At 44.0% G+C, this 144,179-nt stretch overlaps 1 protein-coding gene across 1 annotated transcript; it reads right to left on the bottom strand.

Moving 5' to 3' along the window:
• Positions 1 to 38,005: 38,005 nt before the first annotated feature.
• CDYL (chromodomain Y like) lies at positions 38,006 to 119,929 on the bottom strand. Its single transcript, XM_073678716.1, has 7 exons — positions 119,539 to 119,929; positions 70,216 to 70,879; positions 56,382 to 56,635; positions 54,401 to 54,573; positions 50,980 to 51,190; positions 39,615 to 39,758; positions 38,006 to 39,524 (listed from the first exon to the last, which is right to left on the bottom strand). The coding sequence occupies exons 1-7, from the start codon at positions 119,560 to 119,562 to the stop codon at positions 39,366 to 39,368; spliced, it is 1,629 nt and encodes a 542-aa protein (XP_073534817.1). The 5' UTR covers positions 119,563 to 119,929; the 3' UTR covers positions 38,006 to 39,365.
• Between the last annotated feature and the right edge of the window lie 24,250 nt (positions 119,930 to 144,179).

The raw sequence follows: 144,179 nt of genomic DNA, 5'->3' as shown, positions 1-144,179 counted from the left end.
GTGGGCTCTCCTCCACCTCAACTTCAACATCACAAATACTCCAGTCCTCAGAGGTGTCACCCCAATCGCACTTGCTTCCTCACAGCTCCCAAGTCTCCAGCTGCCCGTCTGAGTATGGGGTAACACAGATGGTTGAGTCTGCACAGCTGTTTACTCATACTATAGCATGGGAAATGGAGGTCTGCTCCAGAGCTTCTGTTAATCCAGACGAGGAAATGATCTGCACTGATGCCCAGAATCTTTATGAGTCGGATCCAGGACCAGATGAAGAAGGTTCTGAGCATAATGTAGACCCTCGTTCCCAAACTGTAACTCCTGTTGGTGGAGACAATGATGAAGATGATGATGAGACTCAAATACCTGATTGGAGCGACAACTTGACTTTTCGGTCAGGGCAGGAAGAGGTTGGCTCTGAGGACGACGGGTGTAAGAACACACAGGGTGATGATGACAAGGTTGGAGATCCCACTTACTGTCAACCCACAGTCAGCCAGTCGATGAGGTCAGCAGAGGAGGTGGAGGAGGATGTGACTAGCCCAGGGGATGGGGATGACTCAGTACCCGGGCCATTGCCTGGCCTTGGGGATGTCGCGGTGGTCGGCTCCCGGGCCCGTACCCTGGGGTCACTCTTTAAAAGGGTGGATAATTGTGAATTTTATAAGAGTTCGCGACGCCACCTGTGGTATCTGGTGAGAAGCACCAGTGCTGCAGTAGTCCACTTAAGCCGGTGATAAGGCAGCTCGATGGTATAGCTCCCCACAGGTGGAGCTAGGCCTCAGAAAAGCGTATGCAGGGGGAATGCAGGACAGACGAGACCCAGCTGGGTCAAAGCAAGAACGGGAACGGACACGGTAGTCACTTCAGTACCTTTTACTGGTGGAAATTCAGGCACATCCCGGAGCACTGTAGGGTGAAGGGTGTATATCAGGATCCTCCCCAATGAGCGTGTGTAGGGCCTCCTGTTTCTTGCCTCTGCGTAGTAAGTTTCTGACCTGCCTGGAGCTAGGCCTAACTTTGTCTCTGTCCTGCGCTGGCTGACCTTGTGGTAGGATCTTGTCTTGGAGTTCACGCTCCCAGTATGCGGGGCCTAAGCATCTCCTGGCTCTGTTACGTATCAGCACCTTAGCGATCCTGGGACTTGTAGTTCTCCAGAGATTCCGGTTATGCCTTACTGGGTCATAGAGATCCCGGTAAGCTCGGATCCGGTGTCCGGTAAATGTTTCAGGGTGAGCTGGTTAAGCTTCTCTGACCCCTATGTACTAACTCTCCACTCGCCTTCGGCCTACTCGGGCCCTCACTAGGCTATACACACTAACGGCAGCTTGCCGCGCTTCACCGATCTTATGGCGCCGGCACACCTTAAGCTCTAACTGGGCTCCCTGAATCTAGCTAGCAGGAGCTCGTGCTCCACTGCTGAACTATTAACTGAGTTCTCTAGACTAGACTGAGCTCCACTGCAGACTGACCTCTCTTAGGCTTCTCTACTGCAGGAACTCTTCAGAGGAAATGAACTGCCTAGCTCCACCTTCCCTATTTATATCTCTAACGGGCTCCCTCTGCTGGTCTGAGGTGGAAGGTGGAGATGTGTGAATGTTTATGGGGGCCTCTTGTGAAGGATTCCATCAATGCACTCTTCTAGGATCTGTGATACCAAGCGCAGCTGGGCGTCATAGATGCTATTGATGACGAGGTTAGGTTGCGCCTTCCTGGACAGAGCCGGAGTACTGGAAGCATGTCAACAACAGCATCCTCAGCCACAACTCTGCCTCTGACCACAAGTCGTAGTGGCTCTTCAGGTCGCATGGGCTCTAAGCCTTGCATAGCCTGGGCATTTTTTCAGATCAATAAGGATGACCCAACTCGTGTTATCTGTAATATTTGTCACCCAAAGCTAAGTAGAGGCCAAAAAATTCATAGTTTGAGTACTTCATGCATGAACCGTCACATGGATATGAAGCATAAGTTGCAGTGGGAAGCTCACTGTGCTACAATGCGGCCTAGCGGCCGGGCCAACCACCGTCTGCCCCATCTTGTGCATCCAAGGCCTCTTCATCCTCTGTGACTGGGGGGACAGCAGTCACACATGTTTTTGGACGCAGACCTGCCACCTCTTTACCCACAACAGCCAGTGTGATTGGCAGGTCATCATTTCATTTGGAAATGGAAACACCAGCTGGTGTTGAGCGCTCTCCGACATCGAGAGCACCACCTTTGGATCAAGGCAACCTAACTTTTCCACCTGCATCTTCCTCACAGACCGTCAGTTTGCCGGGTACACCCTACTCAACCCCATCTAAGCACAACAGCCAGCCCTCGTTACCTCAGATGTGGACAAGTAAAAGACCATTTCCTTCTAGCCATGAGAAAGCTAAGAGGTTGAATTTCACCATTACAGAAATGCTGCCTTTCCGCCTGGTGAACACAGAGGATTTTCGAGACCTTATGTTCATCGCAGTGCCCCAGTACCAGATGCCCAGTCGGCACTACTTCTCAAAGAAAGGTGTGACTGCGCTCCACCAGCATGTCGCACACAACATCACCGTTTCTTTGAGAAACTCTGTGTGTGACAGGGTGCATTTCACCACAGATACTTGGACGAGTAGGCATGGACAGGGGCGTTACATGTCGCAGACTGGGCACTGGGTAACTATGGTGACAGCAGGACAAGGAGCTGCTGTCCAAGTCTTGCCGTTCCCACGAGTTGTACGTCAATCCTCTTTATCTAGAAGTTCCTCCACTGCTTCTGCCTCCTCAAACTCCTCTCGGTCCTCCACCTGCACCCAAAGCCTGTCTGGTCATGCCACCCGCTTTCTAACTGCGCAGAAGGAATCCTGCACACCTCCTTACTATGCTGGCAGCAGGGCTCAACGGCATCAGGCGGTGATACTTTGAAATGTCTGGGAAATATGAGTCACACAGCTGAGGAGTTGTGGTCAGCTCTGGAGACCCAGTTTCATGAATGGTTGTCTCCACTGGACCTGCAACCAGGGAAGGCCGTGTGCGACAATGCTGCAAACCTGGGTGCGGCCCTTCGCCGGGGCAATGTCACACACGTGCCTTGCATGGCTCAGGTGTTGAACCTGGTTGTCCAGCAATTTTTAGCCCACTATCCCGGACTAGATGGCCTTCTGCAGAGGGCACGGTCGCTGTGTGCTCACTTCCGCCGTTCGAATCCCGCAGCTCAACGACTTACATCTCTACAGAAGTCGTTGGCCCTACCAGTTCACCGGCTGAAATGCGATGTGCCGACACGGTGGAATTCAACTCTGCACATGTTGCAGCGACTGTGGCAGCACCGACAAGCCCTGGTGCAATACGTTCTGACGTATAGCCTGGGCCAACGAGATCCAGAGGTGTGGCAAATCACGCTGCAGGAGTGGTCTCAGATCAGGGACCTATGAAGTTGACGCGCCCCCTGGGCCGTGGGGTACCCGGAGCCGGGCCGGTAGACGCTGGGGGTTGTAGTCACTGTGGCGGTGACCCGGTCCGTGACCCAGGGCGGTCAATCCAAGGGTAATTTGTATATATGGGTTTTATAATGTCCGACTACGCCACCTGTGGAGTGCAGCCAAAGAGGCCGCCGCTGCGGAACAGTCCTCTGAAGCTGGTAGTTTTGCAGCAATGGTATTATTACTCCCCACAGGAAGAGTGTAGCTTCAGGGCAGTGTGGGCGGATGATGGTGGTTGTAGTGCAGGGAGTCAGTAATGAACACAGAGTCTGTGTGATGCAGTCCCAAGATCTTTACTCACAGTTGTTGCAGTCCAGATTACAGGTACCAGAGCAATCTCCCCCGTCGTGCTGTGCGTACTAAGTGAGGGGCTCAGTGCACCTCACACCCAGTGACACTTCTATCCAGTATCCTCGGGCCTTTGCTGGCGACGTGTGTTCCGTTCCCTGGGTCCTATGTGGCTACCTTCTTAGTGAGACTGGTGTGGACTTTGGCCTGCAGTACATGAAATGCTGCAGCCTCCAGTTTCTAGTTGAGCCTTGCTGTTTCTCTGCTAGTTGAGGGACCGGTTCCCCTTATCTGGCCTGACCCCTCTACCTCCTGGTAGCAGAGGGCGTATGGGTGGCCTTCTGCATGGCCCGTACCCCTAGGGTCCCTTCAGTTCCTGGAGACTTCCTGCTCCCACTCCTCTCTTCTCTCCTTCAGTCCTGGGCCTCCCAGGCTAGGCCTGCCTCCGGAGCAGAGCTCATGCAGAGCCTCTGCTCCTGTCACTTCTCCTCCTCTGACTGGCTTGCTCTTTCTAAGATGGCTTCTTATTTATACTCTCCCTGTCATGTGCTCCCCTAAGCTGCTTTCTCCACCCACACCCACTACATAGGACCCTCCCGCCAGCTAGGGACCTGGGACTGTGCTCTCCCTTAGGAGCAATCTCGCCCTACCCTCACTGCGGGTATGTGTTGGATGCAGGTGTTAGGGTCCTGAGCCATACTCCTTCCTTACCTGAGGGTGAGATACCACACCTCTGGGTGAGATGCAGTACCTCTGTGGCGACTGAACCCTCAGTGGTGCCACACACCCTTCTGCACAGTTTTGAAATGGTGACAAAGATGTTTAGTGCTGACGATGTCATTATCAGCATGACTATTCCGGTGATTTACATGCTGGAGCACACGTTAAACAGAATTCAGAGTCAGGTGGTGGGACAAGAGGAGGTGGAGGAAGTAGAGGAGGAGTCGTATGCGGAAGGGACAACATCTCCAAGGTCCAGATGGTCGGCAGCACCAAGGCGGCAGGCATGGGAGGATGGGGGAGAGGGATTAACCAGGGTGCATGGTTGCAGCCAAACTGTTGAGGAAGGTGCAGGAGCCGAGGAAGAAGTGTAGGACGAACTGGCGATGGGCATGTAAGACTCATCAGATGAGGGAGACCTTGATCACACTTCTGTTGTGTGAGGTTGGCGGGAGAGGGCAAGGGGAAGGAAGCATGATTCTTACCTCGCTACCAACACAACAAGGACTTGGTCCTCCTGGATGCGCAAGACACATGAGTGCCTTCTTGCTGCACTACCTGCAACATGACCCTTGGATTGTCAGAATTCGAAGTAATCCCGACTACTGGGTTGCCGGTGCCACACTCTTAGATCCCAGGTGCAAAAGTAAATTTGCCGAAATAATTCCTGCCATAGAAAGGGATTCACGCATGCAGGAGTATCAGCAGAGGCTGTTGCAGAATCTTACATGTGCTTTTCCACAAAACACCAGTGGTGCACGTAGTGAATCTCAGTTCTACCTTGCAAACCGTGGGACTGTCGAGTCTTCATCACTCAAACCGTAACAGTAACACAGTATCTGCTGGTAACAGCAATTTTGTGGAATCGTTTCACCACTTTTTTAGACCATCCTTTGCAAGGCCACAGGAGACAAGAAGTCTGACACATAGTCAACGCCTAGAGAGGATGGTACAGGAGTATCTCCAAGTGAACATCGAAGCCATGACTGTGTCACTGGACCCTTGCTCATTTTGGGATTCCAATCTGGAAAAATGTCCGGAGCTCGCCACTCACGCCTTGGAGATTTTGTCATGCCCTGCAGCCAGCGTTCTGTCTGAATGTGTGCTGAGCGCTGCTGGTGGTGTGCTGACAGATAAGCGCACGCGGCTGTCCACTGAGAATGTAGACAGACTCACGTTCATAAAGATGAAGAAATCATGGATCCGCAAGGACTTTTCTACCCCTGTGTCATCCTGGGGAGACTAAAAGCTTGAGGATTTGGTAAAATCACTTCACCAACCGTTTTAAGCAACTCTGGTGCAATTGATGCCACTTAAGTGGTGTCTGTGCCACAATTTTTGGAAAAAATGGAGACTCTTTTTGGAGTTCCCTTGCTGTGTTTTACGTGACGTTGGCATCGTCAATTCCAGGTGGGTTGAGTCGCTCCCCCCCCCCATCTTTTAACTGTAAGAAACTACATACACTATGACTTGGGGTAACACAGATGGTTGAGTCTGAAGAGCTGTTTACTCAGAGGTCTGCTCCAAAGCTTCAGCGTAGAATTTTTAAATGCATCTAGCCTAGGCAGACTGTGGGGACCCCCAACCAAACCCAGACGCTCAGCCCCCCTACCGCCCCCCTTTCATTGACAATACAATAATGTAACTCTTACAACTGGATGGGTGAGGATCGGTCACAGCTTTATTAACTCTTTATACTGATTCCATTAGAAAGGCATTTTATTTCTAAAATAATTCAGCTTGTTGCAGCATGCCCTGGGCCTCCACACCGGCAAGTTGGCCAACAAGTGTAACTCTCCAACATGTCCTTTCTATTTCCAGGCCACGGAGGATCCTGCGTACTCGTATGCAGGACTCTGACCCCCATCCATCACTCTTAACGCTTGTTCCACTACGTCCTGGAGTCCTGCCAGGAATATGTCCAGTCCAATATCCATTAAGTGAACACAGTCGGGCCGTATGAGGCCTGCTTTATCTCCTTCCAGTTGTCGGTGTTGTATCACTACACTGCCTCTGTCTCTTCTAAATTTTGCCATTCGAATATTTATTACCCGCCTTGTCCGTTCGATGGCCGTGATGTCTCGCGCACCTTGCCATACCGCTATCGGCACAATCTCTGACCATACTATAGTTAGTTTTGTGAAAAATTCTCTGAAGCGCTCAGTGTCTAGTTTCATTATTGCCATTAGTTATGCGCTCTTGTGATGACCTAGGTCATTTCCCCCGGCCTGTATAACTAAGATGACCGGACCTCTTGCCTCTCTTCCTACCTTGATTACCTCCATTAGTACATGTGGCCATAGCAGGCCTCTAATACCTCTCCAGTTGAAATATGTGTTATGGAACTCTAATTTCCTCCCGCCTGGGCGGACTTTCGCCCTTTTTTCTGCCCAATATATATACGAGTGGCCTATCACCCACACTGTTGGCTTAGCGTCACCTGTAAAAGAAACCACGCTAGGATAACAAGTCCGGTCTTATGTATCTCGCCAAACACGTGGATCGCCATCTGCCTATCCTCTGAACTTCCATTTCTGACAGTCCTGCCCTTGCTGCTTCCGTGGCGGCGCCTATGCGGAATGAGTGTGTCCCATAATCTTTGGGGTGGTTCCCTGCCGATGTTATGCATTTATTAAATATAGCTTGGAACTGGTATGTTGATAATGGCATTCCATCAATGTGTGATAGGAAGAAATTACTTTGTGATCTGATGGTTATATGTTTTTACTATTGTTACCAGACTCAGTGTACCGTTTGTGGGTTGTAGAAGTACTCAAGTGCCCCTGCCCGCTGGAAACGTTTTCGATTGGGGTATGTGTAGAAGTATTGCATTATTGGCTATGACTACGTCCTGGTGTAATAAGCCTCCACTGGTGGTAATTTTGGATTGAGGGACTAATTCGCTTATGTACAGCGCCCCGAAGAAGGCGATCGCAAATGCAGTAGACAGCAGTGTTGCTTCAAATTGTGAGTGTTATGTTAATGGTGTTAGGGATATGATGTGAGAAATCAGTTTTAGTGACACAGGACGGGACGTCTACACTCCTGACTTGGCTGACCCCTTTTCCACCCTTTTATGGATTGTCTGATGATGAATCTCTTTGTCACATCTCCCCAATTCAGTAGTTGGAAGTGAAATGCTACTCTGGTCAGACACCGCTGCGCTGATGCCCCTGATATGCCCCTCATCATTAGCTGGTGGAGAAATTCTATGGTGACTTGTAATCTGGCTTGTTCACATTGGTCAACCCGTCTGCCTGCTACTAGTCGTGTCCACTCTTCCCATGCCTTACCGTATGCTTGCCACGTCGACGGGGCAACTGACGCTCTGATTAATGGCATCAACTATTCGCCACTAGATCCCATAGGGAGGGTGGGCAACTGTTGCCCGATGGGTGGGCGTTGGGGAGGAGCTCTGTGAAAATCTGCCAATTGAATTGTGATAAAGCGTTAGCAGCAGCTTTAGACCCCTCAGCATCGTGGCTAGCGCGGACCCATACATTGTGTTTTAGGCACAGGAATGCTAGCCGGCGTAGTAGGCCTAGCACTGGGAGAGACGATGATGCCATCTTATTAATGCAGTGCGCTAGGCTGGTGTTTTTTGTTATGAAGCGTATATTTTTGTTAGCCAGGCACGCGCCCCATATTTCTATTGCTACCACTATTGGGAAGAAAAATTATTTTCCGGGCTAGATGCAGCTAAAAATTATTATTAATTTCAAAGCTGGTGGAGCTTGGTATAGATGGCCTAATACAATGAGTACCACACACTGCTAATATGCCCAAAATTATTTTCCAGGCAAGATGCAGCTAAAAATTATTAGTAATTTCAAAGCTGGTGGAGCTTGGTATAGATGGCCTAATACAATGAGTACCACACACTGCTAATATGCCCCAAATTATTTTACAGACAAGATGCAGCTAAAAATTATTTGTAATTTGCAAGCTGGTGGAGCTTAGTATAGATGGACTAAGAATAAGTCCCACACACTGCTACAAGCCCAAAATAATTTTCCAAGCTAGATGCAGATAAAAATTATTAGTAATTTGCAAGCTGGTAGAGCTTAGTATAGATGGCCTAATAGAATGATGCTATGCCCAAAAGGTTTTACTTGGCTAGGTGCAGTAAAAAAAAAAATTGTATTCTATACACAGGTGGTGTAGCTTGCACAGATACGCTACTCCACTGACTAGCACACACTGCAAGAGGCCAAAAAGGTTTGGCTTAGCTAGATTTAGCCAAATGTTATGAAAAACACTTGCACAGCACTGGCACAGAGTCCCAGGAAATGCTGTAACCTAGTCCTCAAAAGGACTGCAATTACAATTAGTCCCTACTCCCAAGCTATCTGTTTATTTCTGAGAAAATTGGTTTGAAATTAACACTGAAAGTACAGCGCACACAGCAACAGCGGTGCCGTCTAACACGCAGCTGCAGCAGTGAGAAAATGGTGGCGACGGGGAAAATGGCTGGGTCTTATATGGCAAGGACATGTGACATACACAGCCAATGACACATGCCCTTGCTTGTATGAAAAAAAGATTACACCTCCCCACTGTAAATGCGGGAAAGAGAAAAAAAAATGGAGATCTTCATTATTTATGCAGAGATCCATCCCCTGCCCCTCCCCCCGCCCTGCTGTACACTCAAACTGCGTATTAACATTGATTATCAGCATTACTGTGAAAAAATCCAGTTATGATTTTGGTGCACGAACAGTTATCGAACATAACCTCGAACAGCCGGATTTTTTTCAAATCGTTCGTGTTCGCCGAACGGCTCGAACACCGCTCAAAACAGCTCGAATTTGAGATTGGCGAACAGTTCGAGTCGAACACCGCTCATCTCTAGTTGCCAGACCCCCTTGTAACAACTTAAATACAGCTGTCACGATTGACAACGGTATTTAAGGGATTAATCGGCCTCGATCGGCATCGAGACCGGCAGAGGCCAAAACTGTAGGGTGTCAGCTGTCACACACAGCTGACACACACAGGAATCGCGACTGCCGGGCGGCGCTATTCACTTATTTCGCAGCGCCGCTTTATAACGGCGCTGTGGAATAAGTACCCTTAATGACCGCCGTAAAAATACGGCGGTCGTTAAGGGGTAAAAGAAAAAGGCGCAAGAAATAATTTGCAATAAAGTTGCAGTATGAATGTTCAATAAGTTTTTATAAATAATATTGTGTGCATTTTTGGCTACAATAAAGATTGTTCTTGTTCATCTAGCTTGTACATAATTTCACGCACGTTGTGTGCAAATTCCATATGTAATAGTTAAAAATATTAGTGCTTTTTGAAATCAGGGAATAAGAAAACAATCAGTCATTGGATTTGAACATTTATTCATAAACCCAAATTTTGCATCTCTGTTATGTGGTCTGTTATTCAAGTCACAATTCTAGACAAATGTGCTCATGTCTTATTGAATAAACAGTGAATGTGGTGAGAGAAGCGCACAATAGGGTAAAACCAAAATATAGGAGACCGTAAAAACAATAGGTTTGCTCACCTTGGGTGGTTGTGTGAAGACACAACCACTTCAAAGGTTTAGATAGCCAGCAGCCATTACCCTGGGGCTAGGGGAAAGATCCACAAGAGGGAAATTAGCAAAACAGAATAAAAACATGTTTAAAAAGTGGCTGCACTGCTGGAAAGAAGTCTCTTGCTGCGATATTCATTAGAAGGTTCTTTATTGTCCACTACACGTTTCAATGCCGTGTCTTATTGAGGAGAATGAGTAAACATACAAAGAGATTGGAGAAAATGTAGCTGAATTTAATAACATGTAGATCCCACTTTCGCAGCAATCCCCACCACCTAATAATTCATGTTCAGCAGCTTGATACAAGACTTGTATAACGTTTAGGAGGAATTTTGCACTTTTCTTCCCTGCAAATAGGTTTCAATTTGTCAAAACTACTGTAATTCCTTCTTTGTATGGATGGCCCTTTTCAGGCTATGCCACAGCATCTCCTTAGGGTGAAGGTAAGGACTCCCGACTCCTCTTCATCAAACACTGTTTTGTAAATTTAGCTGTCTGCTTCTGATCATTGTCTTGTATGCACCATGCCTTGAAATTTATTGCACCCTCAACAAATGCAAAGCATCCAGGCCATGAGGCAAGAACCACCAAACCATAATGTTCCCTCCACCAAGCTTCACAGCTGGGATGAGGTTTTTGTGCAGCTGTCCAGTACTTTCTTTTCATCCAAACAGCAATGTGCATTTGTCTTTTCATCATCACCTATTTTAGAATCCCAACAGGATGCACAGTCCTAGAGAAAAAAAAAAATCGTATTTTTCTATATTTGCATACAATTTGTCTAAACAAGGATTGATGTACACATAGATTTTAGTAATTCTTAGACTTTTCCAGCTTTGTGTCTCTTTTCTTAAGTCATCTACAATTTATTTGCCCTGAGACATTGGTCACACCAGCCAGTCTTTCTTGAGAACACATTTGTCAGTACCCATTCTTTGTGTGGCTTTAATAATTCATACATCCAATCTCATCTTAACAAATACATTTTGACAATCAGACTGACACAGAGGTTCACTTTTTTTTTTCTCTGCACTTTAGATGTTTACTCAATGTGCTCAATATAAAAGATGAGCAGTAAAATTGCTTATTGTTGAGAGTTTCGTTAAATTGTAGAGTTGAGAAAAACGATTTGGAAGAACTTAGTCCAGCGGTCATGTCTGTAGTTAGTGGTAACTGAACCAGAGCACAATGGATCTCCTACTACATGCGATATCCCAGACGCCTTTTCTGATTAGTAGACTGCCCTGACTTTAAGTTTCAGTGCAATGCACGCATAACACTGCAGTGGCCTACTAATCAGAAGCTTTGCAAATCTTTTTGATCAATTCTGTAAAATTTTTATCTAAGTCACAAATAAGAGACACATACAATCAGACAAATATTATTAATAAGAAATTCAGAAATCCATGTAATTCTAAGTGTTCACTTACTTTCCTTGCAAGAACCGTAACGTTTTCATTTTTAGGGATATAGTGCTGCGTGATTGCTTATTTTTTGCACCTTAAGCAGACGTTTTTACTGATACCATTTTGGGGTAGATTAGATGTTTTGATCGCCTCTTAATGCAGTGCTGTGGCGGCCAGTGTTTCAATTTGAATTCTCATTATGCTGTTTACAGATCAGATTAATTTATTTTTTATTTTGATAAATCAGACTTTTACAAATGCAGCGATACCAAATATGTTTGTTTATTTTTTATTGTTTTATTTTTAACCCCTTTACAACCCAAGGTGGTTCACACGTTAATGACCAGGCCAATTTTACAATTCTGACCACTGTCACTTTATGAGGTAATTACTCTGGAATGCTTCAACGGATCCCCCTGATTCTGAGATTGGCTTTTCGTGACACATTGTACTCCATGATTGTAGTAAAATTTATGCGATATCACTTGCATTTATTTGTGGAAAAAAAACGGAAATTTGGCGAAAATTTAGCAATTTTCAAAATTTGATTTTTTTATGCCCTTAAATCAGAGAGATATGTCACACAAAATAGTTAATAAATAACATTTCCCACATGTCTACTTTACATCAGCACAATTTTGGAACCCAATTTTTTTTTTTATTAGGGAGCTATAAGGGTTTAAAGTTGACCAGCGATTTCTCATTTTTCCAACAAAAATGGGGTGGGAAGAGGGGGATTGAGGTGGATGAGGGGAGATCAGAGATGGACTTACCAAAGGGTCAGGTGGACCGGAACAGACGACCCGGAGCAGGAGACCGGGAGCCCGGAGCAGGAGACCGGTACTGGAGCTGGATACCAGAACCGAGAGAATTAACAGGGACACTGGGGTGAGGGGGATTGGGGTGGGAAGGGGGGTAAAAAAACGGGGGAGTGGGGAGAGGGGGATTGGGGTGGATGAGGGGAGATCAGTGATGGACTTACCAAACGATCAGCAGGATCAGCAGCAGGATCGGAAGAGAAGACCCAGACAGGAGACTGAGCCCGGAGCGAGAGCCCGGCGCTGGTGCCCGGAGCAAGAGCCCGGCGCTGGTGACCGGGAGCCCGGAGCAAGAGCCCGGCGCTGGTGACCGGGAGCGGTGCTGGAGACAGCTGCAGGACGCAAAAAAAAAAATGGTGGTAAGGGGGGTAAAAAGAGGGGGGGGGGGGGTTGGGATGGATGAGGGGAGAACAGACTTATCAAAGTCTTCTCTGCAGGATCAGCAGCAGGATCAACAGCAGGCTCTGGAGCAGGAACCACAGCAGGTCAGGAGCAGGCGACCCAGCACGCTGGAGCAGAAGATACAGGATAAGCAGCAGCAGCGACTGGAACAGGTGAGAAGATGGTCTTGTGGTGTCACAGAATATTCTGTGGCACAACAAGGCCCAGCGAGAGACAGATTAAATGTGACCGCTCTGCGGAAATCCTCACCAAGTGTGAGGGTCTGCAGAGCGCTCACAGGGGGGTGATAGGGTGGTGACAGGTGGAGGTCACCACCCAGTCACCTCCCGGTCAGGTAATCTGATTGGAGCGATCGATGATGACATTGATTGCTCCAATCAGAGTACCTGAATACAGTGGTGCATGCTCTGCCCCAGCCATCTGATTGGTGACATTGATCGCACCAATCAGACATGGCTGGGGCAGAGCACGCACCACAGGGGGTCACAGGGAGGTGACAGCGCCCTGTGACTGCCCTGTGACCGCCTGTATTCAGGTACTCTGATTGGAGCGATCGAGGTCATCATCGATCGCTTCAATCACAGCAGTCTGGGGGCTTTGATCACATTACAGGGCTTCATGGGGCGGTGACCGGCAGGTCATGAGCCGGTCACCGCCCTGTCACCGCGCGGTCGCGCTACGATTGATGTGTCCAGGGCTGGGGTGTCCTAGCAACAGCCTAGGATCGGTTCTCTTAGGAGCACCGATCCTAGGCTGCAGATCCCTCTTTCGGGCAATCACATTGCTGGAAACAGTGAGAAATGCTGTGATTGGCTGTTCAGATTTGAACAGTCAATCACGGCGTTTGCTGGTGCGGGGGGGCGGCGACACCCCCCGGAATGACGGCGCCATCTACCCAGAGGTAAGATGGCGCCGGAAATTTAATGCGATCACCGCGACTCCGGTCGCGGTGCCGCATTAAAGATATGACGCATTAATATGGGTCAGGCTCTTAAAGCCCAGGGCGCAGACGCGTATTAATAAGTCTTGGGCTTTAAAGGGGTTAATGGGGCAAAAGGGAGGTGATTTGAACTTTGTTTACATATTTTTTTTAAAACTTTTTTTTTCTTTTTACTGCATTCAATAGTCCCCTTAGGCTATGTGCCCACGATGCAGAAATGCTTCGGATTTTTCCTGAGCGGTTCTGCATCTCCCTGGCAGAAAAAACACATGCGGCTTGTACATGCGTTTTTCCTGTCAGGGACAGCGTTTGTGAAGCGTTTTTAGAATGCGATTTCGCATGCGGGTTATCAAGCGCTTTCCAAGCGATTTTAGCATCACTTGGAAAAGTGCTTGACAACTTGGTCACACTACATAAATCCATGCAACCGGCATGGATTTTATATAGTGTGACCAAGTTAGTTAAAAAAAAGACACATGACTAAATGATGTCATGGAAGGTCCTTTTAGACCATCGTGAGCTGCCGGGGAGCCAGGACGCATCACTAAGGAGACCGGGGGCCTCAGAAGGGGAGTATAATGTATTTTTTTTTTATTTAAAATTCTTTTTTTTTTTTTTTTTTTTTTTTACAGGTTCTATTGTACCCGGGTCTGGATGAGAGTCTCCTCTTCTCCAGACCCGGGTACCATCTGTATATTGAATTGCTTAATATCCGCATGTGCACATCTAGTCATGTGGATATTAAGCGATTCAATTAAAGTCAATGGCGGCGAAAACACCGCGATTAAGCTAAATAATTGGTAGTGCTGCGGATTTTTCCGCAATGATAATATAGCAGACCTTCTACCAAGCGTTTTTTAAGCGTTTCTGCGGCGGAATTGCCACTGCGGAAACGCTTAAAAAACGCATAGTGGGCACACAGCCTTAAACTTCATAGTTAAGTTAATTTATCTGTCTTTATAGCTGCCAAGAAACGCTTAAAAAAACGCATGGGCACTCAGCCTTAGGGGACTTGGGGCAGAGGTCAGCTAATCGCTTGTGCTATATACAGCAGTGCATCAGCACTGCTATGTATAGCTAAAATCATGATCACCTATAAACGCCAGCTAAACACTGGCTCCACAGGAGGTTCGTAATGATAGGATCAGGGGGTCTTCAGCAGACCCCGGGCTGTTATGACAACCGATCGGCACCCTGCCATCACATCACGGTGCACCAATGAGCGGGTGAAATTACCACCTTGTCGGCATGTGTTAAATGCTGCCGTCAGAGATTGACAGCGGAATTTAACAGGTTAACAGGTACATGATGACTGATTAAATCAGCAGTCATGTGGGGGGAAAGATGCAGGCTCGACATTGCGAGCCCACATCTAAGTCAGGGAGCCGGCATATGACGAACCGGTACTTCATATGTCGGTAAGAGGTTAAAATAATATATATTTTAATTATAATTTTTGCCACCTTTATAGTCCCCCAAAACGTTTTTAGTTATATGAGTTTTAACCCCTTCCTGACCTTGGATGTACTCAGAACATCCTGGTTGGGAAGTGCTTCCTGACTTTGGATGTACTGAGTACGTCCAGGCGATTTTGCGCACGATCTCTGGCGGGTATCAGCTGATTCTGACAAATGACGCCCAGCATTCAGTGCCAGTCCGGCTGCTGCGTTTGCCAAAAGGTCTGCAGAGGGAAGAAGTCCCCTCTGATTTTGGATCAGCGCCCCCGCTTGAAGTCGTGAGGCATGATCGTTGCCATGGTGACCCAATGTTGTCATGACAACATCCGGGTCACCAGGCACTAGCAAGTTAGTTAGATCATGCACAGTGAATGATCTAACTTGTGTCAGTGCAGAACCGACCGTTCTAAAGAATAGCAATGCTCCTGCATTGCTATGCTTTATAAGTGCAATAAGACTGCTAAAAGTGAAAATACCATAGTGGGACTAAGGAAAGAAGTAAAAAAAATAAATAAAAAATTGAAAAAATATATTTTTGTTTAAAAAATAAAAGTCAGAAAATAATAATAAAATACATATACAGGTGCTTCTCTCTAAATTAGAATATCAAAAGGTTAATTTATTCCAGTTCTTCAATACAAAAAGTGAAACTCATATAGAGTCATTACAAACAGAGTGATCTATTTCAGGTGTTTATTTCTGTTAATGTTGTGTTTATTTCTGTTAATGTTGATGATTATGGCTTACAGCCAATGAAAACACAAAAGTCATTATCTCAGTAAATTAGAATTAACAAAAAAACACCTGCAAAGGCTACGTGTTTAAAAAGGTCCCTTAGTCTGTTTCAGAAGGCTCCACAATCATGGGGAAGACTGCTGACTTGACAGATGTCCAGAAGGCAGTCATTGACACACTCCACAAGGAGGGTAAGCCACAAAAGGTCATTTCTAAAGAAGCTGGCTGTTCACAGAGTGCTGCAACCAAGCAGATTAATGGAAAGTTGAGTGTAAGGAAAAAGTGAGGTAGAAAAAGGTGCACAAGCAACCGGGATAACCACAGCCTTAAAAGGATTGTAAAGAAAAGGCCATTCAAAAATTTGGGGGAGATTCACAAGGTGTGAACTGCTGTTGGAGTCATTGCTTCAAGAGCCACCACACACAGACATATCCAGGACATGGGCTACTTGTGTCAAGCCACTCATGACCTATAGACAACGCCAGAAGCATCTTACCTGGGCCAAGGAGAAAAAGACCTGGACTGTTGCTCAATGGTCCAAGGTGTTGTTTTCAGATTAAAGTAAATTTTGCATTTCATTTGGAAATCAAGGTCCCAGAGTCTGGAGGAAGAGTTGAGAGGCACATAATCCAAGCTGCTTGAGGTCTAGTCTGAAGTATCCACAATCAGTGATGGTTTGGGGAGCCATGTCATCTGCTGGTGTAGGTCCACTGTGTTTTATCCAGACCAAAGTCAGCGCAGCCGTCTGCCAGGAAATTTTAGAGCACTTCATGCTTCCCTCTGCCGACAAGCTTTTTGGAGCTGTAAATTTCCTTCTCCAGCAGGACTTGGCCCCTTGTCCACACTGCCAAAAGTACTAATACCTGGTTTAAAAACAACAGTATCACTGTGCTTGATTGGCCAGTAAACTCGCCTGACCTTAACCCCATAGATAATCTATGGGATATTGTCAAGAGGAAGATGAGAGACACCAGACCCAACAATGCAGACGAGCTGAAGGCTGCTATCAAAGCAACCTGGGCTTCCATAACACCTCAGCAGTGCCACATTCTGATCGCCTCCATGCCAAGCCGCATTGATACAGTAATTGATGCAAAAGGAGCCCCGACCAAGTATTGAGTGCATTTACTGAACATAAATTTCAGTAGGCCAACATTTTGGATTTTAAAAACATTTTTCAAGCTTGTGTTATAAAGTATTCTAATTTACTGAGATAATGACTTTTGTGTTTTCATTGGCTGTACGCAACAATCAAACACTTGAAATAGATCATTCTGTTTGTAATGACTATATAATATATGAATTTCACTTTTTTTATTGAAGAACTGAAATAAATTAACTTTTAGATGAGATTCTTATTTAGTGAAAAGCACCTGTATATATCTTGTACTGATAAATTTGTAATTTTATGTATAAAAAAAAAAAACGTTTGGTATCGCTGCATCCAGAAAGACTTGCCTCATAAAATGGTCACACTAGTTAACCCCTTCAGTGAACACCGTAAAAAAAATTATTAATTAAAAACAGGGCAAAAAACGATGCTTTTTCATAATACCGCCAAATAAAAGTTGGAATAAAAACACAATCAAAAAGTCAAAAGTAATTAAAAATAGAATTAGCTTAACTAACTTACCGGTAATTCGGTTTCTAATAACTCAACATGACAGCACCACAGGAGAATGTCACCCTACCCTAACAGGGACAGGAAACACAAAGAGGTCAAATAGCCCCTCCCTCATCCTCCCTCCAGTGTTTTGTAAAGGACCACACAAGTATGGATGCTTCAAAATTATATTTATTAATGTTCAAATTAAAGTCATTTTAGGCCAGTCAGACCAGGGAGGGAATTAACAGTGCTGTCGTGGTGGGTTATTAGAAACCGAATTACTGGTAAGTCTAATTCTATTTTCTCTAATAACCCCCCTACCACAGCACCACAGGAGGAATACCAAAGAATAATTGCTAGGGAGAGACAATAGCCTGGAGAATTTTTCTCCCAAATGCTAAGTCTTTAACGGACATTAGATTCAGCTTATAATGTTTAGTGAAGGTATGAACCGAGGACCAGGTGGCTGCTCTGCAGATCTGCTTGATGGAAGTGCTGGCTTTCTCTGCCCAAGAGATGGATATGGCTCTAGTAGAGTGTGCCGTAAGTTTTGCCGGAGGGGAAAGACCTTAGATTTGATATGTTTTTACAATTGCTTTCTTGATCCAATTGGAAATGGTACACTTAGAGATTTCCCTGCCTTTATTTTTACCATGCAGTTGAATAAATAAGTTCTGATCCTTTCTCCATGCTTTTGTTTCCTTTAGGTAGTAAAGGACGATTCATCTTACGTCCAGGGAATGGAACTCTTCCTCTTTTTTATTTTTAGGATTCTGACAGAAAGAAGGTAGAATTATTTCTTGGGACCTGTGGAATTCTGATACAACCTTTGGTAAAAAAGATGGGTCCAGCTGAAGAACAATTCTGCTGTCTAGAATTTTCAAGTATGGTTCGTTTATTGAAATGGCTTGTAGTTCTCCCACTCTTCTGGCCGTAGTGATTGCTATCAGGAAGGACGTTTTCCAAGACAATAGGTCCAGACTTATAGAAGACAATAGTTCAAAAGGTGGTAATGTTAGACCTTTAAGGATGATATTAAGGTCCCATGTGGGAACATGATTGATTAGTCTGGGCCGAAGACGGGTAGCTGCCATCATAAATCTCTTTATCCACCGATGTTCAGCCAGGTTCTGGTCAAACCTGTACCTTGAGTGTACTAAGTCTGAGACCCTTCTCTAGACCTTCCTGCAGAAAGTCTAAGAGCTGGGCAACATCAGGATGATGGAGGTCGGGGGTATTTGGCTTGCACCATGTCAAAAAGGTCTTCCATATCTTGCAGTATATGGAATTGGTCACCTGTTTCCTACTTTTTTGTAGGGTTTGGATGACTCGGACCGAGAAGCCTTTTGCTCTTAGGCTCGTGAACTCAGAAGCCAGGCCGCTAGACAGACTCCAATCATCGGGATGGAGTATTGAACCTTGGTAGAGAAGGTTTCTGATTGTTGGTAGGATCAGGGGACCTTCTATACTTAGGCTGTTTAGTGTGCCAAACCAGCTCCTCTTCGGCCACAATGGCACGATCAGGATAATTTTTACTCTCTTGGTTCTTATCTTTTGCAGTGTCTTGGGTAGAACCGGAATGGGAGGAAAGGCATATGCTAGTTCGAACCTCCAGGGATGGGCGAGTGCATCTACCCCTAGGCCAGCATCGTCTGGATTCAGGGAGAAGTATTGATCCACTTTGGTATTTTGGTGACTTACAAAGAGATCTACTTCTGGACGACCCCACAGTCTGACCAGCATCTGATAGATGTCAGAGTTCAGTTCCCATTCTCCTGGCTGAATGTCTCTCCTGTTCAGGAAATCGGCCTGGATGTTGACTGAGACTTTTATATGCAGAGCTGATAATGCAATCCAAGAGAATATTCTCGCCGAGATACCTTTTTAAGTTCTCGTACCTTGTGCTTCCCTGATGACAAAGGTGGGCAACCGTCATCACATTGTCTAAGTAGACTTTTAGGTGCGTGTCTCTGATCATTGAGGATGATGTTTTGGGCGCTTCCTCCACTTTTAGTTCTCTGAAGTTGGAGGATTGCTGGCTGATTTCCTTTTGTCCAGAGCCCCTGAAAGGAAGCTTGGGCGACCATAGCTCCCCAAACTCTTTTGCTGGCGTCCAAGGTTACCGTCACTAGAGGGTCCTGAATAGTGTTGAGCCACCCCCGTAGTGTTCGAGTTCGGTTCGGTTCGTCGAACACCCGTGTGTTCGCCGAACTGTTCATCGAACACCGTAAAAACCAATGGCAGGCAAACAAAAACACATAGAAACACATAGAAAACACCTTCAAAAGGTGTCCAAAAGCTGACAAACTGCTCAGAAGACATAACTAACACATGGAAAAGTGACAAGTACATATAGTCATGCGAAAATAAAAGAGGTGGAGGAGTAAAAGGAGGGGGAGACACAGATATAGGCATGTCATGCCCTTCTAAAATCAAAAAAGTGAGAAGCCGACACGGCCAGTCCGCTCCTGCCCGTGCCACCTCCGTGTCGCCGGGTTTGTGCCAGAGCCGCGGTGAACCCTGATGGCCAGCCCCCCTCTCCCAATACTGGTGCCTGTCCGCTGGTGGGTCGAGCGAGCCCCCCTGTGGTGGAGGCAGCTCTAAGCTTTTTAATTTAAATTGTCTCTCTAATTTGAATGAATACACTTTAAATCCATTTACAAGGATCTATTGGAGGGCAAGTCTCATGCCAGCAGCCGCGTAATTCCAGCTCCAGTAGCGTCCACTAAAGCTGCTGCAGTTAAAAAGCTTTTATAAGGATCGAGCTCGGCTGTCCACCGCAAGGCATCCTACTGCCAGTCCCAGCCCCTATGCCTTGGGGTGCCTCCTGATGCTCTTCACTGAGTATCCCATGGTCCCGAAGCATTTCCTTTGAAAAAATTAAGTGTCTAAACTACAGGTGGTGTAGCTTGCTTAACAGCCGGGATAATCCGCTGACTAGCAGACACTGCTACTAGGCACAAAGTATTTCCTGGGCTAGATGCAGTTAAAAATTTGTAATTAGATACTCTCGTTGGATGCTGAGAAAGCATTCCATAAAGTCTCCTGGAACGCCATATATGATTCTCTTAAAAAGCTTGGGGTAGGGGTCTAGGGGACCCTTTTATAGCCAAAATCACGGCCCTGTATCACAATACGTCACCTAGGCTGAAGATAAATGGAACTGTAGCACCCTGAGGGCTCGGTTGCTACAGAGGTATTGCACCTCACCCAGAGGTGTGATATCTCACTCTCAGGTAAGGATGGAGTGTGGATCAGGACCCGACACCTGCATGCATTACACCACATTGCCGTGGGGCAGGGCGACCAATATGCCTCTGAGATGGGCACGACAGTCCCTGTCCCTGGCTGGAGTGGGGGGAGGGAACACTGAGGAAGGGGAACCCTGTAGTGCAGGAGCAGGGAGGAAGCAGTTCCTGGGTGCATTGAGAAGGGAGTATAAAAGGTGGGCACCATCTTAGTTCAGTGCAGAGAAGTCTGAGCAGAAGAGGCAGGGAGCAGGGGCTCTGCATGAGCTCTGCTCCGGAGGCTGGCCTAGTAACAGAGGCCCAGGCCTGGAAGAGGGAGAAGGAAGGAAGAGGAGCGGAGAAGGCTCCAGGAACGAGGAATGAAGGGATCCCAGGGGTGCGGACGGGCGAGTCGCCACCGCACGCCCGAATCCACCTGCGTGGATGGGTCAGGCCAAAGGGGGAGACCGGGCCCCGAAACTAGTGGAGGCAGGAAACGACCCTCAGCTAGAAACCGGAGGCTGTGACATTTTATGTGGCGCAGCCCCTCGCTACACCCGCTAGGAAGGCACCACATAGGGTCAGGGAAACTGGCGCCAAGTTTACCAAGAGGAGGCCCGAGGCAGCCGGACAGAAGGGTTGGTAAGAAAGGCCAGACAAAGGACACACAAAGGGGGTCCTGTGAAGCGCTCCAAAGTTATCTGGGAGTTGTCTGAGCCCCTCACCTGGTGAGCACAGTACGACGTGGGCAGCCGTTACCTGCAGACGTGGTCTGGATAATAAGAACTGTGAGTAAAGGCCCTGGACTGCATCACTGACTCCGTGTCGTTACTGCTGCTGCCCTGCACCATCACCCCCATCCTCCGCATACACTGCCCTGAGGCTATACTCCTCCCGTGGGGAGTTATGCTACGCTCTGCTGCGCCCACAACACCAGCCTCAGCGGTCTGCCCTGCAGCGGCGGTTCACTCTGACCGCAATCCACGGGTGGCGTAGTCGGACATTTAAACATCAAAACCACATAAATAGTTCCGCCACTGGTTTGACCACCCTGAGCCACGGAACCGGGTCGCCGCCACGAAGACTATAACCACCAGCATCCACCAAAAAGGGTCCGGCTCCGGGTGTCCCAAGGCCCAGGGGGTGCATCAGAACATTTTCATCACCTTTCACAATCACCAATGGGACAAGGCAGGGATGTCCTCTGTCCCCTCTCTTATACATCCTAGTGACGGAGCACCTGCTCTCATCAATTCGCCATAACCCCAATATTAGGTGGATTGAGGTGGGAGGCACCGAGTACAAGTGCTCTCTATTTGCTGATGATGTCCTAGTATATATCACTCAATCACATATATCCATCCATGCTGTTATGGCTGAAATAGATCACTTTGTTACATGGTCAAATTTTAAAATCAATGCAGCGAAGTCTGAGGCCCTCGATGTCTCCCTCCCCAAATCCATATAGGATTCCATCCAGTCCAACTTTCCCTTTGCCTGGCCCTCACAGGGTATCAAATACTTAGGAATTCCTATTCATAGAGACCTCTCCCATCTATGTTATCTTAATTTTGGGCCCTTTATTGAACAACTCCATACAGACCACGGTTGGCAAGTTAGAACTGTAAGATTCACTACGTGAACCACTGGTGTTTTGTGGAAAAGCACATGTACACTGCGTTCCAAATTATTATGCAAAAAGTGTTTAGGAGTGATAAGAGAAGAATTTGTTTGTTTGTCAGTTAAAATCATTGATGGTGATGTGTGTCAGGGCTCTTTATATCACTGTAAGCAATTGCAGACACCTGTGCTAATTAGTTTGGCAGGTGTGTCCAATGAAAGGCAAGACTACTTAAGAAGGCTGTCTCACATTATTAAGCAGCCTACATTTTCTGCCAAAATGGGAAAGAAAAAGGATGTGTCGGCTGCTGAGAAGCAACAAATTGTGGAATGTTTAGGTCAAGGCATGACTACAATCAACATTGTGCGATGATCAGGATGAAATGTCTTGGCAATCAAGAAGTATGTAGCTGATTCACAGTACACACGTGTGCGTGCTGATAAGGGCAAATTGAGGACTCTTTCCTACAGGCAATTACGTCAGGTTGAAAGAGCAGCGGCAAAAAAGCCTTGTCATAGCAGCAGACAAGATTTTGAAGCTGCTTGTGCCTCCAACGTCCCCCGAACAACAAGATGCAGGGTCCTTCAGAGGTTTGCAGCTGTGCATACGCCATCCTGTCGACCTCCTCTATCCACTTCACACAAGCAGAAACGGCTCCAGTGGGCCAAACATTACATGAAGACTGATTTCAAAACTGTTTTGTTCACGGATGAGTGCCGTGCAGCGCTCGATGGTCCAGATGGATGGAGTGGAGGATGGCTGGTTGATGGACACCCCACGCAAACACGGCTACAGCGCCAACAAGGAGGAGGTGGAGTAATGTTTTGGGCTGGAATCATGGGGAGAGAGATTGTCGGCCCCTTTAGGATCCCTGAAGGCGCTAAAGATGAACTCCATAATGTATGTGGATTTTCTCAAACAGCACTTCCTGCCATGGTTCAAGAAGAAGAACCGTGTATTTCACAGCAAGATCATTTTTCTGCATGATAATGCACCATCTCATGCTGCACATAAAACATCTGCATCTCTGGCTGATATGGGCATAAAAGGGGACAAACTTATGGTGTGACCCCCATGCTCCCCTGACCTGTACCCCATTCAGAACCTTTGGAGCATCATCAAAAGGAGTGTCTATGATGGCGGGAGGCAGTTCACATCTAAGCAACAGCTCTGGGAGGGTATTCTGTCCTCATGCAAAACAATTGAAGCAGAAACCATCCAAAACCTGACAAATTCAATGGACGAGAGAGTTCAGAAGCTCCTTTCGAACAAGGGGTCCTATGTGAAAATGTAACATCACCTAGAATAAAGTTTTGAGTTGAAAACTGTTTGATTTCAGTTTCTAACAACCTGCTAATGCTTATAATTTCAAAAATGACCATTTTTTTGGTCTTTATTGAAATGAAAAGGTTGATCGAAAAGTTTGGGGGATCTAAGAGTGTGGCAACCCAGTAGTCATGATTACTTCGAATTCTGACAATATGAGGGTCATGCTGCAGGTAGTGCAGTAAGAAGGCACTTATGTGTCTTGCGCATCTCGGAGCCCCAAAATTATTTTCCGGGCTAGATGCAGCTAAAAATTATTATTAATTTTAAATCTGGTGAAGCTTTAGTATAGATGGCCTAATAGGATCAGTGCTGCACACTGCTACAAAGCCCAAATTATTTTCCAGCCAAGATACAGATAAACATGATTAGTAATTTGAAAGCTTAAAACGGTTGGTAGGGTGATTTTAACCAATCATCAAGCTTTTACTCTCCCCAGGATGACACAGGGGTAGAAAAGTCGTTTCGGATCCATGATTTGTTCATCTTTATGAACGTGAGTCTGTCTACATTATCAGTGGAGAGCCGCGTGCGCTTATCTGTCAGCACACCACCAGCAGCGCTGAACACACGTTCAGACAGAACGCTGGCTGCGGGGCATGACAAGATCTCCAAGGCGTAAGTGGCTAGCTCCGGCCATTTATCCAGATTGGAAGCCCAAAAAGAGCAAGGGTCCAGTGACACAGTCGTGGCTTCAATGTTTACTTAGAGATACTCCTGTACCATCGTCTCTAGGCGTTGACTATGTGTCAGACTTCTTGTCTCCTGTGGCCTTGCAAAGGATGGGCTAAAAAAGTGGTGAAATGATTCCGCAAAATTGATGTTACCAGCAGATACTGTGGTTCTGTTACGATTTGAGTGCTGAACACTTGACGGTCCCACGGTTGGCAAGTTGGAACTGTGAGATTCACTACGTGCACCACTGGTATTTTGTGGAAAAGCACATGTAAGATTCTGCAACAGTCTCTGCTGATACTCCTGCATGCATGCATCCCTTTCTATGGCAGTAATAATTTCTGCAAATTTACTTTTGTACCGGGGATCTAACAGTGTGGCAACCCAGTAGTCAGGATTATTTCTAATTCTCACAATTCGAGGGTCATGTTGCAGGTAGTGCAGCAAGAAGGCACTCATGTGTGTTGCGCATCCAGGAGCACCAAGTCCCTGTTGTGTTGGTGGCGAGGTAACAATCATGCTTCCTTCCTCTGTCCTCTCCCCCCAACCTCGCACAACAGAAATGTGATCAAGGTCTCCCTCATCTGATGAGTCTTCCATCAGTTCGTCCTCCACTTCTTCCTGGGCTCCTGCACCTTCCTCACTAGTTTGGCTGCTACCATGCGCCCTGGTAAAACCATCTCCCCCACCCTCACATGCCTGCCGCCTTGGTGCTGCCGACCGTCTGGACCTTGCAGATGTTAGCCCTTCCGCATACAACTCCTCCTCCTCTACTTCCTCCACCTCCTCTTGTGCCACCACTTGACTCCGAATTCTGTTTAACATGTGCTCCAGCATGTAAATCACCGGAATAGTCATGCTGATAATGGCATCGTCAGCACTAAACATCTTCGTCGCCATTTCAAAACTGTGCAGAAGGGTGCATAGGTCCCTGATCTGAGACCACTCCTCCAGCGTGATTTGCCCCACCTCTGAATCTCGTTGGCCCAGGCGATACGTCAGAACGTATTGCACCAGGGCTTGTCGGTGCTGCCACAGTCGCTGCAACATGTGCAGAGTTGAATTCCACTGGGTAGGCACATCGCATTTTAGCCGGTGAAGTGGCAGGCCCAACGACTTCTGTAGAGATGTAAGTCGCTGAGCTGCGGGATGTGAACGGCGGAAGTGAGCACACAGCGACCGTGCCCTCTGCAGAAGGCCATCTAGTCTGGGATAGTGGGCTAAAAATTGCTGGACAACCAGGTTCAACACGTGAGCCATACAAGGCACGTGTGTGACATTGCCCCGGCGAAGGGCCGCACCCAGGTTTGCAGCATTGTCGCACACGGCCTTCCCTGGTTTCAGGTCCAGTGGAGACAACCATTCATGAAATTGGTTCTCCAGAGCTGACCACAACTCCTCAGCTGTGTGACTCACATTTCCCAGACATTTCAATGTAAAAACCGCCTGATGACGTTGAGCCCTACTGCCAGCATAGTAAGGAGGTGTGCAGGATCCCTTCTGCGCAGTTAGAAAGCTTGTGGCATGACCAGACAGGCTTTGGGTGCAGGTGGAAGACCGAGAGGAGGTTGAGGAGGCAGAAGCAGTGGAGGAACTTTGACATAAAGAGGACTGACGCACAACTCGTGGGGACGGCAAGACTTGGACAGCAGCCCCTTGTCCTGCTGTCACCATAGTTACCCAGTGCCCAGTCAGCGACATGTAACGCCCCTGTCCATGCCTACTCGTCCAAGTGTCTGTGGTGAAATGCACCCTGTCACACACAGAGTTTCTCAAAGAAGCGGTGATGTTGTGTGCGACATGCTGGTGGAGCGCAGGCACACCTTTCTTTGAGAAGTAGTGCCGACTGGGCATCTGGTACTGGGGCACTGCGACGGACATAAGGTCTCGAAAATCCTCTGTGTCCACCAACCGGAAAGGCAGCATTTCTGTAGCCAAGAGCTTGCAGATGGTGAAATTCAACCTCTTAGCTTTCTCATGGCTAGGAGGAAATGGTCTTTTACTTGTCCACATCTGCGGGACCGAGGGCTGGCTATTGTGCTTAGACGGGGTTGATAAGGGTGTCCCCGGCAAACTGCCGGTCTGTGAGGAAGATGCAGGCGGACATGTTAGGTTGCCTTGATCCAAAGGTGGTGCTATCGATGTTGGACAGCGCTCAACACCAGCTGGTGTTACCACCTCCAAAGAAAATGATGACCTGCCAATCACGCTGGCTGTTGCGGGTAAAGAGGTGGCAGGTCTGCGCCCCAAAACAGGTGTGACTGCTGTCCCCCCAGTCATAGAGGATGAAGAGGCCGCGGATGCACAAGATATGGCAGACGGTGGTTGGTCCGGCCGGCTAGGCCGCATTGTAGCACACTGAGCTTCCCACTGAAACTTATGCTTCATGTCCATGTGCCGGTTCATGCATGAAGTACTCAAACTATGTATTTTTTGGCCTCTACTTAGCTTTTGCTGACAAATGTTACAGATAACACGAGTTGGGTCATCTTTATTGATCTGAAAAAATGCCCAGGCTATGCAAGGCTTAGCACCCATGCGACCTGAAGAGCCACCACGACTTGTGGTGAGAGGCAGAGTTGTGTTTGAGGATGCAGTTGTTGACGTGCTTCCAGTACTACGTCTCTGTCCAGGAAGGCGCAACCTGACCTCGTCGTCACTAGCATCTTCCTCCACCTCCTCTGCTGACCTCATCTCTTGGCTGACTGTGGGTTGACAGTAAGTGGGATCTCCAACCTCATCATCATCACCCTGTGCGTTATCACACCCGTCGTCCTCAGAGCCAACCTGTTCCTGCCCTGACAAAAAACTAAAGTTGTCGCTCCAATCAGGTATTTGAGTCTTATCATCGTCTTCCTCATTGTCTCCACCAACAGGAGTTACAGTTTGGGAATGAGGGTCTACATTATGGTCAGAACCTTCTGCGTCTGGTCCTGGATCCGACTCATAAAGATTCTGGGCATCAGTGCAGATCATTTCCTCGTCTGGATTCACAGAAGCGCTGGAGTCGACCTCTGATTCCCAGGCTATAGTATGAGTAAACAGCTCTGCAGACTCAACCATCTGTTCTACCTCATACTCAGACGGGCAGCTGGAGATTTGGGAGCTGTGAGGAAGCAAGTGCGATTAGGGTGACACCTTTGAGGACTAGAGTATTTGTGATGTTGAAGTTGATGTGGAGGAGAGCCCACTTAAAGGAGCACTTGATATCCGTTGAAGCACCTGCTGTTTTTGTGCCTCATCTGGAATTTGTAGCGATTGGCGTGGCCGTAAGAAAGGGATCTTATCACATTGTCCGCTAAAAGAAGTAGACATTTTAGTTTGGCTGGAAGATGGTCTTTCTTCTGCAGATGTTACTGTTGCTTTAACACCTACCCCACGGACACAACCTTTTTTCCCCTTCCCAACACGCCTATTCCCCTTTCCACCAGCAGCAGGCCTTTTTCCACTCATTTTGGTGGTTAACTAATTCACAACTCTGGAGTTGTTTGCACAAAAAAACAATGGATGGGAACCGAGCAGAGCTGAGTGGCCAAACTGTGTTATTAGGCCAAAACTATTGGCTGGGTTAGATGCAGAAAAACATTATATTCAATTTGCAACCTGATGGAGGTCTGTATAGATGGATTAATAGAACAAGTCCCACACACAGCTAGAAGCCCAATATTTTTTCAGAGGTAGATGCAGAAAAAAATATATTCAGTTTGCAACCTGATGGAGGTCTGTATAGATGGATTAATAGAACAAGTCCCACACACAGCTAGAAGCCCAATATTTTTTCAGAGGTAGATGCAGAAAAAAATATATTCAGTTTGCAACCTGATGGAGGTCTGTATAGATGGATTAATAGAACAAGTCCCACACACAGCTAGAAGCCCAATATTTTTTCAGAGGTAGATGCAGAAAAAAATATATTCAGTTTGCAACCTGATGGAGGTCTGTATAGATGGATTAATAGAACAAGTCCCACACACAGCTAGAAGCCCAATATTTTTTCAGAGCTAGATGCAGAAAAAAAATTATATTCAATTTGCAACCTGATGGAGGTCAGTATAGATGGACTAATAGAATGATGCTATGCCCAAAAGATTTTACTTCACTAGGTGCAGTAAAAAAAATTGGTATTCTATACACAGGTGGTATATCTTGCAACACAGATAGGCTACTCCACTGACTAACACACTCTGCAATAGGCCAAAAAGGATTAGCTTTGCTAGATTCAGCCAAATGCTGTGAAAAAAACTTGCACAGCACTGGCACAGACCTGCCTGGCAAAAACTGATAGGAAATGATGTAACCTAGTCCTGAAAAGGACTGCAATTACAATTAGTCTTTACTCCCACAATCTATCTATTTAAGAGCACAGACCTGCCTGATAAAAGTCGTAGGAAATGCTGTAACCTAGTCCTTAAAAGGACTGCAATCACAACTATTCCCTACTCCCAAGCTATCTGTAGATTTGTGCAAAAATTGGCTTGAAATTAACAAGGTATAGCGCACACAGCAACAGCGGTGCCATCTAACACGCAGCTGCAGCAGTGAGAAAATGGTGGCGACGGGGAAAATAGCTTGGTCTTATAGGGCATGGACATGTGACATACACTGCCAATGACACATGCCCTTGCTTGTGTGAAAAAAAGCACTTCGCTCCGTGTGTGCGCTGCTGATAGGCTGACAGATTGTACCTCCCCACTGCAAATGCGGGAAAGAGAAAAAAAAATGGAGATCTTCATTGTTCCTGCAGAGATCCATCCCCTGCCCCTCCCCCCACCCCGCTGTACACTCAAACTGCGTATTAACATTAATTTTCATCATTACTGAGAAAAAATCCAGTTATGATTTTGGTGCATGAACAGTTATCGAACAAAACCTCGAACAGCCGAATTTTTCTCAAATTGTTCGTGTTCGCCGAACGGCTCGAACACCGCCCAAAACAGCTCGAATTTGAGATTGGCGAACAGTTCGAGTAGAACAACGCTCATCTCTAGTCCTGAATCCAAGGAACTCCAGTCTTTAGGTTTTCTGGTCAGAGTCACCAGGCTAAGGATGTCTTTACATGAGATGGTATCAGAATCTTCTTGTTTAAGGTATCTGGGGATCCATCCCAGTGTGCGAGGATATATGTCTGCAGAACTCTGGTGTGTGCCTGGGCCCAAGCTACTGATTGTATGCAGGCTGTCATGGAGCCCAGAACAGACATTGCGAATCCTAGAGATATCTTTCCCCATGATCGTAGAACAGCTATTCTGAATTTTAACAGAATCTGTTTTTCTTCTGGTAAGAAAGAGGTTTGTTTCTAGGAGTCTAGCAGGACGCCTAGGAATTTCTTTTCTGTAAAAGGGATCAGGTCTGATTTACCAACCATCCCAGAGATGTTAGGATCTGGATTGTTTTTTGTAGGTCTTCCAGCAGAGATGATGTTGAGGGACTCACCAATAGGAAATAGAAAAAGATATACAGCTGACAAATACTATTGAGATCTCTGCTACTGGAACTGGAAAGGAAGAACAAAGGCAAAAAAATGTAAATAATAAAAATATGGGAGGAAGAGAAACCAATCACAAACTAAAATGTTTTTATACAAATGCACAAAGCATGGGCAACAAACAAGGAGAATTGGAACTACTAACGCAGGAAAAGGAATATGATGTCATTGGAATCACTGAAACTTGGTGGGACGATACACATGATTGGAATACAAGGCTAAAAGGATACAACTTATTTGCAAGAAACAGACTTGATAAACGAGGAGGTGTCGCATTGTATGTTAGAAAAGCGTACAGTACAGACCAAAAGTTTGGACACACCTCATTTAAAGATTTTTCTGTATTTTCATGACTATGAAAATTGTACATTCACACTGAAGGCATCAAAACTATGAATTAACACATGTGGAATTATATACTTAACAAAAAAAGTGTGAAACAACTGAAAATATGTCTTATATTCTAGGTTCTTCAAAGTAGCCACCTTTTGCTCTGATGACTGCTTTGCACACTCTTGGCATTCTCTTGATGACCTTCAAGACGTAGTCACCGGAAATGGTCTTGCAAGAGATGTCAAAAGCAATAAAAAAGGATTTTGGGGGTATGTCAAAAGTAAAAGAAAAGTCAAAGATGCTATAGGATTTTTACAGGATGAAAATGGTGAAATGGTAAGAAAGGATGTTGAGAAGACCAAACTTTTTGATTGCTATTTTCCATCTGTTTTCTCTCAGAAAGAAAATGTAACATCAACTGATCTTCACTGTTCTATTAAAGGAATAGAAGAATCCAGGTTATCTGTAAACAGAGAAATTGTGAGGGAATATTTAGCTAACAAAAATGAGTTCAAGTCTCCAGGTGCAGATGAATTACACTCCAGAGTACTGAAGGAGATCGTAGAAGAAATTTTAGAACCACTCTCCATAATCTTTGAAAATTCTTGGATAACAGGAGAAGTCCCAGAAGATTGGAGTAGAGCAAATGTTGTTCCTATCTTCAAAAAGGGGAAGAAGGTGGACCCAGGGAACTATAGGCCGGTGAGTCTGACTTCTATACCAGGAAAGATCTTTGAACAAATTATTAAACAACATGTATGTAAGTACCTGGATAAGAATGAAGTGATTAACCAGAGTCAGTATGGGTTTGTAACTAACAAGTCATGTCAGACTAACTTAATTTCCTTCTATGACAGAATCACTGACTGGGTGGCTCGGGGAAATGCTGTAGATATAGTATATCTTGACTTTAGCAAAGCATTTGAGAAAGTATCTCACACCATCCTTATTGAAAAAATGACCAAGTATGGAATGGACAAGGCAACTGTTAGGTGGATTCAAAACTGGCTTAGTGATCGGACTCAAAGAGTGGTCATAAATGGCTTCACATCCAGTTGGATGAATGTCTCAAGTGGGGTACCACAGGGCTCTGTCCTGGGACCTGTATTATTCAACATCTCTATCAATGATTTAGATGAAGGAATTGAGGGTAAACTGATTAAATTTGCTGATGACATAAAGCTAGGAGGGATAGCTAACACTAGAGAAGAGAGAGAGGGGATTCAAAAAGACCTAAATAAACTGGAGCAGTGGGCAGTAACTAACAGAATGGTTTTTAACAGGGAAAAATGCAAAGTACTACATCTGGGCAATAAAAATGAAAAACGCATATACAAAATGGGAGGAATAGAGCTAAGCAACAGTACATGTGAAAAAGACTTAGGTATACTAATAGATCAGAGACTGAACATGAGTCAACAGTGTGATGCAGCAGCAAAAAGGCAAATACAATTCTGGGATGTATTAACAGAAGCATACAGTCTAGGTCACGTGAAGTCATTATCGGACTTTACTCCTCTTTGGTCAGACCTCATCTGGAATACTGCGTCCAGTTTTGGACACCACATTTTCAAAAAGACAAAAACAAACTGGAGCAAGTTCAGAGAAGAGCGACCAGAATGGTGACCGGTCTGCAAACCATGTCCTATGAGGAACGGTTACAGGATTTGGGAATGTTTAGCTTGCAAAAAAGAAGACTGAGAAGAGACTTAATAGCTGTCTACAAATATCTAAAGGGCTGTCACTTTGAAGAAGGATCATCTTTATTCTCATTTGCACAAGGAAAGACTAGAAGCAATGGGATGAAACTGAATGGGAGGAGACACAGATTAGATATTAGAAAAAAACTTTTTGACAGTGAGGGTGATCAATGAGTGGAACAGGCTGCCACGAGAGGTGGTGAGTTCCCCTTCAATGGACGTCTTCAAACAGAGGCTGGACAGACATCTGTCTGAGATGATTTAGTGAATCCTGCTTTGAGCAGGGGGTTGGACCAGATGACCCAGGAGGTCCCCTCCAACTCTACCATTCTATGATTCTATGAAATCGTCAAGGTACGGGATAATGCATATATTTTCTCTCCTGATGGAGGCTACAACTTCCGCAATAATCTTTGCGAAGATTCACGGTACTGATGTTGTTCCGAATGGTAAGACATTGAACTGATAGTGTAGTATCTGTTTTCCCTGGACTACTGCGAATCTCAAGAATTTCCTGTATGTTGGATGAATAGGGATGTGATGGTACACGTGTTGTAGGTCGATGGAAGCCATCATGAATTCTCGTCCAATTAAGGGGACTGTTGACTTGATAGAGGTCCATTTTGAATTTTCTGTAGACAAAAGTATTGGTTTAGAGGCTTTAGATTTATTATGACTCTGTAGACGCCATTTGTTTTTGTTTTTTTAAAGTAAAAGACAGGAATAATGGCCTCTGTTCTTTTCTGATTCTGGAACCGGGGAGATCACTCCCGAGGATTGCAGATCCCTCAGACCGGACATCAAAGCGGTTCTTGGTTTTGGAGAGGATAGGTGCGTCATTCTCATTCGTCGTGGAGGATAAGAGGCAAATTCGATCTTTACTCCGTTCTGGACTGATTTTAAGATCCATGGGTTGGAGCAAATTTTCCGCCACTGGGGAAGGAACTTTGAAATACGGCCTCCTACCATTCTGGCGTCATGGCTTGTGTTGTCGTTGCCACTGTAAGAAAAAAATATTCCTGCCTTTTCCTCCTTTGGGGTAGCTCCACCGACCAGATTGCCCTTTCTCCTTGTACTGAGGGTCTTGTTCCTGAGGGGGACAAAAGGGTCTCTTCCTATAATTTTTGGGTTCTGATAGAGATTTTTTCTTGTCTGCTGCCTTTTCCAGCAGATCTTCAAGAGCGGGCCCAAACATATATTCCCCCTGAAAGGGAATAGAGCAGAGTTTTATTTTTGATGTAACATCTGCACTCCAGGACTTCAGCCAAAGTGCACGTCTTGTGGAATTGGACAAGACTGATAACCTAGCTGCGACCCTCATGGATTCTGCTGACGCATCTAAGATGTTCCTCAAGCTGGTTAAGCCATCTGGACATAGAACGTGCCACACATGTGGAGACTACGTTTGTGTTCAGTAGGACTGCTGACATCTCCCAGGATTTCTTTAGAAGACTGTCCATTTTACGGTTCAGAGGATCTTTCAGCTATGAAGAGTCCTCGAATGGTAGCGTTGTTTTCTTAGCGACCCTGGCTACCTGAATGTCAACCTTCGGTAGTTCAGTCCAACACTTGGAGGTTTCTTCATCCACCGCGAATCTGTCTTTTAATTCCGCCGGTATATTCAGTCGTTTCTCCGGGGAGTCCCACTCTTCTAAGATCAGATCTTGAATATTCTTATGGATGGGAAAACAGTTTCTTTTTGGACCAGTGACCACCAAACATTTCCTCAAACTGTTCAGGTGTTTTTTCTTCTTCCACCTCCATAGTCCTTCTTCCCGCTGTGAGGAGTTCCTCCATATATTCAGAGCAATATATTCATATATTCAGATTAATATTTCTTACTTTCTTGGCCCTCTTCTGCTGGGCTTACTTCACCTTCCTCTAGGACGTTTTCTAGTAAGGACATCTCATCCTGAGAATCTGAATCCCTGACCTCTTCTTGGGAAATCTTTCTTTTCTTAGCCCTCAGAGGTGTACTGGGGTTGGGAAGGGAGAATGAGGCCATGGAGGATTGAACTTCCTGAACTATTCCCTTAATTTCCTCTATTAGGGACGGCTGCTCATCTCTAATGATCTTCTCTGTACACTTCTGGCTCAGTGGTTTCCCATTTGATGATTACAGCTTTTTCTCACATATAGCGCATTTGTGGCTAATTTTAGTCCTTGGTGCAGGATCCTTGTCCCCCTCAAAAAGAGGGAGAAGGAATATGACAGTATACCATTTACCTGCACCCAGGAAAGGTCCCCAATGCGAGATTTACTGAGACTGGAACGGCGCCGGCTCTGCTGGAGCATGAAAAATTTACCCCTTCCATGTGTATATCACAAAAGGTTTGGCCCTACCTTAGGGTGCCTTCTGTCCAGGGCCTTACGTAGGCGACCGAACCCCGCGCAGTTTTCTTCCTAGAGGAGGCTCTTCCCCATGTCCAGGTGTAAGAGGTAATCCTGAGATACTGGCGGTTATCCCGCCAATTTTGCTCATCACGGGCCTTTTCTTTTACTTAAGCATTCCAGAGTGGAATGCACGCCGGATATACAGCATTTACAGGGCTCTGGCTCCCCCAGGACCTCATCTATAGTTATGCGTTCCAGCTTGGAACGCAGACCGGAAGTGACGTTGCCGGAAGGAACTCTGGCATCTGACGTCAATGCCGGTGCCCAGGGAGTGTTCCACATGCTGCGAAGACCGGAAGTGGAGATCTCCGCAGCTTCTAGCGTTCCGCGCTGCCCCGGAGTCCACATGAGGAGGGGGGAGGAGGCAGGTTGGAGCTCCAGGAGGCCTCCAACCTAGTACCCACCAGACCTTACCTGCGGGCGCGGACTGGATGGCAAGTGCTGAGTCCTGGAGGAGACAGGAGCAGCCATAGGGAGAACATGGTATCGATTTCGGCAACCCGGCTATCATGTGAGGTTTGGTGTCTTCCGCCGGCACAGAGCACTGCAGGATGACCTTTTCATCCCAATAGGGACAGGAAAAAACATTGGAGGGAGGATGAGTGAGGGGCTATTTGACCTCTTTGTGTTTCCTGTCCTTATTAGGGCGGGGTGATATCCTCCTGTGGTGCTGTCGTGGGGGGTTATTAGAGAAAATGGTATTGCTGAAAACATCATCTTGTCCGGCAAAAAACAAACCACGATACAGCTTAATCAGTGGAAAAATAAAAAGGTTATAGCTCTCCGAATAATAATTTTTTCTATAAACTAGTTTTATTGTGTCATCCGTGTGCGGGACATTTAGCGGCCCGTGCTACGGATAAAAAATGGACATGTTAGAATGGGTCTACGTGTGTCAGTGACTCCAGTATGTTTGGAAACGGACACCACACGTACTCGAAACACAGACATGTGAAAGACCCCTAATTCTGATTTAAGGGCATAAAAATTAAAAGTTTGATAATTGCTAAATTTTGGCCAAATTTCATTTTTTTTCACAAATAAATGCAAGACATATCGAATAAATTTTACCACTGTTATGAAGTACAATATGTCACAAAAAAAACAAATCTCAGAATCAGTGGGATCCGTTGAAGCGTTCCAGAGTTAGTATCTCAAAGTGACAGTGGTCAGAATTGTAAAATTTGGACTGGTCATGAAGGTGCAAACAGCATCGGGGATGAAGGGGTTAATCTTAAAAGGTCTATGCTAAGTTTGTATTATATTACTATCAAGACTGCTTTAGAGCAGGGGTGGGCAATTAATTTTCTCAAGGTGCCACGAGATATAGTGACACTTAATTTTGCTTATTATTATTGTTTTATATTAATTTTTATCACATAAAATTAAGTAGAGTTAAGTCTGTTGACTAGTTATTAGTATTAATACATATTACGATAGGTCTGATTTTTAAATATATTCTTACCTGTACCAGATAAATCAAAACCATGTAATTTACTTTTTATAAAGTTTATATAAAGCAGTAAATCACACTGCTCCTGTAATCCAGCCTTTATGTTTTGATTAACAGCTCCCAGCACAGTATGATGCCGCACAATCCTTGCACACAGTATGATTTCCCACATAGTATGTCACCACACAGACCCTCAAATTGCATGATGTCCTCACACAGCACACCTCCACAGTATGATGTCCCCACAAAGCCTCACTACATTGTATTATGTTCCTCCACACATATTTATATCACCACTCCGCCCCCTTACACAGTATTATGTCCCCACACAGTCCCCTTACACAACATTGTCTCCTCACAGCCCCCAATAAAAATGGGGTACTATGCTGTCGCAAAACCCTCCACTCAGAATGATGTCCCCACACAACCCCCTTACACAATATTGTATCCTCACACAGCAACCTTGCACAATATCATGTCCCGTCCCCCCACGGCAAAATGTTTAAAAAAATAAATAAATTACTCGCCTGACCCTGTTCCCCCACTGCTCCTGTCAGCACTGTGTACTGAAGCACAGTAGTGAAATCATCATGCCTGCTGCGCTCTCAGACATTCAGGCTCAATGATGGAACAGCGAGCTGATGGCTCCCCGTTCCATCATTGTATTCATTGGTATCGTGAGGATGCAGATATTAGAGAAAGTGAGGCGCCGGGTAGAGGGTGGCTGCATGGTACTGGACGCCACAATACAAAGCCCTTTGGCTGTCCCAGTCTACAGGCTGCACTGGAACAGCCAAAGGGCCGCATGTGACCAGCGGACTGTACTTTGCCCAGGTCTGCTTTACAGCATTCAGTTCATTAATACACTATTGTGACTGATATTAATTCAACCACTGGGACTTCCATAAATCATGAGAACAGGGGACTTTCCATCTCTTCATATGCAGCAATTGCACAAAAGGTGATGAAACAAGAATAGGAACCACTTAGGGAACATAAAAATAATACTGCAGACTCTATAAAGTAGATAGTTGAGGAAGCCAATTGTACTGTTACTATGAAATGCCTGATTTAGCCATTTAAGCAATTCCAATAATAATCATTTCTGCATGGTATTCACATTTTCCTCAGACTGTTAGGACTACAGAATGTGGTACACAGTAACCTAGAATTTGCTAATGGATTCACAAGGCAACCATGGAGAATTTCTAAGATTTGCCTTGCTCTGTTCTCAGTGACTCTTCTGATAAACGGATAGCTCTGACTAGCTTTAATATTCAATGTTGAAGAGCCCAAAGAATGAAAAATTTCCAAAATCCAGGAGACTTTTGTGCTCCAAAGTACAAAATATTATGCAATAGGTAAGAATTCCTTGTATGATGTGAAAAACATGCTATCCTAAGTACAGCCAATTAGAAGACGACTATTTGTTGCTCCTTTAAAATATGCACTGATGAGCATTGTAACATCATTAAAGGTAATCTGTCAGTAGAATCTATAGTCTATATTATTATTATTTTACTCACTTCAGTTATATGTCGCCGTTAATTCCACAGTGCTTTACCGACATCTGCATCACTGTCCCAATTGGGGCTCAGAATCTAAGTTCCCTATCAGTATGTATGTCTTTGGAGTGTAGGAGGAAACCGGAGTATCCAGAGGAAACTCACGCAAACACAGGGAGAACATACAAACCTCCTTGCAGATGTTGTCCTTGGTGGGATTTCAACCGAGGACCCCAGCGCTGCAAAGAAACAATGCTAACCACTGAGCCATCATGCTGCTCTTTTATAGACATGGAGGTCATAGAAACTTGAATCAAATAATACCTTAATATCTACAATTTAAGGTCTTATTCCAGAGAAATCCACATTTTTCTTAATATGTAAATGAGCTGTTAAGATCTATGGGTCAGACACAGATCTCCCCGAGATACTGCCCCAGAACTCATTTTAAATGAAAGGGGGAGTTACTAGTGTGAGACATCTAGACCATGAGAGCAGACTGTCAGTCATTACATGTCTCACAGTGCTAATGCCTCCATTCATTTAAAATAAGCTCTAACAGGCAGATTCTCATGGAGATGTATGTCGGCCCATAGATCTTAATAACTAATCTACATATTAAGAAAACTGTAGATTTCTCTGCAATAAGACATCAGATCTCAGATATGAAGCTTCATTTTATTGAACATTCTAGGACCTACATGCCCATATAGACAGCTTAGGAGGGTTGATCCTACCAACAGGTTTCCTCTAAAAGAGCCACAACAGCAAACAATATAAGCTTTCATTATAATATCTGATATTTACTCTATGATACTGCTTGTAAAACAGGAAGAAATGCTGTAACCTCCTATCAAACATTATTATTTTAAAGCCACAGATCAATAAATCACGGGAGCCTGCCAGGACAATATCAATTAAGTTAAGAAAAATTAGTTTTATTTTAGCCAATATCACAGCTGTATATTTTAGAAAACTTTACAGACTGTACACTTTATATATATTTATATATATATTTAATCTTTAGAACAGAAGCATAGGTCCAATGAATGCAAATACTTTACCAACCCAAGCTACAGGCAGATTTACACAGAGCAATTCTCTGACAAGAATGGAAAATGGTAAAGTCTGGAGTAAAAACTGTACAAAAATAATGTGGATTATTTTTCTCCATACATTCAGCTAAATTGCAAGCACAGATATTTTAGTATCCAGAGTATTATATATCTGTAGTCACAAATCAATGACCCTCTCCGGGAATTGATGGCACATTTCAGATATTTACAAGACACTCCTAAACTATACAGAAAAGTAAAATATATATTTGGGATTTATATAGTGTATCGATTAAAAAAGGCAATAGAATTGAATAGAACACGCCTAATAAAAAAAAGGTAGTTTGAGGTGGGTATTTTGCAATTTAATAGTGTACCAAAATTAACTTATTAAATAAAATATATTCTAGTGAGACCTAACATTTATACATGTATGAACATAAAATTATTTTTGGTGTAATACAGCTAGGAAATTTTACTCTAACTAAACAGCTATATAAAATTGCCTCTGAAGAATAAATGAACCTCACCCTTAAACAACAGATAAATCAGTGACCTGCTAATACTGCATCACACAAAGGAAAATACCTTGACAGTGGTTTCATCATGCTAACGTAAAATGAACTAGACATGTTCCCGAAAGTATATGAAGATCCTTTCCATTTTATTAGCATATGTCCTGAGTACACACATACTTTTTTGGGGGCTTGTTAAAAGTCATCCGTACACAGATATAGTCCTATGGGAATTGATGATGTTCTTTTAAAAAAAAAAAAAAAATAATAATAAAAAGTCCATGTCTGAGGTATTTTACATTCTTATGCACAAAAGCATTTCCACAGTCCAACCTCAGTGGGCAATGAAAGTTAGGGCTTGCTGCTACCCGTTTTTCATTTTAAATATATATTTTTTAGAATCTCATATATATATATATATCTTATGAACAAAAAAAAAATATGCTTTTTTCCATACTTCCTTGTTACGCACAGGTTTTTCAACTTCTTTCAGTACAAGGTTTCCAGAATTCAAGATGCAAGTATACTCCATATCCTGCTTATGCCTGGAAAGAATTGATAGCAGGCTTTAGATTTTTGTTCAAAACGTAAAAAATAAAAAGGAAGAGGAAAAAAACAAAAAAAAGTTAAATAAGCTAAGGTATCGCAATGGGTGCAAATGTCCCTTTAAGTGTTTCAAGGCTACTTCATAAAAAAGCAATGGATTTTTAGAATTCATCAATCTTTCTTTGCAAGTATTTCAACATGGAGTCCATTCCTTGAGCAGATCCCCAAATCTTTTTAAGCAGTTCACACTCCTTTTCATTTGTTTGTTCCAAATCTCCTCTCATGACATTCCGAACTAAAGCTTTGGACTCTTCAAGTACCTGATCAACAAGGAAAAATAAAATGAATATTTTCCACTTCATCTACAACCAACCAGAAAGTACAATAGTCATAACATCAGATTCACTTACGACGGGATTGCAGGTTACAAGTTCCTTAATGCGGACCATTACTTCTTGAGTGAATGTCCCAGGCCAAAACACCTGAGATACAAGGCCTTTTGCACATGCTTCTTGAGCAGTCAGTTTTCTTCCACTAAGTAACATCTCATTAGCCTAAATAGAAAGAAAATGAAATGTTTGCTCAAATGACCACAATTTTTGCAATTGTTCACCTAATTAGAAAAATCAAAACACAATCCAATCCAAAATATATTATGTTGCTAGACATATACACCAAAATTGAATCTTCATATCATATTATAACATGATGTTAAAATTATCCAACAGTTAACAAAATATATAAAATCTTGTTTAGAGTAACATTAAAAATGTTTTTCTAAACAAGCAAGTTCATATTTTAAAGTACAGACTCCTGCTAGAGCAGTTTTTGCGAGAACAGAAAGCAAAAAAGTAATGGAGAACATTACAAAGATTCACAACTTTGCAAAGGCCGATCAAGAATAAAAAGATAAAACAAGTTTAGCTACTCTTTAACCCCTTTACCACCTTGAGTTTTTGGATTTTCGTTTTTTGCTCTTCTTCCCAGAGCCATAATTTTTTATTTTTCTGTCAATATGGCCATGTGAGGGCTTTTTTATTTTGGGGTGGAGTGGGGTGAGGGGGTAAAAGAGTTGTACTTTTGAACGACACCACTGGTTTTACCATATCGTGTCCTGGAAAATGGGAACAAAATTCAAAGTGCGGTGAAATAGCAAAAAAGTGCAATTTCACAATTGATTTTTTTTTTTTTTTTACCATGTTCACTGAATGCTAAAACTGACCTGCCATTATGATTTTCCAGGTCATTACGAGTTTGTATATACCAAACATGTATAGGTTCTTTTTCATTTAAGTGGTGAAAAAATAAATCCATAGCTTAAAATAATAATAATAATAATAATAATAAAAAAAAAAAAAAAAGCTGCCATTTTCCGAGACCCGCAGCGTCACCATTTTTCGGGATCTGGGGCTGGGTGAGTGCTTATTTTTAGTGCGCCGAGCTGACACTTTTATTGATACCATTTTGGGGTAGGTACGATATTTTGATCACCTATTATTGCAATGTTGCAACATAAAAAAGTAATTCTGGAGTTTTGATTTTTTTTTTCTTGTCACGCAGTTTACCGATCGGATTAATTCTCTTTTTATACCGATAGATGGGGCGATTCTGAACACAGCAATAACAAATACGTGTATATTTGATTTTTTTTTTTATTGCTTTATTTTGAATGGGGCGAAAAAGGGGTGATTCCACCTTTTACTTTTTTTAATAATTTTAAAAACATTTTTTTTTTTAATTTTCACTAGCTTCAATAGTCTACATGGGAGACTAGAAGCTGCGATCACTTGCTATGAGCACCGACCGCTGGGCAATGACAAACGCAGGGGTCTCCTGAAGTCTCTGGTGGATCGTGCATTTAAACTGTTCTGCATTAATCCCCTGTAATCATCACCCCTTGGTAAATGCCATAAAAAAAAAAATAAACTCTATAAAAAGAGCCCATAACTCTGGGACCGTATGGCTATGTGCCCACGATGCAGAAACGCTCAGGATTTTTTCCTGAGCGTTTCTGCATCTATCTGGCAGAAAAAAACGCATGCGGATTGTACATGCGTTTTCCTGCCAGGGACATGCGGATGTGAAGCGTTCTTCACTTGCATTTCCGCATGCGGGTTGACAAGCGCTTTCCAAGCGATTTTAGCATCACTTGGAAAGTGCTTGTCAACTTGGTCACACTATATAAATCCATGCAAATGGCATGGATTTATATAGTGTGACCCGAGAGAATGTCAAAGAATCAAAAAATAAAAATATACTTACCCTCCGATGGCCCGCGCTGGCTTGCTTCACCGTCCCAGCTGCCGACAGCGGTACACTGAAGGACCTGCCGACGTCAGCGTCGCGTGACCCGTCACATGACTGACGTCAGCGCAGGTCCTTCATTCCATCGCGAACTGCTGCCAAGCAAGGAGGAGCGCACCGCCAGAAGGTAAGTATATATTTATTTTTTATTTTATTCTTTTTTTTTTTTTTTTAGTTTTCAATGGTACCCAGGTCCAGAGGAGAGTCTCCTCTTCTCTAGACCTGGGTACCATCCGCACATTAGAACGCATGGAATGCGCATATACTTAAGCAGTGATGCATAATCCATGCGGTCTAATGCAAGTCACTGGAGGCAAAAACGCAGTACTTCCGTAAAATAATTGGCGTCTTTTTTCGCAATGATAATCCGCAGCGGAAATTTCCGCAGCATGTGCACAGCACATGCGGATTATCATTGGGGAACATAGCAGGCCTTCTACCATGCATTTTTTAAGCGTTTCTGCAGCTTTTTTGCCACTGCGGAAACGCTTAAAAAACGCATCGTGGGCACACAACCTATGTCAGATTAAAAAAAAAAAAAAAAAGAACAAAAAAGAAAAAAAAAATACAAAAACAAAAAAAAATTGAATACTCAGGGGACCAGCGGGAAAAAAAAGAACAAAAAAATGGACACTGTTGACCTGGAGACGGGTCTTCATTAACTATTAAATACATTTTAAAAGCATGTTACAAATGTTGGTTTTACACACCTCAGTAAAGTATATTATTACTGTAAGTAATTCTACTATATGTAGAAGTGTACGATGGATATCAATATCAAATAACTATCATGTGTTCACATCATAGTAAAAGTCAAAATAACATGCCCTATTAGAAGTCTTTGCATGAAAATTAAGTTTTTAATTGTAAAACCACTGGGTGATAACATTTAAACAATTTAGTTATCTTACAAGTAACATTTTCAAGACCTCAAGATTTGTAATTGCAATTTCCACAAATCATCTGAAAATCATTACACAAACAAAATGAATTAAAGATGGCCACAACTAGTGTTGAGCGATACCTTCCGATATCAGGAAATATCGTATCGGATTGGATCGGACCGATACCCAAGAAGTATCGGATATCGCCGATTCCGATACCGGAAACCAATGAAAGTCAATGGGACACAAATATCGGAATGAAAATAAACCCTTTCTTTCCTTGTAGGTTAATTCTACATGAAGTAAAACAACTAAGAATAATGTAGAATGTATTACATGAAAAGCCGGCAATTCATCAGCGGCATTCACCGGTACCCGACAATTTAGAACAGAAAGAATAGAGCTTCACACATAGATTAGATAGCTAGAAACATGTCAGTCACATATATATGAAGTACAGTGACAGTGTTGCTTACTGTACTTGTCATTTAGTGTAAAGGATTTATTTTAAAAAATAATTGTGTTTTCATGCACTGTCTCTTTAAAAAAGCCGGCCGGCAATTCAGCAGCGGTACCCGACAATTTATAACAGACAGAATAGAGCTTCACACATAGATTAGATAGATAGAAACATGTCAGTCACATATATATGAAGTACAGTGACAGTGTTGCTTACTGTACTTGTCATTTAGTGTTAAAATAAAGGATTAATTTAAAAAAAAATTGGCGTGGGGTTCCCCTTAATTTTAGTCTCTAGCGGAGGTTAAGCAGACGGCTGGGGCAGATGTTTGAAGCCTGGGAAGGGGGTAATACCCAAGAAGCTTCCCAGGCTACTAATATGAGCCCCCAGATGAATACCTAGCCTTTACTAGCTATTAAAATGGGGGACCCCCTCAAAAAAATGACGTGGGGACCCCCCTAATTTAATAGCTAGCAAAGGCTAGGCAGACAGCTGGGGGCTGACATTAATAGCCCAGGAAGGGTGCCATGAACATTGGCCCCCTCCCAGGCTAGAAACACCAGCCGTCAGAGGCCCCAGAAATGGCGCATCCACAGGATGCACCAATTCTGGCACTTAGCCTCGCTCTTCCCACTGCCCTGTAGTGGTGGCAGTGGGGTAATAGGGCTGGGGTTGATGTCAGCTTATAATGCCAGCTGACATCAAGCCCAGGTTAGTAATGGAGAGGCGTCTATAAGACACCCCCATTACTAACCCCATAGTCAAAGTTAAAAAAAAAACACAAACACCCAGAATAAAGTCCTTTAATTGAAATAAACACACAATTCTTTATTGTTCTAAATTAAACTCTACTTACCATCACGCCCATTCCAGCTGAAGCCAACGATCTCCTGCAATAAAAGAAAAATAATAAAGCAACCTCATCCTTACCTTTCCATGGTTCCCAGGACAGCTTCAGCTCTGCTACATCGAGATGACAGGCTGGACCGCAGCAGAACGCTGCCATCCAGCCTGTCATCCCGCAGACACTGAGAAGCGCAGGCATGCTTGCGCTCCTCAGTGTCTCTCTGTGACGGCATCCAGATGAGCAGAGTTCATGTCCAATGAACTCAGCTCACCTCATGCACATCACTAACAGCGTGGGAGAATTCTCCTGCACTCAGCGCTTCAGCGTGTTCCCACGCTGTCAGTGACGTGCATGAGGTGAGCTGAGTTCATTGGACATGACCTCACCTCATTCACGTCACTGACAGCGTGGGAAAATTCTCACGCTGAAGCGCTGAGTGCAGGAGAATTCTCCCACGCTGTCAGTGACGTGCATGAGGTGAGCTGAGTTCATTGGACATGACCTCACCTCATTCACGTCACTGACAGCGTGGGAAAATTCTCACGCTGAAGCGCTGAGTGCAGGAGAATTCTCCCACGCTGTTAGTGACGTGCATGAGGTGAGCTGAGTTCATTGGACATGAACTCGGCTCATCTGGATGCAGTCACAGAGAGACACTGAGGAGCGCAAGCATGCCTGCGCTTCTCAGTGTCTGCGGGATGACAGGCTGGATGGCAGCGTTCTGCTGCGGTCCAGCCTGTCATCTCGATGTAGCAGAGCTGAAGCTGTCGTGGGAACCATGGAAAGGTAAGGATGAGGTTGGTTTATTATTTTACTTTTATTGCAGGAGATCGTTGGCTTCAGCTGGAATGGGCGTGATGGTAAGTAGAGTTTAATTTAGAACAATAAAGAATTGTGTGTTTATTTCAATTAAAGGACTTTTTTCTGGATGTTGTGTTTTTTTTAAATACTTTACTAGAAATTCATGGTGGTCATGTCTAATATTGGCGTGACCCCATGAATTTCGGGCTTAGGGCCAGCTGATAATGCCAAGCTGGCCTTAACCTCTTTATTACCCAGTGAGCCACCGCACCAGGGCCCTGGATGAGTTGGGTACAGCGCCAGAAGATGGCGCTTCTATGAACGCGCCATTTTCCGGGGTGGCTGCGGACTGCAATTTGCAGCGGGTGGGGCCCAGAAAGCTTGGGCCTCCCTGCGCTGCGGATTCCAGCCCCCATCTGCCTAGTTGTACCTGGCTGGACACAAAAATAGGGCGAAGCCCCACGTATTTTTCTTTTAATTATTTCATGAAATTCATGAAATAATTAAGAAAAAAAGGGCTTCCCTATATTGTTGTGTCCAACCAGGTACAAATAGGCAGCTGGTGGTTGGGGGCAGCCCGTTCCTGCCTGCTGTACCTGGCTGGACACAAATATAGTGCGAAGCCCCACGTCAATTTTTTTTAAATTATTTCATGAAATAATTTTTTTAAAAAAAGGGCTTCCCTATATTGTTGTGTCCGGCCAGGTACAAATAGGCAAATGGTGGTTGGGCGCAGCCCGTTCCTGCCTGCTGTACCTGGCTGGACACAAATATAGGGCGAAGCCCCACGTCAATTTTTTTTTAATTATTTCATGAATTTCCTGTAAAGGAGCTAACCGGAGCAGCGCTGCCTGAACTCCGGCGAACCCGCTTATGCAATGACGGGGCTGCTTTACTGCCCCGTCATTCTAGCGGCGGCAGCGGTTCAGAGAGGTCACATTCTATGTGGCTGCTCTAAACTGGAGATCATCGTGGGACACTCGTGGACTACTACGGAGGGGTAAGGATAAGGTTGTGGTTTATTATTTTATATTTTATTACAGGAGATCGATGGCTTCGGGGAATTAGGTGTCTAGGTGAGTATAGGTGTAGTTTTTTATTTTTTACTTTATTTTAGGTGGCGATCGGCGGGGACAGGTAATGTATAAACTAATTTATTTTAGGTAACCACTGGCCACCAATGACATGTATTTAAAATTTATTGGGGACACAGTAGAGCAATTTAAATAGCAGGATCAGGCTGATGGGAACTACTGCTCCCATAGAGCTGATCCTGCTGGCACGAGTGGACGGGGGACAGACATAGGCCGATGGGAGTAGTAGTGTCACATCGGCCTATGTCTGCCTGCACGCACACACCCGCAGACATCGCACAGACACCGCACACACTCGCAGACACACGCACAGACACCCCGCACACACTCGCAGACACCGCGCACAGACACCCACACACACCAATCATGACGGGTCTGATGGTCTGGGAGGTGAGGCTGACCTGTGCGGCCGTGGGAAAGTTCATATGAGTTCATGCAATGCAGTCAAGCATGAACTCACGTGAACCCTCTGAGGGCACCGCTGCGACTTCAAATGAACAGCTGATCAGCATCACCTGATACCTCAGCAGTTCATTTGAAATAACCGGCGGGAAAGCGCAGCACAGAACGGGAAAGCCGGCGGTGAAGTCTTTTCACTGCCGGCTTCCCCGCCCGGGTCCTTCGCTCCCCGCTCCTTGGTGCTGCGCTCCCCGCCCGGTCCTAACTTACGATCGGGATGGGGGGTGGCGAGGGGAGCGGAGGATCGGGGTGGTAGGCTGCGGGGAAGCAGTATGGGGCTGTGTGATTGTTTAAAAGCCGGCGGCTTTTTACCGCCCGCCGGCTTTTAAAAGATCAGGAGAATTCTCCCACGCTGGGATGGCATTCTGATGACAGGCTGGATCTCAGCTGAGCGCTGCCATCCAGCTTGTCATCCTTCAGAGACACTGCAGAGCGCAGGCATTATGGGAACTTCCGATTCCGGTATTCGATATTGTAAAAGTATCGGAATTCCGATACCGCGAATATCGGCCGATACCCGATATTTCAGTATCGGAATGCTCAACACTAGTCACAACATGTGCATTATTGAAGTGAATAAAACCAGTTGTCTATCTATATACACATACAGGTGGTTAGGGTCAACATTTCCGTTCTCTATAAATATAATATGCATCTAAAGCAGCTAAAGCTAAAAAGCAATTACATTTTTTTGTAATATTAGGCATTCCTTAAACTATATATTTTTATAGACCTGAGTGAAAAATTACTGTTGTGGAAAATATAAAACAGAATTTGATACCAACTATAAACTACCTGGAAGTCCAAAATGTGCACAATATTCTGGTAGACTTCTAATGCCACTCTCCCTCCCTCTCTTTTATGTCTTATGTCTTCTTTTTCACGTGGAAAGCTATTAGTTTAGAAATATGTGTTGCTTTTATTACCAGCACACGAGGTTTGCAAATTTCAATATCTACCTTTGAGGACTGTAAAGACCATAAATTTTTTTTGAATTTTTCTTATTATCTGAATAATTTGTTTGGATCAAATTAAATGCTCCAGAATTCTGACAAAACTTGTGTCCCACAAAAATTATATTATAGATGTATTTAAGAAACATTCCGGCCTTGCCTGACAATTGGCTTTCTAGTGCAAGAAAGCCAAACAGAAGGTAGTGTAAACTAGGACTAGACAGTCTTCTGATATCACAGACTTATCAAACAGCAATAAGACACTTCAATAAACTAGGCAGTTTAACCCCTTAAGGACTGAGCCACTTTGTAGGTTAATGACTGGGCCAATTTTTTCAATTCTGACCACTGTCACTTTATGGGGTAATTACTCTGGAACGCATCAACGGATCCCACTGATTCTGAGATGTTTTTTCGTGACATATTGTACTTCATGATGGTGGTAAAATTTATTTGATATGACTTGCGTTTGTTTGTAAAATAAACAAAAATTTGGCGAAAATGTTTACAATTTTCAAACTTTGTATTGTTATGCCCTGAAATCAGAGAGATATATCACACAAAATAGTTAATAAATAACATTTCCCACATGTCTACATCAGCACAATTTTGGAACCAAAATTTTTTTTTGTTAAGGAGCTATAAGGGTTAAAAGTTGACCAGCGATTTCTCATTTTTCCAACAAAATTTACAAAACCATTTTTATAAAAGGGACCACATCACATCTGAAGTCACTTTGAGGGGTCTATACGACAGAAAATACCCAAAAGTGACACCATTCTAAAAACTGCACCCCTCAAGGAACTCAAAACCACATTCAAGAAGTTTATGGTGCTTAACAGGAACTGAAGCAATGAGGAAGAAAAAAATTAACATTTAACTTTTTTTTCACAAAATATTAAATTTAGACCAATTTTTTTTTTATTTTCACAAGGGTAACAGATAAAAATAGACCCCAAAATGTATTGTGCAATTTCTCCTGAGCATGCTGATACTAAATATGTGACGGAAAACTACTGTTTGGGTGCATGGCAGGGTTCGGAAGGGAAGGAGCGCCATTTGACTTTTTGAATTCAAAATTTGCTGAGATATTTAGCGGACGCCATGTTGGGTTTGGGGAGCCCCTGATGAACCTAAACAGCAGAAACCCCCCACAAGTGACCCCATTTTGGAAACTAGACCCCTCAATGAACTTATCTAGATGTGTGGTGAGCACTTTGAACCCTCAGGTGCTTCACAGAAGTTTATAATGTAGAGCCGTGAAAAAAAAAACACAAAAATTCTTTTAGCCCCAAATTTTTTTATTTTCACAAGAGTAACTGTTTTATGGTTTGAGGGTGCCATGACCCACTAGGAGATCACCTGAGGTGCCGTAACAGCAGATTCACCCATAAATGACCCCATTTTACAAACTACACCTCTCAATGAACTCATCTAGGGGTGCAGTGATCATACTGACACAAAGGGTGTGTCAGAGAATTTTATTTCACTGGGCAGTGAGGAAAAAATAATTCCATTTTTACCGCAAAAAAATTTGTTTTAGCCCCAGATTTTAAATTTTCATACAGCGATAATGGATAAAAATGGCACTAAAATGTGTCCTATAATTTCTGCTCAATGTGGCAATACCTCATGTGGCGACACTCGGGAGGGACGGAGCGCTATTTGCCTCCTGGAGCGCAGATTTTCCTAGAACAGTTTGTGGACTCCATATACAGAGCCCCTAAGTGCTGGAAGAGCAAAATCCCCCGTCAAGTGACCTCATTTTGGATATATTACCCCTGCCAAACTTGTGGACACTAAATGTGGTTTAGACACACTGCGGTACTCAGAAGGGCGGGGGGATTTGGATTTGGGAGCACAGAACTTGCTGAATTTCTTTTGGGGGGAGGGCGAGGAGCCATTTAGCTTTTCCAGAGCCTTTGTACTACCCATAACGTGGAAGCCCCCTATATTTCCATTAACACATGACAGACCTGAGTGGGGGCTTTTATGTGAAGCTTTTATTGGGAACATTTTACATAACATTTTAGATCACATTTACCCTGCGCTCTATGCTGAGCACTTACTTTGGGGTTTCCATCTAAATCTCCGAGTGACAAGATTCAGATGAAACCCCTGAGGGATCCATTCACTATAATGAGATGAGGCAGCAGAGTTACCTCTGTACAGCGCTATCCATTTTTTCAGAGGTGCACAAACTGTGGCTGACCGCGCTTTTATTTACGCCTAAAAAGATGGACACCGCCAAATCATAGGTCAGACTGCGTCTACAGTGCCTCCATCTGCCTCATTACAGGGAATCTTCCGTCAGTTGTTCCGTCTGAATCACGTGTTTCAGAGATTTACACGGAAACACCGATGTAAGCACTCAGCGCAAAGCGCAGGATAAATGTGAGCAAAGTCTTTATTCTTCGGGTCGGTGTGATTATAGCGATACCGGATTCATATCGGGTTTTTATGATTGACGGCTGTCACTCACTAAAAAAGACGCTTTTTTTGCAAAAACTAATGTTTGCATCGCCATATTTAGAGAGCTATAATTTTCCCAGATTTCGGCCGACAGTCATGTGACGGCTTGTTTTTTTGTGGGACGAGTTGACATTTTTATTTGTACCATTTTCGGGCCAATTACATTTTTTTGATCGCTTTATATTCTGATTTTTGGGAGGCAGAATGAACAAAAACCAGCAATTCAGGATTTTTTTGTTATTGTTGTTATTGTTACTTGTGTGGTAAAATTGATAAGGCAGCTTTATTCTTCATGTCAGTGTTTTTACAGCGGTACCACATTTATGTAATTTTTTGCGCTTTTACATAATAAACCTTTTATAGAAAAAATAATTATCTTTGCATCGCTTTATTCTGAGAACTGTAACTTATTTTTCGGCTGATGGAGCTGTATGGCAGCTTGATTTTTGCGAGACAAGATGACGTTTTCAGCGGTACCATTTTTATATACATCCGTCTTTTTGATTGCGTTTTATTCCTTTTTTCCAGCGGTATGATGAAAAGTCAGTTTCTCATGTGTTTTTTTTTACGCTGTTCACTGTAAGGTTTAGCTATTGTGAAACGTTTATAGATCGGGTCATTCCGAACGTGACGATACCAAATATGTGTACTTTTGTCTTTATTTTATTTTTTTTTTACCTAAAAATCTGTATTTATTAGTGTAAGAAATATATATTTTTACAATTTTTTTTTTAGTTTTTTTTTTTAACTTTTTACTTAGTCCCACTATGGGACTTTCACTTTTTTCATAGGTATAATGTATTGCAATGCACTAGCATTGCAACACATTATACATATATTGAAAGCTCCTGAGACTATGCTGTGCATTGGTCTCAGGAGCTTTCCGTAGCTTGGTGACCTGGGGGTCGTCATGACGACACATGGTCACCATGGCAACGGTCGGGCCCCCGCGATGACGTCTGGGGGGCGCCGACCTGAAGGCAGAGGGAGCTCCCAGCCCTCTGCCTTGTCTCCTGAATGCTTCAGGGGGTTAACAGCCAGGGGCGGCGCTGACATCGCTCCTGGCTGTTTAGTGCCGGAGCTCAGCTACTGAAATTGAAAATGAAATTTCAGCGTCTCCAGCTCTATCATTCTGACTGACCGATCGCAGCGATCTGGGTGCAGGGACCGACGGCATCGGTCCCTTCACCCCTTCTCGTGCTGCTCAGCTGTCACAGACAGCTGTCGGCACTGAACTGGCACACGCTGTGACAGTTCAAAGCTATGACAGACACTGCACCGCAAGGAGCGGTAGTTTACACCCGCTCATGGCATGCAGTGTTCGTCATTGAGCGCTATGGGGTTAAGACTTTCTTTACAAACATCGTGCTAAGAATTAGACAGTATTGAAAAATCTCTCCCATTGTCATCTAATAGGCTACTACTCAACAGCTTCAATTTCTTCACTGAAGCTGAGAATATAAAATATGTAATATCTAATATCAATAGAAACAATACTTACTGAAGCAATTCCCATTATTTTGGGAAACAGTAATGACGAACAACCATCTGGGCTTTGTCCAAAAGTAGTGTATGGCGTCTGAAACCATGCTTTCTCATTAGCCCAAATAACATCACAAAGAGGCAATATGGATGCACCAAGGCCAATTGCAGGTCCATTTACAGCAACAATAATTGGCTTCTTAAATTGTATAAAAGTATTCACAAACACTCTGCAACAGAATAATCAACAATCAATATAAAAGAAAACATTACAAAAGTATGATAGCCATTCTGAATTTGTCATACAGTTGGTAATGCAATGCTTCCAGTGCATGTGAGGTCTCTTAAGATATTTAATTACAAAATGACTAATATGTAAGCTTTCGGAGGAGAAGGGGTTTCAACACCGACTGTTGCATAAATTGGAAAACTTTTAAGAATCAAATGGAATTAATAAAACTGTTTAAAAGAAATCTAAAGTGTAAAAAGGGCACAGGCAAAAACAAACAAACCTAAACTTGTTTAATACTGCCCTTTCATTGGAAAGTATGCTTTCATATAGAGCAATCAAAACTCTGAGAAATATAAGGAGCATAAAGGACTGTGGAAATGGCATGTCCTCATCTTTAGAACACACCTACTCGTAGCTGTCAGGTCACTGGCTACACATAGAACCCTGCAAGTGTGTTCTCTGCAAAATTTCTGCAAGACTAATTGTCAGTCTGCAAAAAAAGTATACATATATACAATTAAAACCAGAAATTTACATACACTATATAAAAAGACACATATGCATGTTTTTCTCAATATCTGACATGAAATCAGAATAGACCTTTCCCGTTTTAGGTCAATTAGGATTACCATAATTTTTAATATTTGCCAAATGCCAGAATAATGAGAGAGAGAATGTTTTAAGGCATTTTTATTACTTTCTGCAAAGTCAAACGTTTACATACACTAAGATTACTATGCCTTTAAACAATTCTGGACTGCCCATATGATGATCTCATGTGTTTGGAAGCTTCTGATAGGTTCTTTGGCAACATCCGAGTTAATTAGAGACACACCTGTGGATGTATTTTAATGCACATCTGAAACACACTGCTTCTTTGTGTAGCATCATGGGAAAGTCGAAAGAAATCAGCCAAGATATCAGGAAGAAAATTGTGGACTTGTTCAAGTCTGGCTCATCCTTGGGTACAATTTCAAGATACTTGAAGGTGTCTCGTTCATCTGTACAAACAATTATACGCATGTACAAATAAGATGGGAATGTCCAGCCATCATACCGCTCAGGAAGGAGACTGGTTCTGTGTTCCAGAGATGAATGTGCTTGGTCCAACATGTGCATATCAACCCAAGGACAAAAGCAAAAGACCTTGTGAAGATGATGGCGGAAGCTGGTAAGATTGTGTCAATAACCACAGTGAAACGAGTACTGTACCAACATGGGATGAAAGCCACTCTGCCAGGAAGAAGCCATTACTCCAAAAGAAACAAAAAAGCCAGATTAATGTTTGCAAATGCACACACGAACAAAGACGTTCATTTTTGGAGACATGTCCTGTGGTTTGATGAAACTAAAATTGAACTAATAATGACCATCGTTCCATTTGGAGGAAAAAGGGAGAAGCTTGGAAGCCTAAGAACACCATCCCAACTGTGAAACACGGGGGTGGCAGCATCATGTTGTGGGCTTGTTTTGCTCAGGAGGGACTGGTGCAATTCACAAAATAGATGGCATCATAAGAAAAGAAGATTATGTGGCAATACTTAAGCAACATCTCAAGACATCAGCCAGGAAGTTAAAGCTTGGGCGGAAATGGGTCTTCCAAATGGACAATGAACTGAAGCATACTGCCAAAACAGTAACAAAGTGGCTTAAAGGGTATCTTTCACCCCACTGGGCAATATCAGACCTCTACTATGGCCATACAGGGTATAGAAAAGTAAATCTATACATACCTGTATGGCCCATAGAAGGGCTAATTGCAGACAAAAGCACTTTAATCAATTATTTTTTCCACAGGGGACGCCAAGCAATCCCTGCCTATCTGCTTATTATTCCCCTAAATCCCCGCCTCTCCGCTTAATTATCATATCCCATGCCAAGCCTGTGGAAAAAAGAATTGATTAAAGTGCTTTTCTCTGCAATCAGACCTCTGCTATGGGCCATACAGGTATGTATAGATTTACTTTTCTATACCCTGTATGGCCATAGTAGAGGTCTGATATCGCCCAGGGGGGTGACAGATTCCCTTTAAGGATAACAAAGTCAATGTTTTGGAGTGGCAATCACAAAACTCTGATCTCAATCCTATTGAAATTTTATCGGCAAAGCTGAAAAGGCAGATGCGAGCAAAGCGACCTACAAACCTGGATCAGTTTCACCAGTTTTGTCAGGAGGAATGGGCCCAAATTCTGACCAACTATTGTGAGAAGCTTGTGGAAGGATATCCCAAACGTTTGACCCAAGTCATTCAGTTTAAGGGCAATGGTACAAAATACTAATGAAATGTATGTAAACTTGACTTGGTAGTAAGTAATAAAAATGCCTTAAAACATTCTCTCTCTCATTATTCTGGCATTTGGCAAATATTAAAAATTATGGTAATCCTAATTGACCTAAAACGGGAAAGGTTTATTCGGATTTCATGTCAGATATTGAGAAAAACATGCATATGTGTCTTTTCATATAGTGTATGTAAACTTCTGGTTTTAACTGTATAAGAGCTGAACAGTAAAGGAGCTACAGTGTCAAATGAAAACCTTACTACCCGCCTTTATTAATTAAACAATTAACAACTAATTGACGTTTCTTGACGTCCCTGTATTGAAGCTCCTGCAGTTTAGCAGGAACATGTCGCATGCCTTAAGACAATAGAAGCAGGTTATAGCTGCTTTTTTTTTCTCTAGTATGAGATGGATGCCCTAGTTACAGTACAAAAACCTCTGTACAATAAAATAAAAGTTATTATTTAGTATGAAATACATTTTTTTCTTGCACAAATATTACATTAAGGAAAAAGGCCAACATTAGGAAACCACACACCCATAATAACCCAAATAATTATTTCAATAGGTCATTTACTGTGAAAAGTGAGCCAAAGAGAAAAAAAACACCCCAATAATTTATTCATGGTGCAAAAATAACTTAGATACTGTAGATGATAAATAATAGATAACAGATTAGTTTTTAAGCATCTCTAAACAGTGTGCCCAAAAATGATACTTTTTAAAGCATAAAACAAAGTTGCATGCAGTCACATTACTAACAAAGAATAATAATAATAATAAATTAAAGAAGCTGAAGTGCAAATAGAAAAAAATGTAGAATCTGATTGGTGATTAATACCTTTTCAGGGTCACAGTTAAGCAGTTAATTTTGCAATGCTTACAATTGTTGTAAAATGCAGCCAACTTATGGACAACATACACACCTAATTGCATCAGCCATTTTAGTGCTTTCTTTTTTTCGATCATCTGTCAAACGTCTTATAAAATAAATAAAATCCAGCCCACAGCAAAACACGCTCCCAACTGCACTGAATAGAACGAGCTTGCTGTCATCTGCAGCTGCCGTAGCCAGCGCACCTTGGACCTCCTTCATTACCTGCAACACGGAGAGAATGTTCAATTTACAGGAGTAGACTATTCTTGGCCAGGCAATGGGAAACTGCTAAATCTGGTTATTAGTAAGAAAGGATGGTTGCAGAAAAGTTTTTTTTCTTTTCGGGTTGGGTTGTCTAGCATTTCTTTTCTGCATCCCTGCTACACAGTTTAAGGCTGTAATGTGAAGGATAAAATGCAAACTGAATTATGTATCTTGCATCAATTAGGATATTACAGGCTAGAAAATAGTGACGTTATGCAGCTGTAAGAATCAAGGGTCTAAATAACTGTATATACACCACAAAAAGTACAGTTACAGGATGTTAAATCCAAGCTCTAACACAACACATTTCCTTCACAGCATATTTATTAGCAGCCATCCAAGGATGGCATCTCTTTTTTATTGTTTGTTTGAATATAAGTACATGACTCCACTCCTTCTCCAACAGATGCTTCTTTGTATTCTTTAATTTTTACACATTAATTATATTAAAGAAATATTAGTATTTAAAAGGCATTCTGATAAGCAGAAATAATACCACACCATATGCCTGCGTTGAAAATAAAAGTAGTATTACCTTTAAATACAATAGCTTTAAAAACGATTGCGTTTAAAAGAGGCTGTCAACTGTGGAGCTTTTCAAATGGTCAGAATGCTATAAAAAGAAAAAAAAAAATACAATAGAACCCTAACCCATCTGTGCCACTTGCATTCCAGTGCTTCCCCGGTCTCTACTTCATGGTCCCTCTTGTCAAACTGGAAAAGACTGTCAGCCAATCTCTCCTTGATTCCACTGGAGGTAGAGACCAGCAGGAACACAGGCAGCATTGGAATGTAAATGGCAATGTATCTGTCAGGTGGCAATCAATTTTTTATGCCATTCTGATCCATGCTTTACATTTTCTGCTTCAGCCAAAGTCACTGGAACAGTGCCAGAAATGTGTAAAGGTGTTATTACTCCACGTTGGGAATTTTATAATTGCTAAAAGGTTGTCAAAGTAGTTGAAAACCCCTTTTAGAGCCAAAACACCAGACTAGTGGTCCCAGAGGATTAAAGGGAATCCGTCAGAAATTCATCGCCCCCCTCAAACTGTTTGCTCTCAGAAATATAATAACACTTTTACAAATGCAATCTGTGGCCCCCTGAATGAAAAATCGCTATTTAATTCATATTTAAATTTGATTTAAATGCTCTGGGGGTGCCAAAGCACTTTGTAAAGTCTTTGCCTCCCTGGTTCTATTCTACTGACAGCTCACTGGCTGTGTAGTAAAGCCAGTGGAGTTGTCAGTCAAGCAGAGATAAGTGGGGCTGAGCAGCAAATAAATCTGGGCAGGCAGAGACTTTGGAAATGCTTTAACACACCCAGAGCACTTAAGCCTCATTTGAATATTTATTAAAACAGCAATTTCTCAGTCAAGGAGCAAAGGATTGAAAAAAGAAAAAGGTAAAGATATCATTATCTCTCCGAGAGCAATATGACCACATAAATAGTTGGGCTATATGTATGGGGGGAGGGTGGTGTGAAACGTTCCAACAGATTCCCTTTAACAGAGTATAAAATGTTTTTTCAAAGTTCTTGAAAGAGTCAAGAAACAGGTAATTATTATGTGCCAGTCTTAAGAGTGCCAATTTTATCATAAAACAATCATTGCATATTTCCAAGGTATATTTGCAATCAGGGGCTCAAATTAAACAGCTAAGACTTCACACAAATCGGTACACAAACAAAACATGAAGATTAAAAGAAAAAACACAGGATCATGTTAAAGAAAAACTTGCAAATGAATAATTTACTGCTAAAACTAACCTCAGGATTCAGTGAATTATTCTCCGAGGATTTTGTGGAAAGTAATATATGTGTGAATCCATCCTGTTTCCGCACAACAATATCCCTGTATCGGTAAGCACTTTCCGTTTGTCTTACACTGAACCGTAGCCTTTTATCAAAAGACTGGTCTCTTCGCTCATCAATAAACCGCCGCTTTCCCGTAACTCCTGCCACTGATGTCTGCAAAGTGTTGGTACCATTTGCAGTCAATGCCTGCATAAAAGTGGATGGCCCTACAAACAGTTAAAAAAAAATGTTACGCTTTGGTTATATTAAAGATAGTTATATACATAACACATTCTGTAAATATTCCAGGAGCTTTTTTGTGGCACTTTTTGATTCCAATTGCTATGATATCCACTATTTAATGTGGTATATGTGATGGAGCATTACACACCTCCCTCCATTCAGGAATGGTTCCAGTCACAATAGAAAATTATATGTCTTACTGCATCACGTACTTGTCCCCGATGAACTGAACCTGAAGACATGCAACCAGATAAAGGCCAAAAATAAAGAAGTGGCAGTAAGCAGTCCATCACAAAACATCACCTGCAATCTTCATATCATCCAATCCGTAGCCACAGTATACTACACTTAAAGTGCCCAAAAATAAAAAATACAGTACACAGTGAGTGGCAACTGTAAGCATGCCCCAGGCACTGACAGACAGCTGGCAGTAAAGTGGTAAAGTGTATCAGTGCTAAGCCAGCTTTCAGTCAGTGACTGAAGCACAACCTCTATGACTGAAAGTTGAAGACTGACAGAGAGAATAAAGTTAATTTCCTTCCTGTAGCCGGGCTTTCAGTGTGCGGCCGTTGGCTTCAGAACGCTATCAACCTGCAGATTAACACCATATCTGCAGGTTAATAGCGGTTTTTAACATGACAGGTTCACTTTAAAGTACAATAGTAATTTAAATAAATTTTACAAATAAAAAGTTCTTAAAATATCTGCATATTAACAGAGAACCCCTTAAATGAAACACGAATTGAAGTTTTATTTTCTTGTTCTGTATCTATAGAGGCAGGGGTGTGAGCAGCTGCACGTGAGAACAAGAAAAAAGGACAACGCTGGACCTAATGTAGGGTTATATGACTTTGCTTATGTTAACCCAATTTTTTAAAATGTAAAACACATATACCTGTCTATTCATTACATAAGAGTGAAAAACTATTTGCCCACTTACGATTTTACTCTATTTTTACACACCTGAATGATTGTAATCACAAAACGCTGTTTTTAACATTTCTTAAAACAAAATTGGGCATCTACAGCAATGTAAATGCCACATTGTAAGTTATTGCAAGTGTTTAATTGCAGTTGTTCCTGCTAAGTGACACAACCAGTTATTAGGTTTATGGGGGCAATTACTTTTTCACATATAAGTTTTTAATAAATGGAATAAACAGCATTTTGTATTTACTTGTGTAGTCTTTATCTTCTATTAAAATTAGTTGGATGATCTGAAACATCAATGTGAGAACTAAGTTTTTCACAGCAATGTACGCATAATGAGATACATGTTTGTGGTTTAAGGTTTAGAAGTTAGTGGAAATTTTTAGCACCAGTCATTTTCTTTACAGAAATGTTACACTTTTAACCACTTCGCACCAGAGCCTGTTTTTGCCTTCGTGACCGGGCCAATTTTTTCAATTCTGACCACTGTCACTTTATGAAGTAATTACTCTGGAACGCTTCACCGGATCCCTCTGATTCTGAGATTGTTTTTTCGTGACATATTGTACTTCATGATAGTGGTAAAATTTCTTCGATATCACTTGCGTTTATTTGTGAAAAAAATCGGAAATTTGGCAAAAATTTTGAAAATTTTGCAATTTTCAAACTTTGAATTTTCATGCCCTTAAATCAGAGAGATGTGTCACACAAAATAGTTAATAAATAACATTTCCCACATGTCTACTTTACATCAGCACAATTTTGGAACCAAAATTTTTTTTGTTGGGGAGCTATAAGGGTTAAAAGTTGACCAGCGATTTCTCATTTTTCCAACAAAATTTACAAAAACATTTTTTTAGGGACCACATCATATTTGAAGTCACTTTGAGGGGTCTTTATGACAGAAAATACCCAAAAATGACACCATTCTAAAAACTGCACCCCTCAAGGAGCTCAAAACCACATTCAAGAACTTTATTAACCCTTCAGGTGCTTCACAGGAATTTTTGGAATGTGGAAGAAAAAAATTAACATTTAACTTTTTTCACAAAAATGTTACTTTAGACCCAATTTTTTTTATTTTCACAGGGGTAACAGGAAAAAATGGACCCCAACATTTTTTGGGCAATTTCTCTTGAGCGCGCTGATACCCCATATGTGAGGGAATACCACTGTTTGGGCGCACTGCAGGGTTGGAAAGGGAAGGAGCGCCATTTGACTTTTTGAATGTAAAATTTGTTTGAATAATTAGCGGACGCCATGTTGCATTTGGGGAGCCCCTGATGTGCCTAAACAGTGGAAACCCCCCACAAGTGCCACCATTTTGGAAACTAGACCCTTTAGGGAACTTATCTAGATGTGTGGTGAGCACCTTGCACCCCCAGCTGCTTCACAGAAGTTTATAATATTGAGCCATAAAAATAAAATTTTCACATTTTTCCCACAAAAAATGTTTTTCATTCCCTAATTTTGTATTATCATAAGGGTAACAGGATAAATTGCACCATGAAATTTGTTGTGCAATTTCTCCTGAGTACGCCGATACCCCATGTGTGGGGGAAAACCACTGCTTTGGTGTACGGCAGGGTTCGGAAGAGAAAGGAGCGCTATGTTGGCTGGGATAGGTTGCAGACACCATGTCACATTTGAAGAGTCGCTGACATGCCGAAACAGCAGAAACCCCCACAAGTGACCCCATTTTGTAAACTACACCTCTCAAGGAATTCATATAGGGAAGTAGTGAGTATTTTTTAATTTATACCATTGGGCAGTGAAAAAAGCATAATTATATTTTTACCACAAAAAAATGTTTTACCCTCAGATTTTACATTTTCACACAGGGCAATGGGTAAAAATGGTGCCGAAATGTGTCACACAATTTCTTCTAAAAGTGGCAATACCCCATATGTGGCTGTATCGTACCGCTCAGCCATACGGCAAGATCTGGGGGGGGACGGAGCGCTATTTGACAATTGGAGAACAAATTATTGTAGAACAGGCATTTGGATTTGGGAGCACAAAATTTCTGAATTTCTTTTTGGGGGCAAGGGCCATTTCGCTTTTCCAGAGCCTTTCTGCTACCAGTAACTTGGAAGTCCCTTATATTTTTAACAGATGACGGACCTGAGTGGGGACTAGCTTTTTTTGAGGACTGAGTTGAAGCTTTTATTGGGAACATTTTACGTAACATTTATCCGGCGCTCTAGGCTGAGCACTTACATCGGGGTTTCCATCTAAATTTCCAAGTGATGTAATTCAGATGAAACCCCTGCGGGATCCATTCACTGTAATGAGGCAGCAGAGTTACTCTGGACTCCGTCTGGCCTTTGTTTAGCGGTGTCCTTTTTTTCTGAAGTGCACAAAACTGTGGCCAACCGCACTTTTATGCATGCCTAAAACAAATGACACCGTGGGATCACAGGCCAGACGGCATCCACAGTGGCCTATATCTGCCTCATTACAGGGAATCTTCCGTCATGGGTTCCGTCTGAATCACGTATTTCAGAGATTTACACGGAAACTCTAGTGCAAGTGCTCAGCGCAGGATAAATGTGGGCAGAGCCTTACTGCGATCTTTGGGAGACATAATAAACAAATCAGCAGCAGGTGAAGAATTGGTTTGATTTATTTTTTACGCCGTTCCCCGTGCGGTATAAGTGATGAGATTACTTTATTCTTCGGGTCGGTGCGATTACAGAGATACCAGATTTATATCGGGTTTTTATGATTGACAGCTGTCACACACTAAGACACTTTTTTTTGCAAAATCTAGTTTTTGCATCGCCATATTTTGAGAGCTATAATTTTTCCATATTTCGGCCGACAGAGTCATGTGACTGCTTGTTTATTGCGGGACGAGTTGACATTTTTATTGGTACCATTTTTGGGTACGTGACATTTTTTGATCGCTTTCTATTCCGTTATTTGGGAGGTAAAATTAACAAAAAGCAACAATTCAGGAATTGTTTTTTGAGGGTTTTTTTATGCCGTTCTGCGTGTGGTAAAAGTGATCAGGCAGCGTTATTCTTCGGGTCAGTACGTTTACAGCGATACTACACTTACTGTATATTTTTTTTATGTTTTGGCGCTTTTACACAATAAAACCATTTTATAGAAAAAATATTTTTTTTACATTGCTTTATTCTATAACTTTTTTATTTTTCAGCTGATGGAGCTGTACGGCGGCTTTTTTTTTGCGGAACAAGATGACGTTTTCAGCGGTACCATTTTTATTTCCATTTTGCTTTTTTATCGCATTTTTTTCCACTTTTTGTTTGGCGATATGATGAAAAAGCATATTTTTTTGCTCCGTTTTTTATTTATTTTTATTACGGTGTGCACAGAAGGAGTTAATTAGTGTGACAGTTTTATAGCTCGGGTTGTTTCGGATGCGGCGATACCAAATATGTGTACTTTTTTTGGTTTTGTAAAAATATACGGATTTATTGGTTTAATATTTTATTTATTTATTTTTATTTATTTTGTGATTTTTTTTTAACAGTTTAAAAACTTTTTTTTTACATTTTTACTTAGTCCCTGTATGGGACATTAATTTTTATTTTTCTGATCACTGATCTCATGTAATGTAATAGACATGTATTACATTACATGAGATCTTCGCTGACTGTTTCACAGTTAGTCTCCTGCCTGGCTTCAGCTGCAGGCTGGACACCATATATGGCAGATCTGGAGGCGGTCATGTGACCTCCAGCTGCCATAGCAACGTCAGGTCCTGGAAGGTATAAGGGGGCCGTCAGAGAGGTAAGTGGACGACCCCCTCTCCTCCTGCTGTCTTCTATATGCCGCGATCACTATAGATCGCGGCATATAGAAGACAGCAAAGGGTTAACATCACTGGGACCTGATCCAATCAGGTCCCGATGATGTTCCCTGTCAGAGATAACGCTCTGCACCGGAATCGCAGCGATTGCAGGACCCCGGGGGTCCTGAGCGCTGCGAGACCACCCACCGTTTTTAAACGTCGGCGCTGCACGGAGCCCAGCAAGAGCCGACGTTTATCTACAGTGGGCCGTCGCGAAGCGGTTAAATAAAGTTGTATAAAGATGTTCATAATCATAAGGTGCTGGATAGAATACTTGTAGGCTATGTGCCCACGATGCAGAAATGCTGCGGATTTTTCCTGAGCGTTTCTGCATCTCCCTGGCAGAAAAAACGCATGCGGATTGTACATGCGTTTTTCCTGCCAGGGACAAGCGGATGTGAAGCGTTTTGCACATGCGATTTCGCATGCGGGTTGTCAAGCGCTTTCCAAGCGATTTTAGCATCACTTAGAAAAGTGCTTGACAACTTGGTCACACTATATAAATCCATGCAACCGGCATGGGTTTTATATAGTGTGACCAAGTTAGTAAAAAAAAAAAAAAACACATATACTCACCTTCCGATGGCCCCCGGTCTCCTTCTCCGATGTGTCCGGTCTCCCTGGTGTCTCGCGGTGATGTAAAAGGACCTTCCATGACGTCATTTAGTCATGTGACAGGTCACGCGACCGCCGACGTCAGCAGTCGCGTGACCTGTCACATGACTGAATGACGTCATGGAAGGTCCTTTTAGACCATTGTGAGCCACCGGGGAGCCAAGACGTAAAGGATAGAAGACCGCGGACCATCAGAAGGTGAGTATAATGTGTTTTTTTATTTTAAATTATTTATTTTACAAGTACTAATGTACCCGGGTCTGGATGAGAGTCTCCTCTTCTCCAGACCCGGGTACCATCTGCGCATTGAATCGCTTAATATCCACACGTGCACATGTAGTCACGCGGATATTAAGCGATTCAATGCAAGTCAATGGCGGCAATTACGCTGCGTGTCCGCAAAATAATTGGTAGTGCTTCGGATTTTTCCGCAATGATAATCCGCAGCGGAAATTTCCGCAGCATGAGCACAGCACATGCGGATTATCATTGGGGAACATTGCAGACCTTCTACCAAGAGTTTTTTAAGCATTTCTGGGGGGAATGGCCGCTGCGGAAAAGCTTAAAAAAGCATAGTGGGCACACAGCCTTAAAGTTCTTAGTTAAGTTAATTTATCAGTTTTTATAGCTGCCAGGACCCACTTCTAGGGATGGAACTACTTATTTGTAAGGCAAACAGTTAAAGTATGGGGGGAACCATGATTCAATAGTAAGGTTATTCCGCCTATACTAATCTTTACTTAAATGATCTCTATCATTTAAACAAACCTCTCGTAGAGACATGTCAATGCTAGGTCAAATAAAAAAAAAAACAACATTTGAAATTGTGAACATATTCTACCCAGCTGTGCTGCTCTAAAGCAAGCATTAACAAAATGTGGAATCTTTGTTTTTAGTAGAAGTGTTAGATGACTGTGAAGTAAACATAAGCTATAAAATGGCCAACGTTAAAAGGGAAATTTTTTTTGCATTTTGATTCAGGTCTTTCATACCAAACATTTAAAGAAGTTGTACAGTACTTTTTAATACCCCACAATGTATCCCCCCAGAACCCCTAAGACTTTTTGTAATTACCTTACGTTGCTGATAATGCCTGTGAGCTGCGCTATCAGCATCACGTGACCCCGCGCTGATGTCACGACAAGTGAGGCGAGACTCAGCGCTAGGGTCCCCGTGGTGGCTGCTGGGTTGTGGGCGGGGTTACCGCCCGCATCACACCCAGCATCCACAGCGCGCTTTCCCAATGGAGAGAGTCAGAGCGCGTGGTGGATGCCGGGTTTGACGCGGGGGGTAACCCCGCCCACAGCCAGGCATCCACCTGGAACACGGAAGACAAAGACCCCCGGCTGCTGCCAGCACTTGTCGTGACATCAGTGGATGTCAGAGCCGGCTGCAACCGGGGGTCACGTGATGCCTGTGAGCGGCCAGTGAATAGCGACGCTCACAGGCATTATCTGCGACGTAAGGTAATTACAAAAATCCTTAGGGGCCCCAGGGGGATACATTGCAGGGAGGGGGGGGGGTAATATAAAGTACTGGACAGCCCCTTTAATGAATTTTATAAAACTTACAAATCTATGACTGTCATACCACTGTAATATCACTAAAAAATATATATATATATATATATATATATATATATATATATATATATATATATATATATATATATATATTTTAGATAGATATATATATATATATATATATATATATATAAAATGGAAAAGCAATATATAACACTCTGTCAAAAATATTTAAAGCACCACTCAGGCATTTTTTTTTTATGGCAACGCTAGAGTTATGCTATTAATGTAAGGTCCTAGCCCCTAGTCTTATACTAACCAGTCGCCATCTTCATTTGTTTCCGGCATCGCTTTAGTTGGTCTTCTGCAGGTTATGGGCAGTGTTTGCTGTGTGATCCGGAAGTCACAACTCAATGCAAATCTACAAGAGCCAGAACGAGGGCAGAGCGAGGCTTTAATTGACTTGCATTGAGAGCTTGTGACTGTTACCTCTGGCTTCCGGTCAGTCAGAAGTTGCAGTAACAAAATGGCAGAGCAGGACCAGAGCGACGGCGGGAAAGCTGAAGACGGAGGCTGATAAGTATAGTGTTTGAGTTAGGTAACTTAGACTTTAGTGAATAAAAAAAAATGCCTGAGCAGTGCTTTAACCCGTTACCGACCGTCAGAAGCAGGTGTATGCAACAGGCTCACAGGGTGAGCTCCTGCCATACCCGCCAGGTCAAGGCTGATTGTTACAGCCAAAACGTGCCTCTAACGCCCTTGATTGTTAACCCGTTAAATGCCGCTGTCAAACTCGGACAGCGCTTTAACAACGTGCTGGCAGGAGGTTACGGCATAATGCGCCCATCGATGCACCCATGACATGATTGCAGGTCGCTGATGGATTGCCATGACAGCCAGAGGTCTGTTAAAGACCTCCATTTATGTCATTACAGAGCTCCCTTGAAACCCATCCTGTGGCCGGGTTTCAACTGTGATTTTGCAAAGGATCAGAAGATGGTAGGTTAAAGTCCCCTAAGGGGACTAACAAATACATTGAGAAGTAAAAAAAATATTATATATATATATATATATATATATATATATATATATATATATATATATATATATATATATATAATAATAAAAAAAATGAAAAAAAAAACTGAATTCAAATCATGCTCTCCCTTACCCCCATTAAAAATAAAGCTAATAAAAAAATATAAAAAACGCGTGGTATTGCCGAGTTCAGAAAAATACCATCAAAATATAAAAATAGTTGAACAGATTAAAAAAATTAGAGACCGCTAAAATTTAATTTTTTGGGTTGCCGCAGTGACCCAAAAAATTCTGTAATAAGCAATCAAAATGTCATATCTATCCCAAAATGGTAAAAATAAAAACGTTGTGTCACTTTACAAAAAATAAGCCATCACACAGATCCGAAAAATTTAAATGATATAAGTCTAGGAAAATGGCTCTGTGCTCCAATAAGTGTGTGGCTGATTGGACAAAAATTCTTTCATTTTAAACAGTGTCTTTCAGTTTAATAAGGGCTTATTTTTTGGCACAATATATATATTTCAATGGTAACCTTGTGGGGTACACATAAGTTATTAACCCCTTATCGTTGGAAGTCTGTTTTTACCTTCCAGACAGAGCCCCATTTTTCAAATCTGACATGTCACTTTATGTGGACACTTTAGGACTTTCTTCATAAACCAGGAATACAGAGATTGTTTTTTTGTGACACATTGGACTTCATGATAGTGGTAAACTTAAGTCAATAAAATTTGCGTTTATTTATGAAAATATCTGAAATTTGTTGAAAATTTAGTATAATTAGCAATATTTAAACTTTAAATTTTTATACCTTTATAACAGATTGTCATACCGCACAAAATAGTTAATAAATAACCATTCCCATATCTCTACATCAATGTCATTTTTGAAATGCAGTTTCATTTTGTTAGTATGTTAGAAGGGTTAATTGATGGCAATTTTTATTTTGTGAACAAAAAAAAATACAAAATATATATTTTTTACAGACCTATGCAGTTTTAAAGTGACTTTGAGGGGGGCCTGTGTGTCAGAAACCTCCCAAAGTGATAACACTTTAAAAAAAATACACTCTCAAAGTCTTCAAAACCGCATTTAGGAAGCTTGTAATATTAATTCCTGTATAGCACTTGAAAAGTTAATGAAAAAGTGGAATAAAAAAAAATGACAATGACATTCTTTTAACGAAAATGTTGCCTTAGCCTCAAATTTTACATTCTCACAAGCTGTAATGAGAGAGAATGCACCAAAAAAATGAGTTAAGCAATTTCTACTCTATGCAGTGATACCTCACATAACTGGATTCTACTGTTTGGGCACACGGCATGGCACTGAAGACAAGGTGTGCTATTTGTCTTTTGGAGCACAATTTTGGCTGTAATTAATTCTGAACGCTATATCACATTAGCTAAGCCCCCAAAGGGTCAAAAAGAACAGCCCCTCCCCTCCCCCCAGTCTACCCCACCCAACAAGGGACACCATTTTAGAAACTACACCCCTTAAGAAATTTAGTGATGTACTGATCTTTTTGGACTCACAGGTGAGCCCTGATCGTTTATAACATTGCATGGAATATAAAAATGAAAATTTGTGTTTTTTCCACAAAAACCCCATTTGCGGTTGGAAACTACTGGTTGGGCATACAGCCAAGCATAGGAGGGAAGGTGCGCTATTTGGCTCTTGAAAAACAATTTTGGCAGGATAGATTGTGGAAGACATGTTGCATATTTAGTGCCCCTAAACCATTCTGAAAACGATACCCCTCAAGGAATTAAGTTAGGGGTATACTGACCTTTTTGGACCTATAAGTGCATCATAAAATATTATAACACTGTGAAGCAAAGTTTTTTTTCTTCCACTAATGATCCTTTAACCCCCAAAGAGGCAATAGGAGAAACTGAACTTCACAATATGCAAAACAATTTTCTCCCAAATGTAGCTATAGCAAATATGTAGTCAGAAACCTCTGTTTGGACATACTTAAGGGCTCCTAAGGGAACAAAAGTGATTTCGCATTTGGAGAGAAAATTTGTCTGGGATAATTTGCGGGAACTACTTTCACAGCCCCAGAGGTGCCGGAATAGCAGAAAACTCCCCAAAGTGAACCCATTTGAGAAGATACAAATTATATTAGTTACAATAATAAGTAGTAATAAGTAGATTTAGATAAAATTTTTGGACTTGAATCACTGAGTGAAGTAGATAATGTACTATAGAGTAAAAATAGGTCACAGAAAAATACTACTCGTAAAATATATAACTTTTATTTAAAAGAAAAAAGTATACATAAAGACCTTAAGCTTAGTAAAAAAAAACAGGGATCACAATTGAGTATACCTTGAAGTTACCTAGAAAAACGTTGCAGAGGACAAGCAGATAATATACATTTGTATTTAGATATATTCTTACTGGTCCAATTAATCTACAGTGACAAAATGTATATCTGCTAGATAAATTGGTAGACCAATCGGAAAACAACAACAACCACCAATATATAGTATATCCGACAAGGGGTCAATGTGTTAAAAAAGACCTTTATTATAACAATTTGGGTACATGGCGGCAAAGAAAAGAGCACACACATATATATAGTAATACCATATAACAATGAGGAGGTATAATGTAAATATTTGAATTGCAGAGACACCAGGGATAGATAGTAGTAGCTCCAATTGTGCTAATGCATACTGATAGTATATCCTAGGCCACATAGTAAAAGCCAATATAGGCATTCCCAAGATAATGACCTTTTGGTATATACATATATCAAGGGATGTATTATATCCAAGTAGGTTAATTCTCAAGTAGCAATAATGTTGTATTCGATTCATTCATACCTGGTATATAGTGTATGCATGTGTTGCAATAGCTCTGGGCTCAATGGTCCTACTCCTAGTGTGGCGCTCACCCGGACGCGCGTTTCGGTACGTCCTTCATCATGCGTCGGGGTGAGCGCCACACTAGGAGTAGGACCATTGAACTCAGAGCTATTGCAACACATGCATACACTATATACCAGGTATGAATGAATCGAATACAACATTATTGCTACTTGAGAATTAACCTACTTGGATATAATACATCCCTTGATATATGTATATACCAAAAGGTCATTATCTTGGGAATGCCTATATTGGCTTTTATTATTTAGGATTATATCCTTTTACTATGTGGCCTAGGATATACTATCAGTATGCATTAGCACAATTGGAGCTACTACTATCTATCCCTGGTGTCTCTGCAATTCAAATATTTACATTATACCTCCTCATTGTTATATGGTATTACTATATATATGTGTGTGCGCTCTTTTCTTTGCCGCCATGTACCCAAATTGTTATAATAAAGGTCTTTTTTAACACATTGACCCCTTGTCGGATATACTATATATTGGTTGCTCTTGAAGTTACATAGAACAAATAAGTGAGAGTGCCGCCCAGTCGCGATGTAGGATGAAGGAGTCCCATTCATGGAGGCACTCTCCTTCATCCTACATCAGGACCAGGTGACACTGAATCACCAATGTACCACAATTAACAGCATTGTTTGGGCTAAGTACCATTTATGAACCTTTAAAAAAAAAAAAAAAAGGGCGAGCCTATGGTGAGCAGGACACCATTTGAGTTTAATATGGTGGCAACCTCAGCAGTGTCAGAATAGCATCTTCGTTTGGTTAAACTGGTCCAGATTATTTGTTATAACCTCAAGTATTTTGTTCTAGGTGGCTTCGAGGTATGTTCTATTTGTGATCCCAGGTTTTTAAATAAGCTTTGGGTCTTTATATATTCCTTTTATAATTGTCTGTAAAAGTTATACGTTGTTATAACTAGTATTTTTCTGTGAGCTATTAATATCTGGCCTCCATTTGCAGAGTCCCTAAACTGCCAAAACAGCAGAAATTCACAAAAAGATACCTCATTTTGCAAATTACAATCAGGGAAATATTGACCCCACTTTTCAAGAAATTAGTGTGCAGTGGATGATGTAAAGTGAAGACTGCTAATATTGCATTTTAGCGCTTGTGCTAAGACATAAGTGTACAAGCTAAATACAGTAGCCCCATGCATTGCTTGGTTGCCGCTGCAGAATAATGCAGTACATTCACTTCATTGGGAGACAAAATGCAGTTCTTGTCTGTGGCTACTAAGGGGCTCCTGTGCTCCACCTATACTTCGCTTATTTCCAGCCACTTCAGTTTTTCGCTAAATCGGTGGGTGTGTCAGGTGTCTCAAATTTTTTACCAATAATGTGGATGGGTCATCAATGATTAGCCACTCAAAGTGGGTTCTTCCAACTGTAAGCCATAATCATCAACATTAACAGAAATAAACACTTGAAATAGATCACTCTGTTTGTAATGACTCTATATAATATATGAGTTTCACTTTTTGAATTGAAGAACTGAAATAAATTAACTTTTTGATGATATTCTAATTTTGTGAGAAGCACCTGTAAAGATCACGGTCATTGTACTAACCTGTAAAATAAAGTTAACATGTTATACTTACTGCATAGGAAATAAGGCAACATTAAAATGAGTGAAAAAATGCCAAAAATGAAGTTGAAGTTTTTCTCCAACAACTGGAGAGTTTCTGATAATTGAGATCCATCGCATAGTCTGGAAAGCTCTAAACTAATGTATGTCCAGCTTTACAAACTGGGTGGAAACCTAATAAGCAATGCACTTAGCTACAGTGTATTGTGATCAACAGGTTTTTCAACATCTGTTTAATGCACATAGCCTGGTATAAAACTCCTCCTACAATGCACCAAAGCAATGTACGTTGACTGTACAAAAACTGAAGATGCAAGTGGCCTGAAAACAAATTGAAATCCAGATAAAACATTTCATGCAGCATTACTGAGGACTGAATAATCCAACATTAGAAAAAGAATTTACAATGTGCTTAACTTTATATAGAAAACTGTAAAGTGAGATATTAGAGTAATTATGTAAAAGGTAAAATATACAAAAAAAAAAAAAAAAAAAAAAGTAAAACATTGCCAATGCAAACTACAATAAATGAGGTCAGAGCTCAGGATAGTCATTTTTATATAAATGTATTTATTTCAAGGCACTCTACCCACTGCCGTAAAGAAAAGACAGAATATCGAATTAGATCATTTCATTTTCTAATGTTGGTTTTCTATGGATTAAGTAACAATGGCCTTTGCGTTGTAATGTTTGTAACTACTTTTCAGTTATATAGGTTGGACATAATTGTGTTGGATGGAAACATCAAATTCATTAAACAAGCAAAATGAAAAAAAAATTCCAGGTTTTGCAGATCTGAAATCTAAAAAAGGAAAAATCTAGTAATAATCCTTTATGGAGGCAGCATAGAGTGGCACACAACCACAGGAATTCTTATGGTGGTGGGTAGCCATAAATGGGGGTATTCAGCATGTTGAACCATTGCAGTCCAAACTACAAGTCAATGTTGGATTTCTGCATACGTCCGTGTGAACATCGCCTAATCTATCGTGTCAAGCACGGCCTTTGTCAGTATAAATTATACCTATATAATATTACTAATCATTGACAAGCAGAAGTGTTGATTACGACATGTCCAGCCAAAAACAAGCAGAAAAAAAAATTGACAGACACAAGAATTTATTAGACATGATTTCTTACCTTTTCCGTTTACAGTTAATGTTGATGCTGTGGTAACCGTCAATGGTAGCTGAATTTGTGGCACTAGTGATGGTGGTCTTGGTCTGCTTCCCATTCGAGCCCTTTCTGCACCTGGTCCAAGTAAAGCTCCGACTGGTTTCTCAGCAGTTACCTCTGGTGCTACAGAATCCTGTTCTTGTTCAATATGGTTTAACTTTTCCCCAGGTTCATGTTGAAATCCGTCTACTGAATTCCTATTTTTCATTGGACTTTTTGGTACAAGAATTTTGATACCCGATCTAGAAAGGTCCATATTTTTCCTTATTGGAAGTAATTGAGAAGGACTTTTGCGTAACTTTGGACTGGTAGAATGTTGAGGATTTTTTGAGTCACCATCCTTATTAAGAGTCAAAGATTTTGGTGAAGCTCTTGATAAAGAACTATGAGTTGACCTGGAGATTTGCTTTCTGGCATTATTAGGAGATGTTCGATTTGATTTTGATATTGTGTTGTTGTCCTTTGGCTTTTCACTGTATCTTCTATTGAATTCAATAATATATTCCTCACAGTTTACTAGATGTTGCTCTGGTTCCCAGGTATCATCACCACTGTCATATCCTTTCCAGTGCACCAAATATTCAACTTTACCTTTTTTATTTTTCCTTTTGTCAACAATTCGTTCTACCTAAAAATAAATTCAATACAATACGATTCATTCAGGACATACAAACCAGTTACTATACCTCACATTATAAATAATATAATGAGTAATATGAATGAAACGCACAGATCAGCATTTACCGACAGGCGTGACACAAAGATTATCCTGAAAGGTGCACTTTACATCAACCTATTTATAAACACAACTGTTAACACAAAAGAGTAAATAAGTAACGCAACACTACAAACTTAATCTATTTTGGCTCACAAGAAACTTGACATATCAAACAGCAGTTCCTAATATCTGCAATGTATTAATAGAATAAAATGACAAATATCAAGTGTTGTGAACATAATGTTACAAAACAAAAAACTAGCTAATATTGAGAAAACAGAGAAAAGAATAACTGGAACTGCATTGAAAAATATTTATATTTTAGATTCCTCAGTGGTTGATACCTTTTAATTGCTAACTGAAAAGATGGTAACAAATTGCAAGCTTTCAAAACTACTCCGGTTTCTTCATCAGGCATAGTATAACACAAAATCTGAAGAGTCACATATTTATACACAGCAAGACACAGAAATAATGCAATAGATGAGACAAGTGACGTAAAGCTGAACTATGGGAGAGGGATAAACCATTGTGGCCGTAAATATTGGAATAGTTCATAGAAAAGGAGTGTGACAGTTTTATTATCCTGTGATTAAGTCTGGTGGGGGGGGGGGGCTGTGATGACCCCACAAGTCTGAGGAGCACATTCCTTAGTTGATGTAGAATGACACAAATCCATGCAACACATTCATTCCTGCTCTGAAGGTGTCAAAGGTCATGATGAGTTTATATTCCCAAACTTTTTTGTCTCTCTGAGATTTGAAATTACCTTATAAGGCTGTGTGCCCACGATGCGTTTTTTAAGCGTTTCCGCAGCGGCAAAAACGCTTAAAAAACGCATGGTAGAAGGCCTGCCATGTTCCCCGATAATCCGCATGTGCTTTGCACATGCTGCGGAAATTTCCGCTGCGGGTTATCACTGCAGAAAAAAAAAGCAGCACTACCAATTATTTTGCAGAAGCGCTGCGTTTTAGCCGCCATTGACTTTCATTGGAACGCTTGGATTCCGCATCACTGCATCTGTACATGCGGAATCCAAGCGTTTCAATGTGCGGATGGTACCCGGGTGTGGAGGAGTAGACTCATGTAAGCTACAGAACAATGAAATAGAAACATCCCTGTACCGGAAGCTAATCGACTGTCCAATGTACCTTAAATGGGACAGTTTCCATCCAAAACGCATAAAAACACTCTGTATCTGATGGCTTGGCTGAAGACAATAATCAGATATGTTCCAATCCTATGGATAGAGACAAACACTTGGCCTCTGAAAGACCTTATTGAATCATGGCTACCATCCAAGAACAATTGAGAACCAGATTACATGAGCCACCAGAATATCAAGGAATCATCTCCTACATTAAAAAACTAATCAGGAAAGCAACCGGGTGCCTCTAGTAGACACCTACAATCCAAACCTGATGGTTCTAAGGGAAGCTGCACAGAAACTACAACCTTTACTATAAAAAGATGCCCAATTACAATCCATATTTCCAGACCCCCCACATCTGTGTTTCAGGCAGCCCTCAAATCTAAGAAGCATCATTGTCAGAAGGTAACTGTCATATCGACCAGCAACAGGAACCTTTCCCTGCAACCAGAAAAAAGTGTAAAACCTGTCCATATATAATGACCACGGACAAGATAAAGAACTTCAACTCACATAAGGGCTACAAGATCCCAGTTGCTTTCAGCTGCATCACATCTAATATGGTGTACTTAATTCTATGTACCAAATGTCCAGCTGGGTGTCTATATGTAGGGGAGACAGGGCAAAAACTTAGAACAAGGATGAATTCTCATCACCACACAATAAAAGAAAAACATTTCTGTATCCCTGATCACAGTATCACGGACATGAAATTACTAGTATTAAAAGGTCATTTCAAATCTCAGAGAGACAGAAAAGTTTGGGAACATAAACTCGTTATGACCTTTGACAACTTCAGAGCAGGAATCAATGTGTTGCATGGATTTGCGTAATTCTACGTCAACTAAGGAATGTGCTCCTCAGATCTGTGGAGTCATCACAGCCCCGGACTAGACTTAATCACAGGATAATAAAACATTCACACTCCTTATCTATGAACTATTCCAATATTTACGGCAACAACTGTTTATCCCTCTTCCATAGTTCAGCTTTACGTCATTTGTCTCATCTATTGCATTATTTCTGTGTCTTGCTGTGTATTAAATATGTGACTCTTTAGATTTTGTGTTATACTACGTCTGATGAAGAAACCTGAGTAGTTTCGAAAGCTTGCAATTTGTTACCATCTTTTCAGTTAGCTATTAAAGAGTATCAACCAGTGAGGAATCTCAAATCTAAATATTTTTCTATCTACTGGCGAAAACGGTACAAAGATATATATTTTTCCTGTATGGAACTGCACTGGAATTAACAGCATCCATAATCCGGCACTCCGGTTCCAGTGGAAAAACCTAGTTTTTATGCTGGAGTAAGAATGATTAATCTGATTTGAAACGTGTCAGCAGTTTTATCCTCTGCTTTTATACATACTTAATAAAAGCTATGTTTTGTTCTCATTTATTCCTAGAACCTAGTGCGGGATTATGGATGCTGCAATGTTCTACATACTACCAGCACTGCATACTAGAAAAAGTTACAGAAATAGGAGTTTGTGTATGTGCTTTGTTGAAACCGATTTACTCCTGATATAGAAAAGGGATGTAATGCAGCCATGATTACAGAGATTATTAGCAACAGAAAACAGAAAGATGCATTAAACGTTGTGAAAAATATATAACCACTACATAATTATATTATTAATTGGACAATTACAATGTTATACATTTTATTTGCAATCAGTAAAAGCTATGAAGATTGTATTAACCATTCTAATTATCAGATTCTGAACTTGAATTTCCAAAGTTGACCTAAAGGCTTGTATCACAAATTTAGGACACATAGGTAATTAACTAGCAAAGCTAAACATTATGAGGAAGATTTACAACCAATAAGGCTTAGTTCACATCTGCGAGAGACTGTTCAAAGTTTCTGTCGCAGATTTCATATTTGATGGTGAAAATACTTGTATTTTTGCTTTGTACTTGTAATTCTACATTGCATTGACCTTGGCTTGGATTTTGACCATCCTTCCGCTCTACTCTTTACATTGGGCTGAATATCCAATATCAACTCTTGGCCATTTTAGTTGCTATCTGAAGGCCTCTATAGTAAATACTACTTGACTTAGAACTTTTCAAAACCAATTTCAGAAAAAGCCATTTCGTACAATATGAAATTAAAAATACCGTATATTCCGGCGTATAAGACGACCTGGTGTATAAGACGACCCCCCTACTTTCCTGTTAAAATATAGAGTTTAGGATATATTCACCGTATAAGACTACCCCTTTTCCAACGCATACCAAACACCGGTAAAAATTAAAAAAAAACAGATTTGAATTTAACATGGTCCTTTTTTAATTTAAATTCTTATGACATGCAGGTATATAGCAGGAAAACTGTCACTCATAAACATATTAAAATAGGGGGGACCCCACGTCATTTTTTGGGGGGGTCCCCCATTCTAATAGCTAGTAAAGGCTAGGTATTCAGCTGGGGGCTGATATTAGTAGCCTGGGAAGCTCCGTGGGTATTACCCCCTTCCCAGACTTCAAACATCTGCCCCAGCAGTCTGCTTAACCTCCGCTAGAGACTATAATGATGGTGGATCCCACGCCAATTTTCTTTTTAAAAAATCCTTTATTTTAACACTAAATGACAATTGAGGGGTTAATAAAGATGCAGTCCCTAAATTATTATTAATTTTGTAATTAATTTTTCCCAAAAATGTTGACGTGGGCTTCGCCATATTTTTGTGTCCAGCCAGGTACAGCAGGCAGGAACGGGCTGCCCCCAACCACCAGCTGCCTATTTGTACCTGGCCGGACACAACAATATAGGGAAGCCCTTTTTTTTTTAATTATTTCATGAAATAATTAAAAAAAAAAGACGTGGGGCTTCGCCCTATTTTTGTGTCCAGCCAGGTACAACTAGGCAGCTGGGGGCTGGAATCTGCAGCGCAGGGAGACCCAAGCTTTCTGGGCCCCCCCCCGCTGCAAATTGCAGTCCGCAGCCACCCCGGAAAATGGCGCGTTCATAGAAGCGCCATCTTCTGGCGCTGTACCCAACTCATCCAGGGCCCTGGTGCGGTGGCTCACTGGGTAATAAAGGGGTTAGGGCCAGCTTGGCATTATCAGCTGGCCCTAAGCCCGAAATTCATGGGGTCACGCCAATATTAGACATGACCACCATGAATTTCTAGTAAAGTAATTAAAAAAAACACAACACCCAGAATAAAGTCCTTTAATTGAAATAAAGACACAATTTTTTAATGTTCTAAATTAAACCATACTTACCATCACGCCCATTCCAGCTGAAGCCAACGATCTCCTGCAATAAAAGTAAAATAATAAAGCAACATCATCCTTACCTTTCCATGGTTCCCAGGACCGGTCCAGCTCTGCTACATTCACATGACAGGCTGCACCGCAGCAGAACGCTGCCGTTCAGCTTGCCATGCGGCAGACACTGAGAAGCGTAGGCATGCTTGTGCTCCTCAGTGTCTGACTGTGACGGCATCCAGATGAGCCGAGGTCATGTCCAATGAACTCGGCTCACCTCATGCACGTCACTGACAGCGTGGGAAAATTCTCCTGCTCCCCGCATGCGCAGTAGAAGTTTCCCACGCTGTCAGTGACGGACGTCCAGGAGGTGAGCTGAGTTCATTGTCGGCTCATCTGGATGCCGTCACAGCCAGACACTGCAGAGCGCAAGCATGCCTGCGCTTCTCAGTGTCTGCGGGATGACAGGCTGGATGGCAGCGTTCTGCTGCGGTCCAGCCTGTCATCTCGATGTAGCAGAGCTGAAGCTGTCGTGGGAACCATGGAAAGGTAAGGATGATGTTGGTTTATTATTTTTCTTTTATTGCAGGAGATCGTTGGCTTCAGCTGGAATGGGCGTGATGGTAAGTATGGTTTAATTTAGAACAATAAAGAATTGTGTCTTTATTTCAATTAAAGGACTTTATTCTGGGTGTTTGTGTTTTTTTTAACTTTTACTATGGGGTTAGTAATGGGGGTGTCTTATAGACGCCTCTCCATTACTAACCTGGGCTTGATGTCAGCTGGCATTATAAGCTGACATCAACCCCAACCCTATTACCCCCTGCCACCGCACCAGGGCAGCGTGGAAGAGCGAGGCTAAGTGCCAGAATTGGCGCATCCTATGGATGCGCCATTTCTGGGGCGGCTGACGGCTGGTGTTTCTAGCCTGGGAGGGGGCCAATATTCATGGCTCCCTTCCTGGGCTATTAATATCAGCCCCCAGCTGTCTGCCTAGCCTTTGCTAGCTATTAAATTAGGGGGGACCCCACGTCATTTTTTTTGGGGGGTCCCCCATTTTAATAGCTAGTAAAGGCTAGGTATTCAGCTGGGGGCTGATATTAGTAGCCTGGGAAGCTCCGTGGGTATTACCCCCTTCCCAGGCTTCAAACATCTGCCCCAGCTGTCTGCTTAACCTCCGCTAGAGCCTAAAATTAAGGGGAACCCCACGCCAATTTTTTTTTAAATAAATCCTTTATTTTAACACTAGATGACAAGTACAGTAACCAACACTATCACTGTACTTCATATATATGTGACTAACATGTTTCTATCTATCTAATCTATGTGTGAAGCTCTATTCTGTCTGTTATAAATTGTCGGGTACCGCTGCTGAATTGCCGGCCGGCTTTTTTAAAGAGACGGTGCATGAAAACACTATTATTTGTTTCAATAAATCCTTTACACTAAATGACAAGTACAGTAAGCAATACTGTCACTGTACTTCATATATATGTGACTGACATGTTTCTATCTATCTAATCTATGTGTGAAGCTCTATTCTTTCTATTCTAAATTGTCGGGTGCCGGCTTATGCCGCTGCTGAATTGCCGGCTTTTCATATATTGTCACAGAAGCGATGCGAACTTCCCTGCTCCGGACACAGCGCAGCGCTTCTGTGACAAGTGAAAGCTGTCGGCACAGAAGCCCTGCGCTGTGTCCGGAGCTGGGAATACGCAGCGATGTGTCAGTTTCAGCACAGAAGCGCTGACTGTCTGGACCTACCGCCGCCGTATTTTAACTCCCTCCACCTTATATTAACTCCGACATGGCAGGGATACGGCCACGGCAGCTTATTAACACCCCCAGAGTATCCCCGCATGTCAATTTCTGAAAGTTCAAAAGCATTACCGGCGTATAAGACGACCCCAGACTAGACAGAAGATTTTTCAGTCTTCAAAAGTCGTCTTATACGCCGGAATATACGGTATACGTTTTTGGAGAGAACACAGTTATATTTTGAACCCCAAGAGAAATGGAGTACAAAAGGCACCAGTCTTTAGAGCCTATGGGACTTGTAGTCCTCTAGATAAAAACAAAAAACTGCCTGCCGATTGTCCACGGTGCTGCACCAAGATTGCAACAGTAATATATAAAGAACATAGGAAAAGTAGCACTCACCAGCGGCAGCAGTAAAACAATGTTTATTCAGAGAAAAGTCATCACAGAAAGCGGTAGGCTAGGGTGTGCAGGACTGGAAGACGCCATTTCACGCTGGGAATGCGCTTCTACGGGTCCATGTGACTGAATTTTTTTTAGTAGCCAAAAATGCCTATAAACATTAGACAAACATGTCTAACCGATCAATTTCAGAGGGATCAGCTGATCATCCAATGTTTGTGACTTGACTTTCCAATGACAGCAGACGTTAGTGGAATGAAGGGTCAGGTGTACTGGATTTGAACTCCTCCAATCTTTTGTTTCATGGAAGTTAAGCTGCCACAATCAGTGCCTGACAGTGGCTTATTCCCCTTTCTGTATTAAAAACAAATGCACATTCAGCCAAACCGAGTGCTGAATGTGCATGTTGTGGGGGGTATGCTACCAAATAAGCAAAGTGTGATTTCAGGTTTTAATGCAGCTGTGCTCAATTTTATGTATTTATATCATCAAATTGGCTGCTTTTAAATATCCATTTGGTACTTTGCTTTATCAATCAATCACTCTTAAAATTCAGGACCTGTAAAATACATGTTGATTATGTAACCCAATATCTTCTGCCAACCACCCTGATTCGCAATAGCCAGAGCTCTCAATGAAATAGCATCCTATAGACTTCTTCAGACAAAAACTGATCTTTCTGATTTTTTAGCTTCAAAGTAGAGATGATTGAATCTTTTGCCAGCTTTGTTAAATTTCTTAAAAAACAAATAACAAAAACACCACAACGTCAATTTGCAGCGAACTGCAATACTGCAAAGGCTCTATCTGCCCGCAACAGAATTGTGTAACACTCGGAGGTCTTCTTTGACTGTACAAAATCCCTTTCAAGCTCTTTAATGAAACGAGAGCATTAGTAATGTCCAAGTGACTTCGACATAGCTGGTTATGGGTAACCTTATATTAATAACAAGTCTGTTTAATAACACAATGCACTAATGAGCATTTTAGGCTTTTTTAATTATAAAAACAGTGCAAAAACTATCCCTCTTTAGGAGCAGATACTTATTCAGAGGTGGTGCACACAAGAGTAGACATGGCTTTTTCACAAGGAGTGGCTCAAAAATTATCTTTGAGGAGTATCAGGAATTTTGTTATTGGATAATTGAATAAGCGACACGTTCTTCACAAGTTGTCTGTTTTCAGATCCACAACACGTTTGCTATTTAGAAAAGCAATGACTTCTAAACAAACCATACAAAAATTATCCCTACAGTCAGATCCACCAGAGATTTGTAGATGCAAAATGAAGAAACAATGACGTTTCATCAAGCTGGGCAAAATTATCCCTTCATTTCGGGAGCATGAACACGTTAGCTGTTTTAAAAAATAAGCAATGGCCTGTCAAACAAGCAGTGAAAAAAAATGATTCCCATTTTGGAAGCAGTTTTGCTTGTGTACCCCGAAGAGGGGACGATTCTCATCAGCAGTACAGTATAGGTATACGATACACTGGACAAACAGAATAAGCATCTAGTGATATGCATCGAACTGCATAGAATAAAATGGGGCAGACAAGGAGATGTGTGGTAGGGTCATTCCATGTCAAGTGATCCAAATCTGAATACTTTTTTACCCGACGTCTTCGGATTTTTTTTTTTTCTTTGATTTTTTTTTTTTTTTTTTTTTTTAAGTACAGTCATGGCCAAAAGTTTTGAGAATGACACCAAAATTATATTTTCACATGATCTGCTGGCCTCTGGTTTTTATTAATGTTTGTCTGATGTTTATATCACATACAGAAATATAATTGCAATCATATTATGAGTACCAATAGGTTATATTGACAGTTAGAATGAGTTAATGCAGCAAGTCAATATTTGCAGTGTTGCCCCTTCTTCTTCAAGACCTCTGTAATTCTCCCTGGCATGCTCTCAATCAACTTTTGGACCAAATCCTGACTGATAGCAGTCCATTCTTGCATAATCAATGCTTGCATTTTGCCAGAATTTGTTGGTTTTTGTTTGTCCACCCGTCTCTTGATGATTGACCACAAGTTCTCAATGGGATTAAGATCTGGGGAGTTTCCAGGCCATGGACCCAAAATCTCTATGTTTTGTTCCATAAGCCATTTAGTTATCAGCTTTGCTTTATGGCAAGGTGCTCCATCATGCTGGAAAAGGCATTGTTGGACGCCAAACTGCTCTTGGACGGTTGGGAGAAGTTGCTCTTGGAGGACATTCTGGTACCATTCTTTATTCATGGCTGTGTTTTTAGGCAAGACTGTGAGTGAGCTGATTCCCTTGGCTGAGAAGCAACCCCACACATGAATGGTTTCAGGATGCTTTACAGTTGGCATGAGACAAGACTGGTGGTAGCGCTCACCTCTTCTTCTCCGAATAAGCTGTTTTCCAGATGTCCCAAACAATCGAAAAGGGGATTCATCAGAGAAAATGACTTTGCCCCAGTCCTCAGCAGTCCACTCCCTGTACCTTTTGTAGAATATCAGTCGGTCCCTGATGTTTTTCCTGGAGAGAAGTGGCTTCTTTGCTGCCCTCCTTCAACCAGCCCTTGCTCAAAGAGTCTCCGCCTTACAGTGCGTGCAGAAGCACTCACACCAGCCTGCTGCCATTCCTGAGCAAGCTCGGCACTGCTGGTAGTCCGATCCCGCAGCTGAAACAGTCTTAAGATACGGTCCTGGCGCTTGCTGGTCTTTCTTGGGCGCCCTGGAGCCTTTTTGACAACAATGGAAGCTCTCTCCTTGAAGTTCTTGATGATGCGATAGATTGTTGACTGAGGTGCAATCTTTGTAGCTGCGATACTCTTCCCTGTTAGGCCATTTTTGTGCAATGCAATGATGGCTGCACGTGTTTCTTTAGAGATAACCATGGTTAACTGAAGAGAAACAATGATACCAAGAACCAGCCTCCTTTTAAAGTGTCCAGTGATGTCATTCTTACTTAATCATGACTGATTGATCGCCAGCCCTGTCCTCATCAACACCCACACCTGTGTTAATGGATCAATCACTAAAAAGATGTTAGCTGCTCCTTTTAAGGCAGGACTGCAATGATGTTGAAATGTGTTTTGGGGGTTAAAGTTCATTTTCTGGGCAAATATTGACTTTGCAAGTACAGTAATTGCTGTTAAGCTGATCACTCTGACATTCAGGAGTATATGCAAATTGCCATTACAAAAAATGAAACAGTAAACTTTGGAAAAATTACTATTTGTCTCATTCTCAATACTTTTGGCCATGACTGTACTACTTTAGTGAATTACAAAAAAAGGGTTTTGCATTCTTATCTTCATTAGTTAATTTTTTTATAGATTTCTAACCTTTTGAAAAAGTCTGAATTTTGGGCTTGTATGATGTTACATTTTTTATCATATCTCGGATTAGAAATAAGAAAGAGATGGGAGAGGCACCGTTTTGTTTAGAACGGTACAGGCTTTAATTTGATATGTCACAAGATTATGTTTGTTGACATTTTATTTTTGAGGAATCAAATTCAAAATTTTGATGCACAATTTCGAAAAAACAATAGGTTATAAAATTTTCAAGAAACGCATGTGTTACTCGAGTTCTGGGTTACATTTGTACAAAGATTCAAGTTGGGCTCTCCTTGGGATCATATTTTTAAGTGTAATTTTCTAAATACAATCTCATCATAATCATGTTTAATAATAAAGTAAAAGCAGCAATATTAAATATTTAAATATATGTGTATCAATTTTTTTACTATTACGACACTAGACATGTACTTTTTCAAGTTTTTAAACAGAGTATAGTAGTTAATCAAGCTTTAAAATAAAACAAAATGAAGTAGGCTGAACAATTAATAGTAAGTCTTTAAACTGAGCTTTTTTCATCAATTTGTTACTTCTACTGGGCAAGACTTAATCTTGTCCACAATCTCTTAGCAACAATGGCCATTTCCTTTTGTGTCAGCATGTATGGCTGTTATGATGTTTGGGTCCACCTATATTTGATTTTTGTTTACTTTTAATATGTCTGGTTTTCTTGGATACACAAAGGATGAGGATGGACCAGAAAGATGCAAAAAAAAATCACTTCTACTTCTTCATTAGTATAATCTTTGGAGAGTCCATTAGCCAGCCACCAATGCCATTCATAATAGTAACGTAGAGTGAATATAGACCTAGGTCCATAGTCACAGGTTACATAACCAGTTATGTCATCCATTGCCAATCTTGTGCCATCTTCAACCCCTTCATGGACTTAACTGTCATTGCTGAACGAAATAATCCTTGTTTTTATTTCGGTTTCACTCAATTGAATGAAAGTGTGATGTTGCTGAGTCTCTTTAATGGGTTCTCCTTTGCCGCTCTCGCTTTTAAAATAATACTTAACTTCAGTCAGTATTAACCCCTTAATTTTCCCCTTCAGGTATGTATTAATTTGTTCCTTTTTATTGTAATTATTGCTATATTCCACACCCCTTCTGGGGTGTGCTTGTTGTACTCACCTATCTAGAATCTGCTCAGGTTGTCTCAGTTACCGGGCAGATCTGGGGAGAGCAGTCTGAGCGGGAAGATTTGAGTGTTTATAAAGCTCATCTCACGGTCCATTCAGCTATTAATCATGTGAAGAAGCAGCTGAAGCATCCCTCCCACACTCCCAATATCTAAAAAAAACATTTTTTTTATTTGGAAAATATAGACCCTACACTTTTAGACCACAAGCTGAACAGATTTGAATTCAAGATTTTCGCATTGACAACTTGAATTTTGGTACAGATGTGGCTAGAAGCATAGGAGGCACATGTGATTTTTTTGCTAATAATTTAAGATCATATTGTTTTCCCAGAAATTAATTTTGAAATTTTGCGTTTGGTCTGCATGGGTAAAATATTAACAAAGATACTCTTGTTACATAAAATGTTAAAAGCCTGTACTGTTCTGAGTTGAATGGTGTTCCCCCATTTCCCTAGCTTGTTTCTTGCCTGACTTATGAGGAGAAACGTAAAGGCATGCAACACAGAAATTCATATTTTTTCACAACTTTGAAAATTAATTAAAAATAAAAACCTAAAATTTATGGAATTTTTTTTCTTCACATTTCGCATCCCCTCACACAGTTTTACCAAAGAACAGATTCTCAAAACAATTAAAAATATAGTGGTAATATTCATTGGTTCACTTGACATGGAACGACCCAGCAATTTCATTTAAAACATGCCATACCAAAAAAGAAAACACAGCAGCATCAAAAACACAATAAAAACACATGCTAAAAAACGCACTGACAAAAGCTATAAAAAAAATGCAAGTAACCTATTTCAGAAATGTCTGCAGCATCAAAAACTCACCACTCATCGTGGGAAAGTAGCCCAAGGCCCGACTCATCAATAATGGCATTTTGCATGACAGTCTGGTCTTGAACAGTGTGCTGGATTAAGTGCATCTTAATAAATTTGGTGCATCTTTCAGCTGTTATGTGCCATCGTAAAAAAAAGTACTCACATCAGTAATTAGAGATCGGTCGTATTTTACACCACTCTTGTGGCATAAATTATAATGAATTTGCCGCATGAGCTTAGCAAAGCCCACTTCCAGCAAAACTCATCCCACTTTTCAAAACGGTTGAGCTGGTTAGGACTAATGTAAAAAAGAAGATCTACAAATGTCACAATTTTTGCACAGGAGTTATACTAAAATTTTGCGACAGTCTTATGCTAGGATTCTGTTCTGGAAAAACCGATGAATTGGAGCCTAAGGCTATGTTCACACATTGCATTCTTTCAGCGTTTTTTTCTGCAGCAAAACCTGATCTCTTGGCAGGAAAGAAGCTGGGTCAAAAAATAGAATTAGACACCAGTAATTCGGTTTCTAAGACCCTTCATGACAGCACCACCTGGAGGTTGCCTCCCCATCCTAATTAGGGAAAGGAAACACAAGAGGTTAAATAGCCCCTCCCCAATACTATCCCCAGTGTTTTCAACAGACCACACAGTATGAATGCTACAAATAACATTTTATTAACACCAAGGAATTTTCCATAAACAAAAGAAGGGCGGGAATTACCCGTGCTGCCGTGGAGGGTCTTAGAAACCGAATTACCGGTAAGTCTAATTCTATTTTCTCCAATCCTCTCCACAACAGCACCACCTGAAGTAATACCAAAGAATGATTTTTAGGGAGGGACCACAGCCTGAAGAACTTTCCTTCCAAATGCTAGGTCTCAATTTGACATAACATCTAATCTATAATATTTAGCAAAGGTATGGACGGATGACCATGTAGATGCCCTGCAGATCTGCTTGACGGACGCACTAGACTTTTCATCCCAGGAGACAGACATAGCTCTGGTGAAATGAGCTTTCAAAGATTTTGGAGGAGACAATTCTTGAATTTTGTATGATTCATAAATTGCTTTTTTAACCCAATTTGCTAGCGTATTTTTCGAGATTTTCTTTCCTTTGTTGGGGCCTCCATATTGCAAACTGGTTCTGATCCTTCCTCCAGGCTTCACTCTGACTTAAAGTAGAAGAGGATAGTCCTAACATCCAACGCGTGGAACTCTTCTTCTCTGCCATTTGATGGATTCTGGCAAAAGGACGGGAGGATTTTAGGCTGAGACATATGAAATTCAGACGAGACTTTGGGAAGAAACGAAGGCTCCAACTGGAGGATGATTCTGTCTTCCAAGATTAATAAGTAAGGCTCTCTGATGGAAAGTGCTTGGATTTCACCCACTCTCCTGGCTGTAGTCAGTGCAACCAATAGTGCTGCTTTCCATGACAATTTGTCTGTGTGCTTCAGATATTGGCTCGAAAGGTTGCATAGCAAGACCTTTAAGAACCGTATTGAGATCCCTTGGTGGAATTGTTTTTGCTTTTGTTGGATTTATCCGTGACACAGCTGTCATGAATCTTTTAATCCATCTGTTTTTGGCCAAGTCCATATCAAAATAGGAGCTCAAAAGCAGAGATCTGGACTTTGAGAGTGCTTGGTCCCAGTCCCTTAGACAGACTGTTTTGCAAAAAGTCCAGAATTTTAGCTATGTCTGGCCGAAAGGGATCTAATGGGCGAGGCTCATACCATTGCCTGAAGGTCTTCCAGATTTTTGCATAAATAGAATTTGTGACCCGTTTTCTGCTTTTCAGCAGAGTATGAATTACCTCCTCTGAAAGGCCCTTGGCTCTTAGGATGGAGGCTTCAGAAGCCAAGCTGCTAAAGATGGATTTTGGTAAGACCTTACCTGTAAAATCCTTTTCAGCGAAGGAAGGAAGGGAGACACAGTCATTACTAGTGGGTAGGCGGAGCCCACATAGGATAGAACACCTCAGATTAAAAAAGAGTGTTGTCCGGCCCCTCCAGCTTGGGCTCCTCCTACTCCAGCTCTCCAGTCCGTACACAAGCTAAGGAAGAGCAAATATCACCAGCGGAGCAACATAACCCCTTCTGAAGAACTTCAGAGAAAAAACAAGAGACAGGTTATGCATATAACAGAAAAAAACACACAGTCCCAGGTACTACTCACTGGACCTGACCACTGCGATGAGCTGGCAATGCTGGAACAGAGCCTTAGCGCGCCGACCTCAGCCCAGATAATCGCCATCAGAGAAGGGTCACGCTGCATCTGAAAACACAACAACACACTTCTGCCATGGGAGGCAGCTGTGTCTCCCTTCCTTCCTTCGCTGAAAAGGATTTTACAGGTAAGGTCTTACCAAAATCCGTCTTTCAGCAGCAGATGGAAGGAAGGGAGACACAGTCATTACTAGTGGGACGTCCCAAAGCAGTCCAAAAATTAAGGGTGGGAAAAAAACCAACAGAGGCAGAATCCCAACAACCTAGAAAAATGCGCAACTAGCGCTAAATACAAGTTAACGATAACTTAAACTACAGCCGCCTGCAGGACCCTACGTCCTAAGGCTGCATCAGCGGAAGCACTGACGTCCACCTTATAAAACTTTGTAAAAGTGTGGACGGAACGCCAGGTAGCCGCCCGGCAGAGATGAGCTGCCGAGGCCCCTTGATGAAAAGCCCACGATGAACCCACAGCTCTTGTGGAGTGAGCTCGAATCTTAATTGGACAAGATTCGCCCTTGAGTCGGTAAGCCTCTAAAATGGCCGACCGAATCCATCGAGCTATAGTGTCCTTGGAAGCTCGTTGACCACGCCGACGACCTGCTGGAATCACAAACAGAGAGTCCGATTTCCGAAAACCTTGAGTGATAGACAAATAGAACTTCAAAGCCCGCACTAAATCCAATGAGTGCAAGGCCCGTTCCTTCGCATTCCTCGGTTCCGGACAGAGCGAGGGCAACACAATATCCTGGTTAACATGAAATTGTGACACCACCTTAGGTAGAAAGTCGCCCTGTGTGCGAAGCACCACACAATCCGGGAGAAACTTCAGAAAAGGAGGCGAGCAAGAAAGAGCCGCCAGTTCAGAAACCCTTCTCAAAGAGGTGACTGCCACTAAAAAGGCAACCTTCCAAGAAAGCAAAGAAAGGCTAACGGAGTCCATAGGCTCAAAAGGCCCATGTTGAAGAGCCTCCAAGACCAGATTGAGCCGCCAAGGGGACACAAGCGCCTTCCGCGGCGGAAACTGATGGGTTGCCCCGCGAAAAAAGGAACGAACGTCCCTACGCGAGGCGATAGCCTTCCGAAACAGCAAGGACAAAGCAGAAACCTGACCCCTCAGAGTGCTAACTGCCAAACCCTTGTCCAGGCCATACTGCAAAAAGGCCAACAAATTGGGAATGGAAAAAATCCTCGGGTTCCTTGAAGAACCCGAACACCATGAAAAGAAGGCCTCCCAAGTCTTGTGATAGATCCTAGAAGTGGCAGGACCCCTGGCAGCTCGCAGAGTGGCAATGACTTCGGCTGAAAAACCTTGACGAGTCAAGATTTCGGTCTCAAGAGCCACGCCGTCAAACGCAGAGACTTCAGGTCCGGATGACGAACGGGCCCTTGGGTTAACAGGTCCGGGCGAAGAGGGAGAGGAAGTGGAGGCGCAGCCAGAAGCGACACCAGCGTCGAGAACCACGTCCTCCTTGGCCAGTCTGGGGCTACTAACATAGCCGGGACTCTTTCCAGTCTGATCCGACGCAACACCAGAGGAAGTAAGGATATCGGCGGGAACACATAGATTAGCTCGAATTGGTCCCACGGAGCCACCATAGCATCCACCACCACAGCCTTCGGGTCCTTGTACCTGGACATGAACGTCGGTAACTTGGTGTTGAACCTTGATGCCATCAAATCCACTTGAGGAGTTCCCCAACGGGAGCACAGCTGTGCAAAAATTTCTGGGTGAAGACTCCATTCTCCGGGATCCACCTTCTCGCGACTGAGGAAGTCCGCCGTGATATTCTGAACTCCCGAAATGTGAACCGCAGAGATGGCTGGCACCTTGGCCTCGGCCCATACCAGGATCTGAGACACTTCCATCATGAGCCTGGAGCTCCTCGTTCCACCTTGATGGTTGATATACGCGACCGCCGTCGCGTTGTCTGTCTGCACTCGGACTGGCAGACCGCTTAAAGGGACCGTCCAGTGTTGGAGGCAAAGGAAAATCGCCCTCAATTCCAGGATGTTGATCGGCAGGACAGACTCTTCCGACGACCAAACTCCCTGAATCCAGAGATCGTTCCAGACACCCCCCCAGCCTGACAGGCTGGCATCGGTGGTTATGACCGACCACCTCGGAAGGAGGAAGGACTTCCCCAGGGATAACGCTTCCGGACGTAACCACCATTCTAGAGACTCTCGCACCCTGTGGGAGATGATGACACTGCGATCCAGCGAAGCCTGTGATCGATCCCAACGGTTCAGAATGAGCATTTGGAGAGTCCTGGAATGAAATTGGGCAAACGGAAGTGCCTCCATTGACGCCACCATCAAACCCAAAAGGCGCATACACCTTCGAAGGGACATTGCTGTCGAAGACTTCATAACCTGTACATGTCGAAGAAGACTTGCTTGCTTGTCTGGAGGCAGGGACACCACTGCTCGTACCGTGTCGAAATGCATCCCCAAAAACAGGATTGACTGCGACGGTTCCAGAGACGACTTCTTCCAATTGACCAGCCACCCGAAGTCCTCCAGGAGCTGAAGGGATAAATTGCGAGCCGTCACCGCCTCCTCCTTTGAGGACGCCACAATCAAAAGGTCGTCTAGGTAGGGAAGAACCGTAACCCCCTGTCTTCGAAGGATAGCCATGAGAGGTGCCAGAATTTTTGTAAAAACTCTGGGCGCCGAGGCCAACCCGAATGGTAGGGCCACAAACTGGAAATGGTCCTGACCTATGGCAAAACGAAGGAAGCGTTGGTGGGCCCTTCCGACGGGAACATGCAAATAAGCGTCGCGAATGTCGATTGACACCAAAAAGTCGTTCTGCGACAGGGCCGCCACAACCGAGCGAAGAAACTCCATGCGGAATTTCCGGATGCGGACATGCCGATTCAATCTTTTGAGATCCAGAATGGGGCGAAATTTGCCCTCCTTTTTGGGGACCGCAAAGAGGTTTGAATAAAACCCTCTTCCCCGATCCTCCGGCGGAACCGGTACCACCACACCCTTCAGCAGAAGGGAATCGACCTCCTGCCGTAGAGCGGCAACTAGCTCGGGCTCTGACGGAATGCGAGATCGGCAAAACCTGTCCGAGGGTCGAGAAAGAAACTCTATGAAGTAGCCTGCTGACACAACCCGCGTCACCCAGGCGTCCGAAACGCAGGACGCACAAGTCGATTCGAATTGGAGCAGGCGACCCCCCACTCGAGAGCCCTCGAGTGAAAACCTGGCGTCAATCCGCCTTAGCGGGCTTTTTGTCAGCTTCCCGCTTGTCTTGACGGAAGCTCTGTTTCCAGGGAGTGCGGGATTTCTGAGAAGCCTTTTTTCCTGAAAAAGAGGGACGACCCGATCCCCAAGAGGGCTGACCGGACCGTCCCCTGGACCGAAAGGGCCGCCGACTACTACCGGCACTAGGCCTGCCCGACGCAGAAGCCACAGTTCTTCGCTGTGGTAAGGCCGCTTCTTTTGCCTTTGCCTTGACAATCAGCTCCGTGAGGTCAGATCCAAATAGCTGACCACCCTTGTAAGCTAAAGATAGCAAACCTTGCTTGGAAATCGCGTCCCCGGTCCACTGTCTGAGCCACAGTGCTCTTCTGACTGTGACCGCCGAGGATTGCGCCCTGGACAGCAGTGACGCGGTATCCAAACCTGCATCACTGCCATATCGGGCCGCATCCTCCAACAACTTGAAAAGCCCATCTACCTCGGATAGCGGGGATCCATCCTGCCACGCCGTCCGTAGACGGTCCAACCAGCTTAGGGAAGCTTTACAAGCACACATGGATCCTAGCACCGCTCTGAATCCATGACCCGCGGCCTCGTAGATGGATTTCGCCGCCATCTCCGTTTTTCTGTCCAGCGGATCCTGCAGACTCGCCTTCCCTTTAACAGGCAGTAATGAGGATTTGCTAAGCTGGGACAAAGGGACATCCACTTCAGGAGAAGGAATCCAATTATCAATCAACTCCGTGGAACACGGATACAGTGCCTCAAAAAACCGTGTTCCCTGAAAACGTTTATCTGGACACAGGCGTTCCTTCTCCACTGCCCCATTAAGCTCATCCAGAGATGGTAATGCCAAGCGCGACCTATGCGACTCCTGAAACATCCGGGCCGACTTACCAGGACGTCTAGTTACCTCCTCCGGAAACTGTAACGCCTCCCTCATGGCTCCAATAAAAGCCTCTGCACGGCCCAAAAAAGAGGTAGAGTGCCCCTGCCCATCTGAGTTTGAAGGGGAACCCTCCATAACAGAGATCTCCGAGTCAAGGCGCGGGGAGGGCAGTACCGGCCTGTGGCGCTTCCTGCAATGAGAGGATCTAGCTGACACCCAATAACCTAGAAGGTCAGACAGGCCATCAATAGAACGAGTGAGGGCCTCCATTTTGACCACTGCCCCATCACCGAAACCCCCGACCGCTGCGCTTGACGCCGTCGAGGACTCCTGCGTGTCAGACACGCGTGACTGATCCTGTAGCGGACCTGGGAGACGGTCCGCACCTCCTGGACCCTGATCTGACATGCCCTCACACAGTATATGGCAGGTTAAACCTGTCAGTAAGTAGGACAGTGTGGTTTCTTAAAAGAAAGCTGAAGGGTTAAAGCTCTTAAAGAGAGAGCTACCCCAGCTGACCCCCAATTAAGGGATAACCGCCTAATAAGGGGTTAATGTCGCAGACTCCCCACAACCTCTGTGAAAAGGATGTGCGAGCCCCAGACAAAAAAGGAACCTCTATATGAGGTAATAGCTGCAGGACAGCACAGTCTGCCACCTTATTGTGCCTCAGAAAGGTGCCCTGCGCTGAGGGGGTGAGGGGTTAAGCTTCTGCCCTGACAGGCAGAAGCGACTCACCCAGCTGGCCGCGGTGCAGTGTTCCTTCGGTCTGTCGGGAGGAGAGTGAGGAGCCCGATGGAAGCCGTTCAGTAATGGCCGCCGCGCTGTGAGGAGAGAGAAGCCGGAAGAGGAGGGGCAGGAGAAAACGCGCGCTCAGAGCGCTTCCTGCCCGCGAAAGACCGGGAAGGCGTGAAGCCACGCCCCCCGCCGGCTTCAAAAAAGCGCGCGCGACTCCTCCGCTCTCCGCTCCTGCCCCGCTTCCATGTCCTGCAGGCATCCACCTGCGGACAAAAAAACACAAGTCACCACCAGAATACATGTAGCAGCGGCTGCCGCAGCAGCCGCTGAAGCACTCAAAACACATTAACATGCTGAGTACTCACCCAGCTGAGCGCCACAGGGACCCCCAGGGATTTGTGGCGCTGTGCCCAAGCTTCCCCCCAGGGCGGAGAACGCAGTGACCCCAGATGCGCGGTTTGCGTCCCCGCCAGGGAAGCATCCCTCATCCCCCGGGGCCGGCAGGGTTCTGCAGGGACCTCTCTCAAAGGGTAATGCAGATCCGCCAAGGGAGGGGTGGGGGTCCAGCAGCGCTGAGACCCCTGAGACCTCAAGACCACGGGGGTCCAAGTCTCTGTCCGATAAAAATAAAAAAAATTTCTGAGGAGCTGCTTCCAGCAGCGACCATCCTCTGTGACCTCAAATTTTAGACTGGAGAGCTGGAGTAGGAGGAGCCCAAGCTGGAGGGGCCGGACAACACTCTTTTTTAATCTGAGGTGTTCTATCCTATGTGGGCTCCGCCTACCCACTAGTAATGACTGTGTCTCCCTTCCTTCCATCTGCTGCTGAAAGATAGATTTTAAGGGGTCGGATGATAGATCGGAAACTGATGCAGCAGATTGCGGATCTGAGGAAGAATCAATGGATCCTCCACCTTCAGACTGAACCAGGGCTGTGGAGTCGAAGCCCATTTTGGGGGAGTCGGTATAAAATGGACCGACTCTGAAAATATATAATAAATTGGATACGGTAGTTCAATGCAGTTTGTGGGGAATATTTTTTCATAAGAATTTTGGGAAAGTTATGAAATGTCTGTCCTATTCCTGATCTAAGGGTCTAGACTTTTAGCTGAGATTAATCTGTGCTACAGTAAATTTATCACTTAAACATGAGCCATGTATGAGGGAGTCGGAGTCGTGGAGTCAGTGTCATGGAAATTGAGGAGTCGGAGGTTTGGCTTACTGACTCCACAGCCCTGTTCCGAACCATGCCCTTTTTGGCCACATCAGTGCTATGAGAATTGTTTTGACCCTGTCGGTTCTGATTTTTTGTAACGTTCTTGGCAGCAAAGGAATTGGAGGAAATGCATAAGCGAGTCTGACCTTCCAAGGATAAGCAAACGCATCTATCCCTGCTGCCGGATCTTTGAGGTCCAGGGAGAAATATGTTCTTACTTTTGCGTTCTTGTGGTTCGCGAATAAATCCACTTCTGGATATCCCCACTTCGGTATAATCATATGGAATATCTCCAAGTTCAGACTCCGCTCCCCCGGATGAATGTCCTTTCTGCTGAAAAGATCTGCCTGATAATTTTCAGAGCCCCTCAGGTGCAGAGCTGACAAGGATAGAAGATGATGCTCTGCCCAGTGGAAGATCCTTGCTGAGAACAATTGCAGCTTTCTGTTCTTTGTACTTCCCTGATGTCTCAAGCAGGCTACAGTCTTCATATTGTCTGAGTATATTTTGACATGTGACCCCTAAAGTAGAAAATTGGCTGCCCAGAGGGTCTCTTCCAACGCCTTTAACTCTCTTAGGTTCGAGGATTTAACTGCCATTTCTTGGGACCAGATTCCCTGATAGGCCACCTGAGAGACTACTGCTCCCCATCCTCTTTTGCTGGTGTCTGTTTTGACCGATATTAATGGACGCTGAATCCATGCTTTTCCCTTCTCCGGATTTCCTGGACAAAGCCACCACCTTAAAGATGCTTTAATTGATCTGGCAGATTAATTTTTTTCTGGTGAGGGAACCTAGAGATATGTCCCAGCGGGAAAGGATGTAGCTCTGCAAAACCCTTGTATGAGCTTGAGCCCAAGGTACAGCTTGAATGGAGGAGGTCATGGTCCAAAGGACTGACCAGGCAAATTTTATTGAAACCTGGTTCCGGTTTTTTAGTGCATAGACTTTTGACCTCAGCTGAATTTGCTTTTGTCTTGGCAAAAACGAGGCCTGTTGGTGGGAGTCTAGGAGAATTCCCAAGAAGGTCTTCCTGGTGGAGGGAACGAGATCCGATTTATCAGCCACCCTAACGATTCTAGAATCTGGAGGGTCATCTGAAGGTGCATCTCCAATATTGGAACTGTGGGAGCCAGTATTAGAAAATCGTCTAAATAGGGGACGACACCAATATTTCGCCTTCTTAGGAAAGCTACCACTCCGACATGAGCTTCGTGAATAGACGGGGTGTTGACAAAATTCCAAAGAGTAGCACACTGAACTTGTAATGGTGTGTCCTCTGATTCTGACTTACAGCAAATCTGAGAAATTTCCTGTAGGCAGGATGAATCGTAACATGGTAGTATGGCTCTTCTAGGTCTATTGTTGCCATGACAAAATATTCCCCAATCAATGGAATCGTGGATTTTATAGACTCCATCTTGAACCTTCTGTATTCTCCTGTAGACACCTGATGCCTTTTTTAACAAGAACACCTGGGAATAGTGACCTTCCCCTCGTTCCATGCAAGATACTGGTAATATAACCTTTGATTTTTTCAGATCCTGAAGACCCAATATTAGGATCTTCTGCAATCTTGAAGAAGACAATGTTGTTATCGCTAACCTTCTTGGAGGATAGGTAGCGGTCGATTTTTGCTCCTATTTCCACCATCTCCAGGATCTTTCTGTCTGTTGAAACCTGTTGGCACGGTTGAAGGAAACTTGTGATCCTGCCTTCTTCTTGGCATCACGGTCTGTCCTGCCTTGAACTTTGAAAGATATTCTTCCCTCTTCCACCTTTGGGGTAACTCCAGCGACTGGATTTACCCTTGCATCTATACTGAAATGTTTGCTGTTGCTGCTGCTGAGGTGGAAGATATGGCCTTTTCCTAAATATTTTTGGATTCTTTGGCTCTGGTAGAGACTTCTTCTTGTCTGATGACTTCTCCAACCGCTCATCCAAGGTCGAACAAAACATATATTCTCCTTTAAACGGAATGGAACAAAGTTTAGATTTTGACACATTATCTCCACTCCACATTTTTAACCATAGGGCTCTTCTCATAGAATTGGATAATACTGCCGATCTTGCCGCAATCTTGACAGACTCTGCTGAGGCATCTGCTAGGAATCCTGTGGCCGTTTGCAGTAAGGGAAGAGATGCAAGGTTTTCCCCAGGGGTACCTTTCCAAAGATGTTCTTCCAATTGCTGTAACCAGAGGAACATGGATCGTGCCACACATGTCGAAGCGATGTTTGTCCTCAGGGAAGGTGCAGATGTCTCCCATGTCTTCCTCAGCAAACTGTACATCTTCCTATCCATTGGATCCTTCAGTTGGGAGGAGTCTTCGAATGAAAGGGTTGTATTTTTAGCCACCCTTGCCACTTGTACATCGACCTTCGCAATTTCTGACCACGGTTTAGCCATACTCTCATCTAGCGGAAATCTATCTTTCATCTCTCCTGTAACACTCTCTCTCTTTTCGGGTAACTCCCATTCATCGACTATCAGACTTCGAATATTGTCGTGCACATGGAATACTAGCGGCTTTTTTGATTTCAAACTCCCTAACATCTCGTTCTGAATTGTACGGGTTTTCTTCTCTTCCACCTGCATAGTATCTCTTACTTGTAATAACAATTCCTCCATGTTTTCGGAAGAAAAATAATACTTCTTATCCTCTCTTCACCTTCCTGATTTGCACTCAGATCACCTTCCTCAAACTCCTCCATATATACATTCTCTTCTGAGTCAGAAGTATCCCTAGGGGCATACTTCCTCTTTTTCATTGGAGATGGACCCTCAGCCTTAGCTTGCAAAAAAGACTGCGAGAAGGAGGCTAGGGAGGATTGTATTTCCTGCCTAACCATTCCTCTAACCTCTTCCATAAAGGGAAGGTAATTCCTGTTCAACAATGTTCTCCGTACGTTTCTGGAATAAGGGTTTCTTATGACCCAAAGCAAGCTTTTTTTTCTACAAATGGCACATTTGCGTATTGCAGTATTTTCTCCCACTCGCGGTGCAGGATCCTTGTCTCCCTAAAATTTAAAAGGGGAGATTTTAAATATATAATTTTGGATCCTGCTCAGCAGAATGGGAAATAACCCCTCCCAGGAGTACTTACTGGGGATGGGTTCGCACTGGGCTTGGCAGATGCAGGCTTTGAAATTACACCTTCCATAGCAACAGAATGTTCTGTCCTACCTTAATGTTGTCTTCTCATCTGGGTCTTTTATAGCTGAGACCGAGATCCAGCGCCGATTTCCACCAATCAGGTGGAAGATTCCTCTCATTTCCAGGCCAAACAGCGGTTTCAATTTCAAATGTCCTACCACGGCCCCATGTGTTCCACGGTGGAACGCAATCGGAAGTGACGTTGCCGACCGAAAACCCCGGACTTCTGGTTCATCCTGCATGAGAGCCAGACGCTGCCATTGAGGACACACAGGTTGGGGAGCTATGGGAGGCCCCCAGCCTACAACCCCACTCAGCTTTACCCTGCGGTGCAGGAGAGTGGGGAGGTCCCACTCCAAAGAGAGGGAGCTGACAGAGGAGGAAGGCTGGAGGCGATCAATCCCTTCAGCCCAGCTCAGGTAATCTTTAATAGGGCACTGCTCGCCAGCCACAGTCACCCTAGGTAACCTCTTCATCCCATAGGGACAGGAAAACACTGGGGATAGTATTGGGGAGGGGCTATTTATCCCCTTGTGTTTCCTGTTCCTAATTAGGATGGGGAGGCAACCTCCAGGTGGTGCTGTCGTGGAGGGGATTGGAGAAATGCAGGTTTCGGTGAGTTTTTCAGTATTCCAAAGTTCAGCTTTGCTTCCACCACAGAAGCATGAACACAGGTCATCAATGCAAAACATATGTGAAACCATATTAACCAAAATTACAAATGTAACAGTGGGGGGTGAATTGTTCAGGAATAGTTTTTCTAAGACACTGGCAGTTTGCAGGACACCAAATTTTCACACTATGGTCTGCCATTCAGTTGCTCAGGGCATTGTTCAATTTCACAGGTCCCTGGGCCACAGGAATTGTTCAATCTCACACCTAGGTGAGCAAATGTTTACACATCGCTAATTTAATTATACTGTTCTAATCCAAGCAGCCATCTCAGGTGACCAAGACAAGATGGTAAAATCACAAATATAAAGGAGTTTCGCATACTGTTGTACTTGCTTTTTTTTCATTAAAAACGCTGAAAAACTTGATAGCTATGTTCACACTAGGCGTTTTTTCACCACCCATTACTTTCAATGGGTAAAAAGCGCTGAAAAAATGCAGAAAAAAAGTGACATGCTCTATTCTGCAAAACAACATGCAAAGGACAAAACACTGATCAAACAAAAACCAAGGTGTGTGCATGAGATTGCTGGAATCTCAGACTTTGCTGGTACTGTAAAACGCAGCTAAAAATTTGCATAAAAAACGCTGAAAAAATGCAATGTGTGAACATAGCCTTAGGCTATGTTCACACGTTGGGTTTTTCAGCGTTTTTTGCTGCATATTTTTATGCAAATTTTCAGCTGTGTTTTGCAGTACCAGCAAAGTCTATGAGAAACCAGAATTCTCTGTTCACACATCTTGTATTTTTGTGTCTTCGTTGGGTTTTTGGAAAATAGAGCATGTCACTTCTTTCAGCATTTTTCACCCATTGGAAGTAATGGGTAGTGAAAAAAACATGATGTGTGAACATAGCCATCAGGTTTTGTTGCGTTTTTAGTGAAAATAAGCAAGTACAGCAGTATGTGAAACTCATTTATTCTTGTGATTTTACCATCTTGTCTTGGTCATGGAGATGATTGTATTAAGAGAGTTTAATTAAGTTAGTGATGTGTAAAGTGTAAACTTTAGCTGAACTACATGTGAGATTGAACAATACCTGTGCAATTGAATGGCAGACCCCATAGTGTGAAAGTAAATAGTGTCATATAAACTCAATGCATTGCCAGTGTCTAAACTATTCCTGAACAATTCACCTCCCCCACTATACCAAAACCAGAATGAGATTTTTTTTCAAAGAACTTTATGCACATGAATAAATAGAGACCGAAGGACAGTGAAAAAAATGCTGAAAAAACGCAGCAAAACCTGCATTTTTGACGCAGCCGATTTCCTGCCAGAGTTGGGTTTTGATGCAGATTTGTGACGCTGAAAAAACCCAACATGTGTGAACATAGCCTTAGGCTATGTTCACACATTGTGTCTTTTTATGAAAATTTTCAGCTGCGTTTTACAGTAACAGCAAAGTCTATGAGATTACAGAAATCTCATGCACACATCTTGGTTTTTGTTTGATCAGTATTTTGTGCTTTGCATGTTTTTTTTTGTAGAATAGAATATGTCACTTCTTTCAGAGTTTTCACCCACTGGAAGTAATGGATAGTGAAAAAACGCCTAGAATGAACGTAGCTATAAGGTTTTGCTGCATTTTTAATTAAAAAAACGCCTAAAGTGAACATAGCTATAAGGTTTTTCTGCGTTTTTAGTGAAAATAAGCAAGTACAACAGTATGTCAAACACATTTATTTTTGTGATTTTATCATCTTGTCTTGGTCACTGAGATGGTAGTTTGTATTAGGAGAGTTGAATTAAATTAGTGATGTGTACAGTGTGAACAATGACTGAGCTACCTGGGAGATTGAACAATACCTGTGGCCCAGGAAGGTGTGAAATTGAACAAAGCCTGTGTAACTGAATGGCAGACCATAGTGTGAAAGTAAATAGTGTCATACAAACTCAATGCACTGCCAGCGTCTTAAGTAAACTATTCCTGAACAATTCACCTTCCCCCACTGTTACATTTGAGATTCTGGTAAATATGATTTCTCTTGCATTGGTGACCTGTGTTCATGCTTCTGTGGTGGAAGCAAAGCTGAACATTGGGATCCTGAAAAACGCACCAAAACCGGCGTTTTGATGCAGCTTCTTTCCCGACAAGAGATCAGGTTTTGCTGCAGAAAAAAATGCTGGAAAACGTAATGTGTGAATATAGCCTACGGTTTTCCATTATTTGAATCCACTTTGGCTTCAAAATCTTCATTATGACAAGAACATAGTTCTGCCTCTACTATACAAGTCACTAGTGTGGCCACACTTATACACTGGTGCCCAAAAATTGCCACAGTATTCTAAGACATAGCTGAACTAGAGCAGGTGCAGAGAAGAGCTACTTATTAAGAGATTATTAAGGGAAAGTCTGGACTGCGGTGCTAAAACAGATTATCAGTTTGGAAAAAAATGGCTAAGTTGCAAAATTAATTACAAATGTACAAACACAAGAGTTGACAGTACAGAGAGCTTTCTCGTGATCTTTTTTATATCTATGTCTACAGGGAAAAGGTAGTTTCATCACCAGAGACCATGATTCTTTACTGTGGTGTAGCAGTGAGACTATGGATCTCTCTGACACATGATGTGATGATGTTCAATTTATTTAAGTTCCAAGAGCACCAGGATGTCTTTTTGCCTTCCTCTGGATCAACATGTTAGAATTATAGGTCAAACTCAATGGACCGATGTCTTTTTTCAACCTTAACAAGTATCAAAATACCTGAATGGTGAAACTTATAATAATAAAATCCTGTTATCACAGCAACATGGGTAAAAAGTGTCAATGAAAGGAGTGTTGAGGGGAAAAGTAGCAAACTTAATGTGGGCTATAAAGTTGTAGACTTATTGACCATAACCAAGTAGCAGCTGAACTGCAACTGAAAAATAGCACAAATAATTTTCCTGTTAAAGAATTAGGAAGAAAAAGTGGTAGGTAGTACAAAAGCCATCATCTGTATATGAAAAATAGAGTACAACACTTGTAGAATAAACGTCAAAGAAAAAGACAGCCAGGTAAACAAACTGCAAATAATATATCCTGAAAGTCTTAAGATATCCAGAGAACCATAGGCCACTTTAGCCTTCGTGAATTATAGCGTTGAGGACATTTAGTCAAATCAGATCTATTGTAGAGTAACAAGAGGGGAAATACTGTGACAATAACAGTAACTTAAGGTAACCTTACATTTCATAGAAAAAGATCTAAAAGTCACACTGCAAATCAGGTTGCTTTTAGCATTACACTTCAGACCCGTTAATTTCAATGGAGCTGACAACAGTACCAGACACAATCCAGACAGGTTTTTCTAGAAGAAAGCAGCCAGGTTTTTGTAATCCTGGATAACACTCAAAGTTGTTAATGACTGCCTGTAGTGTTGACCACAATGTCTGTACATCTGCGTTGACCGAAAGCTATTCTGTGCAGCACTATCGACTAACCATGAAAAAACAGACTGTACCAATATGGTGCCTTGTAACTGTATAAAGTCTACATGACAGGCAGCAAAGAAATGTCAGATGAAAACAAAACAATTGTATTGCAGATATCTGACCACCCAGGATAAGGGTATGTGCCCACAATGCGTTTTTCAAGCGTTTTTGATGAGGAATTTCCGCAGCAGAAACGCTTTAAAAACGCTTGGTAATTCGTGCCCCATGATCACCAATGAAAATCTGCATGTTCTGTGCCCATGCTGCGGATTTTTCCGCAGCATGTCCATCATTTGTGCGTTTCTGCATGCGGATTTGAGGTCCCAATGGACTTGAAAAACGCAAGTCAAATCCGCATGTAAAAACGCTGCAAAAACGCATGTAAAATCCGAAAGCGTTTTTGACTGCCAAGACCATGCAGAAACGCTGCTGAAATTTTCTGTTTCATTTCTGCATCGTGGGCACATACCCTAAACCTAAAAAAATATATAAAGTAGGCAAGGCCTGAAATATGCAACTCATAATAAAAGGGTGGTTTTAAAATTTTAACTCCCTGCATCTACAGAATAGATGATAAATTTGTAATTGCTGGGGAGCCCGATTGCTAGGATCCCCTCTGGTCATGAGAATGTGATTTCCAAGAATCTTGTTTAAATGAACGAGTGTAGCATCTGCAACAACGCTCCCTAAATTGGCTGACTGATCTCAGCAGTCTCAATTACTCCATTAAGCAAGGGACATCGGTAACCCCATTCATATAAATGGGGTCAATTCCATAAGTCAGACCCATAACAATCACAAATTTATTACCTATCCTCGGAATAGGTTGTAATAATGGTACAAAGCTGTTATAAAAGGGGAAATCTTAGGATGTAATTATTACTACTAAGCTGGTATTTCCTTGTTTTATCTTATTTATTTTGTAAATTAAAAGAACACCCCCAAAATACATACTATATACAATTCACATTACTGTGGATAAACTGCACACTTTCCACAATAAAAAGAGGCTCAATAGATCTTTTTATTTAGGATACTGGAGACTGCACTTCTGAATGAAGAAGCTCAGGCTCCTAATTTGAACTTTTCTCATGCTGTTTTATTTCATATTGTAAAATGAAATAGCGTATTGTATTTAGCGCACCTTAAGGGCTCGCTCACATTCACATATAAAAGTGCAAGTGCAATGCGAGTGTGATTTTTTTCTCACCTAGCATCCGTGTGACATGCGTATGTAATCTGTATACAATGCGTCTTTAACATCAGCTTTTACATACTATAATACTCTATGTAACTTAAAGCTAGTTTTTAAAACTAATGAAGCAATCTTAAATAAACATATAGCTAGATAGATGATAGAAACATTAAATAGATAATAAATATAGATATTAGATACACAAGATGCATAATAGATAGTGTTGAGCGAGCATGCTCGACACTGCTCGGTACTCGCCCGAGCATCTCACTACTCGGGATGTTCGGCGAGCAATGAGCATTTTCGGGTTACTTGGGCGGGAGCTCAGGTCTCCGCCTTGCATGTTTGGCACTCTTTACAGAGCCAATGAACATGCAGGGATTACCAGCCAGTCACTGTAATGCCGCAGCCATGTTGGTTGTGGGCATTACAGTGGTTGGCTGACCGCACACCGTTACCTCGAGTATTTAAAACCCGGCGCCGTCATCTTGGACACAGTAGCTCCGGATCAGACAGTGTAGGGTCAGTGCTGCTGAGCTAGGGAGAGATTTATACTGCAAAATAGGTAGTGTAGGGTCTCTAAAGCCTGCAAAATCAAACAAACAGTCCTTCTGAGGACTAATATCTATCCCAGATATCAGGCAGGCAGGCAGGCTGTATAGGAGACACAGTGGTTATACCAACAAACACTGCACTACAGTCCTGTGTGCTGCTGCTGCTCAAATTGCTAGACTCAGCCCCAGGTCTCAGGGGCCAGGAAAAATCCTTTTTTTTCATCTAAATCCTCATATTTTTTTCCCTCAGTCAGACTGTACAAATACCCGTCTTATTAACCTTCTAGTATTCCCCCCCACCCCAAAAAAAAAAAAATGAGTGTGTCTGAGTGTTCAGACACAAATATATCTTTTTAAAAGAGTCTGGTGTCGGCCAGATAACCAGAACTGTGGTATTGCAGTTCCACGGTTCAAATCTCTGTATTATCCACTTTTTTGCCATTTTTTCCATAAAAAAAAAAACAGTTTGAGTGTCTCACTGACTGTTCAGACACAAATATATCTGTTTAAAAGATTCTGGTGTAGGCCAGAGAACTAGAACTGTGGTTTTCCTCTTCCACGGTTCTAATCTCTTTTATTACCCTTTTGCCATTGATAGTGCGAGTGTAAGCTATTTTACTTCATTTACAATGGGCAAGGTGCGTGGCAAGGGACGTGGAACTGGACGTTCTGGTGATGGTGCATGCAGAGGACGGGGCCGTGGCCAAGGTGAAAATGTGCCACAACCAACAGCCACATCTTCTCGCTCCCAGTTCTTGACCGAATTACTAGGGAAGCACACAACACCACTATTACGAACTGATCAGTGTGAACAGGTTATTAATTGGATAGAAGATAATACTTCCAGTTACTGGGCACCACCACCTCAGGTCTGTCTTCCACACAGTCAAGTCTTAGTAGCCGTGAGTCTCGATCGCATACTCCTCCTCACCCTGATGCTCCTTCCTTCCACCATGCCGATTGTCTCCAGACAGCAACTGATCCCACAGTTGGACACTCTGAAGAGCTGTTCACTGGTCCATTTCCATATTGGGGCCCCTCGCCTGCTCCGCTTGAAGTGGTGGAAGAGGAGATCCCATGTAGCGAAGGCCAAATATTTGAACAGCCACGGCCACAGGAAGGCGACGCTGGCAATTTGTTACAAGAGGTGGACGATGACGAGACACAATTGCCACGAAGTGAGGAGGAGGACCGTGGTGCGGAAGTGGAAGAGGTGGTGGATGATCTAGTAACTGACCCAACGTGGCAGGAGGACACGCAGAGCGAGGCCAGCAGCACACAGGGGGAGGGAGGCAGAGTACCCCAACAGGCAAGAAGAAGCAGTATGGTGGCCGCACACAGAAGGCGGACAACCGTTCCCCGTAACACCAACACGAGGGATGTTGCCAGTACAAGCGGTAGGTCTTCAAGAGTCTGGAATTTTTTTAAAGACTCTGCTGATAACCCCAAAAAAGCCACTTGTACCACCTGCCAGGCCAGCATCAGCAGGGGTGACAAAACTACCAGCCTGCCCAGGCACATGTCAGCAAAGCTCCCGACTTTGTGGGGCGAACCCCAGGGTCCACGACCAGTATCAGCGGGTGTCACCACTGCTTCTTCCGCTGTTGTGGTGTAACAGAGCTCCCTGTTGTGCGTGCAAGGCAATCCCCTGTCCATACTGTATGCAAAGATGCCCCCTCCTCTCAGTCTTCACTTGTTATGGCAGTTTCTCAAGAAGCAGCATCAACGTCCACATCCCACCGCAGCATTCAATTGTCCATATCCCAGACCTTTTAACGAAAGCGCAAATTCGCAGCCAACGCCCCACAGGCCACAGTCCTAAATTCGCACATTTCACAACTGCTTGCGTTGGAAATGCTGCCTTTTAGGCTGGTGGAGACGGAATCCTTCTGCAACCTTATGGCGGTGGCCGTCTCTCGGTACTCGGTCCTCAGCTGACACTATTTTGCCCGGTGTGCCATCCCCGCACTACACAAGCACGTGTCCCTAAACATCTGCCATGCCAACAACGCAGTTACTGGGAGAGTCCACCTGACAACGGATACACGGACAAGTGCTTGTGGCCAGGGATGGTACATCTCTTTGACGGCACACTGGGTAAACATAGTGGAAGCCGGGACCCAGTCGGACCTTGGGACGGAACACATCCTCCCCACACTGAGGATTGCGGGCCCTATGTCAGTCAGAGTTGCCCCCACAGTGTACAGCTCCTGCGAATCATCCTCCTCCTCCTCATGGTCAGCCTCCATCTCAGATATCACCACATCAGTTACAAACTGGAAACACTGCAGTACTGCCTCAGCCAAGAGGCATCAGGCTGTGCTGAAACTCCTAAGCTTAGGTGATCAACCTCACACTGCTTGTGAGTTGTGGACAGCTGTGAAAGAGCAGGCAGATCTGTGGCCGAGACCGCTGAACCTACATCCAGGCATGGTCGTGTGTGACAATGGCCGTAACCTCGTGGCAGCTCTGAGGCGAGGCGAGGCAAGATCACACACGTACCATGCATGGCTCATGTGCTTAACCTCATGGTTCAGCGGTTTCTTAAATCGTACCCCGAGTTGCCAGATCTGCTCGTCAAAGTACGCCGCGTGTCAGCTCATTTTCGGAACTCGGCTACAGCTTCCGCCGCCCTTGCTGTGTTGCAGCAGCGTTTCCAGCTTCCGGCGCACCAACTGGTGTGTGATGTCCACACACGTTGGAACTCTACCCTCCACATGTTGCAAAAGGTTTGTGAGCAGAAGAGAGCAGTTGTGGATTACCAGCTGCAACAAGGCCGTCGATATTCAGGTCAGACTTCATACATAAGACCTCAGGAGTGGACCTGGATGGCTCACATATGTACCACCCTGACAAACTTTGAGGAGTCCACCAAGATGGTGAGTGGCGATGACGCCATCATTAGCGTCAGCATCCCACTTGTCTGTCTTTTGCAACGCTCTCTGCAGAGAATTAAAGAGGAGGCATTGCAGCCAGAGCATGATGAGATGGATCAAGCAGCCACAGCGGCAGATTACACACAGCCCAGCCTCATCTGATCCCAACGTGCATTGGGGGACAATGAGTGAGAGGAGGAGGAGGAAGAACAGGAGCTGGTGGCATGCACTGTAGACGGTAGTACCTGTACAACTGTCATACCGTCGGTTCAGCATGGGTGGCCTGAGGACAGGGGGAGGAGGAGGAGAGCATGGTCAGTCGTCATCTTGGTGAGGACACGGAAGTCTTGCCCATTACCAGTCTGGCACGTATGGCTGACTTTATGTTACGCTGCCTTAACTGTGACCCTCGCGTTGTCAAAATGTTGGGTGACCGTCATTACTGGTTGGTGACACTTTTAGACCCCCGCTACAAGGAGAACTTTCACTCTCTTATTCCAGAGGTGGAGAGGTCTACAAAAATGGGGCAGTACCAGAAGGCCCTTGCTGCAGAACTAGTAAAAAAATTCCCATCTGAACACGCTAGCGGCAGATGTCACAGTTCGTTGCCCAACCAAGGCGTACAGGCGAGAGAGACGCAACTCCAATCCAGAAAAGGCAGGGGAACACTGTCAACGTTCTGGGACAGTATTCTGAGACCCGCCCAGCTTACAGGCCCTGAGGCCCGCCCAGCTTACAGGCCCTGAGGCGTGGGGGTACTCTCACAAGGAGTGGAAAGTTTCAAAAGATGGTGAGGGAGTACCTTGCCGACCGTACCAGCGTCCTCCGTGATTCCGCTGTGCCTTTTAATTATTGGGTATCCAAGCTGGACACTTGGAATGAACTCGCTCTGTACGCCTTGGAGGTCCTGGCCTGCCCTGCCGCTAGCGTGTTATCGGAGAGTGTTTTTAGTGCCGCTGGGGGAATTATAACTGATAAGCGCATGCGCCTGTCAACTGACAATGCTGACAAGCTGACCCTTATCAAAATGAACAAGGGCTGGAATCGGCCACACTTCTCATCACCACTAAATGACAGCAGAGTAACATAAAGTCAAATCCACTGTGTTATTTCGGGAGGTGTATTCCCATGCACCGCTTCACACCCACATATGGGTATACGCTTCCTCATTTCGGCTGTTTTTTGCTCTTCTCCTTATTCTCAGCCTCCACCACCACTACCACCAGGGTGACCGTGGTCCGTGTTGCCAGCATTGCAAGTTCCTCCGTCCTAATTTTTGGCAGCTTTTGTTTGGAAGGCATAGGCAAAGACTATGGGAGACCCACTCCCCAATAATGGGAATAATGTTTTTAATATGCTGTACTGCATGGCTCTTGTAAGGGGCATTGCAAGTTCCTCGGTCCTAATTTTTGGCAGCTTTTCCTTCGAAGGCATAGGCAGAGACTATGGGAGACCCACTCCCCAATAATGGGAATAATGTTTTTAATATGCTGTACTGCATTGCTCTTGTAAGGGGCATCAAAATAGTCTTGTTAACCCACTGTAACCTCCACCACTCTTCCAAGGGGCATTGATATTGTCTTTTTATTCCACAGGGACCTCCACGTCTCTTCCAAGGGGAATTAAAACCGTCTTGTTAAACCACTCTGAACTCCACAGTTCTTCTAAGGGGCATTGCATTTCCTCCTAATTTTAGTCAGCTTTTGCTTTTCAATGCATAGGCGAACACTAAGGGAGACCCACTCCCCAATAATGGGTAGAAGGTTTTTAGTACGCTGTAATCCACGTCTGTTTCAGGGGGCATTGTAGTTCCTCATAATTTTTGGAAAGCCTTCCATTCACTGCTTAGGTTAACAGTGTACAGGAGAACCAGTTGCTATAAATGGAAAAAACGGTTTAGTTAAGGCCCTCTGACCTCCATGTCACTTCCAAGGGGCATTGGAGTGCCTCGAAATTTTTGGTAGGCATTGCACTCACTGTATGCCCTATAACAGTGTAGCCGAACCGCTCCTTTTGGTACAGAAACATATCCTACAAGACATGTGTGGTTGACTGGCCTGATATTGATGTGAATGGTCCCTGTTCCTCCTGCTCTTTCTCCTTTGCCACTACCTCATCCATCATTCATCACCTCAAGCTTTGTTTTAATGGGAGTGATAGAACTGGGATAGCAGCAGGAAAACATCCAGCAATCCTCGGAGGAGGTAGGATATGCGCCAAAACGCTGACCACCTCAGGCCTAGCCGCTACTACATACATGCGCTTGCATTCTAAGGAACAGAAAGCTAAGGAGATGGATGGCCTCATGATCATGAATAATTTACTTGTTGTGTAGGAGGCTGACCACTGCTGCTGTCTACCTTCTGAACTTTGTGTTGAAGCCTGATTGACCCAGGACCCGCAATCCTCTATGTCTGGAGGACGTGTTGCATCCCAGTGTCCAACTGTGTCCCGGCTTCCACAATATTAACCCAGTGTGAAGGCGTCAGTCAGATGGACCATCCCTGGCCACATTCATTTGTCCACGTGTTTGTGGTTAGCCTGTCCTTCCCACTAAATGCACTGGGGAGGGCACAGGTAATGTTTTGGTATGCGCGCTTGTGTATAAGGCACACCGGGACAAATAGGGGCGGCTGGGGACAGTTTATGGACACCCGGCTACCGAGGACTGAGTATGGATAACAGGCGGCCGACACAGCCATGACGTGGTGGCCAGATTCCGCCTCCACATGCCTAAAAGGCCCAATTTCAAGTGTAATCAAGCAAGCAGTATGGAATTGCAGTCTTGGGGTGGGTGGGTGGCAGGCTGCATACTTGCGCTTGCATTGCAAGAAATGGGGGAGGTACAATTGAACACTGCCCTGGGACAAGGACTTGCAAGTCTGCAACGACATGTGCAGGGCGGGAGGCATCTTCGCATGTACCATGAACAGGGGGTTGGCGTGCACACACTACAGGCTGTCTTTCCCATTAAATGCACTGGGGAGGGCACAGGTAATGTTTTGGTATGCGCGCTTGTGCATAAGGCGCACCAGGACAAATAGGGCGGGGCGGCTGGGGACCGAGTGTGGACACCCGGCCGCCGGGCGGCTGGGGACCGAGTGTGGACACCCGGCCGCCGGGCGGCTGGGGACCGAGTATGGATACCAGGCAGCCGACGCAGCCATGACATGGTGGCCGGCGTCTGCCTCCACAAGCCTAAAAGGCCTCATTTCAAGTGCAAGCAAGCTAGCAGTATGGTATTGCAGCCTGGGGATGGGTGGGTGGCAGGCTGCACACTTACGCTTGCATTCCAAGAAAACAAAGCAGATGCTAACTTCTATCGTCATCATGCTCCTCACCTTGGCACTCTCAACTCCCCTGATGGAGAAGCCAGGGCCCACCGGAGGAGTCTCTGGTTGTCTGGTGGGCTCGTCCAATGCTGCCCTAAAGCAGGCCAGGCTAAGAAAAGGGTGGGGAAGGTTCCCGGGACAAATAGTGGCGGCTGGGGACTGAGTATGGAGACCTCGTCGCCGACGCAGCCATGAGGTAAAGGCCAGCTTTGGCCTCCTCCAAACTAAAAGGCCCCATTTCAAGTGCAAGCTAGCAGTATAGTATTGCAGCCTGCGGGTGGTTGGCTGCATATTTGTGCTTGCATTGCAAGGAATGGGGGAGGTACAATTGAACACTGCCCTGGGACAAGGACTTGCAAGAGGATAGTTGCAAGTCTGCATCTTCTGATGCGGCTAGGATCACTTTTGATGGGCACACTTTTAGGCAGTGACCTGGGTGTCAGAGATGCTTCCAGGGGTCTTCCCCATGCTGTTCCCATGTCTTTTCAGCACTGTATGCATGTGTCACACAGCACATGGCCAGATAAGGTTGTAAAATGTTAAAATGACAGTTCCCGGTGAATGCATTTGTCAAGGTTGAAAGCAATACAAAAGTGCAAAAACGCATAAAAAATGCTACTTGTGAACATAGCCCAAGGTGTGGAGGAGTATTTTTGTTTTTGGTTATTTATTTTACCTTATACACAAGTCTTTACCCTGGAAAGGATGTTCCTTAACATATTTCACAGGAAAACAGTTTCAGTTTCGTTTTTGAACATTTTATTGTGAGCCGGTAAAAGTGGCTTAATACCTCTGACCACGTTGTTGACAGCAGTGACCTGGGGGTCAGAAATGCTTCCTGGGGCGATCCCCATGCTGTCCCCATGTCATTTGAGCACTGTCACTATCGTTTTGGGCACTTTTTAGGCTTTCTACAGACTGCCGGGGGTGCCGCCGCAAAAATGCTCGGGTCTCCCATAGACTAACATTCGGCTCGTTGCTCAGGTCAAGCACCCGAGTATCACTGTGAGCTTGGCCCGAGCTTCGAGCACCCGAGCATTTTAGTGCTCGCTCAACACTAATAATAGATAGATATTTTTCACAAGGCCCCTACATATAATAAACTTGCACCCTTTAGTGCTTTTCATGCGGCACTAAAAGGGTGTTCAGCTTTGTCTACCCTAATAAATAAATTAAAAAAATGATTTGGGGGTACCTCCTATTTTTGATAACCAGCAAAGGTAAAGCAGAAATCTGAGAGCTGATATTATCAGGCTGGGAAGCTCAATGATTATTGGGCCCTTCCCGGACTAAAAATACAAGCCCGCAACCACCCCAGAAGTGGCACATCACATTAGATGTGCCAATTATAGCGCTTTGCCCAGCTCCTCCGGATTGCCCTCGTGCAGTGTCAATCAGGGATAATATGGCTTGGGGTTGATGCCAGCAGGGATTTGTCAAAATCATACCTGGCATTAAGCCCTGGTTAGTAATGGAGAGGTGTCCATCAGTAATCAAAAAAAAAAAAAAAAAAAACACACCTTTATTTGCATATACATGTCCCAACACTTTCCCTAGTTCCCAGTTTTATTTAAAAAAAAAAAAAAAGCCATGCAGGTCCGTTGTAGTCCTGGGAATTTGCCGTAGTCCAGAAATGGAGACCTGAAAAACCTAAAAATAAGAGAATTAAAGAAAAGACACTGTCCCTCGTTCGCCAATTTATTAGAAATCAAAAAGTTACTACGCAGATCGGACGTAGTCATTGGCGTTTCCACGATGATCCCCGTATTCAACGTCCAAAGTATGGAGCCTAGTTCAGAGATCGAAGCTCCATAGGCTGTAGCAGCAGCCACTTTGTGTTCCGCTGCACTCCGCGAGACCTGGCGACTCTGAACAGCGGTGATATCAGTAACTACACAGCTCATCAGTCGCAGAGGCACGCTGCCCTCTATGAGCCCCGGCAACTCTGATGAGCGGTGTAGTTACTGACGTCATAACTATTCAGAGAAGCCGGATCTCATGGAGCGGAGAGGGACACAGAGAGGAAGCTGCTACAGCCTATGGAGCTTCAATCTCTAAACGAAGCTACATAGCCTTTAGACATTGGATTCCTGGGGTCATCGTGAGAATGCCAAGGACGACGTCGGACCTGAGTGGGAATTTTTTTGTTTTCTAATAAATTGGTGAACGAGGGACAGTATCTTCTCTTTATTTCCCTATTTTTAATGTTTTTCAGGTTTCCATTTGTGGACTACGGTAAAAATGCATAGCTTTTTTTTTTTTTTTTTTTTTTTTTTAATAAATTGGGGAACCAGGGAGACTGTCAGGGAGTGTTTATTCAAATAAAGTATTCTTTTGTGTGTGTGTTTTTTTGTTTATTATTGGGTTAGTAAAGGGGGTGTCTGATAGACATCTTTCCATTACTAACACCAGGGCCAGGAGCTTGATTGGAGCTGTGATTTATGACAAATCACAACTGACATCAACCCCAACTATCATTACCCTGATTGCCACCACACCAGGGCAATCGGGAAGAGCCAAGCAAAGTGCCAGAATTGCTGCATCTAATGTGATGCGCCACTTCTGGGGTGGCTGAGGGCTGGTATTTTTAGGCTAGGAAAGGCCTAATAACAAAGGACCTTTCCAGCCTGATATCAGCTCACAGCTGTCTGCTTTCTTTGTTAATTACCAAAAATGGGGGGGGACCCCACAGTTACTTTTAATTATTTATTTATTAAGTTAAACAAAGATAAACACCTTTTAGTTGTCACATGAAAGGCTCCAAATGATGCAAGTTTATTATACGTAGGGGAGTTGTGAAATTATATACAGTATCTACAAAATATCAATCTATCAGCTACCTATTCTGAGGGTTCTGGCTGTGAATTTACTGTACTTTGCTGATGAAATTTCAGGATTCCTTTGAGATGTGTGCGTAAAAATCAAATGGCATCCGCATGGTACATGTGCCGTCTGATTTTTCTCTCGCACCCATTGACTTGCATTGGAGTGTCTGGTGCGATATACGAGTGCAACCTCAGCATGCTGCGATTTTCTCCTCAGTCCGATTAGAGCTGAGAAACCTTGCAGATGAGCATGGCCTCATTGAATAACATTGGTCAGAGTGCATTCTCGCATTGCACACCTCTGTATTATAAGTACAGTTATATGAAAAAGTTTGGGCACCTCTATTAATCTTAAGCTTAATGTTTTATAAAAATTGGTGTTTTTGCAACAGCTATTTCAGTTTGATATATGTAATAACTGTTGGACACAGTAATGTTTCTGCCTTGAAATGAGGTTTATTGTACTAACAGAAAATGTGCAATCTGCATTCAAACAAAATTTGACAGGTGCATAAGTATGGGCACCTCACCAGAAAAGTGACATTAATATTTAATAGATCCTCCTTTTGCAAAAATAACAGCCTCTAGTCGCTTCCTGTAGCTTTTAATGAGTTCCTGGATCCTGGATGAAGGTATTTTTGACCATTCCTCTTTACAAAACAATTCCAGTTCAGTTAAGTTTGATGGTCGCCGAGCATGGACAGCCCTCTTCAAATGATCCCACAGATGTTCAATGATATTCAGGTGTGGGGACTGGGATGGCCATTCCAGAACATTGTCATTGTTCCTCTGCATGAATTCCTGAGTAGATTTGGAGCGGTGTTTTGGATCATTGTCTTGCTGAAAGATCCATCCCCTGCGTAACTTCAACTTCATCACTGATTCTTGAACATTATTGTCAAGAATCTGCTGATACTGAGTGGAATCCATGCGTCCCTCAACTTTAACAAGATTCCCGGTGCCGGCATTGGCCACACAGCCCCAAAGCATGATGGAACCTCCACCAAATTTTACTGTGGGTAGCAAGTGTTTTTCTTGGAATGCTGTGTTTTTTTACCGCCATGTATAACGCCTTTTTGTATGACCAAACAACTCAATCTTGGTTTCATCAGTCCACAGGACCTTCTTCCAAAAAGAAATTGGCTTCCCCAAATGTGCTTTTGCATACCTCAGCCGACTCTGTTTGTGTCGTGCTTGCAGAAACGGCTTCTTTCGCATCACTCTCCCATACAGCTTCTCCTTGTGCAAAGTGCGTTGTATAGTTGACCGATGCACAGTGACACCATCTGCAGCAAGTTGATGCTGCAGCTCTCTGGAGGTGGTCTGAGGATAGTCCTTGACTTATCTCACCATTCTTCTTCTCTGCCTTTCTGATGTTTTTCTTGGCCTGCCACTTCTGGCCTTAACAAGAACTGTCCCTGTGTTCTTCCATTTCCTCACAGTGGAAACTGACAGGTTAAATCTCTGAGACAGCTTTTTGTATCCTTCCCCTGAACAACTATGTTGAATAATCTTTGTTTTCAGATCATTTGACAGTTGTTTTGAGGAGCCCATGATGCCACTCTTCAGAGGAGATTCAAACAGGAAAACAACTTGCAAGTGGCCACTTTAAGTAGCTTTTCTCATGATTGCATACACCTGGCTATGAAGTTCAAAGCTCAATGAGGTTACAAAACCCCAAAAAAGTGCTTTACTAAGTCAGTAAAAAGTAGGTAGGAGTATTTAAAACAAGAAAATGATAAGGGTGCCCATACTTATGCACCTGTCAAATTTTGTTTGAATGCAGATAGCACATTTTCTGTTAGTACAATAAACCTCATTTCAAGGCAGAAACATTACTGTGTCCAACAGTTATTATATATATCAAACTGAAATAGCTGTTGCAAAAACACCAATTTTTATAAAACATTAAGCTTAAGATTAATAGGGGTGCCCAAACTTTTTCATATAACTGTAAGTGTGAGCCCTATGAGGGTAAGTTTATTTAACGCCGCACATAACCAATCAGGGTTTGTTGGAAAACATGGGCTGATACTAAAGACTATGCAAGTCTGAAACGCGCTACAAGAACAGCACTTCTTTGATGCTGAATATTACATGATGCACTATGTTGTTTGGAAGATTATATAACCTGGATCTTGGTTTTTAACCTGTGAACAAAAAGCTTAAAGAGAACCTGTCATCAGGATCAGGCATCATAAACTAAAAAGGTATGAGCATAAAGGCGCTGTTCTGATTTAATAGGTACCTTCACAGTAGAAATTCTTTTAAAAGTTTGGGTGCAATAAGCTGACCTAAGATCTCAATCTGCATTTTCCTTAAGACTGCCGAGTGGTAAATGTGCACGTGCCGACAACCATTTTACTGAAACCTGCCAACAAATCAATCTGCACAAGTGCCGCCCACAGCTAGGATGGCGCAAAATTTTAAACAGTATGCTCCAGAGGCAGCTGAGAGGTCGTGGCAGGCAGAGCCGAAGACCACACTCATAGTTCCGCCCCAATGCACAAACAGCTTATTGCATCCAAACTTCTAAAGATGATTAAAGAATAACCAGGCTGCAGATTTCTACAGTGAAGGTTGACCAGTTAAATTAGTAGAACAGCGCCTTTAGGAGAATACCTTTATAGTTTAACATGCCTAATCCTGACGACATGTTCTTTTTAAAGAGTAGCCATAGTTTTACATTTTTCTTTCATAAATCAATAGTACACATGAAAATAAACATCTCTGTAACATATCTTTTTAGAGAAATCTGCTACTTTGAGCCAAGATTGATCAGTCATTCTCAACTCAAGGGTAAAACCTGTATTCAGTGAAGACAGATTTTTACATTACTGAGAATGGAGATCATAATTACTACTGATTGCATTCTTTGTAGATGGGAGGGAGGAGCTCTAACTCTAGCACCTTAATTCTCCTCCACAACATGCTCAACCAAGAATCTTAACAGTTACTACTGTTATCTCAATAATGTAACAATCTGTCTTCATTGAACACAGATTTTAAATATGAATTGAGAATTTTGACAATGAATGATCAGTCATTAAGGCGAAAAAAGATTTCTCTGATAAAATACATTACAAAAGCTGCTTATTTTCACATGTACTATTGATTTATGAGATAGAACTTATAACAATGGCTACTCTTTATCCCCTTCATGACATCTGCCGTACATGTACGGCACTGCGGAGGTGCATTCCCAGAAACAAATAAAACCAATTTTTCACCTGAAGTTGATTTGTTCATTCTGCCTCACAAAGATCGCAGCAAGACTCAGCTCATACAGTTGTGTTCAAAGTTTTACATACCCCAGCAGAATTTTTCCTTTCTTGGCCTTGTTTCAGAGAATATGAATGATAACAAAAAAACTTTTTCTCCACTCATCGTCATTGGTTGGGTGAAGACATTTATTGTCAAACTACTGTGTTTTCTCTTTTTAAATCTTAATGACAACCCAAAACATCCAAATGACCCTGATCAAAAGTTCACATACCCTGGTGATTTTGGCCTGATAACATGCACAGAATTTGACACAAATGAGTTTGAATGGCAACTAAAGGTAACATCCTCACCTGTGACCTGTTTGCTTGTAATCAGTGTGTGTGCATAAAAGCTGAGTTTCTGGGATCCAGACAGACTCTTGCATCTTTCATCCAGCCACTGACATTTCTGGATTGGGAGTCATGGGGAAAGCAAAAGAATGGTCAACGGATCTACGGGAAAAGGTAGTTGAACCTTATAACACAGGAAAGGGATACAAAAAAATATCCAAGGAATTGATAATGTCAGTCAGCAGCGTTCAAACCGTCATTAACAAATGGAAAATCAGGGGCTCTGTAAAAACCACGGTCGGGTAGACCAACAAAGATTTTGGCCACAACTGCCAGGAAAATTGTTCGGGACGCAAAGAAAAAAACACAAATAATATCAGCTAAAATTCAGGACTCTCTGAAAACTAGGTGTGGCTGTTTCAAGATGCACAATAAGGAGGCACTTAAAGAAAAGAGGGCTGCATGGCCGAGTCACCAGAAGAAAGCCATTACTGCGCAAATGCCAGAAAGTATCTCGTCTACAATACGCCAAACAGCACAAAGACAAGCCTCAAAACTTCTGGAACAAGGTAATTGGACTGATGAGACCAAAATTGAACTTTTTGGCCACAACCATAAACGTTACATTTGGAGAGAGGTCAACAAGGCCTATGATGAAAGGAACACCATTCCTATAATAAAGCACGGAGGTGGATCGCTGATGTTTTGGGGATGTGCGAGCTACAAAGGCACAGGAAACTTGGTAAAAGTTGAAGGAAAGATGAATTCAGCACGTTATCAGCAAATACTGGAGGCAAAATTGCACTCATCAGCCCGGAAGCTGCGCATGGGACGTACTTGGATGTTCCAACATGACAACGATCCAAAACACAAGGCAAAGTCGACCTACGGCAGAACAAAGTGAAGGTTCTGGAGGGGCCATCTCAGTCTCCTGACCTCAATATCATTGAGCCACTCTGGGGAGATCTGAAGCACGCAGTTCATGCTAGACAGCCCAGTAATTCACAGGAACTAGAGGCTTTTTGCCAAGAAGAATGGGCAGCTTTACCATCTGAGAAAATAAAGAACCTCATCCACAACTACCACAAAAGACTTCAAGCTGTCATTGATGTTAGAGGGGGCAATACATGGTATTAAGAACTGGGGTATATGAACTTTGATCAGGGTCATTTGGATATTTTTGGTTGTCATTAAGATTTTAAAAGAGAAAACACAGTAGTTTAACAATAAATGGCTTCACCCAACCAATAACCATGAGTGGAGAAAGTTTTTTTGTTATCATTCATATTCTCTGAAACAAGGCCAAGAAAGGAAAAATTCTGCTGGGGTATGTAAACTTTTGAGCACAACTGTATTTATCCTGCACTATACGCTGAGCGTTTACTCCGGGGATCCGTGTAAATCTATGACTTAATGGTAAAGATTATGACTTTATGGTAAAGATTTCTCCAGGTCCCAGGCCCATAAGGAATCCCCACCTCCTCTCTTTAGTATCATAGTACGCCCTCCCCTGCACATCACAGTTTCCTGATGCGGTGCTGTAATCTCGCGCCTGCGCGTTGAAATACCTCCACGATCCTCCCTCTTTCTCTCCCACGAGTCTCTGTCACTCACAGGCACCTGCGCAGAAGATCACAGACTAGTGTATTGCAATCAACGTGCAGGCGCGAGGTTACAGCGCAGCAACAGGACACTGACGTGCAGGAGAGGGGGTACTATGATAATAAAGAGAGCAGGTGGGGATTCCTTACGGGCCCGGGGAAGGGAGCAATCATTACCATAAAGTCATAATATAAGATTTAAAAAAAAATCAAAACTATTAATATGAGGCATACAGGTATGAATAAATGTACAAATCTATTACCTATATGCCCATATTAATATGTTATGTCTCAGGGGGTGACAGATTCCCTTTAGTATGTTGCAATCACCATATTATATAGCACTGCGTACTTACAATTGCTTATTTTGCCATTCTACCCACTTAGTTCTTCTCTTTTCCGTTAGGTCTATGACATCACGTGATTAAAAACTGACTAGCTGAATCCTACTAAGCTCTATGTAGAAACAGGAAGTCAATTTTCCCTATGTGACTAATGAGTCACTACAAAAGTCAATGGTGGATGGAGGGGGGGGCAGCTGGGTAAGGAGTTGAAGAGAAGAATGATTTCTGCAGGGAAAATAAACTTGGTTTCTACATAAAGCAGAGGAAAAAGGAATTAGCTGGGTAGAAAGGCAAAATGAGTATTTGGAAGTACACAGTGTTATATAATATGATGATTGCAATATATTAAGAGTATAAAAGCTTTGTGGGGAGTGCTTCTTTAAAGACTACTGCCGTCTCAGAATTATTCATGACAAGCATTTATAGTACATGGTAGGGCGTCTTTTGACTGCTGTGACCTGCAGCAAGGGTGATGCATAGCCAGACACCAGCTACTGGCAACGTTCCTGAGGAATCTTAGCCCATAACTCATAGGTAATGGCCTCCAGTTCACTAATATTCTTGGATATGCGAGCTGCAAGTGTCTTCTCCTTGAAATTCTTCAGAAAGTTTTGCACGGGGTTCAAGTCAGGCGACTGATGGCAACTTTAGAATCTTACAGGTCTTCTGAAACCAAGCCTTGGTAGACTTTGAGGCATGCTTGTGATTATCTTGCTGCAGGGTACACTAACACCCAAGATTCAACTTCCTCACAGTAAACACATTATATTCTCTTTCGATTACCTGATATTTGATTGAATTTATCTTTCCACACAATGCAGGTTTCATTGTTGAATCAAAGAAACACCGCCATGCTTCACTTTAGGCAGGGTTTTTTTTTTTTTTTTTTAGCAAAATTCATTCTTCCTACCCAAACATACCACTGATACAAAATTTTTAATTTTGTTCTATCGAGCCACTAAACGCAATCTCAAAATTAAACACAATCCCAACATATTTTGTTGCTCAGTTATAAAGTTTGAAGCATACTGAAGCTGACTTTTCTTGTGCTTTTGAAGCAGTAAAAAGGTGTACATTTTGGAGTTAGGGGATTTAGATTAGAGTTATCTCAGCCTACAGGTCCATACACAGAAAGGCTTCTCTGTAAGAAAGCCGTCAGCTGATGCATTAGAAGGCAATTTATCTCAAGGAGAACAATGCAATCGGCAGTCCGAAATTGGACAAGCGCAATTGATATCTCTCCAGACCATCAGTTAGTCAACGTCTTTATATACATCAGACTGTCGGGCACAACCATCATTATCGGTGGGTTCATCTGACTGTAGTCTAATATTGGGGCCTTTATCGTTCAAACTGAATCCTTGGTGCCGGCTGCCATCAAGTCTTGCTTCAGATCTTTAACAATCACTTGAGGGTGTTCGGCCACCCATCTTCTCAGGAATCGGGTGACAGCCGGTGATAACTTCCTTTTTCTGCCATGTACAGCTAGTGTAGCCAGTGTTCCTTCAACTTTGAACTTGGAAGCTGTATTTCTAGGAACGTTCAATGTCTTTTCTATCTTTCTGTATTTTCTCCCTTGTTTGTCCAAGGCAATGAGCTCAACATTTTAGACCACTACCTTGACGACTCAACAATACTATTGAATTGAAGGCCATTGCCTATGAGGAATAATAATCATCTTTATTTTTATATAGAGCCAACATATTCCGCAGCGCTTTACATACATTATCATGGCTGTCCACATTGGTGCTCACAATCTAAATTCCCTCTCACTATGTCTTTGGAGTATGGGAGGAAATCGGAAACCCACGCAAACACGGGGAGAACATACAAACTCCTTGCAGATGTTGTCCTTGGTAGGATTTGAACCCAGGACCCCAGCGCTGCAAGGCTGCAGTGCTAACCACTGAGCCACCGTGCTGCATGCTGCACCGTGCTGCAAGATTCCCAAGAGAGACTGACAAAAGCTGATGCTTGATGATAATAAACCTAATATGCAGTGGAGGTTGAATCATGTTGATTACAACAGCGATTACAAGATCATTTCTTCATAAAGTCAATACATTCCATTGGGCACTGCCTATCGAAATAATTCCCCCAAAAGATAATTGTGATTCATCAAAGCAATTTTGCTAGAATTCTGACGTAAATTGATTTGAAAAGTCAGAAAATTTTGGTACAACTTCAAGTTGCCTAAAAATTGTGCTGCTTTTAGCGTTTTCACACCAGCTTCTCCCAGCTCTGCAAAAATGGGCTTAGCTGGGGTGGAACAGGAGCATGACACCACTGCTCGTCTAATGTATGACAAACCGTGGCGTTCACTAAACCAGAAACCTTACTGGAGTAAGGTGAAGGGAGGTACACACCACTTGTCATACGCTCTTGATTCGTAAGAGGCGTGCACCTCTTCATAAATTAGGACCATCTAACTCCACCACAACTCTCATCAAGACTGGAAAGGAAACTGCCAGTTTTGATGAATCTGGGCTATTGCGTTCAAACAAGTGTCAAGTGTAATATTCAGTTCTTCATCTTTACGCTTTCAGGCCCACCTGGTCTTACCAGTATCCAAATTGTGTTTGCTGACAGATCCACCTATATGAAGAACTACTGTAGACTTGCTGACTACCTGCATTTTATTTCCGTGATGTGCCATTGATAGCTTCGCTGCAACAGACTTTGTAGTTTGGCATAAGATTGCTAGGGTTCAGCGCCAGGACTGTGGAGTCAGAATAGGTTTCCATTTTGGCGGAGTCGGTATAAAATAGACCGACTCCAACTCCTAAAATATATAGTAAATTGGGTACAGTAGTCCGATGCAGGTTGTGCAGTAAATGTTTTCATAAGAATTTGGGAAAGTTATGAAATGTCCTATGTCTGTTCTATTCCTGATCTAAGGATCTAGTCTTTTAGTTGAGATGAATCTGTGCTGCACTCTATGTACATGCTCAGTAGCGAGGCAGTGCTGTGAAGTCAGTGTCATGGAAATTGAGGAGTCGGAGGTTTGGCTTACCGACTTCACAGCCCTGGTTCAGAAATCAAGAAATGTTCCTGTTATTTCTATGCTGGGTGAGAGACAAGTGGTGCAACAAGCACCTGTGAGAAGCTTGAGATTACAGGTCAAAGCTTCTAGATTCATCTTTGCCCCCTCCCGAAGGGATCGGTTGACTTAATTTTGTGTGTACTGGGCCTCTCAATACCGCCTTTAGTAAAGGATTAGGAAGGTTTGTTTTAATTGGTACCAAGATCACAGTAAGGGTATGTGCCCACGTAGCGTTTTTCAAGCATATATGCTGCGGAATTTCCCCAAGGGGATTCCGTAAATTCAATGCCCATGCTGCGGATTTTTCCGCAGCGTTTTTGATGCGCGGAATAATCCGCAGCATGTCCATTAATTTTGCGTTTCCGCAAGCTGAATTGCCTTTGCAATGCAATAAAAAACGCAAGCCAATTCTGCATGTGGAAATCACACGATAAACGTGTGCGGAATTCCGCATGCGTTTATCCGGGAGAGGACATGCAGAAATGAAGCAGAAAATTTCTGCTTCATTTCCGCAGCGTGGGCACATAGCCTTAGACAACACCAAACTGTAGTGTAGCCAATGGGGCTAGATATTTTTTGACAAATTTGCATTACTTTCAACTGATGTCTATGAAAGTTCTTGCTGTGTGGTCACCAATAGTCTGGCTGCTTGCTTGGCTGGAAGGCACCAGAAGTATTTCAGCCATTGCTGTTCCATGTGATAAAATGAATGACCACACAGATAACTTTTCCCTGGGTTATATGCTGTACTTGAGAAAGGGGCGGTCCCCCGAAATGTCACAACAGGTGCGGTGGTGTGCCCCTAATGCCGAGTCTCTGCAGAACGTGGCTGAAATGGAGCGGTGAACACCTCGTCTTAATGGCGTGATTTCGCTTTGGTGAAGCTGGTGATGGAGTTGTTTGCACCACATATTTATGTAGGATTTTTTCTATATAAAGGAGCATTGAAGAGGAATACTTTGTAGCAGTGTTTATGGCTGAAAGGCGTATACCGGCATAGGGAGGGTGTGCCGATATCTCTATCTTATTTATCGAGGTGCTCCATATATATTTTTAATTAGTGTCAAAAGTTTATGAGTCGATTCTGTAACAATGTCTCGGCTAAGTGCTCAAAGTATCACATCGACTTTACCCCTCTTAATCCTTCATGACACTGGACATCCGGTCAGTGATCCTCAGCACCACAGAAGGAAAGCAAAAGAAAGAAAGTATTCCTATACTTTGTCTCAGCAAGTCTTCACTTGTTGGCCATTCGCTTGCCAAGTGATGTCATGTTATCTGGGCATTTCCCCAACATTACAGCTGAGGAAAGTCCTGGAAAGCACCCCTGGACATGAGGAGCCATCCTATGCCCTGCCTGCTGGGTAGTGGGGCACTACAAGTGCCAGCACAGCAGGTAAGGACTTTCCCAACACTTTGCCCCAGTCCCCAATCACACGTGTCTGCCCTCCTCCTCCTCCTCCCTCACTACGTGCCGCCTCAGCACTTTCACAAAGATGACTTCTCCTCACCACCCGGCTCCTGCGCCCATATCAGGACTTTACGAAGTGTTCGCCCAACTCTTGCGCCCCTCAGACATGGCAGCAGCTGCCCTTATCCCCCATCACTGAAGGCCGGGCCACCACTTGGCTCTCCTCACGATTTCTGTCCAGCAAACGGCTTGCTGATGAGTGCGGAGAGCTCGAGGAAGAGGAGGAGGAAGATGAAGGTGCAGCTGGGAGGAAGCAGGGACGGGAGTAACTCCACACACACACAACTACCGGGAGACACACGGGAGGAGGGAGAAAAAGGGAAGAACAGCTGCCTGCAAGGGTCAATGTCTGCCCGCCCTCCTCCCCGCCGCCCCCGGCCGGGCTCCCCGGGTTACTGTACCTCATAGAGTTCCTCGGAAGCCATGCTGGTGGGGGCCGGGGGTCTGAGAGCCACCGCCGGGCTGAGCACAGTACTTTCTCTCAGTTGTGTGAGCCTGGCCTCCTCTGAAATGCCAGTGTGCCAGTAGTGTGCGCACACGAGCTGCGCAGCCGCCTCACACACTCACTCGGGCACACTCACACGGGCACACCGAGCCGTGTATACGAGGCTGTGTGTGCACTCGGGGCTCCCCGGCTCTCCACAGGATCCACAATCGAGCGCAGATAGGGAGGGGGAGGGCGGGTGTAAGAGCGCGGTCCGAGCTCAACGATCTTCTTCTTCAGTGTATCCTTCAGCACCAAGCTCCGAACCGCCCACCTCCATTATTACACCCCTCCCTCCTTCCTCTCTTCGTCGGAGTCGCTAGGTCGCTGTTTCTCCCCTCCTCCTGCCCCCTCCCATTGTCCTTCCAACTCGCACCCACCCCCGCCTCCTACACCGACCTTCCCTCCGCTGGGGAGCGGGCTTCAGTGTTGGGGAGTCTTCTGTGACCACCTCAAGCCAACAACTGGCCATCCTGGCACATGACTTGCCCAAGCTCATGGCTCTGAACACATACAAAGTGACCTCAGCTGTGGCACCAAACACACCCCAAATCCTTGAGTCCCCCTGTTGCGTCCCTGGACTAGCACTAGGACAGCTCCCAACTTGGTGACATTTAGCCAACAGTTGGCTTCTAGATTTTTAGGAAACACCTGATAGGTTTCTTGACTTCCTGGAGACATCTTAGTTCAGTTGTGTCTTGTGTGCTGATACACACAGAGGCAAGATGGTCCAATTTCTTCTGATGGACAACCATCAATGTTTGGACCATGTATGATGAGCTATGTTGTGTGTCTGAAGACCAGATGCTCCAGATCTCTCTAGTAGAAATTATCACAATGTATTCATTATAAAGAAGGACCAGGAAGGGTTCAAGATGATGAATCATAAATGGTTAGTCTTCATTAAAGGATGAAGATGAGCTGAGAAGATCCAAGTTAGCCCAGTAAAAGAAAGTACTCTGTCAGGAATTCCATGTTGGTCTGTATACTATAAGGAGCTTTGGAAAATTTTTACTGTTCGGAGTTTCTTATTGGTCAGTTTATGAGAAGTATGAGAAAATGTAGCATTTTAGAAGTATCAGAAGATCCACGCTGCCCTGCACCAGAAGATTCACATAGCCCTACATGTCTAGATTATAGATAGCTATAGAGTTCTTTGATGGCCAGTAAGTGAAATTGGCCAGTAAGTGAAGACTATAGAGTTTTCTGAGTATTATAAGATTCATATTAACCTGCATGTATAGACTATGAGGAACAATTGACTTTTTGAACAACCACAATATACACCTTGGGCTGCATGTGTAGACTTTGAGAGGCTCTAGAGGTTTCTATCAGGAGATCAAAGTTGGCCAGTGTTGGAACAATTTTATGAGTATTAAGAGATCCACATTGACCTATAGAGTTTTCAACCATGAAATTTGTTCTTTCCAGTGTGTGATGACTATGAATATCTATTGATCTTGGGGTATTAGAAAATTCACTTTGACCTGTATGTGTCTAGATCACTGTTGGCCAGGATTATGAGGAACTATAGAGTTTTCTGAGTATTAGAAGATCCACAATGGTCTGTTTGCCTGGTCTATGAGGAGCTCTTAGATTCATCTGAGTTCTATGAGATGTATGTTGTCTGGTGTTTCAGGACTATGAGGAACCATTGAAGTTTTTTGTGTATCAGGAGATCCACAATGGCTTACAATTATAGACGAGGGAGCTAAAAAGTTCTCTTCATTCTAGGAGATCATGTTAGCCCTTGTATGGGGATTGTGACAAACTATAAAGTGATCTGCAAACATTTTGGTTGAAGTGTTGCAAACATAACAAGCTATAGTGTTTTCAGGAGATCCATGTTGGGTGGTGTGGGAGTATAAGGACCTTTAGAATGTTTTGAACATTAGGGGACCCATGTTAGACATTGAGTTGTCTGAGAATCAGAAGATCCACTTTGACCTTCATGTCTGGAATATGAGGAGCTATAGAGTTCTCTAACTTTCAGGAGATGCACGTTGACTGGTATTTGGGGACTTTGAGAACAACTACATTAGGCTACATGTGTAGATTTCAAGTCACTATAGAATTTATTTTTAATAAGGAGATACATTTTGGCCAGTGTGTAATAAAACTATAGGAAGGTATTCTGACAAGTGAATGTAACTTTTCGTATTTAGATTATATAAAAGATAAACAATATTGAGTAGCAATGCACAAAGTAATATGCAGATTACAACAAAGTCACCAATGTTGACAATTTTCTGGTCTTCAATGTACTAAATAAAGCAAAACAAAAACAATCCAATATCTATATTTAATGTTCTTTTGCAATATTGGTGTACTGATCAAGAGAAAGTCAAAAATCACCACCAGACGGAGGCAATATTCCTCACCTTAGGAAAAACTAAATTCCTATGTCATCTCTAGTAATTTAGTACATGCAAAAACTTAACATAGCGTAACTCTTAAAGGGGTCTTGTAGTTTAACTTTTTTATTTTACTAGCTTCCTTTATATAAAATTGCAAAATCAGCCTAACGTCATGTTCGTTCAGTGCTGCCTCTTTGCTGTTGCTCTACTAGCTTCCATTGTATAAAAATATCATAATTTGTCTCACTTATGCCCTTCCGATACATTGGTGCCTCTGTTACTGCCCCAGTTTTTGGTCACATTGCTGCAGCTGTAATGTCACAAACTCATGACTGCTGCAACCAATCACTGGGTTCAGCAATCATTTCCCATGCAAATGGGACAAGACCTCTGAGGCCATTGATTGACAGCAGCGGTCACATGCTGTCGTCATAAAGTTACTCTTGAAGCCATGTCAACAAAGACAGCAGCAGTGGAGATACAGGGTTAAGTACGACTCATTTTGTTATTTTTAAATAGAGCAAACCTGTGAAATAAAAATCTTAAATGTGGACAACTCTTTTAAAATTAACAAAAATACCTCCCTTTCTTACATTGTAAGGCCCCGTACACATGTCCGCTTAGAAAAACATACGCATGACATGGTCCGTTTTTATTATTCGTGTGGTTTTCTGTTGGCCGTCCATGTGTACATATGTACCATCCGTGTGTCATCCGTGTACCATCCGTGCCTACCATCCGTGTGCCGTCCATGTGATATGTACCGAAATATAATGCACAATAGAAATTACAGATTTGTAGGTATTAAAGATGTGCAAAGAGATAGACTGATAGATATGGGGTAAATAGATGATAGATTGATACTGTACATATATAAATATGTACATAAATAGATGAGATATACACTGCTCAAAAAAATAAAGGGAACACTCAAATAACACATCCTAGATCCGAATGAATGAAATATTCTCATTGAATACTTTGTTCTGTTGAATGTGCTGACAACAAAATCACACAAAAATCATCAATGGAAATCAAATTTATTAACCAATGGAGGCCTGGATTTGGAGTCACCCCCAAAATTAAAGTGGAAAAACACACTACAGGCTGATCCAACTTTGATGTAATGTCCTTAAAACAAGTCAAAATGAGTCTCAGTATTGTGTGTCGCCTCCACGTGCCTGTATGACCTCCCTACAACGCCTGGGCATGCTCCTGATGAGGTTGCGGATAGTCTCCTGTGGGATCTCCTCCCAGACCTGGACTAAAGCATCCTCCAGCTCCTGGACAGTCTGTGGTGCAACGCGATGTTGGTGGATGGAGCGAGAGATGATGTCCCAGACGTGCTCAATCGGATTCAGGTCTGGGGAACGGGTGGGCCAGTCCATAGCTTCAATGCCTTCATCTTGCAAGAACTGCTGACACACTCCAGCCACATGAGATCTGGCATTGTCCTGCATTAGGAGGAACCCAGGGCCAACCGCACCAGCATATGGTCTCACAAGGAGGATCTCATCTCGGTACCTAATGGCCATCAGGCTACCTCTGGCGAGCACATGGAGGACTGTGCGGCCCTCCAAAGAAATGCTGACCCCACACCATTACTGACCCACTGCCAAACCGGTCATGCTGAAGGATGTTGCAGGCAGCAGATCACTCTCCACGGCGTCTCCAGACTCTGTTACGTCTGTCACATGTACTCAGTGTGAACCTGCTTTCATCTGTGAAGAGCACAGGGCGCCAGTGGCGACTTTGCCAATCCTGGTGTTCTGTGGCAAATGCCAAGCGTCCTGCACGGTGTTGGGCTGTGAGCACAACCCCCATCTGTGGACGTCGGGCCCTCAGGGCACCCTCATGGAGTCGGTTTCTAACCGTTTGTGCAGACACATGCTCATTTGTGGCTTGCTGGAGGTCATTTTGCAGGGCTCTGGCAGTGCTCCTCCTGTTCCTCCTTGCACAAAGGCGGAGGTAACGGTCCTGCTGCTGGGTTGTTGCACTCCTACTGCCCCCTCCACGTCTCCTTGTGTACTGGCCTGTCTCCTGGTAGCGCCTCCAGCCTCTGGACACTACGTTGACAGACACAGCAAACATTCTTGCCACCGCTCGCATTGATGTGCCATCCTGGATGACCTGCACTACCTGAGCAACTTCTGTGGGTTGTAGAGTCCGTCTCATGCTACCATGAGTGTGAAAGCACAACCAACATTCAAAAGTGACCAAAACATCAGCCAGAAAGCATTGGTACTGAGATGTGGTCTGTGGTCCCCACCTGCAGAACCACTCCTTTAGTGAGTGTGTCTTGATAATTGCCAATAATTTCCATCTATTGTCTGTTTCATTTGCACAACATCATGTGATATTGATTGTCAATCAGTGTTGCTTCCTAAGTGGACAGTTTGATTTCACAGAAATTTGATTTACTTGGAGTTATATTCTGTTGTTTAAGTGTTCCCTTTATTTTTTTGAGCAGTGTATAATTAGTGCCTTGCATGTGTAGATTACTGTACATGTATAATCCTAATAAATAAATGAAAAAAATGATGTCGGGTCCCCCCCATTTTTAGTAACCAGTAGAGGTAAAGCAGACAGCTATGAGCTAATATTATCAGGCTGGGAAGGTACATTGTTATTGGGCCCTTCCCAACCTAAAAATACCAGCCTGCAGTTGCCTCAGAAGTGGAACATCACATTAGATGTGCTTCGCCTTCGCTCTTCCTGATTGCCATCAACCCCAACTACTATTATCCCGATTGCCAACACACCAGAGCAATCGGGAAGAGCCGAGGCAGAGCGCTAGAATTGGCGCATCTAATGTGATGCACCACTTCTGGGGGGTGGTATTTTTAGGCTGGGAAGAGCTCAATAGCCATGGACCTTCCTAGCCTGATAATATCAGCTCATAGCTGTCTGCTTTACCTTTGCTGGTTACCAAAAATAGGAGGGACCCTACGTCATTTTTTTAATGTATTTATTTATTGGATTAATCCATGTACAGTAAGCTACACATGCAAGGCACTAATGATATATCTCATGGATATCTATTTATCTGTCTATGTATCATCTATTTAACCCATATTTGTCTAACTACAATTGAAACCAGAAGTTTACATACACTTTATAGAAAGACACATATCCATGTTTTTCTCAATATCTGACATGAAATCAGCATAAACCTTTCCCTTTTTAGGTCAATTAGGATTACCATAACTTTTAATATTTGGCAAATGCCAGAATAATGAGACAGAGAGAATGTTGTAAGGCATTTTTATTACTTACTGCAAAGTCAAAAGTTTACATACATTTCATTAGTATTTGGTACCATTGCTCATAAACTGAATGACTTGGAAATGTTTTGGGATATCCTTCCACAAGCTTCTCACAATAGTTGGTCAGAATTTGGTCCCATTCCTTCTGACAAAACTGGTGTAACTGATCCAGGTTTGTAGGTCGCCTTGCTCGTACCTTCCTTTTTCAGCTTTGCCCATAAATTTTCAATAGGATTGAGATCAGGACTTTGTGATGGCCACTCCAAAACATTGACTTTGTTATCCTTAAGCCACTTTATTACTATTTTGGCAGTATGTTTCGGGTCATTGTCCATTTGGAAGACCCATTTCCGCCCAAGCTTTAACTTCCTGGCTGATGTCTCGAGATGTTGCTTTAGTATTGCCACATAATCTTCTTTTCTCATGATGCCATCTATTTTGTGAAGTGCACCAGTCCCTCCTGCAGCAAAACAACCCCACAACATGATGCTGCCACCCCGGGTTTCACAGTTGGGATGGTGTTCTTAGGCTTCCAAGCTTCTCCCTTTTACCTCCAAAAGCAACGATGGTCATTATGCCCAAAAAGTTCAATTTTATTTTAATCAGACCACAGGACATTTCTCCAAAAATTAATGTCTTTGTTCCTGTGTGCATTTGGAAACATTCATCTGACTTTTTTATGTTTCTTTTGGAGTAATCAAGAAAGAAGGATTTCTGCGGTGTTAGTGAAGCGCTAGAACAACTAGACAGTGGATTAGGTTATAACACACAAACCTTTTATTGTTTAGTACGCTCTCTAACGCCACGACGCGTTTCGATAGCAGACGCTATCTTCCTCAGGTAGATCTGAGGAAGATAGCGTCTGCTATCGAAACGCGTCGTGGCGTTAGAGAGCGTACTAAACAATAAAAGGTTTGTGTGTTATAACCTAATCCACTGTCTAGTTGTTCTAGCGCTTCACTAACACCGCAGAATTCCTTCTTTCTTGATTGCTAATCTCCCCTGTGGAGAGCTGTGGAAGCTGCTCTGTTTACAACTAGCCTACTACAGGACCTGCCGTGATGTCATTGTGGAATGCCCACTTCGGTCACACGGTCCTGGTCATGTGACCGCTGAAGCAGACAGAAGCTCCCTACAACAGTTCCTGCCAAGTTGTGATCATCTTACAGACTCCCACCTGGAAGCGTTTTCCCTTGTTGTGCGGGGCTCCTTTGCACAACAGGACCAGGTGAGTGGTCACTACATCTCCCCCTTCATCCCCCCCCCCCAAACCTCAGGCTCTTCACCATTGGCGCTCCTACTGTTTTTGTTTTCTTTTGGAGTAATGGCTTCTTCGTGGCAGAGTGGCCTTTCAGCCCATGTTGATGCAGTGCTCGTTTCACTGTGGTTATTGACACAATCTTACCAGCTTCTGCCATCATCTTCACTAGGTGTTTTGCTTTTGTCCTTGGGTTGGTATGCACATGTCGGACCAAAGCACGTTCATCTCTGGGGCATAGAACTCGTCTCCTTCCTGAGCGGTATGATGGCTGTACATTCCCATCTTGTTTGTATTTGCATACAATTGTTTGTATAGATGAACGAGGCACCTTCAGGTATCTTGAAATTGTACCCAAGGATGAGCCAGACTTGTGAAAATCCACAATTCTCTTCCTGATATCTTGGCTGATTTCTTTAGACTTTCCCATGATGCTACACAAAGAAGCAGTGTGTTTCAGGTGTGCATTAAAATACATCCCCAGGTGTGTCTCTAATTAACTCAGATGTTGCCAAAAAACTTATCAGAAGTTTCCAAACACATGACATCATCATATGGGCAGTCCAGAATTGTTTAAAGGCATAGCAATGTTAGTGTATGTAAACGTTTGACTTTGCAGTAAGTAATAAAAATGCCTTAAAACATTCTCTCTCGCATTTGGCAAATATTAAAAATTATGGTATTCCTAATTGACTTAAAACGGAAAAGGTTTAGTCTGATTTCATGTCAGATATTGAGAAAAACATGCATATGTGTCTTTTTATATAGTGTATGTAAACTTCTGGTTTCAACTGTATATCTTTAACACATAAAAATCTTTCATTTCTATTCTGTATTCTATTCCGGTATGTGTCACACGGATGACACACGTATGTCATCCGTGTGCATGTGTGTGGTACTTATTGTCATCTGTGCTGCTGGAAAAAAACAGACATGTCTACGTGTAGGTCACACAGATATGTGCGCAGCCCAATAGATTATAATGGGTGTGAGTGTGTACATGTCTTCGGTATGTGTGGAAATGGACACCACACGTACCACAAACATGGACGTGTGAATGGGGCCTAAGATAGATAACAATGTCGTTTTTAATGCAATTAAAGGGATTGTCTCACAACAGACACTGACAGCATTTCCAAAGGATAGGCCATAAATGTCTAATAGATGCAGGCCCCACCTCTGGTACCAATACCTATCTCAAGAATGGGGATCCTCCATTCTGACACTTGCTGGGCTGTATTTGAAACTCCCTGAGCAGTGAATGGAGACAGTCTGCTCAAGTATGGCCCCCACTCCTGTCACTGCAATCGGGGACCAGTTAGAACAGAGGATAAGGGGACAACTATTGTGAAGATAATTCCATTTAAATTATCATCACTATCAGGGTTCATGGAGATGTTCATGGATTTCGATCCAATCTTGGACTGCAATTCACAGACTAGTCCATCTGTGGCTCTCTTGACATGAGCAGGACAACCTCATAGAAATATATGAAGCTGTCACTCTCGGGTTGGGAGTGCCGCGGCCAGTCCTTGCATTGCGGTCCAAGATCTACAGACTTCTACATGAGCCCTTATCTGGTAATGTCTCTTGGGTGACTCTGCCAAGATAGACATACCAAGTCTTATTATGGTTGACGCCAAGAACAGTTCCAAATATTTAAAAGAATAAATCTTCAGGATTACTCAGTCTAGATGTAATGTATTTGATAAGATGTAAAAATGGTACTATTACTTAAGACATAACCAAAAATAAGGTGGTAAGTCTGGAGTAATCTCAGACTAAATAGCATAATTTGAATCTTTATTAGAGATGAGCAAATCACTTCATGCATCCACATTCCAGGTCAGTGCTCTCTGGCCGTGAAAATGAGCTGCATGAATTTGTTGAGCTTTTGTTTTCTCCAACACCACATTTGATTCTCTGGCCTGGCATGACGTCATCTGTGTGGCAACATGTGACATCTCACCAGCCTGGCTAATCATAAGCCGAGCCGGAGATCCCAGAGGGTAATGAAATTCGCACAGCTCTTATTCACGTCCAGAGACCACTAACCTGGACCATGGACCAAGGTTGCATAAAGCGATCTGCTCATCTCTATTCACTATGTCATGTAGTCTGTAATATTGTGGGTTATAATGTATTCACTTTGCCATGTAGTAGTGTAGCACCCCGAGGGCTCGGCTGCTACAGGGGTATTGCACCTCAAACCAGAGGTGCGGTATTCCACTCCCGGGTAAGGATGGAGTGTGGAACTGAGCTCAGCAAGCTGCATGCACTACACTCATCCCATTTCCGGGGGACAGAACTACGGTACTCCCACCAGTTAGATGTGCAGGTACGACAGCGTCTGTCCCTGGCTGGAGTGGGAAGGGGGGAGGAACATCCCAGTAGTGTAGGGGCAGATAGGGGAGGGGCTCTGGGCATAGAAGTAGGAGCCCATTGGGTGCTAGTCACCTGGGCTCACACATAGAGGGAGTATATATGGTGGGCACCATCTTAGGAACAGGGTCAGAGAGTCCAGGAGAGAGTTCAGCCAGGAGGGCTGACAGGGAGCTGTGGCTCCGGCTGGGCCCAGCTCCAGGGCCGGGCCTGAAGCAGGGAGAAGGAGGAAGAGAGGCCCGGAGACATAAGAACAAAAGGGAACCCCGAGATCCCACGAGTGAACCAAAAGGGTGAAGGGTTGGCAGAAGAGGGCACCGGATCCCAAACTGACGGAGGCAAAACATCCTTAGTCAGGAACCGGAGGTCGTGGTCAAGTTTTGCCACGACCCTCACCACATCCACCAGGAAGGTACACCACGAGTAGGGTCAGGAAAGCCATAAAAGGTTTTACCATTGAGAGACCCGAGGGAACCGGACAAAGGTGGATCCCTGGTGGGGACGGCCAGAGAGAGAGAGAGAGAGGGGAGCTCAGGATCACGCTCCGGAATTGCCTGGGGGTTAGCCGAGTCCCGCACCTGGTGGACGCAGCACGGCTCGGGTGGTCACTCCCGGCCGAAGTGACTGAAGTAACACCTGTGAGTAAAAAAACCCTGAAACTGCATTATACGTTTCTGACTCTCCTTGCTGCACCATCACTACCTACCTCCATCATCCACATCTGCTGCCCTGAGGCCATACCCCTCCCGTTGGGGGTTATACCATCTACGCTGCACAAATGTACCACCGGCCTCAGCGGACTGTCCTGCAGCAGCAGCCCTAAAGCTGCATTCAACGGGTGGCGTAGTCGACACTTAAACAACATCTACTGCTAATACATCGCCGCTCAGTTTGACTCCCTGGGCACGGACCGGGTCACCGCCACGAGACTACAACCCTCAACAGATCCGGATCCGGGTAAGCTCCCCCGTGCGCGCGATGCCGCGCGAAGCAGCAGGCCCAGGGGCGCGTCAACTTTGGCGTAGTCGGCAGGATTTCGTGCCCGCAGCTACCGGGTACTGCGTGCCTGAAGAAAAGTTCATATTTACCGTAAGAAGAAGTCTCCCGCCAGTTCCGGAGGGTCCCCGCCATCGGACGGCATCTCGGGTCGTTTCCCGCCGGTTGCCCGCCATCTGCAGCCTTTTCCCGCCATCTACGGAGTTTCCCGCCATTGGGAGGCGATTCCCGCCATCTGAGACGATTTCCCGCCCTGGCAGAGCGGACGCCATTATGGGCGTGCCAGAGGGTGGCAAGAGACGACCTCCCATCGTGGGCCTGGTCCCAGAAGAGCGCCAAAAGCGGAGACCGCCCCCACCAGCAGAGACTGCAATGATAGAGATGTCCATCAGAGCGAGGGGTCTGCCCCTGGAACTGACAATCACCAAGTGGCCCCGGGACCACCCTCAGGATGGGCGGATCAAGAACAAAACAGAGAAGATGGGTGCGGCCTGGAGGAGTCTGGAAAGATCGCACCCGGAGATGGAGGGAGAGTCAGGCAGCACCGACCCTGTGGTCAGGAGCCTGTTGCAGGCCGCCACCCCGGAAGGCCTGGTGGAGATTCTGGCACAGCTCCCCAGAGATCGGGAGCATGCACAGACTGCGCTGGAGGGCTTGGCTCGGAGGATGGCCCGAGTGCAGCGAGAGGTGATGGCCGAGTGGAGTAGAGAAATGGCCCTACAGGCTGGAACCCGCCGGCAAAGGACGCCACCCGAGACGAGGAGTCTGACAGCCTCTGAGGATGGTGCAGGAGGGACGAAGGCCGGAGACGACGCCGTGGAGGGAGCTGAAGAGATGGAAGCAGGTAAAGGGGACGTCACCACCCCAAACCAAGTAGCCGAGAGCCTGCCCCAGCTCCCCGTCGCAGAGCCCGAAATCCCACCTACCGTGCCCGTTGCTGCACCGCCACCGCTCCAAACTAGGCCTCAAGCGGCAGGAGCCGCGGCCATGCCCCCTGTGACGTCGCGCGCCTCAACTCTGAGCGCGGCCGAGCAGAAAGCACTCCCGGCCTGGTCGCAGGGCCGAGTACCCCCGGGCGCCGCTGTCTCCAAAGTGCCCTCTACCTCTGTCATGCCACCGGCCTGGTCGCAAGACCTGGTGGACCCGGGCGCCGCTGCCTCTAGAGCGCCCTTCACTTTCAGGATGCCTCCGGCCTGGACGCATTGCCAAAAGCCCCCGGGCGCCGCTGCCCCCACAGCGCCCTCTACCTCTACAGTGCCACAACTGGGCGAGGACCTGTACGCGCAGCACACTAGCCCGGACGGGCTGCCGTTCGAATGGCCACCGGAGTATACCAACCCACGACTCCGGAGGGAACGGCCTTTGTGTGAACCCCTAATCCCAACTCCGGCGCCTGTCAAGATCGTCCCGCTCCCGTTGGAGGAGGCCCAATTCGAATGGGACCCCACCGGAGAAAACCTCATTGGGTTTACCCACGAGACCTGGGCGGCCGCAGCCCAGCGAGCGGAGTGCTGCCGGCAACAGCTGGAGGTCTTTGACCGGGAACGGCGGGAGTGGCGGGTCCGCGAGGAGCGGCTGCAAGTCCAGAGTGCGGAGCAGAAACGTCGGACCCGGCGAAACCCCCGTGCAGCCCACGGTCCCCGCGCCACCGGGACCATAATCAAGTTCCAACTGGAGCACGGTTGGGGCTTTATTCGGGATCACAGAACCCCCGGCGACGTCTTTGTCACCCGCAGAGATGTCGAGAGTCATCTGCCGGAGGGACACAGAGGACGTGACCTTTACCCGGGTGACGAGGTCACCTTCACCCGGCATCAGTGTGCTAAGGGACCATATGCTCTTCATGTGCACCGACTGACCGAGGAAGAGCTACAGTGCGAGGAGGAACAAGAGGACCCGGACGGGTTCGAAGACTACCCGCGGGAAGGAGCAGGAGGACGCCGTTACTGAAGTACGGTAAAGTGGAACTGTACATAGTTACCCGTAAGGGTACAAGAACTGCTGCTAAATAGAATATGGTCCCCGTTGGGACTAGTGAGTTGTTCCCGTGTGTCTCTATCCCCACAGGCTGAGGACTGTGAACAGCCACCCCTTTTTCCCCACAGGCTGAGGACTGTGAACAGCCATCCCTTTTTCCCCACTGGCCGAGGACTGAGAGCGGCCACCCTGTAAATAGTTGCGCTTCCTAAGGCGCCCCCTACCGGTTTTATAAGGAACTGTTTTTGTGACTGTTGCACTTTTACCTGGTCACCAATTTGCACAGTGGCCAGAAATCAAGATTATATCGAAAGTTATATGCTGCTAGAGTAATAATGAGGAAGTTATGTGTTATGCGTCAAAAGAGTTAAAATGTTTTATACCCGTAACGTTTAAAGAGAAAAGTACCTCCCATAAAGGGATGAGTTATAGTTTTATATGTAAGTGCACTTTAATATTTTTGTATGTTTTATATTGTTTACTCTTTTACAGCCCGAGGACGTGCTGTGATTTACCAGGGGGGAATGTAGCACCCCGAGGGCTCGGCTGCTACAGGGGTATTGCACCTCAAACCAGAGGTGCGGTATTCCACTCCCGGGTAAGGATGGAGTGTGGAACTGAGCTCAGCAAGCTGCATGCATTACACTCATCCCATTTCCGGGGGACAGAACTACGGTACTCCCACCAGTTAGATGTGCAGGTACGACAGCGTCTGTCCCTGGCTGGAGTGGGAAGGGGGGAGGAACATCCCAGTAGTGTAGGGGCAGATAGGGGAGGGGCTGTCACGGGTGTGTTGCCACGAAGATCGTCACGAGTACACAGCCTGACTTCTCGCAGCTGACTTGTTGGTGCTTTGTGTTTTCTCGGCAGTGTAGGAGTTAATTCTCTCTCTCTCTGGGCTAGCTGAGGTCCAGCCTCGCCCAGCTGCAATCAATGCTTCTTTAGTGAGACTCCTTTATATTCCTGCAGGTCTGTTTGGGAGGTGTCGGTGAAAGCTTTTCATTCAGACTTACAGAGCGGATCGTGGTGTTTGGAGTTGCTGAGATAAGTGTATTTGGAAGTGTTTTTTCCCTTTCCTCGCTTTATCATTTATCTCCTTTCCCGTTGGTGTTCCCTCTGTTGTAGTTGTGTAGAAGTTGTATGCAAGGTGGTTTTGGTTTTTCCCTTGTACTGTCTCGTTCGTCTAAATACTGTGTGTGGGCATATTATTTCTGGTTCCCAATTGTTGTGATCGGGGTCCTTCTCAGGACTAGATTACTTAGGTGCAGGGATCCTCAGGAGGTAGGGGTTACGCTGGCGGCCTGGACCTCTGTACCTTTAACAGTACCTCCAGGGTGAGGGATTAGTCAGGGCCCCAGCTTAGGGTCAGCTTAGGCCCCCTACCTCCAGTATTCTGTGACAGTGTGACATTTTCACCGACCAACTTAGTTTTTCTCCAGCTACCATGGATCCAGTAGCCGGTCTAGCTCGGCAGTTGCAGAGTTTGTCCATGGGGCTGGCGGACGTTAGGTCCAAGGTTTTGCATCCTCTGGAGCAAGCCGGACCAGAACCTAAAGTAGCTCTCCCTGACAGGTTCACTGGGGGGCGGGACAAGTTTTTTGTTTTCCGGGAGGCATGCAAATTGTACTTTCGGCTGCGGCCTCGGTCATCGGGCAGTGAAGAACAAAGGGTGGGAATTGTCATCTCGCTCCTACAAGGGGACCCACAATCTTGGGCGTTCTCTCTTCCCCCAAGCTCCCCGGTTCTCCAGTCAGTGGATAGGTTTTTCGCTGCTCTGGGACTCGTATATGATGACCCAGATCGGATCTCCCTTGCTGAGTCTAAGTTACGTAGGATTCAGCAGGGAGATCGTCCGGCGGAGGAATTCTGTTCGGAGTTCCGTAGGTGGGCCACGGACACCCAGTGGAATGACCCGGCTCTTAGGAGCCAGTTTTGTCATGGTTTATCCGACAAATTACAGGATGTGTTGGCACAGTATGACTCTCCCGCGTCACTGGAAGCCGCTATGGCCCTTGCTATTCGCGTTGACAGACGGCTTCGGGAGAGGTGCAGGATAACTCTACCCCCTGTAATGTCTCCACCTCCTACAAGGTCCCCTCATATGGTGGTTCCCCTGGTCAGTCCGGAGGAGCCTATGCAATTAGGAGGGACATCATTTCGGGGAAGGGGACCGGTGGTGCGCCATAAGACAGGAAGGTGTTTCCTCTGCGGGAAAAAGGGACATTTTATTGGGGGGTGTCCATCCCGTCCCTTGCAGAGTAAGGAGTCGTCGAAAAAACTGTTGATCCCAGGTTGTGTGGTGGACGGCAATCTGGGAGTAGGTATTTCGTCCCTAGGTTCGTCTCAGTTTCTCGTACCGGCGGAGGTGGTGGTGGGTACGAGAACTGAGAGGATATCTGTTCTTCTGGATAGTGGGGCCGGGGCTAATCTGGTTGATGCTCGGTTTGCCCGGGTTCAAGGTATGCGATTGAGTGAGTTGGCTAAACCCATCCCCATATTCTCGATCGATGCCAGGCCTCTCGGTCAGGGAAGTTTTTTGCAAGCTGTGCATGGCGTAAAACTTCAAGTGGGGGCAATACATAAAGAACTGTTGTCTTGCTACGTGTTGGAGGGTCTTCCCACTCCTATAGTGTTGGGCCTTCCTTGGTTAGCTAAGCATAACCCGGTTATTAATTGGCAAACCAGAGAGATAAGCCAATGGAGTAAATTCTGTAATAAAAACTGCATGAACACGGTTATCGGTGCGGTTACTCCTTGGGTCTTACCTCCATTTCTGGCGGACTTTGAGGATGTATTCTCGGAGAATGGGTGTCAGGAACTACCTCCTCATCGCGAGTATGACTGTTCTGTAAAACTGCTCCCTGAGGCCAAGTTACCTAAAGCTAGGTTGTATAACCTTTCTGGTCCTGAGAGGCAGGCCATGAAGGATTATATTTCTGAAAGTCTGGCTAAGGGGCATATTAGACCTTCATCTTCACCGGTGGCCGCGGGGTTCTTCTTTGTTAAGAAGAAAGATGGAGGCCTACGCCCTTGCCTGGATTTCCGTGAACTTAATCGGATTACGGTCCGAGATCCGTATCCGCTCCCACTTATTCCCGATCTCTTTAATCAGATCGTGGGCGCCAAATGGTTCTCTAAGTTGGATCTCAGGGGGGCGTACAATCTGATTAGGATGAAGGAGGGGGATGAGTGGAAGACGGCTTTTAACACTCCGGAGGGGCATTATGAGAACCTTGTCATGCCATTCGGTCTGACTAATGCCCCGGCGGTGTTTCAACACTTTGTTAATGATATTTTTCGCCACCTGGTGGGACAGTTTGTTGTCATATATCTGGATGATATCTTAATTTACTCGCCGGATCTGGTGTCTCATCAGGAGCACGTTAGACAGGTGTTACAGATCTTGCGGGATAATAAACTGTATGCCAAATGGGAAAAGTGTGTGTTCGCCGTACAGGAACTCCAGTTTTTAGGCTTCCTGGTTTCAGCGTCCGGTTTTCGTATGGACCCTGGGAAAGTGCGGGCAGTTCTTGAGTGGGATCGGCCGGAGAATCTTAAGGCACTACAACGTTTCCTGGGGTTTGCTAACTATTACCGGAAGTTCATTCGTAATTTCTCGTCCATGGTTAAGCCTCTCACAGACATGACTAAAAAGGGGACGGATTTTTCTAGGTGGTCTGACAAGGCTTGTCAAGCATTCTCCTCCTTGAAAAAATGTTTTGCCTCGGCACCTATACTCATTCAACCTGATGCGTCTCAGCCATTCTTTGTAGAGGTAGACGCTTCTGAGGTAGGGGTGGGAGCAGTATTGTCACAGGGTTCGTCCCCTGGTAAGTGGCATCCGTGCGCCTTTTTCTCTAAAAAATTGTCGTCCGCTGAGAGGAATTACGATGTCGGCAATAGGGAACTCTTGGCCATTAAGTTAGCTTTTGAGGAGTGGCGCCATTTTTTGGAGGGGGCAGTTCATCCGGTCACCGTCATCACCGATCACAAGAACCTGCTATATCTGGAGTCCGCTAAACGTCTGAATCCCAGACAAGCTAGGTGGTCATTGTTTTTTACCAGGTTTAATTTCGTCGTTACATATCGTCCTGGGTCTAAAAATGTAAAGGCGGATGCCTTATCTCGTAGTTTCCCTGGGGCCGGGAATACGGACGACCCGATTCCTATTCTTCAGGAGGGGGTGGTGGTTTCGGCAGTATGCTCTGAGCTGGAGGAGGAGATATTGGAGGCTCAGGGGGACGCCCCTGTTGGACCTCCGGGGAGACTGTTCGTTCCAGATCAGTTGCGACAAAAGGTGATCGAGGCACACCATAACTCAGTTTTTGCAGGACACCCGGGGAGTAAAGCAACTGTGGATCTCCTCTCGCGTCGGTTTTGGTGGCCTAACTTACATAAAGAGGTGGTAACTTTTGTCGCGTCCTGTGGGGTTTGTGCGCGCTCTAAGACCTCACATACCCGTCCGTCTGGGGCCCTTTTACCTTTGAAGATCCCGGAGCGTCCTTGGACTCATCTGTCTATGGACTTTATTACGGACCTCCCTCCGTCTTCGGGTAAAACGGTCATACTCGTTGTAGTGGACAGGTTCAGCAAGATGGCACATTTTATCGCTCTTCCGGCTCTCCCTAATGCTAAAACTCTTGCGCAGGTGTTCATTGGGGAGATTGTGAGGCTTCACGGGGTACCCTCCGAGGTGGTGTCTGATCGGGGGTCTCAGTTTGTGTCCAAGTTCTGGAGGGCGTTTTGTGCACGGCGGGGGATGCATTTGTCATTCTCGTCGGCTTTTCATCCTCAGACCAATGGTCAGACGGAACGTATGAACCAGAGCTTGGAGACATATCTTCGGTGTTTTGTGTCAGAGAACCAGGAGGACTGGGCTTCTTTCCTACCTCTGGCAGAGTTTGCTCTCAATAATAGGCGGAGCGAGTCCACTGGTAAGTCCCCGTTTTTTGGGGCATATGGTTTTCACCCCCAGTTTTGTACTTTCACTAGGGGGGGCTCTTCGGGGGTTCCGGAGGAGGAACGATTTTCCTCATCTCTCGCTTCAGTATGGAGAGGGGTGCTGAAGAATCTGAATACTATGGGGAACCGATACAAACGTATGGCTGATAGGAGGAGAGTGTCTGGTCCGGACCTAAGTGTGAACGATCAGGTATGGTTGTCTACCAGGAATATTAAACTTAAGGTTCCCTCCTGGAAATTGGGTCCCAGGTTCATCGGGCCGTACAGAATCAGTTCTGTTATTAATCCGGTGGCATTCCGTCTTGACCTCCCCCCTACGTTTAAAATTCACAACGTGTTTCACAGATCATTGCTTAAGAGGTATGTGGCGCCGGTGGTACCGTCACCTTTACCTCCCCCTCCTGTGGTTGTCAATGGTAACTTGAAGTTCCAGGTATCGAGGGTCATTGATTCACGCTTTAATCGCCGGTCCCTTCAGTACTTGGTTCATTGGAAGGGGTATGGTCCTGAGGAGAGGATGTGGGTTCCTGCGTCGGATATTAACGCAGACCGATTAGTTCGGGCCTTCCACACGACTCACCCGGATAAACCTGGCCCTGAGGGTCCGGAGGCCCCTCGTAGAAGGGGGGGTACTGTCACGGGTGTGTTGCCACGAAGATCGTCACGAGTACACAGCCTGACTTCTCGCAGCTGACTTGTTGGTGCTTTGTGTTTTCTCGGCAGTGTAGGAGTTAATTCTCTCTCTCTCTGGGCTAGCTGAGGTCCAGCCTCGCCCAGCTGCAATCAATGCTTCTTTAGTGAGACTCCTTTATATTCCTGCAGGTCTGTTTGGGAGGTGTCGGTGAAAGCTTTTCATTCAGACTTACAGAGCGGATCGTGGTGTTTGGAGTTGCTGAGATAAGTGTATTTGGAAGTGTTTTTTCCCTTTCCTCGCTTTATCATTTATCTCCTTTCCCGTTGGTGTTCCCTCTGTTGTAGTTGTGTAGAAGTTGTATGCAAGGTGGTTTTGGTTTTTCCCTTGTACTGTCTCGTTCGTCTAAATACTGTGTGTGGGCATATTATTTCTGGTTCCCAATTGTTGTGATCGGGGTCCTTCTCAGGACTAGATTACTTAGGTGCAGGGATCCTCAGGAGGTAGGGGTTACGCTGGCGGCCTGGACCTCTGTACCTTTAACAGTACCTCCAGGGTGAGGGATTAGTCAGGGCCCCAGCTTAGGGTCAGCTTAGGCCCCCTACCTCCAGTATTCTGTGACAGTGTGACAGGGGCTCTGGGCATAGAAGTAGGAGCCCATTGGGTGCTAGTCACCTGGGCTCACACATAGAGGGAGTATATATGGTGGGCACCATCTTAGGAACAGGGTCAGAGAGTCCAGGAGAGAGTTCAGCCAGGAGGGCTGACAGGGAGCTGTGGCTCCGGCTGGGCCCAGCTCCAGGGCCGGGCCTGAAGCAGGGAGAAGGAGGAAGAGAGGCCCGGAGACATAAGAACAAAAGGGAACCCCGAGATCCCACGAGTGAACCAAAAGGGTGAAGGGTTGGCAGAAGAGGGCACCGGATCCCAAACTGACGGAGGCAAAACATCGTCAGGAACCGGAGGTCGTGGTCAAGTTTTGCCACGACCCTCACCACATCCACTAGGAAGGTACACCACGAGTAGGGTCAGGAAAGCCATAAAAGGTTTTACCATTGAGAGACCCGAGGGAACCGGACAAAGGTGGATCCCTGGTGGGGACGGCCAGAGAGAGAGAGAGAGAGGGGAGCTCAGGACCACGCTCCGGAATTGCCTGGGGGTTAGCCAAGTCCCGCACCTGGTGGACGCAGCACGGCTCGGGTGGTCACTCCCGGCCGAAGTGACTGAAGTAACACCTGTGAGTAAAAAAACCCTGAAACTGCATTATACGTTTCTGACTCTCCTTGCTGCACCATCACTACCTCCATCATACACATCTGCTGCCCTGAGGCCATACCCCTCCAGTTGGGGGTTATACCATCTACGCTGCACAAACGTACCACCGGCCTCAGCGGACTGTCCTGCAGCAGCAGCCCTAAAGCTGCATTCAACGGGTGGCGTAGTCGACACTTAAACAACATCTACTGCTAATACATCGCCGCTCAGTTTGACTCCCTGGGCACGGACCGGGTCACCGCCACGAGACTACAACCCTCAACAGATCCGGATCCGGGTAAGCTCCCCCGTGCGCGCGATGCCGCGCGAAGCAGCAGGCCCAGGGGCGCGTCAGTAGCTCACCAACACATCAACAAAAAGCAGATCTTTGATTAGAAACCAATGCCCATCTAGGGTCAGCACAGTGTCAGGTTCATTAAACACTTCTCACATTGCTTTTGGAATGTTTCTACACTCCCTCTGGCATTTAATAATTCACGTTTTTGCCAGCAAATATGTAATCACATTAAGGGGTGGTCCAGCCGGCTGATGCTACATCAATATTCATTTTCATCTTACTATGATAGACAGCCAAGACTTTCTTGATATCGTGGCAAATCTAACATATGCTACCATAGGTATAATGTACACATATGGAGAGTAACCCTTGGCAAACTTGGCGTTGCAGCAAATGATGTTAGAAACTATTTACAAACTAAAAGTGCTGCTGGAAGAGTGGCTCTTATGGTAGACAACAGCTTCTACTGAGCATGTGCAAGATTTCATCAGCTTGAGCAGGGAGATGACAGTGAAAAGATCTTGTCAATCAAGCTAGGTGCATGGAGATAGAGTTTACAGTCTGAATGCAGTTGACAGAGTATAAATCAACTCCTAAAATGCTGAGTCACTCTGGGATGAATTTGCAAAGTACAGTAAGTACACCATTCTGGTCAGGGTCAGGTCATCTATTTCATGATGTATACAGATTACCGTATATTGTGAAATCTAATGACAGATCCTCTTTAAAGCTTACCTTTCAGAAGATTTATGCTGCCTAATCTATGGGTAGCTTGAAACATGGATAAGATTACTGGTAACAGACAGCTATGTTTAGTGATGAGCGAGCACTAAAATGCTTGGGTACTCGTTGCTCGGGTCGAGCAAATTGGAATACTCGGGTGCTCGGTCCAAGCAACGAGCCCAATGTGAGTCTATGGGAAACTTGAGCATTTTACTGGCGGCCCCCCCGGAGGTCTGCAGGGGTCCTAACAATTATCAAATTCAATGGTAACAGTGCTGAATTGACATGGGAACAGCATGGGGAATAACCCTGGAAGCATCTCTGACTCCCAGGTCACTGCTGTGAACAATGTTGTCACAGATATTACGCCAATTTTTTTGACTCACAATAAAACATACAAAAATGAAACCAAAATGGATTTTCCTGGGAAAAATGTTAAGGAACATCCTTTCCAGGGTAATGACTTGTATATAAGCCAAAATAAATAACCAAAAACAAAAAATGATCCTCTACACCTTGGGCTATGTTCACGCGTAGCGTTTTTGATGCGTTTTTGCACTTTTGCATTGCTTTCAATGGTGAAAAAAACATTTACCGGTAAATATCATTTTAACATTTTACTACCTTATCTGGCCATGTTGTGTGTGAGACATAATCAGACACATCCTGTTTCATTTATAAAGGACGGACTCTGAAAGTCACAAAGCCTTTTTTATAGGGCCATCAGGCGGCCCTTACTATTTTTAAAGGGCCAGCAGTCGGCCCTCACTATTGTTAGAGGGCTATCAGCTGGCTATGCTTTGTTGGTTCCCATTATTAAAGAGTGGGTCTCCTATACTGTTATTGCGTATGCAGTGATTGCAAGGGCTGCCAAAAATTTGGATGCACCCCAATACCCCTTTGAAGAGACATAGAGGAGGGCCTCAGTAACAAAATGTTCCCATTATAAAGGAGCGGTTCTGCTATACAGTTATTGCGTATGTAGTGATTGCAACGGCTGCCTAAATTTATGAAAAACCCCTATACCAATTTAAAAACACATAAAAGAGGGCCTCGGTAACAAAATGTTCCCATTATAAAGGAGCCGTTCTGCTATACGGTTATTGCGTATACAGTGACTGCAATAGCTGCCTAAATTTACGAAAAGCCCCAATACCAATTTAAAGACACATAGAGGAACGTCTCCGTAACAAAATGTTACCATTATAAAGGAGCGGTTCTGCTATACAGTTATTGCAACGGCTGCCTAAATTTTCGACGCATGCCAATACCCCTTTGAAGAGACATAGAGGAGGGTATCAGTAACAAAATGTACCCATTATGAAGGAAAGGGTCTCCTATGCTGTTTTTGCGTATGCAGTAACTGCAAGGTCTGCCAAAAATTTGGACGCACTCCAATGCCCCTAGGAAGAGAGGTAGAGGAGTGCCTCATTAAAAAAATTTCCCATTGTACAGGAGCGGGTCTCCTATACTTGTAATGCCCATGCACTACGTGCATGGGCTGAAAGACGGTTACCCCTTGGGAATATATATGAGCATACTGCATATCATACAGAATGTTAGAGGTAGGTCGCTAAAAAAATTTCCTACGGGCATTATAAACACCCTTAAAAAAAATTATATAGGTGCTGCATCACGGTCACCCTGGTGATATGGTGGTGGAGGATGAGGAGAAGGAGGAGGACAACAGAAAATAGACAAAATAAGGAAGCGTATACCCATGTCTGGGTGTGAAGAAGTGCATGGGAATAGACCTCCCAAGAAAAAGACACTGAATTTGAGTTTATGTTCCGCTGCTATCATTCGGTGTGTTGAGAAGTCTGGCCCAATCCAGCCCTCGTTCATTTTTATAAGAATCAGCCTGTCAACATTTTCAGTTGACAGGCGGATGTGACTATCAGTTATAATTCCCCCAGCGGCACTAAAAACCCGCTCTGACAAAAAGCTAGTGGCAGGGCAGGCCAGGACCACCAAGGCGTAGAGAGCCAGTTCATGACATGTATCCATCTTGGATACCCAATAATTATAAGGCGCAGTGGAATCACGGAGAACGTTGGTACAGTCAGCAAGGTACTCCTTCAGCATCTTCGTGAACTTATCCCTCCTTGTGAGAGTACCCCGCGCATCAGGGCATGTGTGATGAGATGGTCTGAGAAAACTGGGTTAGGGGGGCCTTCCCAGTAACTGCGTTGTTGAGGGCACGGCTAATATTCTGGGACACGTGCTCTTGTAATGCGGGCATGGCATACCAGGAGAAATAGTGGCGGCTGGGGACCAAGTACCAAGGGATGGCCGCCACCATCAGGTTTCGGAAAGCTTCTGTCTCCACGAGCCTAAAATGCAACATTTCGAGTGCAAGCATTCGCGAAATGTGTGAGTTTAGTAGTGTTGCCTGTGGGGCATTGGCTGCGTATTTGCACTTGCGTTCCAAGAACTGGGGTAGGGAAAACTGAATGCTGCGCTGGGACAAGGATGTGGATGTGGTTGCTGATGGCGGTAGTTGCGAGTGTGCAACGATAGGTGCAGAGCGGGAGGCATCTTTGCATGCGCCATGGACAGGGGATTGGTGTGCACGCACAACAGCGGAACAAGCAGTGGTGTCACCCGCAGACACTATTTCTGGACCCTGACGTTCGGCCCACCTAGTCGGGTGCTTTGCTTTCATGTGCCTGAGCATGCTGGTGGTGGTCAGGCTGCTAGTTTTGCTACCCCTGCTGATGCTGGCCTGGCAGAGGTTGCAAATGGCATTTTTGGGGTTATCTGCCGAGTCTTTAAAAAACAACCAGGCTCTGGGAGACCTAACAGTTGTACTGGCAACTTCCTTCGTGTTGGTGTTCTGGGGAACGGTTGCCTTCGCTGTGTCTGTGGCCACCACACTGCTTTTTCTTGCTTGTTGTGGTGCTACACCTTCCTCCCCCTATTTGCTGCTGTACTCGCTCTGCATGTCACCTTGTTAGGTTGGGTCAGTGACTTCATTGTCCTCCACCACATCTTCCACTTCCGCACCCTGGTCCTCCTCCTGACTTTCTGGCAATTGTGTCTCATCATCATCCACCTCTTGTCACAGTAATTGCACTTTCCCACCTTCGCCTTCATGTGACCGTGTCTGCTCAAATATTTAGGCATCGCTACATGCGATCTCCTCTTGCCCCGCTTGAAGCTGGCCGGGTGAGAGGCCAGAATCTATAAATGAAAAAGTGAACAGCTCTTCGGAGTGCCAAGTGTGGGATCAGTTGTCTCCGGGCACTTGGCATGGTGGGAGGCTGGAGGATCAGGGTGAGGAATATGTGGTCCAGACTCACAGCTACTGAGACTTGACCGTGTGGAAGACAGGGTGGTGGGTGGTGGTGGGGAACAGATGCCGGCTCAGTGTATGAGCCCGCATCAAAGGCAGGGACACGGTCGATGACGTAAATATACATAATCTGTCATAAAGGGGTTAAAAAATAATAATTTTTATATGCAGAATGAATAAGTTAATATATCTATAATGTTATTTGTGGCAAAAATCTGGAAGAAAAAAAATTCTCACCTACCCAACCCTAAAGAAGTTAATAATCTTTTTTGGGGTTATCATTTCAACAATTACTTCATACGCTTTAGGGCAAATAGAAAACTGACGTTTTACTCTATCTATTCTCTTTGTTGATTGGCTGCAACATTGTAGTCAATCACTCGACTCATCGTTTGAAATAGATGTCACAAGCCACTGAGCTCAATGATAGCACTATAGACATGCAGTCACCACTGCTGCCAATCAACAAAGGCCATAGCAGTGGCAAGAGGCATAGCTGGTCCCTGGTAGAGTGAGTAAGTTTATGTGCACATAGGGTCTTTTTCAGGATTATAATGCCGGGACAATACGCAAAAAAAACAAATTGATCCGCAATGTAAAAATGACTAAATTTATAAATTCTGTCTTTTTAGGCTTTTTTTAACCACGGCTTTAGGATTCAACGATGAAAAATGGTTAAAAGAAGTCAGCAGTCCATTATTGTGGTGTCTTCTGCTTAGAAGAAACTCTCTATTAACACACACTATAGAAAACAAAAACATGCCTGTAAAGACACGCCTCCGTCGTGTTCCTAAAGACTGCCCTGTAGCAAAAATATGCATAATATCATAGAAACTCATTTCTTCTTTCTTGTGTCCCCGAGCCTACGGAATAATTATCTTTTATACTGGACAACCCCTGTAAATAATATACACCCTCAGTTGATGACATCGGAACAAAATTAAGCCCTGTTCTAAACTTAAAATTAAAAAATATATAACTCTGGGAAATGAAAAAAAAATAATGCATCCTGAAGGTCTAAAAATTAAATATGATCACATTAGATCTAGGATCATATTGGCATTCAGGGTTATTTTTTTTCTCTTGTATTGTTATAGGAACAGAAAAATTTAATTCCTAAAACAAATGGATCTGTCACATGACAAACACAAATAGTGATGGA

Source organism: Phyllobates terribilis, unplaced genomic scaffold (genome assembly GCF_046119375.1).
Source record: "Phyllobates terribilis strain yellow unplaced genomic scaffold, ASM4611937v1 Scaffold_4__5_contigs__length_816908805, whole genome shotgun sequence".
In the NCBI taxonomy this organism is placed as follows: Eukaryota; Metazoa; Chordata; class Amphibia; order Anura; family Dendrobatidae; genus Phyllobates; species Phyllobates terribilis.
The sequence above is the reverse complement of the archived record's forward strand: the minus strand, read 5'-3'. Positions and strand labels throughout refer to the sequence as shown.

Bases quoted from the DNA above. Each gene is read 5' to 3' on its own strand.
- CDYL (XM_073678716.1), bottom strand. From the start codon at position 119,562: ATGGCTTCCGAGGAACTCTATGAG. The intron at 70,880-119,538 runs GTACAGTAACCC...ATTTATTTTTAG, and splicing joins CTTCCGAGGAACTCTATGAG to GTAGAACGAATTGTTGACAA. The intron at 39,525-39,614 runs GTAAGTGAATCT...CTTGTTGATCAG, and splicing joins TTGTAACCTGCAATCCCGTC to GTACTTGAAGAGTCCAAAGC.